This window comes from Colobus angolensis, unplaced genomic scaffold (genome assembly GCF_000951035.1).
Source record: "Colobus angolensis palliatus isolate OR3802 unplaced genomic scaffold, Cang.pa_1.0 Scaffold62, whole genome shotgun sequence".
In the NCBI taxonomy this organism is placed as follows: domain Eukaryota; kingdom Metazoa; phylum Chordata; class Mammalia; order Primates; family Cercopithecidae; genus Colobus; species Colobus angolensis.
In genome coordinates, this window is record NW_012119821.1 from 9,427,675 (window position 1) to 9,571,853 (window position 144,179).

The 144,179-nt window shown below is 38.1% G+C and overlaps 2 protein-coding genes across 5 annotated transcripts; both read left to right on the forward strand.

Moving 5' to 3' along the window:
* Nucleotides 1-39,817: 39,817 nt before the first annotated feature.
* On the forward strand, nucleotides 39,818-61,229 carry ZNF474 (zinc finger protein 474). Of its 3 annotated transcripts, XM_011963699.1 has the most exons (3): nucleotides 39,872-39,988; nucleotides 55,592-55,723; nucleotides 59,441-61,229. In XM_011963699.1, the coding sequence occupies exon 3, from the start codon at nucleotides 59,653-59,655 to the stop codon at nucleotides 60,745-60,747; it is 1,095 nt and encodes a 364-aa protein (XP_011819089.1). In that variant the 5' UTR covers nucleotides 39,872-39,988; nucleotides 55,592-55,723; nucleotides 59,441-59,652; the 3' UTR covers nucleotides 60,748-61,229. The 3 variants fall into 3 exon arrangements, with proteins under 3 accessions (XP_011819087.1, XP_011819088.1, XP_011819089.1); XM_011963697.1 differs by lacking the exon at nucleotides 55,592-55,723 and having other exon boundaries at nucleotides 39,818-39,988; XM_011963698.1 differs by lacking the exon at nucleotides 55,592-55,723 and having other exon boundaries at nucleotides 39,866-40,009.
* Nucleotides 61,230-67,778: 6,549 nt separating this feature from the next.
* On the forward strand, nucleotides 67,779-90,428 carry LOC105527397 (zinc finger protein 474). Of its 2 annotated transcripts, none has more exons than XM_011963700.1 (3): nucleotides 67,779-67,859; nucleotides 87,011-87,191; nucleotides 90,261-90,428. In XM_011963700.1, the coding sequence occupies exons 1-3, from the start codon at nucleotides 67,827-67,829 to the stop codon at nucleotides 90,410-90,412; spliced, it is 366 nt and encodes a 121-aa protein (XP_011819090.1). In that variant the 5' UTR covers nucleotides 67,779-67,826; the 3' UTR covers nucleotides 90,413-90,428. The 2 variants fall into 2 exon arrangements, with proteins under 2 accessions (XP_011819090.1, XP_011819091.1); XM_011963701.1 differs by lacking the exon at nucleotides 67,779-67,859 and adding an exon at nucleotides 71,944-72,062.
* The last annotated feature ends 53,751 nt before the right edge of the window (nucleotides 90,429-144,179 follow it).

The window sequence follows — 144,179 nt, forward strand, 5'->3', positions numbered from 1 at the left end:
ATGGTGATATTTTCATATGTGAAGTGCTAATGAGCAGTTAGTAATCTTTCAAGCAAACCACAAAGGAAATCCACAAATTACTACAGCACACTTTGTTTATGTTAACACTCATGCACACAATCAAATAGACTTTTTATCCTAAGTGTCTCCATTAAAGGTTTTTAGAAAAAGAAAAAAAAAAAAAAAACCTATGACTAGCTATAGGAACAGCAACAAAAAACAGAAACAGAAGTTACTGTTTTATTAACACATTTGTGTTATGCTATAACCCTGTACTAATAACCAGTTATATAAACAAGTGATTAGTGAGAACAAAACTGATACAATTCAATAATTTCCTTATTATTAATGGATATTATCAAGTTGATATTTCTGGAAGTAAATAACATATTTTCCTAATAATACTAAGTAACTACAAAATAAAATATTGCTATAGTATATGACACAATCATAATCATCTTTTTTTAAAAATATGTTTTTCATAATGGCCCCCATGTTAATTTCTGAGAGACTAGGCCATAACACTTTGTAAAAGAATAGTGATCTGTTTTAAAAATGCAATGTTTATTTCACATTAGCTAGAGATTGATACTGAGGATTATGTCTAAAGACATTTTGAATAAAGACATGCTTAAGTATGTACTCTCTATTTTGGTATTTTTCTTGGAGACTGAGTGAAGTTTCTAATTGCTTAATTACTATAAGGATGATTGTCTATTGTTTATTGCAGCAGTTCCCAACATTTTTGGCACCAGGGACCAGTTTCATGGAAGGCAGTTTTTCCATGGACTAGGGTTAGGGTGGGGGAATGGTTTCAGGATCAGTCAAGTACATTAAATTTGTTGTGTACTTTACTTCTATTATTATTACATTGTAATATATAATGAAATAATTATATAATTCACCAAAATGTAAAATCAGTTGTTTTCCTGCAACTATACAGTCCCATCTGAGGGTGATGGGAGACAGTGACAGACCATCAGGCATTAGATTATTATAAAGAGCATGCAACCTAAATCCGTCACATGCACAGTTCACAATAGGGTTCATGCTCCTATGAGAATCTAATGCCATGTTTGATCTGACAGGAAGCAGAGCTTAGGCGGTAATGTGAGGAAAGAGGATCTTGGTAAACATACTATTTTAAGTTTAATGTCTCTACTCCCCTTCCGAGAGCCCCATATCTCCTCACTGGGAAACTTCAAGTCAAATGGTTTTAGGATTTACTGACAGAGGTTGCTTGCTAGTATGAATCTGAGAAATTCATAGGAGGTGCCTCACCAGGAACCCAAAAAAATGGAATTTTTGATGTGGGTAGTGAATGACTTAAAACTGCATTGGGATAAATCCTCGGAAACAGAAAAATATCCCCTTTAGGTCTAGTGAACTCAAAACCACGAAATACTTTCCTTTCATGGTGGACCTCCTCAGTTCTCTAGAAGGAATGTATGGTAGGATGGAGACATACCGGAATTCATATGTCAAGGTCATAACTGAGTGGGTAGAAGAAGTTCTACTTAAAATTCCTACAGTGAACGACAAAAAGGAGTCATCCTCTAGGGGGCAATAGAGTATGACTTAGGCTCAGAATCGTCGGGATGAAGATCCTGAGGAAAGGATTGGTCATGAAGAATTCTTAAACTGTCTTACAGTTGAAACAAAACATTCGGCTGGTTCAACTTTATTACAGCCCCTTAAGAATCTCCCTGATTTTTTGTGGTAAGGCTGAACAGCACCGGGGTGGACCAAGGGATGAGTGTAACTGCCCTGCCGGTGCATTACAAATGAATGGAGCCTGAACCCTAGAACTGGGGAAGATGAGAGGAGGAATGGATGCAGCAAGGCTGATTCAGGCTCTTGAAGTGGGATGCTCTCCAGTGAGGCTTCTGACCCTGAGGAGCCCATCTTGCCAGGGGCTTTATTAGGGACTGTGTGTGCTTTTATTTAATTTCAGTATGAATTTTCAGCTCTTCAGTTCTCTACATTTTATAGTACGCAGGATGGGAGAAAAACTTTTCCTAGGCCACTTTGGATTTCCTAAAACTTTGGTGGTTTGACCTGTGTCATGTTGCTTTAGTTTTGTTGGTGCAGCTCATCTAGCAGTCAACTGCCCAGATAATAGAAAGAACTCTGTGAAGTTATCTTTATCCTCATATTACAAAAATAAGGACCCTCGGTGAGTGGGGAGTAAAATCCCAATGCTGATATACAGTCAGCCCTCCCTGATTATGGGTGCTGCATACATGGATTAAACAACCACTGATGGAGGAAAATGTTTAGAAAAAAAAAATGTGTCTGTACTGAACATACAGACTTTTTTTCTTATTTAGGTAGCATTTATATTGTATTAGATTTTATAAAGAATCTAAAAATGATCTAAAGTATATGGGGGATATGCACAGGTTATGTGCCAATACTATGCCATTTTATATCAGAGACCTTGGTATCCACTGATTTTGTTATCTGTGAGAGGTCCTGGAATGAGTCCCCCGTAGGTACCAAGGGATGACTATATTGCCTTTCCTATGTTCTAGTGGAAACTTGGACTAACATAGGTGTGGTGGCTTTCCAGGGTACCTGTTGGTAAGCCTGCCTAGCCTAGGTGAAGAAGAGAAAAATCATATTAGAGTGCTGAGAGGAGGGAGTGTGGTGTCTGAACACATAGGACATTTTCTTCTTGGTAGAGCTGCATGAAGAACTAATGGGGGGAAAAGGTGACAGAGGAAGGAGTATTAATTTGCAAACATTTATAGTCTCTCTTGCCCCTTTGTTTTCTTCCAGGAGAAAAAAAATCTTACTGGCTGGATTTCATCTTCCATGAACAATGTGGGGTGATGAGATGGTTTGTATGAGAAAAAAAATCAAAGCATAGGAGGAGAATAAACTTGACAGAGGGCTGCATATAGCAAGGAAAGTCGCTGTGGGCAGCCAGAGCTATTGGGAAAGAAGTGGTCTCAGTAAAAGGACACTTCTGGAAGGAAGATGAGAGAGAAGGGGTGCCAGTGATTGGATCATTTTAGAGGACTGAGTTGAGTTTGTAAAGAGATGAGGAATAAGAAAACTATCCAGCAAAGAATGTTAAGTCATGTGGCTTATATTAACAATATGCTGTCTGTTTTCAGGCATTTTCCCCACCAAGAGACTTAGTAAAGATTCCAAATGCTTTTATTGACTGTAGAGGAATAGGCCATTTGGGGGCAGGAACTTAATTATCTGTAGAATACAATTATCTAGTATAATGATTTGGAATGTTATTATCTGTTATCCTAAATTACTTCTTTTAGCTCTTTGTTCGCTTTATATTTGGATAATACAATTTCCTAAGTAGCAATAAATCTGAAAAATATTTTAGAAATGTATTTTTAATTCAACAAAAATATAAAGTTCTAGCTGGGTATTACCAGGCTTTCTGCCAAGTACAGTAATTGTTACTTGTGGAATTTTCTTAGAATGGCCAAGGCATTTGACTCAATAACTATAACTCTGGAATGAGTAGCTGGGTGGAGACACTAGTCTGTTGGAAAGTTGGTGGGTTAGTTCAAGACTATATGCTGTAAGAAGAGATTTGTAGGTGGATTCACTTGGCAGATCTAAGAAACACAGGTTGTATGTTTTCTTCAAATTAAACATTAAATTTCATTAACCTGTACTATTTGTTCCTCCTTTCTCCTAACCAATGGTTTGTTTCTTTTTTCTTTCCTTTTTTTTTTTTTTGTTTTTTTTGTTTTTTTGGGGACAAGTTCTCACTGTCACCCAGGCTGGAGTACAGTGGTGCAATCTTGGCTCACTGCAACCTCTACCTTCAGAGTTCAAGCGATTCTCCTGCCTCAGCCTCCCAAGTAGTTGAGATTACAGGCTCCCACCACCATGCCCGACTGATTTTTGCATTTTTTTTAGTAGAGACAGGGTTTTAACATGTTGACCAGGCTGGTCTTGAACTTCTGACCTCAGATGATCTGCCTGCCTCAGCCTCCCTAAGTGCTGCGACTACAGGTGTGAGCCACTATACCAGGCCTGTTTGTTTCTTTTTTCCTTTTATCTTCATGCTTTTTAAAATACCATGGTGATAAACCATCTATTAAATTATACTCTTTAGAATATATAAATGCAAAGGCCGCATTCAAGTCAGGTTAGGAAGTGGGTGGGAGTTGTCAGTTATTTGAGAACACATATGTACTGGAAACGACCACAAAGCTATGAGGAACTGAGATAAATTTAGGGAGCAGAGGGCCACAGGATCACTGCTCAACCAAGCACCACAGCAGGCACAGTTCTGAGCCACAATGCCCAGACCTAGGCTTTGACATTCTTCTTTCTTTGAGTTGAAACTGAATGTCCTTGTTATTCTTTCCAAGATGGAAATGGATAGAACTAATCTGTAGAAATTCAGAACCTAAATGCAAGCAAATACATTGCAAATGGGACACCCTAAGTACAAAAGTTAACTTTTAAAAATCGTTTGTGAATAAGTTGGTTCGTCTCCAAAGTGTTAGTTAAGATGTGCCCAAGTGCATAGACAAATTCTAACAAGCTTGGATTTGTAATAAACATGGTTCTTGCATGCTTCGTATTTACAAAATGTTAATAAGCTAAATTTTGAGTTTAAAATTAGCTTAAACAAAATATTAGCATTTTGATTTGAGACTTTGTGGGTCCTGTGTCCCCCCTCGCATGCCTTCCTAAACTGCAGAGGTAGGACAGCTAAAATCGACACCTCTCAGAGTGCCCTGAAGCCAGGGTTCGATAATTAGGTCCTGAAATCAAACGAGATGTACAAAATTTGAAACTGAAGTAAGACGGAGTTTCTTCTTTTTCAGTTTTTGCTAATTTTGCTGACAAGCACAATTGTGCGGGAATTGAGATTTTCAGCTGCAGAGGACATTCCAGGGTGCATTCAATAGCTTTATGGGTCTAGGGTGTACTGCAGGGTCTAGGAGGTGCAGGACATCTCTGGAGCTGACAGTTGCACCTTCCAGATCCCTGGATTCCAGCTAAAGTATGTGTTACTGGAGCCATAGTTCCAGGGGCAGCTTCCAGATTCCCAACTTCCACTGAAAATGTGGCTGAGGTAGCAGCTCCGTTGGTAAGCTAGTGTTACAGAATCTTCCTGCAATTATTTCTGGAGAGCAGGCTAGACTCCAATACTCCATCTCTTTCAACAATTTTATAAGAATGTAATTTTTCAATTTAAATTATTTCTGCTTAAAATAGAGTGTTTTTTTGTTATCTGTAACTGAATCTTGATTGATAACAATGTTTGAGACAACAGGTTAGGTATTTAACCTACTTGTGATTGATGCAAGCGAGGAAGTACTTACCTTTTTATTTATTTATTTATTTTGAGATGGAGTTTCGCTCTTGTTGCCCAGGCTGGCGTGCAATGGCATGATCTCGGCTCACTGCAACCTCTGCCTCCTGGGTTCAAACAATTCTCCCGCCTCAGCCTCCTGAGTAGCTGGGATTACAGGCATGTGCCACCATGCCTGGCTAATTTTGTATTTTTAGTAGAGACGAAGTTTCTCCATGTTGGTCAGGCTAGTCTCAAACTCCTGACCTCAGGTGATCCACCCACCTTGGCCTCCCAAAGTGCTGAGATTATAGGCGTGAGCCTCTGCACCCTACTTATCTTTAAATAAGGGGATAATTGTAATTTTGGGCAGCAGGTGGTGAAACAGTAAAACAGTAATTTTTGGCAGCTGGTGGTGTATCACCTGTAATGACTGCCTCTAGAAAACCAGGCTTTGATGGACTGAGTGATAATGGTCGTGGCACAGCAGGAGGATATGATGAATAAGGGTAAACTGGCTGCTGCAAACTGCGCTGGAGAGATTTTAAAAAGAAATGAGAAATTCAGGGCTTTAAATTACCCACTCAATGTGGTGAGAGCGCCAGGGAATTTTTAGCCTTCAAAGAATCTTCTTTCTTGTGGCTGCTGAGCTAATGTAGCCAAAAATCAATCACAAAATCTGTCCCTATGGCTTGTTGAATCACCTGGCTGGTTTCTGCCCTACTTGGGGTCTCCTCTTTGGCTTTGGAGCCCCGCTCCCTCTGTCTCTGTAGGGAGGAGCTTCTATCTTCTGCTTTCTCTTTTCTGTCTTGTCTATTAAGCGCTCTGCTCCTTAAACCACTCCACGTGTGGCCATGTCCTTTTTTTTTTTTTTTTTTTTTGAGACAGAGTCTCGCTCTGTCGCCCGGGCTGGAGTGCAGTGGCGCAATCTCGGCTTCACTGCAAGCTCCGCCTCCCGGGTTCCCGCCATTCTCCGGCCTCAGCCTCCCGAGTAGCTGGGACTACAGGCGTCCGCCACCTCGCCCGCCAAGTTTTTGTATTGTATTTTTTAGTAGAGACGGGGTTTCACCGTGTAAACCAGGATGGTCTCGATCTCCTGACCTCGTGATCCACCCGTCTCGGCCTCCCAAAGTGCTGGGATTACAGGCTTGAGCCACCGCGCCCGGCCCATGTCCTTTTATCTAAACCGGCATGAGGACCTAGAACCTTGGTGTTCCTCCCCTCATCCGAGCCGTATCACTTGTATATGTAGCTTTGAGTTCCTACTCATCTAAGTATGATACATTCCTAGAAAGAGATTTTTTTATAAAAAGATATGTGCAATTTTCATTTGCTAGTCACTGCCAAATTGCCCTCCAAAAGAATTATTTGCACACCCATCAACAGCATATGAAAGCACCAATTTTCTATATCCTCCTCAGTTTAGGGTTCTGTCAGATGTTTTGATCTTCATCAACTAGAAAAATAGAAAGAGATGTTTCATTATAGCTTTAATTTTCATTTTTATTATGGGTTATTTTGAGCACTTTTTAACTGTAAATGTAATTGGTATTTTTATTCCTGTTAAGCGTTGATATCATTTGTCTCCTGGATTGCCAGCCCTTTCCATTTGATTTATGGTAGTTAATTGTATAATGGAATAAGCTTTTTATTATTGTCTTGTATGTTGAAATATTGCTCTCACTTGGTTATAGTACTTTTATTCCAGGCAGAAAGTAAAGTTTACTTAACTTTTATGTGAGTGACTTTATTTTTTATTTTTTATTTTTTAATGATCTTTTACTTTTCTGACAGGCTTAAGAAAGCCTTTCCTATTTTAAGAGTGCAAAAATATTCTCCCATAATTTTTTTCCTGGTTTCCAGAAATGTTTGTATGTTTCTGGTTTCCACTGTTGTATTTGAAAGTATGGCATTCTTTTTTGTGTAAAGAATGAGATGAGAATCTCTTTTTGTTTTCCCATCCAGATGACAAAACCCACAATTTTAACAAGTATTCAAGATTGCTTTCTTTAGAAGGTTCTCACAGATAACATCTTACCTGTTCTATTAGCCATATGCCCCACAGGTCCAGTCATTCCTAAGTGCCTTTCAAGCTGCTACCTCGTAGTTGGGATTTGTTTTATTTTTTATTACAGCTTGTCATTGAGAGACACTGAAGTCTGCACATCATGTAGAGGCAGGAAGACCACCAAGAGAAACTGATGTTTTTACCAAGTCTCATGCTGCCCTCAATCTGATGGGGTGTAGGGCTACTCACACCTGCAACATTGCTGCTTCAATGAGTTGGTATCCCATGTGGGTAATACAGGCATGGATTGCTATACTTAATTATATTCGCAACAGTTTTTTTTAAATGTAATTCAGTTGATGATCAACCAAAAAAAAAAACGCTTTTGTGTATGTAAAGGAAAGTTAAAAATAATATTCTTTTAACTGCTTTTCATTTTTTTGGTTCAAAAATAATAAGCTTTAAAATAGTTGTTTAAATTTATTTATTTATTTATTTTTGAGACAGAGTTTCGGCATGTTGCCCAACTGCTGGAGTGTAATGGTGTGATCTTGACTCACTGCAACTTCCGTCTCCGGGATTCACGCAATTCTCCTGCCTCAACCTCCCGAGTAGCTGAGATTGCAGGCACCCGCCAACACACTCAGCTAATTTTTTGTACTTTTAGTAAAGACAGGGTTTCACCATGTTGGCCAGGCTGGTCTCAAACTCCTGACCTCAGGTGATCCACCCCTCTCGGCCTCCCAAAGTGCTGGGATTACAGGTGTGAGCCACTGCACTTGGCCTGTTTTTATTTTTAAAGACAGGATCTTGCTCTGTCACCTAGCCTGGAGTGCAGGGGCATGATCACGGATCACTGCAGCCTCAACCTCCTGGGATGAAGCGATCCTCCCATCTCAGACTCCAAAGTACCTAGGACCACAGGTGCACACCACCACGCTCTGCTAATTTTTTATTTATTTATTTATTTTTTTCTGTAGAGATGAGGTTTCACTATGTTGCTCAGGCTGGTCTTGAACTCCTGGGCTCAAGCAGTTCTCCTGCCTTGGCTTCCTGAAGTGCTAGGATTACAGGCATGAGCCACCAGGCCTAGCCTAAAAATATTTTTTATTAGTAAATATATTGCTATTTATTTTATTTTAGAAGTCTCAGGGTGTTCTTGAGTCAATAAAAAGTCGGCTGCTTTCTGAGGCCAATTTTCCTAAAAATCAGAATTATCAAGTCTGTTTATAAACCACTCATGAATGCTTCCTGCAGGTTTCATGTGACTGCTGCAGCCAATGCTATGCAAGAATCCATGACCATGTGAAGACCATGCATGGCTGATCGCTGGGAAAACAAAAGTAGGCATTAAAAAAAATTAAATGGGAAATGATAGGAGGTAAAACTAAATATTGATTGAGAACTTATTTTTGCCAAGAACTATGGCAAGTGATATACATTCAGTACCTCATATACTCACCAACCCAAGAAGGTAGGAACTACTATTCCTCTGTTTATAAATGAGAAAAGAGCCTCAGAGGTGAACTGATTTCCAGTGTCATACAGCCAGTAAGAGCAAAAGCAGGGGCTGGAACAACTCTACCATGCTGACTGTTAGAAAGGGCGAAGACTGGAGGCTTCAGAGGTCAGAGGCCTCAGGGCTGAGCAAGCTGGGATGGAAGTAGAATGAGAAGACAAGGAGAACTCTGCCACTCAGGTGACCTGGACCCCATCTCCCCACAGCCAGCTCTCTCTCTTGCTCCCACTTGTAAGGCAACCCCAGTGTAGAGAGCAGTGCTAGGGGAGGGTGCGGCAGGATAAAATGTGATAGATTCTCTCTCTCACAGCATTAGGGTAGTTCACTGGAAAAGGACAAATAGGCTGACCGGTAAAAGGGAATGCAAGATCCCACTATTGTCACCAGCTAAGCAGCCTTTGGACCAGGCCCTGGCTGGAAGACCAGGACTTCATCCAGGTCACAGGAGGGCAGGGAGACGTACAGGGAATGCCTACCCCTGCATCTACTTGGGCACACTGGCACTCCGACCACACAGCAGCCCTTACACACACTCTTACAGACATAGAGGTCACGCTGGGGAGTCACTACTACAAACCAGGGGAGAAGGAAGGAGCCAGAGGCAGGGCTTGGAGCCCCCAGAATTTTACCGTCTATCTATTCATCTTCTGTATATTTTCCCCAAGATTCAACTGCTCTTGAACACTCCTGTCGAAGAATGAGTCAGTCTGTCAGTAACCACATGAAAAATTCTGCCTGTTGTTTTGACACTGATGACTCTCAGAATGCTGGCAACTATTTGGAAAAATTGTATGTGCTTCTGAGATTTTAGGTGTCTAATCTTTAAAAAAAAGTCCTAGATTTTCTAAAGTCTTTATGAAAGCAGTTTTAAAACTTGTGTGAGACTCTGAGTTGCACATGGACAGAATATTAGAATCTACTTAAACTTGCTAAAATCTATATTTTATCACAGATAACTATATATTGCTGTCTCAAGAACTTTATTATTAGATCATTAAGTGTTGTATCTAACAACAGGATTTACACCTGGGTTTAAAACAAAATATGTGAGTAAATAGAAAAAAAATGACAATATTTTATTAATAACAAGATCTCTGAAAATATATATTATACTGTGTACTCAGCCTAGTAATTTAAGTGTGTTCTATATAAGAATTCATAGTACTTTCTTATTAGGGGAACTAAAAATTAATTTGCTTCATAACTCCTTTCTCTTCCATATTGAAAAATAGAAAAGTGGGAAAGCAGTTACCGTGGCTATTAAAAGAAAGTGGGATTTGCATCTCAATTTGGTAAAATAATGTATGCAATTAAGTAGTGAGGTTTAGTGGAGGCCACATAGGTTTAGGAGCCAGACATGCCAATTCTGCTTTTGTCACTAATTACTCTATACTGAGGGATAGTTCATTAACTTCTCTGAACCGCCTCAATTTTCTGTAAAACAGGAGTAACAAAACCTATCTTGGAAGATAGTTAAGAGGATAATGGCACATAGCAGTCATTCAATAAAGATATTGATGATTATTATTAATGAATTAAAAGTGAATTGTCAGCCAAAAGCAAAATGTACTTTCTTTGAATGGGAAGTAGTTAGGTTCCTGGACTAAAGCTGATTATAGTTACTATCATGTAAATTAAACCATAGTCTGTTGAATTGCAGGGATTCTTTATCCCTATAATCTGTTCTAGTAGGACAGAAACAGTTTGGTATTTTTAGGTGACTTTAGAGTGTAAGATCAATGCTTCATGAGTGGAACTATTACCCCTGAACTGAAAACATTGGGCAACACCCTCCAAGCAAGTCCCTTAACCACTCTCAAAAATACTGGAGCTGGGAAGCCACTTTCATGATAAATTTAAAAGACATGCTGATTTTGTTTTGGAAAAATCAATTCATCAATATGTTTTTTTTTTTTCATGGCTATAAAAAGTATTTAAAAATGAAACAAAATAAAGCAGTAAAAACTCCTGGTATGTATTTTTCCCTTGGAGAATGAGGTACTCATTCAAGTCCTCTTGGAAAAGATTATTTTGTGCTCTGCTCAAGGTGGCCTACTTTCTGTTTGTGTTGAAAGGATTTGAAATTAGAAGTTATTTGTATTTTCCCAGGGCATGTCCACTGTAGGAAGAAAGAAAATTATATGCCTGAAGAACATGGTTGGCCCATGTATTGTTGTTTATGTCTGCTAGGCCAGAAAGGAAATACATAGAATTCAAGTTTCTTTTTTTTTTTTTTTTTCTGGGAAATACAGTGTTCCATTTTGTTTTATGACAGAATAATATTCTTTCCATGTTTGAGAGTGTTCAAAGGTAATTTTTTGAACATGGCTTGCAATCTAGACCAAACCACGTACATGCATAAGAAATGGAGGAAAGTAAAAGAACAAGAAGTCTTTCCATACAAGATTTCAATACATATACGAGTTTCTCCTCTTCTGAAAGATTGCTTCAACACATTTTAATTCCTCTAGAGCATTAATTTTTGAAAATTATCTATAAAAATAATTTTTTTCCTCTATAATTGTTTCCTATTTTTGTGGACTTGTTGTTCTTGCATCCTGTGTAGAAAAATCAGTATCTCAGCCACCTGGGATAACATATTGTAGGAGACCATCATCAGGAAGAAGGTGTAATCAAAGTTATCCTTAGATCAAAACCAGTTTAAAGTGGACACATAAAATAAATTGGTTTGTAAAATGCAAATGGTAGAGTCCAAAAGGAATCTTTAAATAAAACCTGGTGTTGACTGAATTATTTTATTCATTTGTGCTAGGTGCCCTCTCCTGGTCATAGTGAGTAACGTTTAGTAGCTTACTCTTTCTAGATTTTACATTGCCAAGAAACATATGTGCAATTGTACATATACTCCATGCTAGGCTTCATATAGGGGGGAGAAAAATCTGAAGACAAGTGGCTTTTAACTTGACAAGAGTTAGACTCTTACTTTTATCGTACACATAGATGCTTTTAGTCATCAAGCCATGTTTGATTAGCTTGGTGTGGTGGAGGTAATACTTTGTTAACTGATGTACTCCTTTTTTTCTTTATGACTTACCACAAATCCAAGAAAGTTCTGCAAATGGCCTGTATGTACACGACAGAAATTATGTGTAAAACAAGAGTACAGCCCAGAACCTGAGCAGACCAGGGTGAACATCTTCCTTTCTCCTCATCCTCACTCCCACCATAGCAGCATTAGTTTATGTAAGTCCTAGGAGCGTCAAACCCCAGAGAAGCAGTGGCCCCAACATCATTGAAGGTTAAAACCAAAATAGCTGTGAAATCACTGAATTTTACTTATTTTATCTTAAGTATTTAGCATAAAAGAATGGGGAAACTTATTAGTGAAAAAGAAGGAGAAACTTATTAGTGAAAAATTATATCTTTTTTATATCTTTTTCTATCTGTTTAAAAACTGTGACTGAGGTCAGGTCAGGCACAGTGGCTCACACCTGTAACCCCAGCATTTTGAGAGGCTGAGGTGAGAGGATTGTTTGAGGCTAGGAGTGCAAGGCTGCAGTGAGCTATGATCATGCCACTGAACTTCAGCCTAGACTACAGAGCAAGATCCTATCTCAAAAAAAAAAAAAAGCAACAACAACTGTTATTGAATGATTGACTTAGGGATTCTCATGTCTAATTCATGTCTAATGGGCAACAGAAAAACACAGCTGCAGAACACAGCTTACTGCTTAGCACATCAGAGATGGGAGTGACTATAGATGTCCTCTAGCCCAGTTCCTAGATGTCTGGGATATCTAGGATATCCCAGATTGTCTGGGATACACTGAATATTTTTAATCTCTTCTGAGCGATGAGGTAAGCATATTCCCCCAGATTGAAAAAAGAATGGGCTTGCTTATTGTTTGCTATAAAAGAAGTGGATTCTCCAAGTTCAGTGTTCCTTAGCTGCGATGCAAACCCACTGTGTGTCCCAAACTTCTGAACACATTGAGTCATGCTGGTGCGACTCGAGCAGGAAGAACCTCACACTGCTTGCTGTGTTATGCTTAATAAACTCCTGTGTTTCTGATCCAAGGGTCTACGACTTCATATGAAATCATAACAGGCTGACTTAATAGTTTGTAAGTAGAGTAAAATAAAATTTCAGACCTGACATTAGCCTCTCACAAGGTTATATTCTTTTTCACTGTACCATTCTATAATTAGTATTTTTACCTTCTTCATATGTTAGATACCAGGCCAGTTCCAAAAGATAGTTAATTTATCTTATTGATCTATCCCACTTTGATGATGGACTATTTATAGAAATCAATAAATTAAAAAATACTCAGAATATGAAAACATGTTATTTCTAAAAGTAGTAAGTTTCTTAGCAGAAAGCAAAACTCAGCAATATTTTCATAAGGGATGCTACATGCCTTGAGCTGATAAACAAGAAAATAGCTAAAATGCAGCATAGATTTGATAATTGTCTGTTGGAGGGGAATGAAAACAATATATTTTCCCTCAGTGCAGCTAACCCTCCCACACTGTTTCTGGTACAAAGGAGGTTCTCAGTATTTGTTAAATGAATTAACAAACAGAAATTCTCTAAACTTTATTAACTCTGTAATGATGAACCCAAAGTAATTTCTCCAATTTCCATAAAGAACACTATCATGATTAAAAGACAAATAATGGAATGGCTATGAACAAGGGCTCATTATTTTATGATTTATTTTAATTTTCATTGGATACAGACCATGTTAATGATCTTTTATTTTACATTTTAAAATATGAAGTAGAGACACAAGTATAATTATGGTGAAAGTAGAAAAATAGAAAATGGAGAGAAAAAAACTTTGTACTGTGGAAAACTTCAAACATACATAAAAATAGAATAATATAATGAACCCCCATTTACCCATCACCAGCTTTAATAATTATCAAACACAGCCAATCTCATTTTATCCATACTTCCTGCTCCACCAGTCCACTGAATTCTTTTGAAACAAATTCATGATAGCATATGAGTTTACCTATGAATACTTGAGTAATACCCACATTTTTAATAAAAATAAAATTTCACAGTAAGGATGGATGATTGTCACAAACAACATTTCTCATCAAATAGAAACATAACCACAAACGTCATTTCACACTAAAAAGTACTTTACGCCTTCTATATGGTCAGCTTTAACTTCAGCTTAAAGCAGGGACATATTTTAAAGCTTAAAGATCCCTCCTCCTTCCCGCTTGCTTTACTTCAAATTTGTGTCCCTGAATTTGGAATGTGTTAATGACTTAACGAGATCCAGGCTATTAATTGAAACATAACAACATTTCAACTTGAAAGTATTCCGTCAGAAGTGAGAATATTTTCCGATTACCTCCACTTTTATGGTAAAATTATTAATATTTGACCGCCTGTGATGAAAAGTCTAAAAAGAATTAGTATTATGTACTAAATTAGTCATATTGGTTTTTTGCAACTCTTTATGACTTGTCAGTGGAAATCATTTCTCGGAGTTATGTTAGTGTGCATATGCATTTGTGTACACAAACACACACACGCTAAAAATGCCTTAGAATTATAAGAGAATTCTGTAGTTTGCTGTCACACACAAATAGAGTTGTACTTGCTAAAATATTAAGATACATGAGGACAAATAGCTGCTGTTCTAAGCCTTTGACTGTGTTTCTGCTACCTAGGCCACCTAGACCTCTCCATGATCAGGCAACTAAAAGGTTGAAATTTAGCGCAGTAGAGATGGATGGCCCACTTCCAGCATTAGGCAGCCTCCAATCTGATTGAAAGGTGCTTGTATTAGTCAAGATCTTGAGAGAAACAGAGCCAATAGGAGGATACGTGTGTGTGTGTGTGTGTGTGTGTAGAGGAGAGAGAGAGAGAAAGAGAGAGAGAGAGAAATTTATTACAAGGAATTAGCTTATGCATTTATGGAGGCTGAGAAGTCCTGCAATCTTTCTTCTGCAAGCTGGAGACCCAGGAGAGCTGGGGGTGTAGCTCCAGTCCAAGTCTGAAGCCCTAAAAAATGGGAGAAACAATCATATAAGTTCCAGTCTGAGTGCAGGAGAAGACTGATGCCCCAGCTTGAAAACAGGTTGAGCTAGCAAACTTTCTTACCGGAGACCTGTTGTTCTATTCAAGCCTCCAGTGGATTAGATGAGGCCAGCCCATCCTAGGATGGGAAATCTGCTTTACTTAGTCGGATCCAAATGGTCATCTTTTCTTGAAACTCTCACTCAGACAAAACGTTTAACAAAATATCTGGGCATGGCATGGCCCAGTCAAGTTGACACATAAAATTAACCATCACAGTGTCCCTGTCCCGGCTTTATTGATTGGTAAACAATTTGAAAAATTGCTTATTTAAAACATGGTATAGAACTGATCTTGGGAATTGATAAAAAGTAGGCAAAACAATGGCAAGAAATAAGGAATAATTGCAGAAAAGCAGAATAGAACTAACTAAAATGCCAAGGTAGGAGCTTCCTATGTACATTAAAAACCCAGAACTTACTCAATATCTCAAAGCTAGAGGACCAGGTAGGAAATAAATAGATTGCAGGCTGAATATCTCTTATTCAAAATGCTTAGGAACAGAAGTGTTTCAGATTTCAGATTTCTTCAGATTTTGGAATATTTGCATATATATAATAAGATATCTTGAGGATGAGACCCCTCTTAGCATTAAATTCATTTGTTATTTACGTTATTCATTTATGAAATTTATTTCATATTTATTATGAAATTTATACACCCTTTATTATATACATAGCCTGATCTATTGTAGTTTTACACATTATTTAAATAATGTGGTTCATGAAACAAAGTTTGTATTAAATACTTATGTGTGCAATTTTCCACTTGAGAAGTCATGTCAGTGCTCAGTTAGTTTTGGATTTTGGATTTTCAGATAAGGGATGCTCAACCTGTATGAAGACAAAAATAACAAATCATATTAGAGAGTGCCTTACTGAGCACTACAAAGCAGCACATGAAAACTGATTGACTTCATTGATAAAGGATGCTTCTGGTGAACTTTGTAAAATATTGCTATGTAACGCAATATGAATTTGCTGGGAATGGTTTTGTAATAAACTCTATTACTTTATGACCAATTCATCAACTTTCCGTACTAACCAGTATTTTCCATTCCAGCACACTGTTGCCCATGGCTTACTGAATATTCACTCTTGGCAGACTTTATTCTGGCAAGCACCTACCAATTGAGATATATGTTGACCAATCCCATAACCAGTTGTGTTTATTTCCAAATCAATTTATGCCAGTTGTACTTATAACATTAAATGTGTAAACTAAACACATGTTATATAAATCAATAAACTATGAATGAAAACATTTTAAAAGTTGCTTCTATGAAAATTAAGTGGAAAACTTATTCAAAATCAGATAGAGATGAGTAATTAAAAATTACCAATGAATTACCTGTGGATAGTTAGTGTAAAAAATAGAGTGGAGAATCATCTTACTCTAGAATGATTTTACACCGAAATTGTTTCACAAGTATTTTCAAGAGCTCAATCCACATTAAATAAGTGGATTAAATAAAAATTATAAATTATAAATAATACACAGTGAAGTATTTTATGAATAATAACAGCATGTGTTTAATCATTTGACCTATTGGCTTTAAATCAAAAGATTGGTGAGCAAAAGTGCATTCATTTGTATAATTTGTATAATGGTGAATAAATGCATATTTTAATTTAAAAGGGAAAGGTATGTATAACTTTCGTAAGTAGGTGTTTTAACTGACTTTTTAATTAATGACCAACTATAATTCCTGATTGTGTCAAGTTTTCTACTTTATGTGATTATTAGAATCAATTAGAAGTTAAAAATTATTATTTCTGTCATTTTTATGTGTTTTTTATAGAACTATATATAAGACTAACAGAATAGAAAAAAGAGATTTGTGTAAACCTGCTTTGTGTCTCCTTTTCATATACACTATCCATGTTTGAGGAAGAGTCAAAACAAGTGTCTAATTCGCTTGTCCTCCCCTCTATAGGAGAAAGGGTGAGATGACCCGAATCAACAAAGCATCATTATATGTGTTTATTTATTCCCGGAGATTTGTATTCTGCACAAAGCAACAGGATCATTTTCTCAGAGAAAAGAGTAGCCATGGTGCTCTAGACTGGGACTCAGGGAGATCAGAGGCATTTGCATGAGGCTAAGGGACCAGGCTATCCCTGGAGAATTCTGCCTGGGATCACTGCTAACACATAGGAACGTGTGGTGCAGTGGTTGTTGGGGGTTGGGGTCGGGGGAGCTGGTAAAAAGCACACAGCACAATTCAAATCTGCAACAAAATGTAGTTTCTTTATATCCGGAAACTGATCTCATCTTATCTTGGAAACCCCATTCCTACTGATGATAGCAGAAAAAATAATTGCGCTTGCCAATCAAAGGTATATTATTCTCTTAGTTTTAATTTCTTATCAGGATTAGTTCTCAGTTTCAAAGTTTCTACTCCCTTTCTTTCTGTCCAAACTGACCTCTGGATATAAGTGGAAGCAAATGCATTTTTAAAGCATTTGGGGAGGGTAATCTCTTCCTCATGCCATTCTCTGGTCTTCAGCATTTTCTGAGATGCCCTATTTTGTCCTTACTGGCAGGGACAGGCGGACGCCTGCTAGTGGTGGCTGTCCTTGTCGGAACTGGTGCTATGCACTTGTACTGAAATTCACACGTAACTGGCCATGAACTTCATCATTGCCTTTTTGTGCACTAACCCCTGTACCATCGACTTCCTTGGGCGGCAGGTCCGGTACCTCAGTGCCCCAAGGGGAAGCCCGGAGCATTTGCCTGCTTCCTCCACATTTTGCTGCGGCATGCAGGATTCTGTGAGATAGTTCAAGGCCTTTCTCTCAGCGATTGCTATTCTCTTCAGACACCAAGACCAAACAGAACATCGGTCTTTGCTAAGGAATGTAGTCTCACAGACTGGTTCTATGGACACAGTCCATTAGCCCCAATGCCCTTGAATTGTTCCTGTTTGGTATCTTTCTACTCACCATCACAGGGACTTTGGTACTAAGAGAGGAGCTAGGACACTTGTATATGACCTCTTGCCAAACCTTCACCCTCTCTTGGCTCTGCTTCACAGCAATTAGAAAAATCTTTTTTTATTTCTGTTAGATGAAGTCTCCCCATACCGTATCTTCGTTCCTTTCTTTACTGTGGCTTATAATACTTAGGTTCACACTCCCATGTTTTGATCTTGATATATAAAGAAAAGTTTGGAATTTCTTTTTTTGAAAAGTTTTTGTTTCAACAGGGTCTGAATTTTAATGCTGTTATTTCACAAAATATTTTAAAAATCTGATTTTAGACTCAAATCTGAGGAGTGGCATTTTTGATCCAGGGAATATCTATACATTATTTTCCCGGAATGATAAAACTCTGAGTCTGGCCTTAATTGTTGCAGAGCAGTAAGGGAAAAGGGAAAACTGTATTACTGTAAGGGAAAATATATCAAATATTAAAATTCCCATTAAATATATTCTTCCCTGATGAGATACAACCCACTGCCTTCTTCAAGCCCTGTTGTTTCTATCTGGCTACACAACTGCCCAAAGTCATGCTTTGCTGTAGTCCAAGGTACAGCCATAAAAATTCCCTAGGAAACTGGGTTCCTGAGTGAGCTAAAAGGGAACTGAAACAGTGAGTGATAAAAACACCAGAAGGTAGAGTCTATCCAGTGTGAGACATGACTGATGGATTCTGAAAGCATTACCTCTTACGTAAGCTTTCTTGTTCTAGGACTGGGAAAACAGGGCAGTGTGGCCCTTTATGCTTAGTCCATCCCCTTCCTGACCCTACCCATCTCTCTCAAGTGTCAAACACAAAGTAGCTTAAGAACCTCTTCTTTGTCTCTTTTGCTCATTAAATTACAGACCTAAAGAAAACAGTGCCACAGATGGGTGTTTTCTCATATAATATGACAACAATTTCACTGGGTCTTTTCCAAAGAGAAATTGACAGACACACTGGTGATCCAGCATTCCCTCAACTACAAATACCATGAAGTCAACAAGATGATGAGACGCCTCCACTTGGATATTGATTGCCTTATGGTTTTGAATCCTACCAGGCCCCTATGGCCAGTGACACTGTGATTATTACTGGTAAAGATGTAGTTTTAAAACATAGTGAGTTGAGAGAATATCATTCCATAAATTGGCATTTGAACATATAAGCTGAATATAAAGAACCACAAAACTTTACTACACATCTAGTAGAATAACTAGAATTACAGGTATAATCACATCAATGTTGGCAAGGAAGTAGAGGAAATTTAGCTCTCAGATATTGCTGTTGGCAATGTAAAATGGAAACCACTTTGGAAAGCAATTTGGTAGTTTCTTAAAAAGATTAACATACACCTATCATATGATTCTGGCTTTCCACTCCTAGGTATTTACCCAAGAGAAATAAAAGCATATACCCATACAAAGACTCACATACAAATGTTAGCAGTTTTATTGATAATAGCCAATAACTGGAAGCAACCCCAAAATCTATCGACAGGTGAATGGATTAACAAATTTTGATATAGCCACACAAAGGCATACTACTCAGCAATAAAAAGTACTGAACACAGCATGGATGAATCATAAAATCATTATGCTAAGTGAAAGGGGCCAAACAAAAAAGATTACATAATATATTATTCCAATTATATAAAATTCTAGAAAATAGAGACTAATCTATAGTGTCAGAAGGTTATCCGTGTCCCTCTGGGGATGGTGAGGTCAGGTTGGGAGACAGGCGAGAGAGATAAATAGGCACGGCAAAACTTTCAGAGGTGATCCATGTGTTCACTATCGTGATTATGGTAATGGTTTCATGCATATCTACATTTGATGCACCATTATGATAACAAAGTCTGCCTCCGGTTTAATAAAAACACACATGCTTGCCATTCTCAAAAATGAAAGGAAAAATCCCCTCTTGCTATACATGTATTAAAGGTATTTTATTTGTGCATTTCCTCTTTGTTTTTTGAAAAGGTTGAGAACAGCTAATTTGTTCTCAAAATTTTCTGTCTTTTGCACAGGCCAAATAATTCTAATTCTGTAGGATTTTTTATTTTTTTTTAGAGTATTCAAGAATAATAGGTTATGTTCACTTCTCACAGGTCTTTGAAGTAAAATGTCATTTGAAAAAAGAACTTGTTTGCTAACTTTGTATTCTAAAACCACTGACTTGCTAAACATTGAACATGTTTTAGCTGATGCACTCAATATGTGAGCATACAATGTGGCACTTATAGGCAAAATCCAGATACTCTGTGCCTATGACCAGAACATCATCATTATTATAAAATAACCAGCCTCCATAGAGCGGGTGTTAGGAAGCAGAGAAGAGCATTTGATTTTTATCTGGATGGTTCTAGAGACAGGCAGTATGCATTTGAGTAGTTAATTGATTCAGCGGATTTCCTTCTGCTAGCCATTGAATAATGACTCTGGATCTCCCAAGCCTTAGAGTATCTGTTCTGCCTTTTCTCTTCACACACTCACCAATCCCCAACTTTAACAAAAGAGAATTTCTCTCCCTCTGACACTACTAGAATGCTAGATAAATGACATTTTGCTACCCAAAACAATTTTATAAGGGGTTAAGAGTTTATGCTTATTTCTAAATTCCAGTGTTAAAAACCTATTTTCAAATTCACAAAAATAGATTAAGGCCTATTAGACATAAGCTGTCACATTTAATACTATTACAAATCAAATAATTTTTTTAAAAAATGTCTTTACCATCAAAGAGTATGAAATTTAGTTAAGGGTGAAAAAGAACAAAATTCCAGCAAGTTGTGTTGAAAATATCAGATTGTTTCTTATTAGTGTTTTGTGAATCAGGCAGCATTCCATCTACAAAACAGAAAGGCACTCGAATGAGCTGAGCAGAGGGAGTAGGCTTGATAGGCAGAAAGGCTGAAGAACATAAAACAGGAAACAAAGTGTGGATTCATTGTTTAAAATTTACTTTCCTTATAGGGTTAAGGAAGAGAGAGTTTCCTTATCATGCCAGCTTAGGGTGACTGGACCTGTTTGGATTGGTTGCTGAAAATCTGGTTTGTTTTTGTTGTTGTTGTTCAAACTGGCTTTTTAAAAGCCATGATCAGTTTGATTATGTGGCACCTAGCACGCATGACTCCATTCCGGGTTGGGCTGGTCTCTTGGGGCCTTGTGTACAAGCTGAGTTCAATACAATGCCATCCCATAAATGTAATTTAACAGGGGTAAATTGCAAACATTTTAAATGAGAAAAATAAAAAATGTTCGTTACAAGTGGAAGAAGTACCTCTCACAAGGCAGTACATGATTAAGTATCCAATGAACATCCCAGAAAATGGCCGCTGTGGGAGATCAGAGGTCCATTATAACTGGGACTAGGCGGGGAAAGCTTTCTTCAGAGTCAGACTGAAGCTTGGTCTTAGAGGGTTGTGTAACATGCACCAAATGTTTGGCTAGACCAAGGAAACACACAATTGCTTTTAATAAATCGCTGGGCTGCCGTTCTCTGTTGGGAGAGTCAATATGTTCAGGGAAGGCACTCTGCCAGTAAAGTCCATCCCCTGAGCTGATGATGCTGACTGCCCTGCCAGTGGGTCACCCTGCTCCCAGGCCAAACACACAGTGTGACTGGAAGTCTCAAAGGATCAGTCAGAAATAGCTCACTTGTCGGAACCGGGGTGTGTTTGTGGGATGGTTTGTTGAAGCACCTGTGCCCACCCGTGTCTGGACATAGTTATTAGTCTCTCGTTTTCCCAAGTGGTAAACTTGTTCACAGATGTGACTGGCGGGAAAGAAAATGTTCAGTGTTTATGCAGTGAGTCTGCTCTGAAGAAGCCATTATGCTTAACTAAGGAAATGCCATAGTTATTTTGGTATTCATTTAATTTTAGACGTCTTTATTATTTGCAGGGCTGACCAAAAGACTTAAAAAAATCCACAAATAAACAACAAATTCTTGTTTAATACGGTGGATGTTACTGGTTTCTGGAAAACAAAAGAACAGTCAGTTACTCTTGCACCCACCCAAGAAGCTAAACGTCTTCCTGGTATTGACCAAGAAATATGGTGACATAAGCCTTTACTTTATTCTGAGCTAGAACATCTACCTCACAAAATAGGTCTGCCAGAAGTTTCTCTCTATTCCTAACACATCTGAAAGCAGCAGCAAAGAGCCGACAAAGATAAAAGAAGGGTGAGAGGAAGTTTCCATGATCGATCTCTCATTGTCAGTCAAGAAATTTCCACCTCATAAAAATTATCTCTAGGTCTTTTTAACTTAAGCCTTTTCTGAGCTGAATAAATAGAGGAGAATGCATTTGGGTTCTTTACTTCATCCTTCTTAATGCCTAAGAAAATGTTTATTGCCTGTCAGGAAATAAAGACATAGGAACAGTAATTTATAATTTTTTTCACGTGTGTGTAACTTGTATCAGTTGGAGAATTGAAGTAATTCTACAATCAACTGAAGTCGTTTTAGATTAATTTAGTACAAGTTGCATTAGACAGCTCTCTGGGGATCCTTTCCGATGGCTGTGTTGGGGTACTGAGGTGGCGCCCGTGTCTTATTTTTCTTACCTGGTCACCTCTGACCTTAAGTTGCTATTTCTGGCCGGGCGCGGTGGCTCAAGCCTGTAATCCCAGCACTTTGGGAGGCCGAGGAGGGCGGATCACGAGGTCAGGAGATCGAGACCATCCTGGCTAACATGGTGAAACCCCGTCTCTACTAAAAAATACAAAAAACTAGCCGGGCGAGGTGGCGGCGCCTGTAGTCCCAGCTACTCCGGAGGCTGAGGCAGGAGAATGGCGTAAACCCGGGAGGCGGAGCTTGCAGTGAGCTGAGATCCGGCCACTGCACTCCAGCCTGGGCGACAGAGCGAGACTCCGTCTCAAAAAAAAAAAAAAAAAGTTGCTATTTCTATTGAATTTCTAATCTCGATGCTTCATTCCATCTGCTGAATATAATACTGACCCATACTGCCCCAGATACCGTTGACCCATGGCTATGTGTGGAGGAGAGTTGTTTTCAGAGCCCCTAGCTAAACTGTGGTTCCAGTACCAGAGAGGCTAGCAATCCTGCCCTAACAGGAAATGAAAAGGAGCCTTTCATAGAACACTTCTTTCACCTACCAGATGGCTTAATGCCTAGCTGTCTGACCTGAGACCAGGATGTCCCTCACATGGGGAACTTGGTTCTATTGCCAGACATCCTTGAGACTCTTGCCTGACCTGTGTCCAGTTTATGCCTACTGACCATGGCCTTAGCACTGGGAGCCTGCTGTCGTGTTCGTCCTGGCCTCCCTTGGAAAATCCAGTCTAGGGTAGTCGCTGACTCTTCTGATGGAAGGTGAAAATTCAATACACCAACACAAAAAGAAACAAAGTCAGAGCTTTTTACTTACAGACCTTGGGCAGGGAGGGTGCCATGAATCTGGAGGGCAGCTCTCTGTCCCTCGATCATGTAAGGCAGGAATGAAAGGTCAGGCAGAGAGAAAGAGAGAGTGGCAGCTAGCAGAATATGGGTCACTTTAAGCTCATGGGCAAATGCCTGAGTCGTTTATATAAAGGAAGTGGCGGGAAAACAGGGGGCCTAGTCTGGTAGGCAGGAGAGATGCCTCTAAGTTCTTATCTCTGGCCACCAGCTTTAGCCATTGGGTGTGGTGTTCTATTTCTAATGCCCAGGCAGCAGCCCTTGCTGTGTTGTTCCATTCTAGGTTTCCTGAAGATTTGTAACAAAAGGTATCAGTGGGAGGAGGTGGAGCATTGAATATTAGGTATTGGTTTTTGAAAAAACACTTCAGACATTTCTATTGTCAAGAGTTCCTCTTTTCTAACAAGATTCTAGCTTCTCACCACACTGCAATTTTCACCTCTCTGTTCAGATCCCCTTGCCACTTTGTGAAAGTTTTACTCATCTCTAAGTCCAAGATTCCTGTGGAGTAGTTTATCTCTCTCTCAAACTTTACCCAGACCAGTCCTATACAATAGAACTTTCTATGATGATGGAAATATTCTGTAATCTGCACTACACAATATGGTAGCCACTAATCATATATGGCTATTAAGCACTTAATGAATTAAACGTGACATTAGATTTTAATTAATTTACCATGTACGTTTCAATAGCTCTGTGTGGCTAGTGCTTGTTATACTGGATAGAACAGCTCCATACCATCCAACGTTGACCAAGAGAGGCAACTTCTTCCGAACTAGACAGACCTATTCACATGTGTTTCTCAATAGAGGTAATTCTTTCCCTGACAGAAACAGGTTTTTTCCCCCCTGCTTGCTAAATATCTAATATGGTCTGTGTTCATATGCATAAAATGGCTAATAAAACATTGAAACGACCCTCAGTTTAGACTTTAGTATTCTATTCCCCTCAACCTTGCTTTCTCAGATACATCCTTTTAAACATATGCTATATATTCATTTAATGCCAGTGTACCAATAAAAATTAGTACATCTTGATTCTGTATTGAAGTACATGACAATTAACTTCTTAATGTAGCCAGAAACTTTACTATATCTAAGTCATGATTTTAAAATATATCATTTCTGTCTCTAAATTTTAGGATACACTTCAGCTATATAATTTTGCTTTGGTAAGTTGCATCCAAGGAAGTTTGGCATTCTATACTATGGGATCGTATGCTCAATTTTCAGCTTCATATCCTTTCCTCTCAAAGAGTGGAATATGCCTCTGCTATTGTGGTGTCATGCAACTAATTGTTACTGCTTTTGGTATAAAGAACAAGCTTTGGAGTTCTTTCAGAGGAAGTTTTACTTATCCCAAGAGTACACATTTTGTTTTACAATATATATTTGCCTTCTACATCCCTTTCTTTAAAATGTTTATTACAAAAGCTAATATTAAACAGATGGGCTTTATTTTTGTGATTGAGTATGCATTTAATAGAGGCTCTGAACACATCCCTTCATGAAAAGATTGTTTTGCTTTTGAGCCAAGGCTTGATATATTTCCTTTCTGAAACACTCTTTTGTTTAGCTATTTGCTTGTTCTACCTTTAAATTTATTCTGCATTTTGCATCGAATGATTTAGGTGTTTCACATAGAAAGTGAGCATTTCTACTTACAAAGACCAGAGAGGAATTGTACACACTGATGCATTTCCCACTGCGCCAGCATCACCACCTTCCAGGCGGGCCTTCCTCCCCACGTATGAAACAGTTCTGCTGTCCACATTCTGTCGGGCAAAAAGAGTTCTGCAAAAGAAACAATTTTTATTGAATTAGCAATTTATTTCCTATTAATTAATCACATGAAGTAAAATCTCTTTTTTGATCCAGTCAATATTGGTTTTCATTCTTTGTATCTTCTCTCTTAAGGATCACAAAGGTTAGACCAACTCTTATTTTGTCACCCATAATGCAGATTCTATTGCATTTAAAGTTACAAATATCATTATTACATACTTTATATAAAAGTAACATAATCACATGAATAGAAATATAAACCAAAAAATTCCACAATTCTTTACTTAAATGCAATCATTATTTTCATACAAACGTTTTCACATACTTACAATAATGATGTCCACATGATTTAGTATCTTACTTTGTAATCGACTAACATCTTATTATAAGGAGTTTCCATGTTGTGACATAGTCTCCTCAACCCTCCTTTTTTATATCCATCATTTCAATGGCTACATATTATTCCATTCAAGCATAATTCTATAATCAATTTAAACATTCCCCTATTTAGGAACATTTGGAATACACTGATATTTGATAAGATAAAGAAGACTGCTAGGCACATCTTTGTGCTTATAGTTTTTTACATATTTTGTTTCACCTAATAGTGAGATGTCTACATATTTCTAGGTAATGTATTAATCTACCTAGATCTATATATAACAGAGCAGATCTCTCTGTATCTATTATTGCTTTCCTACAACAGTTAAATTTTGAAACCCTAATATCAGGCAAGGGTAATACCAGTAAGTACATTATAAAGAGACAATCTTCTACAATGCTAAATATATTAGCTAATTTATTCAAAATATGCTTTTGAGCAGTACTACGGATACTATTCCTGATGTACTAAGAAAGCAAGAGTGACCAAGTACCTTGGTATACTGGGCTGCTCTAGCAAAATATCACAGACTGGGTGGTCCAAGATTAGGGTGCCAGCATGTTTAGGTTGTGGCGAGGGCCCTCTTCTGGGTTGCAGGCGGTTTTCTTATTATGTCCTCACAGAGTGGAAGGAGTAAACAAGCTTTTTAAAGCCTATTTTATAATATAAGGGCAATAGTTACATTCACGAGAGTTCTGCCCTCATGACCTAATCACCTCCCCAAAGGCCCCAAACCTCCTAAAATACTGTGGGGCTTCAAGCCTGTAATCCCAGCACTTTGGGAGGCCAAGACGGGCGGATCACGAGGTCAGGAGATAGAGACCATCCTGGCTAACACAGTGAAACCCCGTCTCTACTAAAAAATACAAAAATCTAGCCGGGCGAGGTGGCGGGCGCTGTAGTCCCAGCTACTCCGGAGGCTGAGGCAGGAGAATGGCGTAAGCCCTGGAGGCGGAGCTTGCAGTGAGCTGAGATCCGGCCACTGCTCTCCAGCCCCGGCCACAGAGCGAGACTCCGTCTCAAAAAAAAAAAAAAAAAAAAAAAGATTTCAATATATAAATGTGTAGGTCAAAGGGGAGGTGGGACACACAAACATTCAAACCATAGCACCAAGGGAGCCACTGTCTCTGCCTTGTTGGGGTTTTCCTTATTATGGGTAGTACAGACTAGCCTACTGAGTGACCAGTACTTTGAGGAAGTAAAGGTCCTATGGAAACACATAGAAGAAACTGAATCCCCTCCTCATAGAGCCTTGAATGACTTCTTAGAGGAAGTAGCATTGAAACAAAGCATAATCAATGAGGAATTAGTCAGCAAAACTGTAAGATGGGATAGAGAAAGGGGGATGAGTGCATTTCAGGAAACCTAATGGCACGTGAAAGCAAAGGGGCATATATGTATTAGAGGAACTCAAAGAAGGCAGTATGCCAGGAGAAGAGACTGTGTATAGGACCACTGAATGTTTCTTTTGCATTTTGCCTAACGTTCATCAGCAATCACATTTAATGCATAATCTTAGATTAATTGATTGAGTTTATCATCAAAACTGCCTTTCCAACAGAAGTCATCCCATTCCAATACAAGGCAATGTATTAGCGGTCAGTTAAACTGCATCTTCGCCAACATCAGATGGTGTCATTCAGGTTACTTTAATAGCAGGATAATAAAAAAGATATATCATTCATGTTTATAACAAGCATTTTAAGGCCTATGGAGTGATATGAGGGAAACCCCCAGGGAAGATCTGTTCAAAGAGATCTTCCATAATTCTTTTCCTGAACACTGAGATTCCTATTCTTTCTCCTTTGGCTTAAGGTATTGAAGGCCCTTGTAAATTTACAAATTTATTAGTTGGAATAATTACATATTCAATTCCTTTTGACCACAAACACTTTGTAATACGTTTTTTTTTTTTTCATATTGATTAGCAAAGACCTTTGTCTTTAAAGAATAGATCACAGTGGAGTTAAATTTTGATCATAAATTTTGAGATGAAATTGAGTCCGAATAAGAATTTCTCCTTGGAAAGTGAAAACTGAAGTGTTGGTATTGGACTTACAGAAGACTTGGAAAGCAAGATAGAGAGTAGAAAGGGGCTATTACCCTCAAAATGTTATAAACTGTCTCTAAATCATACCCTATTCACAATTTTTCCTAGTTCCAGCACTGTCCAAAGTAGTAATTCTAGAGGAATATGAAAAATAGCTTTGAAAGATAACTTTTTTTGAACATCAAAGGTGATAACTTTTAGCTGCATGACCAATTTTTCAATGTACTATAGACCAACAGAATCATGGTTTCCTTTCTACTCTGGCTATTAGGCCACACATTAGTAGGTATGACCTGTATCTGAGAAAGTCATTAAAAAAAAAAAAAAGTACACAAAGTAGGGAGGATGGCGATTAATGAAGTTGTTGGCAGCAAAATTAGTGGGAGTAATTTAATTTTGATTTTGTTCTAGCAATTATGATTACTAGCATTTCTAGTCTTACATGGCATTTGCAATTCACTGTTTAAATACTGTGGCAGTTATTTGACTCTTTAAAAATATTCTCATTCTCCTCCTTCTAGGCATGTGGTTATTGTGATTCTCTAACTTTCATAAAGTTGTAACTTGCTTTGGCTAATGGGAAGAAAAGGAAAGTGATGTGTATCTCTTCCATGTGGAAACATTAGCCAGTGGAAGATGAAATCTAATGGACTTACATTGAACCATATCCATTCAATAGCCAATGGAGAATGTGGAAATGTAAGCAGCTGACCATGAAGTTCCATATCTGTCTTTGGATGTCAGATGAGGCGGATATAATTTTGTATCTAATTTAAGCTACTATTGTTTGTTTTTCACAGCAGATAAGATTGTAACTTAACTAATACTAGGAGAAAATTAAGATGTGAGAGAAAGCTATCAAAGAGTTGGACAGAATTGGAACTATCAGAACTTTGGGGGTAAAATATTCTTAAAGATAGAGCAAACAAATTCAAAATGCATTGTTAACAAAGTTATATTCACCCTGTATTTGTTTAATATTAGGAGAAGCAAGTGTCATGCTTTTCCAAAATAGTACACATTAGTTAATTTACTGTAATTCTGCAACCCATACCTTCAGTATTAGATACCAAAAAATGCCTTTGGATGCCAATGAGTTTCAGCAGCAAACTTCACTTTATGAGCTCACTCATAGGAAACCACTTGTTCTGTCATTCCTCAGAATAGTTTAATTAGAGAATAAGAAAACACAAGAAACACTTTCAAATCTTATGCCTCTCTCCATTCACTTTTTCCCCATTTTTGTACCACAGGTTAATTGCCACAATCCTAAGAATATATATTTTTTTCATCTAGCAGCACATGAGTGAATGTTCTCTGCTCCCAGAAGACTTGGCAGCCAAGGAATTACCATTCCTCAGGCCCAGTGACTCTCTGTAGGCTACTGACTATAAGAAATGGGATTTGCCTCAGGACTGATAGGTTATAAACTTAGCTCTGGATGTACCAGGTTAGTTTGTGTAATATATAAGAACTGTTAGGTTACATATAATAGAAAATATTACAAGTAATGGCTTAAGTCATAATGATACCTCTTATTCCATTTTTTAAAAAGTCTAGAAGTAGAAGGTGCCAAGATCAGCTGACTTCAGTGGCATAATGATATCATCAAAGTCCTAGACATGTTCTGTTCTTCTATTCTCAGCATGTTAGCTTCCATTACTCTTGGATATAATATGGGTCACCCCACTGCACATTTATGTCCTTGCTCAATTCTATTAGAAAGCAGGAAGCCAGAAGGGAGAACAAGAGGAATTTTTCTCCCTGCTGCCCAAATCAAGAAGGAAAATCCTTGCTAGAAGCCCATTTAGACTTTGTTACTCAAATTGTGGTCCTCAGATCACAGCATCACCCACCACTAGTGAACTTATTAAAATGCAATATCCCTGGCCCTGCCTGATTCCGATTCAGCATTTTGGCACTATCTCCGGGTGATGCCTATACACAGCTGATTTTGAAAAGCACTATTCTAATGATGTTTTCCTATGTCTTTTTAGCCAGAAATTGGTGACAAGGCTATCCCCAGATGGAAGGGAAGATGGGAAAGTAGTCTTTTTTCAGCCTCTTTACTGGAAAGAGAAAAGGGCTAGTGAGGTAGGAAATAGATGTTAAGTAGACAATTCCCAGAGTCTGCTATGGTATTTTTCCAGGGACAGGGTGGTACAGAATGCCATGCTCCCTACAGTTCGCTGTGACTCTCTGAGTTCATATAGCCTATGAAAGCTGTCCAGAGAATGCAGCACTGGCCTCACCAGTAGTATTTTTAACGGCAGATTGAGACTTTAACCATATGATTTTGGAAAGATTTCTTGTTTTCATAATCCTGAAGCTTAAGAGAACCATCTGACTCAGGGGAATTCAAAGGAAAAATATTAAAGCTGGTATAATTGAAGGGAAGGTGAAGATTGTAAAATAACAGGTTACTTTTGAGTTTTGGTTTGCGTGAAACATAAAATCTACTCTCATGTACACTTTTTTCTCTGCCATACATTAGTTTTCTGGCCTTATTGAAAAAAAATGTACTAAGAGGATTGTTTATGAATATGAAATAACTGGCTTACAGAATTCTAGTTTAATTTATTAAATGAGAATTGTGTTGTTTCTAAATTAAGCCATTAATAAACTTAGTCTTCTTAAGTGTTTCATAAAGTAAAACTTTATAAGCTTTCCAATAATACAAAGTAATAAAACATGAGAGTAAAATGGCAGATAGAAAAAATAATAAAATAAAGGAAAAATGTGGGACACATCTTAATCTTGGGGCAAGAACCTTGTAAACTCTAAGTCAATCTCCGTTTGACTTCCTGGTGATTACATCATGATATGCATGTGGTCGCATAAATACATCTGAACACTCATTTAGAAGTCTCCTAAATGAGTGATTTTTCCTGCTGGTTATTAAAAGGCATATTGAGAATTAATCTTGGGCCACATTTCCACCTTCTCCTAACCAAATCCTCACTTTGTTTCATTCATGAAGAATATATATTCCCAATGAACATGTATCGTTGTTGCCTTAACAGTTTGATATGATAGAATAAATTGGATCTAATCCCAGAGAAACAGACATGTTTGCAGAGAAAAAGCAGAGGAGATGTCCATATAGAAATGGTTGTTTGACTTCAGAAATACTGCACATACTCAATAGTGTGTCCTTAAGTTGAGAGCAAAGATGTATCAATGGTCATATGCAGGAGAGCAAAGAACTGGGAACAGGTCACTCCTCACATCACTTGGCATGTTTTAGGTGTATATACTTCTCATCAAATTGGCTGGGAGGCTCCCACAGAGATCTGCTGGCAAACTGGCGCCCACTAAAACAACTGTGACTTTCCATAAAAATCCATGCCATGGGTGCCAAAGCAAACTTGTAAAAATTGTCCACTTTCAGGCAACCTGGATAAAAACCTTAGGAGGGCTGGAGTCATTATCAAAAGGGCTCTATAAGAGCCAAGAGAAATGTATTCCTGGTTTATTCAAATGCAGGTTCTTGTAAATGGCACGGCCACGGTGAGCCAAATTTGCATTTCATACCAGGAGTTTGGATTAAGCTCAGCCTAATCTGGCCAGTTAAAACAATGAGACCCTTTTGGCTCTTTTACCTGAGACGCTAAAGGAAAATTTCAGAAATGTGATGATTCTGGACCTTAAATTTAAAGATTTAGGTATTAACTGGCAATTTTGGAGAAATGTTATTTTTAGCTTTTCAGATAGATTGCATCCATTGAACTAAACGAGAAATAATATTCTCAACAAAGCAATAAAAACAAGTTTAATTATGAAACTCAAAAATCTAAGCATTTTTTTTTCCTTTTTGATATCTGAATTTCATATTCTCGACAAATGTGAGTTACGTCCAGTCAGTTCAGTGGTAAATCAGAATGTCACCACTTGACCTTGGCAAAGTTACCTGGTAATGAGGATGAAAGGTACATGGAACAATTTGTGTCTATCTGAGTCACTGAGTTTTCCTTCAACAGCACAAATGTGTCATCTGTTTTGTCATGGCTTCTCTTGAGCAATAGAAGCTGTGGTGGCCACAAAGAGGAATGGGAAGGGCACTGGTTTCAGGCCAAGAGGCAATATTCACACATAGATGTACATCTGTAAATGCATAGATTTTCTGGGAGGATACACAAGAAATTGGTAGTGGAAGCTGCTGCTACAGTAGGGTCCTGGAGTGGGAACCTGGTGAGTAAGGGGGTGGAAATAGGATTTTTTTTTTATTTTCAGTTTTGTACTGTGTGTGTATATATATATATATGCGTGTGTGTGTGTGTGTATATATATATATGCGTGTGTGTGTGTGTGCACATACTGCCCATCCAAGAAAATTAACAATAAATAACAAAAGACAGAGTGAGAAAGGCCATATTTTCATTGGCTCTACTTTAAACTGGGTGGATAATTTTTTCCCCTCTGGACTTCAGATGCCTCTTTTCCAAAATAAGATGGAATAGAGTTTCGTCTGCAAAAATAGCTAATATTTCCCAAAGCATTGACTTTACAATAGTATAAATAAAATTTTCCATTCCGAGTCTGATGTTGGAGAGATAATATATTGTTAATAATAACAATGTGAAGCATAAGCACTATCTTACTAGCCAAAAAGTTGAAAATTCATGGTTGTTTATTGAAGAGCTGCTCTGAGAAGGAGCTTTAGAGAAGAACAAAGGGAAAGGAGAGGTGACTTGTGGTGGAAACTGGGGAGGACAGGAGAGCTGGGTGATTCCAGGTCCAGAGGATATAACAAATAGGGCATATGCAAGAGAGAATCTGGTAAAGACCAGGTTCACCTGGCTGGGGTCATCACTTTCGTAAAAGCCTTTACCAGTCATTTGCTTTATCTAGGAGCCAGCTGACCTCATCTCATTTTCCTATAACTTGGCTCTGACCTCACACCTCAGAGCCTGTACTTGCCCACATATTAGACACCCCCTAGCTTCATTCTGTCCCACTCTAATTCCATTACAAACTTCACAGGGAACACTTCGTCTCAGTTCTCTGTCTTTGCATTTTCTCTAGTTAATTTTTGCATTGCAGAAGTGATTTAGCCCTTAGTCACATACAACTGAATGTCTGCAGTTCAGCTGCTTGGGGCAGGTGATATGGAAAAAAGCGTGGGCCGTGAAGTGAGTCAGGCAGGGCCAGCGTGCACATTTCCAAGGTGTCCTCACATATTGGCTGTAGAAATATGAACAAGCTATAGAGACTCTCTGTGCCTGCTGCTTCATTTGCAATGGAATCCCTTGGTTATGAACCATGAATCTGGAAAAAGCCGGTTGACTCTGCCTGTTCTAGAAAGAAAACATTGCCACTCAGAGTCCATTTTATATCTGAGAGTTCAGCGCACAAGCCTCAACCTTAGCATTTACTGATGTTTTGGACCGGATAATTTTTTGTGTGTGGAGGAGTTAGTTGTGCTTTTTAGGATGTTTAGCAACGTCTTGTCCTCTATCCACTAGCAGCACTCCCCTTCACCCTATATGTGACAACCAAAAATGTCTGCAGACATTGCAAAATGTTCCTGGGGTGGAGGAATTATCACCATTTAAGAATCACTGATTCAGAGGATGTTTTCCTATTAAGTTTCATTTTGGTTCATATGAAGTCAGCCTAGGGAGTGTCTGTACAGTATTTTCTTTTTCTAGCATCCTCATTCCTTACCATGGGCCCTGAATTCAGCCTCATTAGGTAGTTAGGAAGGACTAGAGGGGCCTGGTACAGGTCTTTACCTGAGTCAGCTTAGGGCTTTCAGGGTTCAAGGTAAGCCTCTAAAAGGTAAATAGACTTAGTCTTGCTGATATTGATCATCTCTTGGTAAAATTTCATGTGTTATTACTCTAACCAAGTTTCTATTTTAGCAAAGATCTGCAGGAAATTAGGAAAGGAAGAGAGACAGAACACTCCACCTATCATAGCAAAGGGTGATCCCAATAGCAAATTGCCTGGTATGAGACTTGGCATGCAGCAAGAATAATCTCCACATCTCAGAATACAGTGCTCCCTGCTAACCAGCTGTCATCTCTCTCTCCACTCACTCACAGTGGTGACAGACTGCATCCACACCAAGCACTGTGGCTGTGACTTAGGTCTTGAACTCTTTACTACTTGGATAGATTATATTCACACTAATCAGGTCTTGAAGTCAGTCTAAAAATTTGTGACATTTTTTTGGCCTGTAAAATCAATGAGGTGTTTAAAGGAGAAGAGAATTGCTAGTCGGTGGGAGGACAACAGTTAAATGTATCAAAGTCATGGTGGGTGGTGGAAACCAGGAAAAGGTCTTGGCTGAGCCAATTGGGAGCACACCAGTGATGTTCTCAGAAGACTCTTCAGTGAGAGAAGCAATAGAAACCAAATGATGGGGTAGAGAGGTGATTAAGTGTGTGTGTGTGTGTGTGTGTGTGTATGTGTGTATAAAATAGAGCCAGAGGCTTGGATCACTCCTACTCAAGAAGTAGGTAGGAACACACAGCACACACAGCAAATGCAGATTACTTTCTTTTAAGATAGAGGACAGCGAGTCTGTTTAAAAGTCGAGGGGAAGAAGCCAACAGAATAGAAGAAACTAAAGGTGCTAGAGAGGAGAGGCTAACTAGTGCAAATTACCGGAGAGAAACATATCCCTTTCTCTGAGACTGGTGGAAAGAAGGACAATTAGAAGGAATTTCCTTATAACTTACTATCTTTAATTAAGGAGTTGAAAAGCACTTCATAAAACACACATGAAAACGTCAAATATTAGACTATTATCAGCCATGAACACTCTAATTTAAACCGGCTTTAGAAACCTTTGGGTGATAAACTACTGATTAAATATTTATTGTTCACATGCCATAAGGTCTTGGACTTCTGCCAAATCTCTAAAAAGATGCAAAATTGTTTCAAAATGTTAACATTATAAGGTAAAAATCTTTAAACGTGAATCTGGTCTTAACATCTTGTAACTTTGGTTATCTTCAACCCACTTGTCACTATTATCTCTTTTAACAAAAGAAGGTGTGTGCCCAGCATAGTAGGCAAATAATCACTGAGAATCTACTATGTAAAGCTGCTCTGGGTCCTGATTTAGGGGTGCTGGGAAAGTTAGGAAAAGAGGTGGAAGACCAGGGTAGAAAACTGAGCCAGGGCAGCCTGGAGAGCCAGGATTGTGATGAGTTGCCCAGACTCACAGCAAACATCTAAAACCTAGACTCTCACATCCCTGAAACAGGGAGGCTTTACAACACATTATATACAAAATATTTTATTATCTGTGGAACACTAGATGCAATGCTAAAGAAACATTCCCTGTCCATAGGAAGGGAGATCAAATACAGAAATCTTTCTATCTGTCCTGGCAATGTTTTTCTTATGGCAAAGATAAAGCAAAGGCGTCTTCTGATAATATTTTTTTTTTTGGTGTCAAAATTTAAATCTGTGCCACATAAACAAATAGCTTAATATTCTCTACTTAAATGCTTCATCAATTTAAAAAGTCGGACCCAAAATATCTTTTTGCCTGAGGACAGTTGGCTGGACTTGATGCAATTTTGAAGTCCACTTCAGCTCCAAGAGTTCTATTTCTATGATAAAACCACTCAAATACATAGAAAATATCATAAATTTATTGCCCTTTTTCAAACAAGTCCATTTTTCTCTTGAACACACTTAAGGGAAAGTTTGCCGCTCTCTTTTGTTTAGGCAATCTGTGGAGGATTACCATGGTTTCTGTAGCCTCCTGGCCACTTTTTCTGTACATCAGGTTGGCCATGAGATCATCTGAGGCCAACACTGTCAGCTTTCTGGATATATGACCCTCAGCATGCATTCCCCATGGAAGCAGTGAAAACTGGTTTCAAGGGTGACATAATCTTAGATATTGCATTTGTTTGTGGCGGGCCAAAGAACCACAGTACATAAATAGATATAAGGTATATCTGTGATATATTAAAATTTCACAGTGGATGAGGGAAGATTAGGAAAATAAACCTTAAAAGTCTTTGTGGCAGAAGGACACTAACACAAAAAGGCTGAGAAATACTATCTTAGGGCAAGGATTCCTTGAGGATTTAAGATCTGATGGACAGGACTCTGGTGCACCAAATTCAATACATTTTTAAAGTTTTAAAGTATTTAAAGTGCACCCTCTCCTCCTTTCCTTTGAATCTACCACAAGACACTTTTTGCACTATTTTAAATTTAGACATTTTAAAGTTCAGTCTAGTACAGTATATAAAACTCAATTTACACAAAGGCTGTTCTTGTGACAAAAGGCATATTTGAAAAATGACTCTCTCTTTTGAGGTCGGACTCATAATAAAAACGTTGCCAGGATAGATAGAAGGATTTCTGTATTTTGATCTCCCTTCCTATGGACAGGGAATGTTTCTTCAGTGTTATATATAATGTTTCTTCAGTGTTTCTTCAAGCATCCTGTTTCAGGGATATGAGGGTCTAGGTTTTAAATGTTTATTGCGTCTGGGCAACTCATAGAAGATATTATTTCTATGAGCTGGGCATGGGAATATGGCAGCAAGATCTAGCAGAAGGCAGCGAAGGGAAGCCATTTGGGCACCAGAAAGACACACACGTCCATCCCAGATTTGCTTTGGAATAGCCTTGCCAATGGGGCAAGTTGCTTAATGCTCTTGAGCCTCCGTTTTCTAATCTATCAAACAAGGATACTAATGCCTACCTTGTAGGATGGTTAAAGGATTTGAGATAACAGATGTCTGGAACCTGCTGCTTCTGAGTTAGGTGATAAGAATGAAGTAAACAATAATTGGGTAGATGAGAACAAGGCACTCAGTGGACCTATTTTGCCAGACTTCACGAACATCCTGTTTGGATCCCTGCTGCTGCCATTGCAATTTTTTGTTTTTTCTCACAGAATGTAGTCTCTGCCAAGTTTAAATAAACTCCAAAGGATTATTGGTAGCTTGCAAAGTAAGATTTGGACTTTGCATCAATGGAGAATCTTGAGGATGGGCAGAGATACCAGCAAGGAGAAGCATTTCTCCTGCTCCATGAAAATGAGATTTATTCCTTTAATGAAAAAGTCAGGCGCTTGTGCAGGCACAACAGCTGTGGTTTTATGAAGGGAAAATAATCCAGAATTCCTTATGGTGGGGCTGCTGCCACAAGGGGTCAGATCTGGATTATTGCTGGAGGTTGGCATCATCCCACAGTGACACAAGCATGATTGGATATCACATAACTTGAAATAACTGGCAATTGTTTTAGGTGAGAAAAGCTCAAGCAAGAGCAAACCAGACCAGCTCAAGTAAAGGCTTCAGTGTCTTTGATCTAAGGCTGACTTGAATGCCTGGAGCCAGAACAGAAGAAGGAACACGGTTATCTTTGAAGCTCACACTGGTTGCTGGTTGCCCACTCAACAGATGTAAGCTGTTTAGTTGTCACCATAAATCAAGGGCTCCCCCACAATGTTATAAATAGGGATGGGTAAATATTTTGGATTCATCAATCTCCAAGTATTCTTCAGATGTTTTGGGTTCAACTAAACAGAATACATCGTGTAAAACACATACCCTCCTTGATTTTTTAGGAACGCGTGTGATTTATGGCAAATAGAATCCATATGTTTCTGCTTCATTTACACTTAAATCATCAAAAGGTTGTGTGTTGTAAGAGCTATTTGATGTCCAAGATGCCTCTGCGCATGCTTTAAAAAACAATACGAGCAGCTTAAAAGTTTTGGTCCCTCGAAAAGACCAGAGAGACACAGAGACAGGGAGAAGGAGAGAGAGACAGAGCACCTAGGAATGCCTGTTTTGCCAAGATGAAATACATTTGAACACCAGGAAGTTCAATTCTGACTGAAACTACAAACCCGTGAATTAAAAATGAGTCCAGAATTTGAGAAACAAAGGCTCCACTCCAGCCAGTTTTAGAAGCAGCTTCGATGAATACAGAAAAGCAGCTGGCAACTCAGCCACTGCACCAGGGAAGAGTGGATCGTGAGTGCACCATTAGCTACAGCTAACAAAGCCTGCAAGCTCTGTTATTCTTGGGCCTCCTAAGAGTTGCTCCAGCCAGGATAGAGACTCTGCCCTGCTTTAGCTCAGAAATATCCACTCTCGTGATGTTTTCCTGAGGTTGTCCTCTCATAGGCCAACACTTCCTGTCTCTTCTTCTGCCATCTGGCCCAAATAGCCAGCCACTGGACTGAATATTGGGTGTACATTTGAAATAATGTTTATTTATTGGGCACTTTCTTTTGAGAAAGATCACATTTAGTTCACAATAGGGCTGATAAAACATGCAGTTTTTGTAAAGTGACAAGTGTGTTAACTAGGGGCCTACAGGTCAGTAAAAGGCAACATGTAAAACGGTTTTCTTGCCCCATCTCAACATTTACTCACTGATACTATATCAGCTCTTTGTCATTGTATACATGTATTATTATTTGTATATGGTATCTTATGATTTCAGAAGCATCTAAATTAGAAATATTTTATATTATTTCATAAACTAGATATCTAGAATAGTTAGAGCATTACTGCAAGTCAGGATGTGAAATGTTACTGTCCCTTGGGATCTCTAGACTGTGTGGACTGAAGAGTCACTTCAGTAGAATTAAGAGTCCTGTGAATTACCTCCACATCTCAATTACATTATCTGGGGACAAGGGGCAAGGTTGGGGAATATTAGAGGTCAAGTTTTTGTGTGTTTTTTTTTTGCTAACCAGTAAGGAACATTCAGTAAAGTGTTCTTTAATCTCACCACTCACAGGTAACCACTGTTAACACTGGGATGTATATTCTTTGAGTTAATTGTGTGTTTGTGTGCACATGAGCACACACAAAGAATTTGATGAGATTATACTATTTATTCTGTTTTGTAGCTTCTCCTTTTCATTTAGCAATATATCGTAAACTTTTTCCCAGGTCAATAAACTATTGCCTCATAAGCTTTAATGCTTGCAGAGTATTTCATTGTGGAATTGTACTACAATTATCTTAATATCTCAGAATATTTTAAAATATGAATCTTGTAAACACTACTTCAGATGTATTTTTAAATACTGGCCTTAGTTTTTAAAATGTTTTCTATGTCTTAGGACATGGTAGAAAAATAGAAAGCAAAGCTTCTGCATCTTGTAGTTGCTTGCATTTTAGACCAAAGCATAGAACACGCTTTGAGAGTCACGGAGATTATCCATCTTTAGAGGAGAACAAGATCTTCATCGTCTTTTTCTTTTCTCTTTCCTTCTTTTTTTTTGTTGATGGAGTTTCGCTCTTGTCGCCCAGTCTGGAGTGCAATGGCGCAATCTCAGCTCACAGCAACCTCCACTTCTAGGGTTCAAGCGAATCTCCTGCCTCAGTCTCCCAAATAGCTGGGATTACAGGTGTGTGCCAAGCCTGGCTAATTTTTGTATTGTTAGTACAGACCGGGTTTCACTGTGTTGACCAGACAGGTATTGAACTCCTGACCTCAAGTGATCCACCCGCCTCAGCCTCCCGAAGTGTTGGGATTGCAAGTGTGAGCCACTGCCCCCAGCCCAAGCTCTTCTATATAGATGGTGTTAGTATTAGTCAGGGTTCTCTAGAGGGACAGAACTAATAGAATAGGTGTATATATGACAGGGAGTTTATTAAGATGTATTGACTCACACAATCACAAGGTGAAGTTCCACAATAGATCATCTGCAAGCTGAGAAGTAGAGAAACCTCAAAAGTAGGGAAGCCAACAGTGCAACCTTCAGTCTGTGGCCAAAGTCCAGAGAGCCCCTGGCAAACTCCTGGTGTAAGTCCAAGAGTCCAAAAGCTGAAGACCTGGAGTCCAATGTTCCAGGGCAGGAAGCATCCAGCACAGGAGAAAGCTGAAGACCAGAAGTCAAGTCTTCAGCAAGTCAAGTCCTTCCACCTTTTGCCTGCTTTATTCTGGCCGCACTGGCAGCTGATTATATGGGGCCCACCCAGATTGAGGGTGGGTCTGCCTTTCCCAGTCCACTGACTCAAATGTTACTCTCCTTTGGCAGCACCCTCACAGACACACCCAGGAACAATACTTTGCATCTTTCAATCCGATCAAGTTGACAGTCAGTATTAACTGTCACAGTATTTTTAAAGTCCCTAGAAAAGATCCATAAGATAATCAGTAGATATTGTTTTCTTTTTTTCCTTAAAATAAAATGTTGTGTTTCTACAGCAAGAAGAGCCTGTGACTTAAATTTATCTGTCCCTGTTGGTTGCTCAGTCCGTCGGTAAAGTTCCTGAAGTCAATTTAAAAGAAAGCTGAAATCCATACCTACTTTGCTCTCTGTTTCCCATCAGTTACTAGAGAACTCAGTCCTGTCCCTTTTGTTGCCAGGTTGCCAGGATACATCCAGGTCACAAAGGCTGCGGTTCCTGTTACTCAGCAGCCTCAAAAACTCACACCAACTCCTGCAAGGAATGTGAATCTTGGAGCTCCCAGCTATTCTGTTCCTGTTTCCATCAGCTCCTTCCCTGAAAACTCAGAGGTGCTCAGCATGCCATGCTAAAAACCAAACTAAAAAGGTAAAGAACAAACGTCACAAGGTGAGGCTCTCGCGGAGAGCATTCTCTGTTGTGCATTCTCTGTTGTCTGGTGCATTCTCTGTTGCATTCTCTGTGTGCATTCTCTGTTGTCTGGTAGGTCTTAAATCTCAAACCTTTCAACTAATAACAACTGCTTCTCTTAGATATTCTTGGTCTCTTCCATTGGCTTCTCACCAGTATTCGGTAAATATTTCCTTGCTATAGAAAATAAATCCAAATGATAATAATAATAATTGGTTCTTAAGTGAAAAATCTCAAGTACTACTAAACAAAACAATAAATGTCATTTTACTTCTTTGGATGCTGGCAATGATGAATGAACTATGGATTAAATATTCTAATACTAAAAGATAATAAAATTGTATTTAAAAGAATTATTTTTAAAATAACTTTCTTCAAACAAAAGTAGATGAAGTAGGGTTTTAACATTAATTCAGAACTATATGCTTATTAGCCAGATTATCCGTGACAGCAAAGGGGTGTTAAAGGCTATAATTACTCAATTGTCTTGGCTGTTTGTTTTTTTTTTAATTATGTGAGATAAAATCAATGTGGAGTAAATTGTAACCAATCTGGAGTTCTTAAATTCAAGTTTCTAAAAACATTGAGTTTAACAGGTATATACAACCATGTCATGGTCACCTCAGTCAGGGCAAGGGACATTTCTTTCACCCCAGAATGTTTCCTCACATCCTTTCCAGCCAGTCTTCCCTCTATAGGTGGCCACTGTTTTGATTTCTATCCCCAAAGAATACTTGGCCATTCATGAACTTTATATGAATAGAATGATACCATATATATTATACTGTTGGACTGACGCCTCTGGCTTAGCAGAATGTTTTTTCAAACATTTCAATGTGGCTTTTTAAGTCAGTAGTACAATTCTTTTTAAAGGTAAGTATAATTGCATTTTATGCGTATTTTACATTTGTTTATTATATTGATTCTTTTTTTTCTAGTTTGGTCCTCTTATAGCTAAAGCAGGTATAAACATTCTTGCACAAAGTATTTTTCTCCTAATTTTATTTTTTATGTCTAATTTTTTTCCAGCTTTATTGAGGTATGATTGGCAAATAAAAATCACACATTTGGGGTTTATCGTGAAATGTGTTGATATATGTAGACATTGTGAAATGATTACCACAATCAAGCTAATTAAAGTATCATCATATCACATAGTTACCTTTTTTGGGTGTGGTGAGAATGCTTGGGATCTACTATCTTAACACATTTCAATTATTAATTATAATAATTCTTAATTATAGTCACAATGCTGTACATTAGGTTTCTAGCATTTACTCATCTATAACTGAAGGTTTGTACCCTTTGCCTATCTTCCCTTCACCTCATCCTCCACTCATGGTAACCATTATTGCACTCAGCAGGTAGGTATATGAAGATGCTCACCATCACTAATCAACAGGGAAATGCAAATAAAAATCACAAGGAGATATTACCATATATTTGTGAGAATGGCTGTTAAAAAGACAAAAGATAACAAGTGCTGGTGAGAATGTGGAGAAAAGGGAACCCTTATACACTGTCTGTGGGATTGTAATTTAATAGTGCCATTATGGAAAACAATATGGAAGTTCCTCAACAAGTTAAAAGGAGAACTACCATCTGATCTAGCAATCCCACTGCTGGGTATATATCCAAAGAAAATGAAATTAGTATATAAAAGAGATATCTACACTCCCTTGTTAACTGCAGCATTATTTACAACGGTCAATATATGGGAACAAATTATCTATCAACAGATAAATGGATAAAGAAAATGTGGTATAAACATACAATAGAATATTATTGAACCTTAAAAAAGAAGAAAATTCTGCTGTTTTCAACAACATGGATGAATCTTGAGGACATTATACTAAGTGAAATGAGCCAGATAAGGAAAGACAAACACTGTGTGATCTCACTTATATGTGGGGGGAAAAGGAAGCCTGCACAAGTCTTAGTAGATATATGTCCTTATTTATTTTGGATTCAGACCCAGGAGTGAAACTAATGAGTGATAGGGTAGATGTTTGTGGTAAATATGGAATAACATCTCACAGTGGTTATAATTTGCATATTCCTGATGACTAATGGAGTACTTTTCATGAGCTTCTTGGACACTTGTATCTTTTTAAAAATTATCTGTTCATGCCTTTTACCCATTTAACATTTTTTTCTTTCTAATGTCTTTTTCATTAATGTATAACTCACATGCAATAAAATGCACCCATTTTAAGTACACAATTTGATGAGTTTTGACAAATGATTATATCCATGTCACCAACAAAGATATAAATAAAAGAAAATGTCCATAACCTTGGTAGTCAATTTTCCATTCATGCACCTACCCACCAAACAATCACTGATATACTTTCTGTCACTACAGATTAGCTTTGCTTATTCTAGGGTTTCATATAAATGAAACAATTCAGTACCTATACTTCTTTTGTATTTGACTTTTTTAGCAGCACATTATTCAAAGAGATCCATGTAGTGTATATTAGTAATCCATTTGTACTGTGAAACATCATTCTACTGTATGAACATGCTATAATTATGTGTTCATTTATCTATTGATGTATGTTTATGTTATTCCCAGTTTTTCACTACTATGAGCAAAGCTACTGTAAACATTTGTAAATGACTTTTTGTGGATGTATACTTTCATTTTTCTTAGATAATTATTTAAAATGTCAATATCATTGTGTAGGCATAGGTTTACTTTATCAAGTTAAATTTTTAGATAATCCAATTTTTAAATATATGCCTTGCAAGCATTTCTTCTCAATCTATGTCTTGCCTTTTAATTTGCTTAATTTTTTTAATGTGCAGAAGTTTATAATTAAGATAAAGTATAATTTATTGTATTTTTCTTTTATACTTAGTTCTTTTTGTGTTTTGTCTAACAAATCTTTGCAAATATTAGGATCATAGATATTCTCTTCTTAAAGTTTTATCATTTTTGCTTTTATGTTAAGTTCTATGATCCATTTTGAGTTAATTTTTGTGTGCAGTGAAAGTTAGGAGTTGATATTTTCTCCCTGTGTGCATCCTGTTGTTTCACTTTCATTTGTTAAAAAGATTTTCCTCTCTTCATTGAATTGTGTTGGCATCTTCATGAAAAATGAATTGATCATGTATGTAAATTGACCATATGCTTCTGGACTGTCTGTCCTGTTACATGAATCTATTTGTCTATCCTTATTGGCATATTAATTTTAATAAGCCAACTTATATTATTTGAATACTTGAAGCAAGTGTTCAAAATAAATATGGAAGTTGAGTCCTTCCATGACTGCTTGCTAGTGAACCACACACAAGAATTAGAATCAGGTTGGGCAATCCTACTTGCATGTTGCCCAAATGTTTCCCCAGGGAGCAACCTTATTTTAAGTGATTCTGTAATAAGCGAAAGCCAAAAATATAGTTACAAACTTATTCAGGAATCATAACCCCAGTGAAAAAAGTAAGCATTTTTCAAGCCCATTAATATAGAATGTGACTTCAACTTAATTTTTATTTATTAATTTATTCCATAATTTATTGAGTGTCTACTGTATTCCAGACACTGTTCTAGACAGGAAAAAGCAGAAGGAGAATATTTATCTGTTCATAATTTCTGCAATAAAACATTATTTATAACATCAACTCTGTTTCCTATTTAACAGTATATTTCTCACAATTACAGGAAAAATCTATACCTAGTAAAATAAACGTCAGAATAAATATCATCACATATTCTTACAAATTGACAGAAAATTATAAACATTCAAATGTTAACTAAGAAAAGATATTTTCCAGCCTTTCCAAATCTTTCTATCACTTCCATAAAATGCCTATTTCTTTTGAACCTAAAATGTAAACTATTATTTCTATTAGTTGCATTTTCCAGATTATTTTATTCATTCATTCATTCATTCATTCATTCATTTCTTTGTCACCCAGACTGGAGTGCAGCAGCACAATCACAGTTCACTGCAGCCTCGACCTCCTGGGCTCAAGTGATCCTCCTACCCGAGTCCCCCAAGTAGCTGGGACTACAGGCATGCACCACCATGCCTGGCTAATATTTTTTACATTTTGTAGTGATGAGATTTTACTATATTGCCCAGGGTGGTCTTGAACTCCTGAGCTCAAGCAATCCTCCTACCCTGGCTCCCAAAATGCTGGGATTACAAGTGTGAGCCATAGCGCCCAGCTCCAGCTTATTTTAGAATTTAAATATTATCTATTTTTTCTAAGAGAATTTTTTGTTTTACCAACCAGACCTTCATATGATTGTTTCTTCTCTGGGTCTACATAATTTGAATAAATATGCAATATTATTTTAGCTCATTTTCTCAGAGTATCTGGTGAATGATACATTTTCAGGATTATATGCAATTCTAGACGTAAGTTGTAAATGGTGAGGAACATGAACCGTTCCAAAACACCCTTCCTGAGGAATCAGTGATGATTTCTGTGGAGTCTTATAAACTTGAAGAAGCAATTTCTAAATATCATAGCACACAAATATGGCAATAGGAATACGCTATGTTGGGGGCAGCAGAGAGGGAGAATGTAAAGAAGGCAAGTTGTTAATCGATTAAAAAGGATGGCAAACTGCAAATAGAACGTCCAAGGTGCAATGCAGCCAAGCATTTGTTTGAGAGAAAAATCTAACAGGAGCCTTATGGAGTTCTGTGCAGATGGCACTTAGTAGGATTCTGGTTGCATTGAGTACTGTAAGTTCACATTGATTAATAATTCGATGTCTTAATGTTAAAATGAAATCTAGTTTGAATGGTCTAATGGAAAGGTTAGAAAATTTTCTTGTCTTTGCCCAAATGGTAAATAGTTAAGGGCTTGTAAGTCATACACTCTGCCATTGTAGGGCAAAAGCAGTCAACGACAAACATAAATGAATAAACATGACTGTGTTTCAATAAAACTTTATTTACAAAAGGGCTGAACGATGGCCAGATTTATCCTGGGGGCCATAGTTTGTCAGCCCTTCCAATGTTCAAGAAGTTCTGATGAGATACCTTCCAAAAATCATACATTGATATTGAAAGGCCTGTGGCCTTGAAAATTTTCTTCTTGAGTGCCTGGTACTTGGGGGGTTCTCTTTAGAAGGGAGATGACTAGAGATAATTATGTGCTGAAGAATGAAACAAAATCCCTATCTCTTGCCATAGACAAAAATCAAATAAAACAGGACTAAAGCAAATCTAAGATATAAAACTATAAATCTTCTAGAAGAAAACACTGGGAAAACACTCTCATACATTGGTCTGGTCAAAAACTTCTTGAGTAATATCTCAAAAGCACAGGCAACCAAAACAAAAATGAACAAATGGGATCACAGCCAGCTAAAAAGCTTCTACCTAGCAAAGGAAACAATCAGCAAAGTGAAGAGACAACCCACAAATTGGAGAAAATATTTACAAACTACCCATCTGACAAGGGATTAATTATCAGGTTATATAAGGAGCCCAAACAACTCAATCATGAAAAACCAAATTATACATTTTTAAAATGAGCAAAAATCCAGGCTTGGTGCCATGCACCTATAATCCCAGCTACTTGGGATCCTGAGGTGGGAGGATCACTTGGGACGCTGAGGCAGGAGAATAGCTTGAACCTGGGAGGCCGAGGTTGCAGTGAGCTGAGATTACAACACTGCACTTCAGCCTAGGCAACAGACTGAGACTCTGTCCCCGGCCCCAAAAAAAAAGTAGTTAGGAAAGGCCTGAGTTGACAATATTTAAATAGAGACCTGAAGTACAAAATAAGAAAGCCAAGCAAAGAACTGGAGGAAGATTCTAAGCAATGGCAAGAGCATGTGCAAAGCCTCTGTCCAGTCCCTCCCCGAATCTCCCCCAGAGTGACAGAGAGTTTGACTTGTCTGAGGAACTGAGAGGTGAACATGGATGGAGCATGGTGCAGAAAGGGGAGGGCAAAAGGAGATAGGCAGAAACTGAGGTAGGTGCAAAGTTACAGAGGGCATTCAAGGTCAAGAGGTGGGATTTTATTTTGAGAGTAGTGGGACAACCATGGAGCAGTTAGGCAACAGAGGTTTAAGTTGTGATTGTAGCTTAAGGAGTTAAATGTGACTGCTCTGAAAAAGATAGATGGGGGTTGAGAGCGGAAGTGACTCTTCACCTACATGGTTGAAACAGCCCACAGACGGGAGGCACACCCATTCACCTGCCTGGCATTAGATTTATGAGTGCAGGCAAAACAGTCGAAAAGAATAATCAACCACTTCAATGCTAGATGTGGAAATGCTTCTACATAAATTGATGTAATATCACAAGAGGTTATCCAATATCAGATGGGTAGAATGAAGACAGGAGTAAAAAAAATGGGAAAGGAGATATATTAAAATGCAAAGGCAGAAAATACTAAGATGAGAAGGGGAGCAGAAGGAAAATATAAGAAGATGATAGAATAAGATAAGATTTTTTTCTGCCAAATTATTAATGGGCAATCACATAGGAAACAAAAACATGCTAAATATTGTTTAGAGTGTCTATCAGTGCCTTTTCCCTTTTCCCTCGTTGTCTAATTCCTTACCTTACATTTCACATGCAAACCCACAATAAGATGGGGAATCTACTTGAAGAGCTGAGGCAAAGGCAAACGTCCTCATGATCTTCTCAGCCTGGCCTCACCATCAGTGTGACTTCTCCCAAGTTCAAAGATATGTCCAAAAGGTTATTTTAGTGAAATTATTGTGAAATGAACAGAGAACAAAATAAGAGTAGTGAGGACTGGAAATAGAAGAAAAACACAATTGGGCAAAGACTCGAATCTCGAGTTTCAGTTAGACTCTCAGCCAACAATTGTCCTTATTAGTACTGTATGACCTAGTTACAATCCAGCATATCATCACCATATATCATAAGTGTCAGATGGACTGGTATTGTGGCATGGATTAATTACTAAATGAAGATTATAACATTGATTATCAATGCATCCCCTTGACCCGGCAGAAATATGGAGAGGAATGTACAAGGTCTGTGATGTATGTGTGTATGTGTGTGTGTGTATGTGTATGTGTATTCATGTGTGTGAACAATTGGAAGCAGAGTCCTCAGTAAAGTGATAATAAATATAACTGATAAAATTCTATTTTCTTGACAATCAAGTATACATATCCATTGAAAGAATGGAAAAATATATAATTATTTTGTAAAACACTTTTTCCATTTTGGTTCATTTAAAAATCATTAATGGGTAATAAAAGTTAATAACATTCCTTGAATCCGTTCATGGCATTTCCACTCAGAAATACTAAATGATTGTGAAACATTAAAATCAGATAAATCTTGGATTGCTTTATCTATTCAGTTCCAAGTGAACTATCTTATATATGAAACATATGACATTTCATCAACAAAAATTAAAACCACATTTTCCCCTTCAGTTAACCTGTTTCTGATGTAAATCACCATGTCAAACAGAGTTTTATTATTTGAACTATTGGGGCACTTATGGGTGTTAAGCAGTTTCCAAATAAATTTTTCAACAGAGATTCCCAGAAGTAGCACAGGAATGCTATTTTAGCTAAATTACTTAAATGAACACTATCCATTCCTTGTCTATATGAAACAGACTTCATTATCATTCCCCAAAAATGTAATGATCTTTCATGTAATCAAATTTATTTTATTGTCAATTTTGTACCTGGAATTTTACAGTCAACGAAAAAGGATCAAGATTTGTGACCTAAAAAATTGCCATTATTTCATGACATTTACAGGAAAAATCCTAAATGTATGAATTTTTGAATATTGATTTCATAATATCTTCAGGTAGTTCAGCCTATTCTATGCATTTTTTTCCATACAATTATGGTACTATAAGATTCTGGTATTTGAAAAACTAGAAAACAAGGAACAAGATGAACAAGCAGACGAAAACCAGCTTATAACACTTAAATTGGGAAGAAAGAGTAGTGACTGAATAAAAGTGAAACATTAAGAAATTGTTAATGCCTGTTGAAAGGACATGACATCACATCTGCATGTTCCGGCCCTGGGATGCAGAGTAAACTCGTTATTTCTCAAGGTAGAGAAGAAAAATCCTTTTAAGGCAGCTTGGAGTTATTTGCCATATTTGCATTTAATGGAGTGGTCTTTGAAGAGAGGACTTATAAGCACAATGGACAGGAAAGGTAAAGGAGAAGAGTGAAAAAAGAGGATGTTCCTGATGCCTATTACTGGTGTCCCATGAACGTAGGCCAGTGGAATTCTCTGAAAAGTTTACCTAGAAGCTGTGCTAATCTCAAACCATCACAGAAAACCCTCACAGGTGAAGCGCTCTTCTGGACCCTGGAATTGGAAACCCTAGGTGTTATGGTAGAATGTTTTGTCCCTTCCAAAATTCATGTTGAAATTTAATTCCAACCAAAATTCAGATGCTACCAATGTGATAAATTCTCATTAAAAACAGAAGTAGTGGGTATTTATTAAACAGTTGATACAATTATATAGAGCTTAATGCACACATAGGAATACAAATAAAATTGAGGATTCTGATACCTCGATTTTATTTGCGCTCATGTGTATGTATTGTACTCATGTGTGTGTATACCACAGACAGCACCTCCAATGTTCTTGTGCTATTTGACAGTATATTCCAAATTTTGTCCTCGCTTTGCTCATGTTTATGTAGAGCATACGGAATGGGTATGAGCTAGATAAACAGCAATGACCATGAGCTACTGATGACAAGGGGACATTTAATGGGGTTACACACAAGTGTTATGGCACAGCAGGATGGGGGATCAATTTTAGGTTGGGATTCCATATAGGAAATGACACCACAAAATGGAAATGTGTTTTCAGCTTTTATTTTTTATTTTATTTTATTTTTTGAGACAGTCTGTTGCTCAGGCTGGAGTGCCATGGTGTGATCTCGGCTCACAGCAGCCTCCAACTCTCAGTTGCAAGCTATTCTCATGCTTCAGCCACTCAAGTAACTGGGATTACAGATGTGTACCACCACACCTGGCTATTTTTTTTTTTTTTTTTTTTTTTGAGATGGAGTCTCCCTCTGTTGCCAGGCTAGAGTGCAGTGGTGAGATTTTGACTCACAGCAACCTCTACCTCCTGGGTTCAAGCGATTCTCCTGCCTCAGTCTCCCGAGTAGCTGGGATTACAGGAGCATGCCACCACACCTGGTTAATTTTTGTATTTTTAGTAAAGACGAGGTTTTGCCATGTTGGTCAGGATGTTCTTGATCCCTTGACCTCATGATCCATACACCTCGACCTCCCAAAGTGCGGGGATTACAGGTGTGAGCCACTGCACCCAGCCCTGCCTAATTTTTTGTAGAGATGAGGTTTCACCATGTTGGCCAGGCTAGTCTTGAACTCCTGACCTCAAGTGATCCTCCCATTTCGGCCTCCCAAAGTGCTGGGATTACAGGCATGAACCATTACACCCAGCTCACAGCAAGATCATCTTTCTTTTGGGGGCAGTAGAAGAGAATCTGTTTCCTTGGTCTTCCTGGCTTCAAGAGGTGCCTGCATTTTTTTGGCTCTAGACTCCTTCTTTGAACAGCTAATTGAGGCCTTTTCACACTTCAAATTTTTTCTGCTGCTGTCTCTCTCTCACTGACTGGGGAAGAAGTTCTCCACATTTGATGACTCATGTGATTAGACTGGGCCCCTCACTTCTAATGCTGCTTTCTCCAGAATATAACGAAGTTAAAATAGAAGCCACATTTTTCCTACTAGTGAGCTGGAATTGTTGGCATTGCCTTATCTCTCCAGCCAGATGGAAAAATCCAGAGGACGTTAGCAGTGGTGTCAACCATGGAATGCTATATTCTTCACTCTCTTTCTAATGGCATCTTTTCCTTATTGGGTAGTCTTGTTGGGTTGTCCTAAACTTAAAGCTCAGATAGTGGAAATAATGAAACAAAGTGAAATAGAACACAGAAGGTGGGAAAAAAGACCCTGTTGAAAACACAAGAAAGATAAGAAACATCAACATCCACAAAGTTGATTTTAAATTAAACTCTTCCCATCCAATATCCTAATATTTCCAATCTTACGTGTGACTTAAAATATACATATGACCTTTGTGTTTACTAAAGGCAAACAGAACAAGGCAGTCGAGAGTTATTGGTCATGGAGTGGAAGGAGGCTTTCAATAAATGTTGAACCACAAAATTTTAAACTAGAAGCCGAAGAGGTTTTTAAATGAGCCATCACCACATTGCATGGTTGTTTGGGTCTGGGGACACAAAGAATGAGCAAGTTTCCCCCAGACACCAGGAGACTCATTCTGGTGGTTTTCTCCAGCAGGGAATATTTTATATAAGCTTTCCTGGGAAATGAGAATTTGTAGGGCTGAGGATTCTGAACCATCAGTGAGCTGTAACTATGTGGCCCATGAAAGATTGCCTTGTTGCCATGATTCAGCGATGTCAAATGGTATGACAATAGTATTTTGATGACTTATTCACATAGAAGGATGAGAGATGTGGGGAGAACAGCAACCAAAAGCCCATGTTCAGAAACAGCCTTCAGTTTGTGGGCATGTACAAGCTACCAGGTCTCCAGAGTCATCGCCAGGCACGTCATGGAGAGCATATCAGAAAATAGAGGCACATTCATTCGTGCACACAGCAGAAGCCCTGCCTGCCTTACGGACTCTGCTATTTTTGACTTCCTTCCCAGGCATTTTCCTCAGAAACAGCTTTGGGTGCAGAGCACATTATTAACAAAGGGTGTTGATGTCTGTAATGAATGGTATTGATAATCAGTGTAAGTGTTAGCCAGGCTCCAGGAGGCACTGACCTCCTGGAGGTGGACAGAAATAAGGCACAACTTTGAGACCTCTGTAAGGTAAGGTAAGTGGGTGATGTGGTAGAAAGGTTCCTCCTGGATTCAGTGAGCCCATCTCTCTTACGTCAATTTATCCTGGCCTAGCAGCTCCGTTCATGCACAACTATATTCTTCATTGTGTTTGTTTCCACCTGGACACACAGAAGTGACCACACTTCTGATACTAACACAGTGTGGCTCAGAAGTCTGTGCCAAAAGTGTCACACTGAGTTCAACTAAATCAAGAGTATAAAGACAGTGGGAACTCTGTGCAAGCATATCACATAATGGGGGGCTGGCAAACATATGCATCTATTTGCGATTCTTTTAAAACATAGATACTAAAATACGGTTATCTGTGGGTTTTTCCATCCAATGTTTTAAAAACCATAATATATCCATTTTAGACACTTGATGACTATAGATCTCATTCTAGGTTGAGAAGGGGCTACTGTGCTGTTCTTATACATTTTCAGTTCAAACTAATTTATAGTTACTTCTTGACAAAATGGACAGCTTGGCAGAAAGAAAAAGTATACCAAATCCTGTAATCCCCATGAGGAAGCATAATTCTCTTATAAAGTATTTCCAGAGCAAATCTTTACAATCCAACTATGGTCTATATTGCTAATAGCTTATTTATGGTTCTTTTAATTGGCTGATTAGTTCTTTAAACTAATAATAGAAGACATCTAACAGTCTTCACCTGGGGAGTCATTTAATGGTGAAGCAAGGTCCATTGGCTTAAATAGAAGAGTAGCTCTTATGATATCAACCGATCAACAGATCATTATGGGAATGCCTCTAAAAAGTTTAGATGGTCCACAAAACACAATTTTGTCTGTTTGTGTTTTCCTTTTTTCTTTTTTTTCTTCTATAATCCCACCTGTAGCTGTTCTAAACATTGACTGCTTTATTTTTTCCTCTGAAGTGATGTATAGATCATCTTCTATAACCCTTTGATAACTTATGAAAATTCCTTCTTAGGTCACTGATTCTGTGTTTTCTTCTTGGATTTTACCCTTCCTCCTGGACTGAAGCATTTCAGCCCTAATCTACTTTCATTCGGCAGATTCCTTTCTAAATATTCTAAATATTTAAAAATAAATATGTTGTGTTTATAACAATTATATCCTATAAGACTTCAGTTGGATTCTCAGTTCCTTGAAGTGATTTTCAATATTTAAGTAAGAAGAAAAATGTCCCCACAGGACACTTTCAAGCAAGAAGCATATACTATAAATTAGTGAATCCGACTAGTGAGAAGCTTTGGAAGAGTAAAGGCTGGCTCTCTGAGCTACAGGCACAGCTCTTACTCACCATCAGCTTATGTAGGATGTTGCCACACAGGAATGTGCGCTCTGTTCGGCCAGCTCTTCCACTCTTCAAGAGAAAACAAAAATCCTTATTTTATGTGACATCTCCCAATTTTAAAATAATGGAAACTAAGTCAAGCAGTTTTGACTTTCTGCAGGCTAAAAAGAACATAGCTATGGACTAGATGTGCCTATGAGCCAATGCTTAAAAAATCTTGAAAAAAACATATTGGTATAGAGCTATTCTGTTGAAATAAAATTATCCTAAATGTGAGAAAACATGGCATGTGAAATTCCTTTGAAGACTTTTTTCTTTTTTTTTTTTCCACTTTTTTCTTTTTTGGGCTATCCTTTAAATTTCTGTGTATTATAGGCCTCTAATGTGATTCTACTGACAGTTTGTAGAACCAGTGCTCCACCACTGCAAATGTCAATATTACAATTATATGATCATACCTGTGTGGCATTCATGACTCTTGGGTACTCTGTAATTTGGATACTCAATATAGAGTGAAAATTATAGGCTTGATCTAACAATAGTTTTCATAGAGTGATGTTATAAGCCTTAACAACATAAAATGCCTTTTGCAGAGGGCTCTAGTTAGAAGTACAAAGAGTGCATTTCTCCAAATTTTTTCATAGCTTTTCTAGCTCCATAGAGTATTATGTTCATACTTGACAATTAGATTGAAAGAAAGTGAAAGAACTTATTTCTTGGCTTAAAATTATTCATAGTGAAGGAGAGACAAAGAAAAGGAATTTTTTCATTAGTTATTTATAATCAGTCTAGAAATGCCAATGTTTTCTCAAAGCCATGCCTCAGGCTAAGTGGCTTTTATGAAAATGCTTCCACTTTTTACCTTCAAATGCTGCTCCTATATTTCTTAAACCATACTGCCTCTAGGTCCCAGCTGCTCTCACATGGCCTTTCCCACTCACATCAGACTGGGTAAGGTCTGCAGATGCCATGGGACCAGATGCTGCCTAGAAGAGAGTGTGCAGAACCAGTGAGAATGAGCCAGACCAGCTGCCCAGCTGCCCTCAACACTCCTGGTCATCTTTGGTCTATGAGTAGGATCGCTTTGCTGTGGCTCCCTCTGTGGCAGTGGTGGCCTTATGGCTGGGGGGTCAGCAGGTGAAGAGTGTCATATAAAATTTAGCAAAATACAAGCATGCTTAGAACAGCAGATTTCCCTTATGAAATTTGTACAGCTACTGGAAAATGGAAGAACAATACTTTCTAGCTCTTAAAGCACGGTGATAGTGTAAAAATAACAAACATGCATTTTCAGTGGTCTGAATGAGTTGAGGATTAAATGTTCAGATAAGCATCTTATTTTGTAAGATGCTATGAAAGAATTAATTTGCATTTATATTTATTGCAATATTTAAGTAATATGCAGATTGAATATCACAGATTATTATTACTTGAATTTTGAGGGTTGTCACATCGTTTGAATTATTAAAATTTAGAAACTTAGAAGATGGAGTTGAAAATCAGATCTCCAAGGAGGGGACACAGACTGGCTGGTGATTGCATCTGGTGGGGAAGGGTCAGTTCGTCTGGTTTGACAAATTTGGTTGGATTCAGCTGCTGGTATTGAAAAGAACTGCTGCTTCAGGAGTAGAGACGTGTTGCTGGAATAATGCTCACAGCGACCACACACACACAGGAAGCCTTTAAAAGGATTAAATGCCCTCTTGTTCCCCAATTCTTGCATTCTCCTTCCATTATTCCTGTTGGCAGAGCATAACACAGAGCCAGCCTGCAAAGCAGAAATGGGCTGTGCAGAGTCCCAGTACCCATATCATAAAGCTAAATAAAGAAGATTGGGAGTATAAGAGACAATAAGTTAACAACTGGCACAATATTGCTCTCTGCTAGCTCTTTAAGAAGCTCGTGGAAAAAATAGGCTATTCTTTATAAAAATTAGTCATTAAATTTTTTCACTTAAAAGAATCTCTAAAAAAGGAAGTGTTGTGATCAATTTCATAAGAACCATTGATCCAGTATTTATAGTATCAATTTTAATTTTTGATTTTTAAGAAGTACATATTTAATAAGTCAATTTTGCACCCAAACCTCTACTCCCTCAAAAAAAATTCCTTCATCAAAAAATTCTGAAATTTGAAATAACATTATTAGAATTAATTGTGCTAATCACCACTATTAAAATACAGATATCTCTCAATTACTATTAGGTTTCTATGTGAATAACAGACTTTTTAAAATGGCTAAAATAAAAATAAAAATTTATTTTTCTTATGTAAATAAAGTCCAAGGAAGGCATTCCAGGGATTCTGTGATGGTTCCAGCATTATCAGGGACCCAAGTCCATCCAGGTCTCTGCTCTGTCATATCAAGGGTTACATAGATGAAATCTGTTCTCAATTGGCTGCTAAAGCACCAGTCATCACATCCATCTTCTAAGCATCAATAAAAAGGAAAGTAAGAGAAGCAGTTGTTCTCTTCTACCTTTTCAAGAATTGTTCTTACAAGTTCCACACAATATTTTCACTAACTACAAAGGAGCTTGTAGATGTGCCCAGCTGAAAATTGGGGTCTATTAATTGAGGGTGTTGAGTAGAATGGCTACTGGTAAGGAACTAACTGTCTCTGCCAGACATTGGAAGGGACATTACCTCATCAATTATAAGCCTTGGTGTGAATGAGTCCATCAGCTCCTTTTTGAAAACAAGATTTCATAGGTAAGACACAGACTGTGAGCATACGAGAATACTAGGCTGGACAGTGGAGGCTACTGAATGGGGTGGGTGAAGAATATTGAAGATGAACCTCCTCTCTTTTAGAATCTTGCCAGAGCTACCATCAGCCCCAACTCCATCTTTCTTATTTATATTTTTGTTCATGTAAAGAATTTGAATTCAATACTAATAGAGAAGGGGTCATATCATGTATCAACTATATTTCTTTTGTTTCAAAGGACTAGTTTTTTTTCATATCTTAAGTTCTAGGGTACATGTGCACAACGTGCAGGTTTGATACATAGGTATACATGTGCCATGTTGGTGTGCTGCACCCATTAACTTGTCATTTACATTACGTATTTTTCCTAATGCTATCCCTCCCCATGCCCCTCACCCCACGACAGGCCCCCATGTGTGATGTTCCCTGCACTGTGTCCAAGTGTTCTCATTGTTCAGTTCCCACTTATGAGTGAGAACATGCAGTGTTTGGTTTTCTGTCCTTGTGATAGTTTGCTCAGAACGATGGTTTCCAGCTTTATCCATGTCCCTGCAAAGGACATGAACTCATCCTCAAAGGACTAGCTTATTTTTTAAAAGATATGATCACACTTTTGATTGTGTTCTGTTCCCTCTCTTTTGGAGAGACACCTTCTAATGCCAAGATGGTTTTTGGATTTCCACGGTTATTACATTCATCTTTGTGTGTTTGTCTCTCCCTTCCCATGAACCCTGAAGAGAATGGAAAAATGGCATCATGTTGATAAAAAGTGATGCCTTCCAAGACATTCTTTAAATGTCCTATGTGCAGATATGGTCAAAACGAATAATCCAGGCCAACTAAGTGAACATTCTCCAGAGATGCTTGAGGTAAAACTGTCTGGCTTTGCAAAGTGATTCTCTTTATAAACCAGCAACATTGCTTTATGATGTTTTGGGTGACAGGCCAATTTCTTAGGTGATTTAAGTATATGTATTTAGTATTTTCCAGTACTTTTGCTTTTAGAGCTAACTTATAAAGGGAGAGCAACCAACACTGCTGTTCCATGGCATGTTGCCTTTGCACAATCACTGGCGGAAACATTATGCATTTCTCCATAAGACACCTCCGTTCCCAAAAATTTCACTGGCTTCCAGCTACCTCATCTTTCATGTTTTGATACCTTTAGTCACAATAAGGGAAAAATTTCAGGAGAACGTTGGAGGAGGAAAGGGATGGTAGAAAAAGAAAAGCTAAAGATTCAAAAGGACGTTTTGTGATGTTTCATCCTGTTTGCTGCAGAGAAAATATTTGCAGTGCACAAATGTTTGTGTGCGGTAAGATCGATCCCTAATCAAGATGGTGACATGGCTTCAAACTGAGCACTACCTGGCCTCTTGGGGCAGCCTTCACTTTTACCCTGTGCCCATGATAAAGAAAGACAAAACACATCATTCATTGGTGGTCTGCCCCATTCCCCCAATTGGTCCCTACCTCTGCTGGTTATGTAGATTTTTCTGAAGATATTGGTGAAATTAAGAAAAGAATCTGTACTGCACATCACTCAGGAAAAACTACATCTAGAAAGCAACTGTATATGGCAAAAGTGATTCTTTTTTTTTGGGTGGGGGGGAGTTTCACTCTTGTCAACTAGGCTGGAGTGCAGTGGCGCAATCTTGGCTCTCTGCAAACTCTGCCTCCCAGGTTCAAGTGATTCTCCTGTCTCAGTCTCCTGAGTAGCTGGGATTACAGGCACCTGCCACCACACCAGGCTAATTTTTGTATTTCTAGTAGAGACAGGGTTTCACCATGTTGGCTGGGCTGGTCTCTGCCCACCTCGGCCTCCCAAAGTGCTGGGATTCTAGGCGTGAGCCACTGCACCTGGCCTGGCAAAAGTGATTCTTAATGCAGGAACAGAAAACCAAATACCACACATTCTCACTTATAAGTGGGAGCTAAACGTCAAGTACATGTGGGCATAAAGATGAGAACAACAGACAGCAGTGAATGCAAGCGGGGGGAGGACGGAAAAGCTACCTATTGGGTACTATGCTTACTACCTGGGAGATGGATTCATGTGTAGTCCAAACCTCAGCATTATGCAATATGCCCATACACAAAACCTGCACATGTACCCCCAAACCTTTAAAAAAAGTTGAAAAAAAAATGGCCCCTGTCACTTAACATTGAAAACATTGTGTTCCGTAGCCCCAGTCTCCCTCTTCTGCTTTGTCCCTCTCAGAGGCTTCTCCTCTGTGCCTTGTCTGCCCTCCATCTTCTTTGCCTCTTCTTTCTCCTAAAAGGAAGCATAACAGCTGGTGAGAGCTTAGTTACCTTTCCCTGAGGCATATGGATAGTACATTAAAACAGGGATGAAAACTAAAGGGAAGAAGCTCTGCTGGAGGAATTTAGGCAGAATGAATAATGGAAAGAGCCACGTACTGGAGCCAAAGAGGGCTGGAATTGATTCACAGTTCTGTCATTTAGACACTGACAGCCTTGGGCAAATTACTTGTCTCTTCTGAGTCATTTTCGTTACTTATAAAATTGAAATAATAATACCTGCTTCATAATCATTTGACAATTAACTAAAATTATGTTTATAAAAACATCAGTGCCATATCTGGCACATAATTGGTATTCAATAAATATTATCTCTCTTACCTTATCAAAAGGGAGATAGAGGAGTTGTTATGAAAAGTCATAGAGATTCCTCAGTATTCTAATCTGCTGGGAACAGAATTGACTCGTGTGTGTGTGTGGGGGTGTGTGTGTGAGAGAGAGAGACAGAGAGACAGAGACAGAGGAAGAGAGACAGAGACAGAGAAAACTTAGGGGAAGGAGGCTTATTTGATTGCATTGATTATTCTAATCTGTCTTCTTAAGTCATATTAGTGTCCGCAATTTCCTAGTATCAAGGAAAACGATAAACTAAAATTCCTCGGTGAACAGAGCCAATGAAGCAGAGTGGTTTGTGGAAATAACCCATGGGCTGGATTAAAAACCTAATGAAATAATTCTACCCTATTCCTATGTTCCATACATCTACTTTCTCTTTTAGATGGTACTGATCAAGTGATAAATTTCTCTGTTTTATTTTCTATGCTGGCCACTCTGGGGCCAACACATACTTTTGTCACATCTGTTAACATTACTCTCTTAAAATCTGTCAAAATAAAGAATAACTTCCTTCTCCGTGCCAGACCTGATTTGATATTCTTAAAGGCAAGGATTCAGACCTTCCTTGGCACCTAAGTGCAGGAGCTGGGAACAGAGATCACAGCTCTTTTTGTTCTTTATCAAATCCAGTGCCCGGGGTTTCCATATTCCCAGGACTGCTGGCCTTGCACTGCCCAAACTGAAGTGTTTGCCGCGATGTGCAGGATCCAGCTTCACACCGGGGCTGCTCCTTCTCTGGTTAAGAATGGATGCTTTAGAGTTTATCACCCTGATCTGGGTCATCCTTCAGGAAATGAAAAAGATCCTGAGGCTTCTGAAAATAATCGTTTTGGAGAGCCAGATTTTAAACCCATGGTAAAATTTACTCATGACTTTTCCCAATATAAAAATTTAGGATTCTTCCCATAAATGGATATCTAAGCTGCCACTTCTTCTGGTGGGGATTCTTGGGGAATCCAGTGCCTTTGTTTTATATTTTAAAAATATTTGGAAGTCATACATATATAAAACAAGAAAGTAAGTATGATACCTTTAAGAAAAAAGAGCCTCAAGCAGCATCTGTGTATCATCTTTCCATGAAAGATCTGCAGATATCTCACCAGGATGGGTGCCAGCCTAGGCTGTACTCTTTGCTGGAGAATGATAGCTCCACTTATTAATACTCTATTTCCATAATAAACAAAAGTGAATACATGATGTGTCACAAGAAGTGTATGTCCCTGTGAGGGCTATCCTGATAATCCTCTTAAGATTCATTCTTGAAGTACTTCTTCTGCAAGAGTTCTTAGCTTCAGGTCCATGGACACTCAAGAAGTCTGTGACACAACTTTATGTCAATTAAAATGTATATCACAACTAGAAACAGTTGACAAATTATTTCAGTAAAATCGATTTCACCTGTGATAGCAACAATTTTAATTTTTTGCTTATAAACATATCACACAGAAATGTCAGAGGAATCCATGTCACTAACAAGTTAAGGATCTCTGACATAGTGGAAGTTTCTGTGGGGCCCAGGGGGTCTTTTTGTATGACCTGCTGATTTCATTAATCTAATTTTCACAGTTTGGAGTTTTCTCTTCTATGGCCTTACCACCCTGGTCTCAGCCTCTGTAGGTTTGCATCATCTGTATCCATGATGTGCTGTCGTTGTCAGGTTAACTTTTTGGGCAGAACATTATTTTTAATACAGCGATAGTGCAATTGATGATGGAAGATTTCCTCAGGTTTATGTCAGTTTATTGACCAAATCCCATATGCTGGTTATTATGCTAGTCAAAAAGTATACAAGGTCAATATTTAAAACAAGCAAAAAAAAAAGAAAAAAAAACACAAAAAATCCATGGCCCTTTATCAGTTTACAGCCCAAACGTGTGTATGTGTATGTATACATAATAACTCCTTATGTCTCCCACACCCCTCCACAGATCTTGGAGACATCTCAACTTTAATGAGGACCTTCCAACATTCCAGACTGATGTCCTGCAATGAAGCTCTGAGTCATGGTCTGTGGGGCTAAGGTACTGGCAACAGTGTGAACCCCGGGACAACTAACCTCACTAACCTTCGCTCTAAGCAGAAGCCCAAAGTGAGTCTGGCCTGAAATCAGAGCAAGCACTACAGAAAGACATCTTTGTTAATGGAAAGAGGAAAGAAGAAAAGAATTTCCAATAAGTTACAACAAACTTTTCACCATTCTAAAGAACCCACTTTCCTTATCAACCAAGCTGGATTTCTCTCTAGTGACTCCTATTCTAGCATTTTGCCAGAAACAGAGAGTGTTAATCCTGGTGAAAAGATTAAGACAGACACTCAGAAAAAGAGACCTGGGACTGTGATACTATCAAAACCATCAAGTAGAAGCATTATATCGGAAAGCCAGCTTAGTCCCCCTGTAATCCCGGCCCGCAGGCCTGGATTCCGGGTATGCTATATCTGTGGTCGAGAATTTGGGTCCCAGTCAATTGCCATTCATGAACCTCAGTGCTTGCAGAAGTGGCATATTGAAAACAGCAAGTTGCCCAAGCACTTGAGGAGGCCAGAACCCTCCAAACCACAGTCTCTCAGCGGCAGTGGGTCCTACAGTCTTCAGGCAAGTAATGAGGCTGCATTTCAGAGTGCCCAGGCTCAGCTGCTGCCCTGTGAATCCTGTGGCCGCACATTCTTGCCAGATAATCTTCTTGTTCATCAGAGAAGCTGCAAGCCAAAGGGTGAGGGTCCCAGAGCACCACACTCAAACAGTTCTCATCATCTTACTGGCCTCAAGAAAGCTCGTAGTGGAACCCCAGCCCGACCGAGGACTGTTATCTGCTACATTTGTGGTAGGGAATTTGGCACCCTGTCCCTTCCTATTCATGAGCCCAAATGCCTGGAAAAGTGGAAAACAGAAAATGACCGGCTCCCTGTGGAGCTCCACCAGCCACTCCCACGGAAGCCTCAGCCCCTTCCGACTGCACAGTCCAGCCAAGCGGGACCAAGACAAGCTCAGCTTGTGTCCTGCCCAAATTGTAGCCTAACCTTTACCTCAGACCACCTTCTGGTACACCAGAGAAGTTGTAAAACTCAACCTCAGGGTCCAAAAGATCAGAATTTGACCTTAGGGAGTAAAGGAGGCCTAAAAGAGTCCACTAATTCCAAGCAGCAAAGGAACAGGGCAGCACCCAGTGTAACTGATAGGGTAATTCATGCCACACAAGAGGCTTTAGGTGAACCTGGTGGCGCCCTCTGCCTGTAGGAGAACGAGAGAAAACTATCCCTAGAATCAGCCACCTCAGCCCCTAGTATTTTTTCTATCAACGCCTTACTCAGCCTCAATGCAGCCTGTTCAATTAACTCCCTGTGGAACTCCAGGGCCTGTATCTCTCTTGGCTGAATAGATATAAGAACATCCTTGCCTGATGGGTTCATATTCCTCTTCAGTTCTGCTGCCTAAAAGAAGAAGAGATGGACTTCTTTCTTCCCTGATCCCTGATACAAATAATCCCCAGGAGACTGTAATTTGAAAATGAGTCATTAATGCTGTGTCTACATTACAGAGATATAATTCCCATTCCAACAGCCAATATTTATTGCCGGTTTATTTTAGTCATCTACCTTAGGAATTCATTTTTGGCACTGCTGGGTTATGCTGAGTTTATCTTACTAAAATAGAATCTGTGTCAAAAACCCCAAATGACTTTAGCAACAATTAAACACTGAAGAACTTGCAAAAATACACAGTCTGTAAATACAACATATTTTTTCTTTTGACACTTATATGGTTGTAGTAAGTAGTAAATTAACCCCAGTGTAGACAATGAAGCAACTAGGTTATTTTTTGGGAGGTGCTTGGTTCCTATTGCTGCTCTGTGCCCTGTGTTCAGGCTGAAGACAAGGCCCTGACCCCTCACGTGGGCCATTCTGAACAAGCATGACCTCAGGAACCCCCAGCTTGCATGGCAAAGAGTTTTTAGGGTTTTATCTAAAGTTTCATCATGGGCAAGGATTGGAGAGAGATGCTTACGAGGGTGGCTACCTGCAAGATAGGGCCTGGTTCATGTTCTTTGTCCATTAAACCAGATTGTGGATGCTTTGTCTTTGTCTTGTGTCAGCCTTACAGAATATCAAATCATGAGAAACAGGAAGTGTTTTTTTTTCAGCCTGCAGAGATAATGAATTCTTAAGAAAACTAAGATTAGGCCGGGTGCGGTGATTCATGCCTGTAATCCCAGCACTTTGGGAGGCCAACTCCTGAAGTCAGGAGTTCAAGATCAGCTTGACCAATATGTCTCTACTAAAAATACAAAAATTAGCTGGGCGTGGTGGCATATGGCTGTAGTTCCAGCTAGTTGGGAGGCTGCAACAGGAGAATTGCTCGAACCCGGGAGTTGGAGGTTTCAGTCAGCTGAGATTATACCACTGCACTCTAGCCTGGTTGACAGAGCAAGACAAGGAAAGAAGGAAGGAAGGAAGGAAGGAAGGAAGGAAGGAAGGAAGGAAGGAAGGAAGGAAAGAAAGAAAGAGAGAGGAAAGAAAGAGAACTAAGATTACACAAGCTATGCTAAAATATTAAACCAAAGGAATTGGTTGGGGAGGGAGCATTCTTTATTTCTAATTTGATTTTTCTTTCTTTTATTTTATTACTTTGAGGACTGTCTAGTCCTTTGCTCCTAAATTCTATGTTAAAATAAAATGAGTATGGTCTTGCTGGTTTAGAAGATTCCAAGACAATGATTCGAAAGCTGAAGAGTCACTCACAGCTGCTGGGCAAGTTTTCCGATGAACATTGAAGAAAAAACAGCTCGTTTCTTTGCCTAATGAAAAACCAAACTCCTCAGTGTGGCATGGTCTTCAAGCTGGTTTCATAAACATGACCTGTTTTTCCCATCTTCTGTCTGTTGCTTTTCTTCCATAACGTGTGGGGTCTGGATTCAGAGAATACAAGAATCTGTGTCTCAGGGTCACAAATCAGAAACTCTGTTCACTTTCTGCCTTACAGCACTGTTTCTTGATTGTATGCATTTACTTCAAATGTTCTCATTACAGATCTAGAGATAGGGAAGCGTGTGGTCAGGATTCTTGTGCTTGTTGTTATAACACATACTTTGTGCTCAAGAGTGGAGCCAGCAGGCTGAGCACAGCATGTTCTCACTCAGTCATGATGGCTGCAAGTGGCTGGCTTGGGCCCCCAGCTTCCCTGGGAGACACCTTCCTGACTCACCCAGTCATCTGGAGGGGAGAATGTCAGGAGAGGCCAGCGATGGTCCTTCAGTGATTTGACTTATGCATGTAGACGAGAGTAGGGGGTGGTGGTCTAGAGGACATGGCTATATCAGAGCACACCCAACCCTGCTCTCAGGCCTGAGAACACACATGTGAATGGGAAATTGGCCCCGACCACAGTCAGATGTGTGCTGGCCTGTTTGGGGACCACACAAGATTCAGTAGAGGGCATAGAAAGGTCATCCAACATAGGGTCCCTTTGGCTGCCAGACTTAAAACAAGCTTGGGTTAGTTATGAAGGAGAAAACTCTTAGGCTTCCAGGGAGCATGAGAACTTTCAAAGCAGTGGGCTTTAGTCCTTCCTTAGAGAAGACATTTACCATTCCATAGTGCTTTCAGCAGAAAGCCTTTCCTTCACTGTAGTTTAGTTATGATTTGATCCTGCCTATGGATATTTTTCTTTCTATCATTTAAATTTTAGATAGGGCTATGAATTACTCATTTTCCATAAAGAACACTACTCTAATGATTATTAGATTTCAGAATTTCATCTGTCTGTGAAAGCTGACTTTTGGCAGCCTGTGACACTCATACATTCCTTCTTACAATTCAGATTTCCCTCCGGAATCCTTGGTCTCATTTCAGATTAGAACCAGCTATCTTGCCTTATGTTCTCACGGGGTTCAATCTTACAGTGAATTCAGGTGAGAGAAATAGTTTCAGAACTATGATCGTAGTACTTGGAAAACAATTCACTCCAGCGGCCCCACAGTCACTGTTCCACTGGCAGAATGAATTACCTTTCCCTCGGAATGTTTCTCCAGAATAGATTGGCTCAGGCCCCTTATGGCACCGATGCTCCTTTGATCCTTCTGTCAAATCTAAACACAAACACCGATTAGACAAGCTCTGCTCCAAGATCTCAGTGGGCATTTTGCATTGCCTTCTAACCAATATGCTGGCTCGACTTGTCTCATTGTTTCACATCCAAAGTATAGGACTGGACTCACTCTTCCTGATCTCCCAGGAAACTTGTGTAGGACCCTAAACAGTATTTAAGAGGAATAAAACTTTCGGTCTGGATTTTCATTTAAAAGATGGAACGGTCCTGGGACTGTGTATATGTATTTCATGGCGTAATGAGCAGGCATCATACTTCCTTTCTTTCCTCTAAAAGAAAAGCCTGGATAGGTAATACCCAATTTAGCAAAAATTTAAAAGTGGTGTCAATTCCAGATAAAACTGTGATTCATAATATGGATCAAACTGTATGTTAACATTTTAAATTTTAATGTCATATCTATTTAATGAGATTCTTGATGTCTATTTTAGTAAATGATTTTCTCAGCTATGCTGAGGAATATAATAATAGAAGTAATTATTCTTATTTTAATATGAATGAATAAATTTTAATAATTGCATTTAATAGTTGATAAAATTTTGTCTGTTTTTAGAAGCTGATTGTAATTCGTTCTTTAGCTTTAGGCCCTTTCAAGCTAATTGGAACAGAGCAGAGTTAGTTAAATATAACTATAAACCAAAATGAAACGTTTGCCTGGTAAGTTTTTATTAGTTAAGGCTTGGGGTTATTTTCCTAGGATTTCACTGGTAACATATGAAACACTCTTCCTAAAAACCTTATTCTATGTTGCAAAATATATATTGTTTTTCTTAAGGGGAACTATCTTGTCTATAATGATTGTCTCTCTGAACACTGTTTTAAGCTACTTTCAGCATCCTCAGTGCTCAGGTTTGCGCTAAAGCCCCATCAGACACATCTCCAGCATCTGGGGCTGCCATCTGGTGTTTTCTTTTAAAGTAATATCTTCTGAGCTATCAAATAATATTACTGACTTTTTCCTCCTTCGTGTTATCCCCAGATGTATTGGAGAAGGTGCCCTGATTAGATAAACTCCAGTTATTTAGTGCTAGAGTTACATATTTGATTTAAAGCTACAAATGTTCTTCTCTGGGTAAGTATCTTATTCTTTACAGGCAAAACTCGCAGTATGAAGAGCATAATCAGAAAAACCCAGGAGGGCAGGATAGATATTCTCGTATTTTCAAATTCTGTATGTGTGCATGTGTATCTATTGGGTAAGAAGAATTTGGAATTTAGGGGAAGGCGTGGAAGACAGGGAACTAACTTTTACTGAATAACTGTATGTCTTAGTCCATATGTGTTGCTATAACAAAATACCAAAGACTGGGTAATTTACAAAGAACAGAAATTTATATTTCACGGTTCTGGAGGCTGGGAAGTCCAAAATCAAGGTACCAGCAGGATTTTTATGAACTTGTGAGGAATGCTCTACTTCCAAGATGATAATTAGTTGCTAGATCCTCCAGAGGGGAGAAATGCTGTGGTGGAAGGGATGGAAATGCGAGAAGGGTGTTCCCTCTTCTAACCTTGAGCCCTTTTATACGGGTGTTAAGCCCATTCATAAAGGTGGTATCCCCACAACTTAATCACCTCACAAAGGCCACACCTCTTAACATTGTTGCACTGGGAAATATGATCCACTGTGAATTTTGGAGGAGACACCACCATTGAAAATGTAGCACTTTATGATTAGCACTTTATATACATGATGTCATTTTAATTCTCATTATATTACTATAAGATAAACATTATTTTCTGACTTTCTAGGTTGGGAGACTGTGGTTAAGCAACTTGCTTAAAGTCATACACTGGGTTCGAAAGTGGCTGTCAGAGCCATTCTAATTCCACAGATTCATATATGTTCATGTCACTATGAAAGGGGCATAGAAGTGACATAAAAAATGGGTATTGCTACCCTGCCAACCTGTGAGTGTTAGGAAAAAGAGGACAGAATTCCATTCATTCACTAATACTTATCATTAGGCCTTGGACTAAGTACTAAATATAGAGTCATAAAAATATAGGCATAGTTCTTGACCTCGTGGAGTTTTTAGTCCTATTGAGGAAATTGTATGGAATTTTTGAAAAATATACAATTTAAAATTGTGTTATGACAGTGTGGAATGGTGGAAGACAGACATTCAGGATCTTGGCTAGAGAATATCTATGGGAGGAAGATATTTCAGCTAAGACATAAAAAGTGTGAAAGCACTAGCCAAGATGAAACAAGTGGAGGAAGGGAATGGTTAGAGAAAAAGACATTCGGATAAAGGGCAGCATGTATGAAGGTTCTAAGGTAAGGAAGATCTTATAATGAAATGAAAGAGTGCACATGTGGCCAGGGCCTAATATGAGAGGGAACAGGCACATGGATGAGGCTGAAGAGGTAGCATAGTTTCCTCCAGCTGCTCTGTGGACACAGGGACATCAGTTGTTTGGTTACTGCAGGAACCCAGGTGACAGCTGGTGATGGCTTGGCCTATCATGTTGGTAGCAGAGATAAAGATAAAGTACAATGGGCAGATCTTGGTGATAGGTGGGATGTGGAGGGTAAGAAAGAGGGTCAAGGAAGACTCCCAGATTTCTACCTTGAGTGACTGCACTAGTAGTGCCATTTTCTAAGATGAAGAATACTGTGGAAGGGTTGGATTTGGGGAAGTAAGATCTATAGTTTAGGCCAGGCACGGTGGCTCATGCCTGTAATCCCAGCACTTTGGGAGGCCGAGATAGGTGGATCACGAGGTCAGGAGATCAAGATCATCCTGGCTAACACGGTGAAACCCCGTCTCTACTAAAAAATACAAAAAAAAATTAGCCGGGCATGGTGGCAGACACCTGTAGTCCCAGCTACTCGGGAGGCTGAGGCAGGAGAATGGCATGAACCTGGGAGGTGAAGCTTGCAGCAAGCCAAGAAGCACCACTGCACTCCAGCCTGGGTGACAGAGCAAGACTCAAAAAAAAAAAAAAAAAAAAAGTCTGTAGTTTAATTCTGGCCATATCAAATTCAAAATGCTTATGAGATTTTTTAGTTAAGCTGAATCTATGAGTCTGGAACACAGAAGGGAGGACTGGGCTGGGATATACATTTATGCATTATTAATATATATTTAAAGCAATCAGAATGAATACTCAGATAGAAAAACAGGCCCAGGGCTGAGTCCTGAGATACAATATTTAGGAACTAGAGGGGAAGAAGCTGGAGAATGAAGGCCTGGAGATGCAAGAGAAAGGCCTAGAGTAGGATGCCATGAAAACTGAGATCCGACAAATGTTGTAAATAAGGGTGTTGAAAACAGTGTTCTATGCCAAGAGGTTGAGTAGAATGAGGACCAAAAAATATTTGATTTGGCAGTGTGGATGCAGCTGCTAACTTTGGAAAGAACATAGTGGAGTGGTGAGAGCTGCAGAGTGTATGGAGAATAAAGATAGGTTGTGTTTTGAGAAGTATGGCTTTGAAGACTAGAAGAGAAACAGTAGGTAGGCTAGGAATAGAGATATTGGGATGAGAGGTATTTTTGAAATATGGGAGCTTCTACATTATGTTTTAATACTTAGGATAATGATCAGTGGAGAAAATGAGGTTGAAGAAGCAAGAGAGGTGATCAGAGATGGTGCAAAACCTGGAGAAAAAATAGGCACCAGGAGATGGGCTCACCAATGTGTGTGGAAGGAAGGACTTCGATAGGAGAGGGCAGTTCTTTGTTTCAGGAGAATGATGAATACAGATGAAGGCAAGACTGTAGGTTATTAGTGGGGAGATAAAGTAACTACTATCTGTTAGCTTGTATGTCATATTTTCTCGATGAAATATCAGGCAATCTTACCAAGCCTCTCAGATGAAAAAGAGAGAGGTATAAAGAGAGAGAAAAAAGTTAATGTTAAGAACCTTCTTAGTCCTTTGTCTCTCCATGCCTTCTGTTAAACTGAACTCCTGAAATCAAGACTAAGTCTTTTAGAATTATTTCCCTCTGTGACCTCCACTTCTTTGGAGGTGGTAGATGAAATATTCAGTGGGATCCTACTTGTAGATCCAACCATTTTAATAATCTTCAGTGGTCCTAGTTCACCTCCTCAGCTGTGCTGATGTCATGAAAACCAGCCTCGACCTCACAAACTACCCCTTGATGATGCTGACAGCTGGACTACTAATAGCCAACTCGCTGTGCCGTTTCTTCATCTTTCCTTGGTGCCAACCATGCCTGCATATCAGGGCAGCATTCCATGATCCCATGGCTCTCAGGTCAACAAACCACAACACTAAGGTAACAGGACCAGTTCTCTTCTACGTTGTTGGCTCCAGAAGCCAACCCAAGGGAATTTGTGTGTATGTATTACATGTGTGGAATATGTGTGTGTTGAAGGTGGGGAGAATTACACATTTTAGAGCAACAGCCTCATCAGTGAAATTGATGTATAGCTTTCTAATGTAAAAATTTAAAGGATAATACTCACCTGTACAAATCACAGTCTAATCTAATCATTTAAAAACTCATTCTTAACTTATAATTATATATCACATATTGCTGGGTAGAGAGACTGTGATAGACACAACTACATCTCCCAGAGCCCAAAGCCCAAAGCAAAAATAGGTGCTCTTTCTTTGTACTGGCATTTCTTTATGTGGCTTTCTGCTTCTCTAGAAAGAAAAATACTGACTGTAACTTCTGTGAGAGGAGAGGATCACATATTATAAATTCAAATATTATTTAGGCCTAAAATGAACAAAAGCCATAACATAGTTATACTCTCAAAAAGTTAATCTAGCTTCATTTCGTATGTCTTCAAAGCCTTTTTTACCCATCACTTGCTTCCGGCCCAAACACATGTACATCCACATTTCCTAGTGATCATGGATACTGAATCTTTATATAGTGAGTGAATGGATATAGCTCCAGCACTTAAAAATCCAAATTCCAAGGTCAACAACTACAATCTCTCCCAAAATTCTTAAAACTGCAACAAAGGTAGTGCAATGCAATCTGTAAGGAGTCCTTACTGAAACAGAAGTGATTGTCCCATAAACAGAATCTCACTGCTCAATGTGAGGCATAAGTTCAGCCTTATGGATAGGTGGGGAATTGAGAGAACTTAAGACTCCATCTTCTTCTCTCCCATTATGTTGTGCAGTGCTCATCTTCCTTACATCTCTTGTCTCTTTCTAACATTTACTTTATGAGGTTGTCTTATACATAGAAAGAAATGACCTACAAATTGAAGAAAGGGCTAGTAAATCCAGGAACTCAGTAAGTTTCCAGTATTCTCAGCCCAAGCACCTGCTCTGATGCCATGATCCCATCTTTAAAATCTCCCATGCTGCTGTCATATCCCCAGTTACATTTAATCAGAGAAGGTGGGAACATAAAGGTATCACTGGTCCCATCTTAAAGCTTCAAGTAATTGGAGGCAGAGAGTAGAAGCAAAGGATAAGGAGAGATCGGGGTCAACTGTGATAGGAAAATTTTTTTAAAATATCTTAAAGTTAGAATTATTTCTGGCCTATCCAAGGCAATGGTCTTCTTTTTATAGGAAAACTCCTCTTCTTGGCCTCCACCCCTGAGCAGTATGCTCTCTAACACATAAGCTGTAGACAAATCAGGCACTAGAAATAACCCAACATCCAAGTTCAGATCAGAGAGCATTTTTTTTCATCTTTTTAATTATATGCACTGGACAAATTGAGTGTCTGCCATAGCCCATGGGTTTTTCTTGTCTTTCCTCCATTTTCCCTTGTTTCTCCATTTTACTCTGTGACCTGGAAGCCAACTGGCCTAAGAGTCAGGCCTGTATCCAAACTGAAGAGCACAAGAACCAAAAACCAAGAACATTCTCCAACCATTTTCTTCAAGGAGAGTTATTTCAGACAAGAATTTGGCAAGACGTTTAATCAATACCTCAAATACTTCACCTTCCAACTATGTTCTTCTAAGATCAGAAAAACAAAACCAGAAATGGTTCTTATCTCAAATGTGAAAATTAAAAAAAAAAAAAAAAAAAAAACCTTCAGCTAGGAAATTGTGTTTCTTTCAGAAACCTAGACTAAATTAGAGCCTAATTTGGAATTCATTCTTTGACCTATATTTTTCAGCTTTGTAGCTCAAGATTAACAATTAAATAACTAAAACGTCAAGCACGAATTTGAAATATCAATAGTTCTTTTTTAAAAAAATAAAGATAATTTAATAACAACAACATTTCCAAATGAATGTCAAATCTTTCTTATGTTAAAAGGAGCAAAACAAAACTCCAAATCACAAGTAACAGCCTCTTTTATTTGGCCAATAGACAGGCCGGATTGGGAAATTCTTTTACGCGGCATCCAGTGATTTCCAAAAACAATTTAATTTCAAACAACGATCCTTCCAGATGTGACATTTGGGGAGAATTGTTTAAAAACACCAGAAGTAAATGTGAAATACCAGTGGTTTCTAAACAATCAAACTCTCCAATTGTTAAGGTTTGGGACTGAACTATGCAGTTACTCCTATATATTAAAATGCTATTTATACTTTGTATGTAAGACACGACTAAGAGAGTAGAAACTTAATTGTATACATTCAGACTCAGTCAGGTTGGTTGAAATTATGTTTTAAATGGCTGAAGGCAAAATTCTGATTTGGAGAAATGAGTCTCTGGTGGCCTTGCCTCATATTCTAATCTCCTTTGCATTTTAGCACCTTCTGCACTCTCCCTACCTCTGCCACTCCCACCCCTTGGTATTGTTGGAAGGGGGTCAAGTTAATTTTATAAACTTAACAGAAAACCATGTTTCATAGGACTGTTTGCATTCTGAAAACCTATCTGGGAGAAAGTAATGTTTGACCCAAAGGAATAAACTTTCCAGATAGTTGGGAGAGCAAAGGCGGGAGTTTTGCTAGTTTTCCCCCAGTCCTGTCCAATGGCTGACTCTGGACATGTAAGGCAGGGCATGATACCCCACTGACCACTGATGACTGTATCTCCCATGTTTTTAGAAGCAACTGGAATCAGACAGACCTAGATTCAGATCACAGATGCACAATTAAATTAAATATCTTTGAACAAGTTACTTAACCTCTCCAAGTCTCAGTTTCCACCATGAGAGGTTGAAATGAGAGGATGCCTACAAAGGACCTGGGATGGTGCTTGACAAAACTTTATCTGTGGGCTTCTCCCTGCCCACTTTACAGAAGACCCAACTCTCTGCAATAGAAACCAACTTTTCCACTTAGTAATCACTGTGTGCCTCAGTTTCCTGGTTTATAAAGTAGGGGCATTGAGCTCTGCCCAGAGGGTTATTATGAGAATAAATGAAAAAGCATGTAAAGTGTTTAGTACAGGGCCTGTTACTTAGTAAATGCTGGTAATTAGCTGCCATTATGCCACTTGTTCAGACATGTTTAATATTGCAATATACACAAGGATTTATAAAAGAGGTTTTAGCCTTTTTCATCAAGTATGGAGGGAGGAGAATGCTCACTCTTACTTCCTCCATCCAAACTTCCTGCATTCTATGATATGCCCTGTGCACTTACCACAGAAATCTCAATTATTTGGCTTAATGGAAGGAATCCGGAGTGTGGAAAATCTAAAACAGAAGCTAAGGTCCAAATTTTTAGTTTAATTTTATCATGGAGAAAGAGAAACACTCGTTGATGGAATGACACACATTCAAATAGCTACACAATCACATAATTCCCTCAGACCTTGGCAAAATGTGCCCTGTTTATGATAGCCTAGGATCCAGCTGGGAGCAGAGAAAGCAAAAATCCCCCAGACAGTAAATGACTCAAGGATTACCCATGCTTACTGTGTGCACAGCATCTTGGAAATCAGTCTCATGCCTTAAAGTACAGTTTCTTTTGCCTAAGGATAGGCTTCAAGCCTCCTGTCAAGTTCTGTTGCAATCGTCGTCATGCTTAAATTCAAAAGGAACAAGGAATCTTCAATGTGATAATCTCTGTGTCACTATCTTTTTTTTTTTTTTTTTTTTTTTGCTCTAAAGTACCTTTCCTACTATCCTACTACCTGGCAAGTTGTGTTTTAATTCCTCAGTCAATGATTCAGCTTTTGAGTGAAAACACTGACTCTATAGGAGATCTCAGCTAAAATGCAAAAATTCCCTTGATAGGTGACAAGCCCTTTTTAGTCACTGGCACATTCATTTCTTAGAAATGAGATATAAGGAAAATACCTTTTATTGGCGATATGACTGAGGAGAGGAATTGGAAAAATAGGCAGCTCAGAGTCACAAGCTCAGATGCTTTCAGGGGCAGAACAGGCTGCATAGAGGGCAACGGGGAGTGGTAGAGCTTGTGGTATACTAGAGAGTGAGCCTCACCTAAAGATACTCACATTTAAAACTTTTAAGAACATTGTGCTGGCCAATTAAAACATGCTGTTGATTAAAATGACTGTTGGTCCATCTGCTTGCAACCTGAAATCCAGAGCATAAAGCCAAGAGGAGGCAGTACCGTTGGGCAGTCCAGGTGAGACGTTGTAAAGACCCAGGCCTGGGCCAGGGGAAGACAGCTGCGGATGCTGAAGGAGCAACATGTTTGTGTGATAGCTGTGTGCAGGGGTCGGGGCGTACACACTTCATACCTGAGCGTAGGGTAACTCACCCCAGCAGCCAACTACCATTTGGATCACCTGTGGGAGTCTCTGGAACAATGAAGCTATTCTTCTGGATCAGACGTCTTGGAGCCAAACCTTCTGATAATTTTTAAGGACCAAAAGTCAAGGATGCTAGAGAGGCTGCACATCTGGAGACTAGTTTTCAAAATTAATCAGTCTGACTTCAAACATGTTAGTGGGCAGAGAAGTCAGGATGCTTCCTCCACTCAGCAGGTCCCCTTCTCACCCCGCCCTTGTATCCTGAGTAATTTCAAATGAATGGGCTCAGCACATGCCAAATAGGGATCTGTCAACCTGATACTGTCTCAGAGATAGAGCTTTGGACAAAGCTAAAAAATATTTTCTAAATAAAGGGGTTGGGTTGAGAGGAAAGGGGCAAAAAGAAAAGAAAGTAAATAAAGTAGTGAGTTCAAGATGGTCATTCCCACTGTTAGGGCTAGTTCTCAGTTCTGCACCCAGCACAGTCCCTGGCACATTGTCAGTAATCAGAAAATACTTCTGAGCAACAATATCTGGGCTTCAATTAAATCACCTAGTGAGGGACAGCCCTTTCCTCCACATGCGTTTCCATTTAGTGAGGGTCTCAGCTGTGTTTCCAGCAGATGTCTCTGGTTTATTTCTGCTCACAATGGAAATGCAGTATCAAAATCTAGAATCCTATTGTTTTATTGGCTTTTGAAATTGAAAAGCATCAGATTCATCCCAGACATTTATGGACTAGCATACTGTACCGGTTACCAGTCACACTCCATCTGAGAGACAAAGTACACATTGACATATACGGCCAGTTCTAGGCCCAGTTGTGAGATAGGGGAAGGACTGTCATGTCTATCTCCCCCGTGGTCATCATTTTTTAATTCTACATGTTGGGACTTGTCTTATTACAGATTAGTGATTACAACCATATGGTTGGAAAGTTTCTGAAGGTAGGAGTGCCTTTTTTCTGATTTGCTCCAAGTCGCGGTTCAGGCTTACAGGGGCTATTTCCCTTGCAGGATATTCTCTTACCTCTGAGTTCCCTGAGTTCTCTTTGATTCTTAGGTTAATGAATAACCTCAAATGAACACAGGAAATATGACTGTTTTGATGTAGGGATGATGCAACCTACAAAATGTAGGTTTGATGTACGGATGATGCAATCTACAAAAAAAAAAAAGACGATTAAACTTTCTGCATTTAAAAAAATATTTCCAAGTAATGTACAAAGCATGTTACTTGGGAGAAGGACACAGGCATTTCATTTGCATACATATTTAGTAGTAACATAGTTTACATTTTGATGTGGCTCTTTGGCAAAGGCCCACTAAAATGACCTCATCAAAAAAGCAGAGTGTTTTTGTAATGGTTACAAATAAATCCAGCAAATTACTGCCTTCCAATGTGTGAATGCAGGAGGCTTCCTCTATTCCCTGGTAGCAGATGGGTAATTGTTCCTGTGCCCTTCTAGAGCCGAAGTTCTCAGCTGTCTCTTTCCGAGCTGAATGACCCTAAAGAAAATAATTGTAGACTGGAGAGTAGACAAGGGCAAGCACAAGGAAAATATAAAGGAATAAATAGTGTGACACAAGAGGAGCCTTTCAGTATCCCTAAAATCAACTGTAGATGAGGACTAACTGAATTTATGTGTGTTTTGTGCATACACACACACACACACACACACACACTTATATACTAATGAACCTTGAAGTTCCTCATATGTTGGAAGATAAGAAACTTGTCAGTTATGTCTCTATTTTATTATTATTATACTTTAAGTACATGTGCACAACATGCAGGTTTGTTACATATGTATACATGTGCCATGTTGGTGTGCTGCACCCGTTAACTCGTCATTTACATTAGGTATATCTCCTAATGCTATCCCTCCCCGCTACCCCCACCCCACGAGAGACCAGTGTGTGATGTTACCCACCCTGTGTCCAAGTGTTCTCATTGTTCAGTTCCCACCTATGAGTGAGAATGTGCAGTGTTTGGTTTTCTGTCCTTGCAATAGTTTGCTCAGAATGATGGTTTCCAGCTTCATCCAAGTCCCTACAAAGGACATGAACTCATCCTTTTTTATGGCTGCATAGTATTCCATGGTGTATATGTGCCACATTTTCTTAATCCAGTCTATCATTGATGGACATTTGGGTTGGTTCCAAGTCTTTGCTATTGTGAATAGTGCCACAATAAACATACGTGTGCATGTGTCTTTATAGTAGCATGATTCATAATCTTTCGGGCATATACCCAGTAATCAGATGGCTGGGTCAAATGGTATTTCTAGCTCTAGATCCTTTAGGAATCACCACACTGTCAGTTTAATTAGATTCCATTTCTCAATTTTGGCTTTTGTTGCCATTGCTTTTGGTGTTTTAGACATGAAGTCCTTGCCCATGCCTATGTCCTGAATGGTATTGCCTAGGTTTTTTTCCAGGGTTTTTATGGTTTTAGGTCTGACATTTAAGTCTTTCATCCATCTTGAATTAATTTTTGTATAAGGTGTAAGGAAGGGATCCAGTTTCAGCTTTCTACCTATGGCTAGCCAAGAAACTGGTCAGTTATGCTTCAAACAGACAAGATGCCATGCACGTGGGTGCAAAGGGACAGTCCTGCTTTTATGTTACTCATCTCTGGCTGCAGGGCTCAGGTCCTGAAACGCTAGGGTTGAGCTTTTCTTGGTGAAATCTTATGTAAATGGGGTTGCTTCTTAATGGACTTTATCCTACAAAAATATAATGTCCTGAAAAAAAGTCTTGATAAAATATTTTCTAATTTGGTCTTTTTATTTGTTTACTTTTGTGGTTATATACTTTGTTTTTTGAACTAGGAAAACTTCTTGGGAGACATATTAAAGAGTTTAGAATAGAGATCATTTGAAATATTCCCTAGGTCCTGGCAAAAAATAACTAAAATACATTACTTGATTCTGGAATTTCTTTTACAATGTGTAATGCGGACTTTGAACTGACTGCATTTCATGGGCATGGCAATGCAAAAATACTCCACTAAACTGTATCTGCACTAGTGTTTTTAACCAGCTTTATTGAGAAATAATTTGCAAACAATAAACTGTATCCATTAAACATGAGCAATTCAATGAATTTTGATGGTTTTAGAAACCTATTATATCACCACCATAACCAAGACATAGAACATTTTCATTACCTTCCAAAATGTCTTATATTTCTTTATCACCTTCCACTTCTAGCTTCCAGGCAACCACTAATCTACAGATTAGTCTGGGTTTTATATAAATACAATTATGCCATGTGTACTCTTGTGTTCGGTTTCTTTCAGCATAATGATTCCGAGTTTCATCCACTGGTGCGAGTAGCAGTAGTTCTTTTTATTGCTCAGTAATAGAGCATTGAAAGACTGTATTCAACTTTCTTGCTCTATTTATGGATGTTTCAAGTTGCATTCGTGTTTTGTTTTGTTTTACGTTTTTTGTTTTTTGAGACAGAATCTCACTCTGTTTCCCAGGCTGGAGCCTCAGCCTCCCTAATAATTGGGATTACAGGCACCCACCACCATGCCCAGCTAATTTTTGTGTTTTTGTAGAGATGAAGTTTCATCACGTTGGCCAGGCTGGTCTTGAACTCCTGACCTCAGGTGATCTGCCCGCCTTGGCCTCCCAAAGTGCTAGGATGACAGGCGTGAGCCACCACACCTGGCCAAATACATGTTTTTTTATTGTGACTTCAGAGCTTTAGTGCAGGCAGAACCAATTTGCATTTCTCCAATATGGGAAAACCAAGATGGTTTAGTGTATAAAAATTATAAATTGTCCCATCTGGCCCATTTCTTAATCTGATTGTGTCTCAAAGATATGAAGTCCTCATCCGTGCATTCAGGGCTCAACACAATCCCCAAAATTGCCCTCTCTTTATCCAAAACAGCATAACACCTTAACGTGACTGATGCAGCTCTTATTATAGAAAGCCCTTCCTTTCAGTGTTATTTGTCAAATCTCTACCCCACTATTCTGACAGCAGGATGAAGTCTGGGATCTGGACTAAGGTGGAAAGGCAGAGAGCCACGGGAGACATTTAGAAAAGGTCGCGACCTTCAACTATTTTCTCAAGGTCTAATCACTCGTGTTCCCACCCTATGTGGAACAGATTGATCTTCACTTGTATACTTCCTCTAAGCAGCCTTCTTGTTTCCATTATGGGCATTAGGGCTTTCAAGTTCACATACTACAGTACTATTAAACAGTTGTTGTAAAGGTCAAGTTGTTTAGCAGCTTGCCTAAAGGAGTTCTTCTCTCTCCAGTACAGTTCTACCATTCAATAAACCCACTTCAGATATTATCCACTTCATTGGCTTCTGATCAAAACACTTCCTTTTCTTCCTGCTTCAGACTCCTGTGGCACTATGTTCCCATATCATGATACTTACACCTTTTGGCTTGTAAATTAATAGTTTATATGTTTACCTCCACAACTAAGGAGAGTTAAGGATTGGGATTCCCCACAACCTCCAGCTTGGTGCTGGAGGAAGTAGATGAATGAAGGCATGGAGACAATGGAGACAGCAAAGTTGAGGACCGTGGCCTCTAGCTTAGGGAATAGTGTCCAGTTTGGTGTGGCTCAAAGATGTGTTTCGTAGGGGCTAAGATTGGCCATGGCTGAAGTCGGCATGAAGTGCTGGACTTTACTCTGTAGCCACAGAGAACCACAAAATTACTGAGATCATGTTAGAGAGGCCAAGTTTGCACAAAACAGTCAAGTGGGGCAGGGACGGAGATAGTCGAGAAGATGAAAATGACATGGCGATATGTCAATCCAGCTAGAATGGGCAATACAGGATCCAAAGGATGGCCTGGTTCATCCATCCACCAGATTACCTGCCACTTTTCAAAATAAGATGACTAGTACCACACAGCCCCACTTAGTTGCTTATGAGTTCATTTTTTGACTAATGCGTTCAGGCGCGGGAAACAGCCTAGACAAAATTAAAACATCTGTAAGAGTTGCATTTAGGATTATCTTATGGTGGAAATGGACTCATGCTAAATCTTGTTCTCAGATTATTTTTCCAGACATTTGTTACTGCTCTTTAAAGTAATGGAGCAGAATTCTAGGATTTCAATTATGTTTCATCATACAAGTATTTAACTGATATGTACTCAACTATAAACAAGTAGCAAGATAAAATAGTATTGGAATAATGCAACTTAAAGTACTGTAAGTATTTTTATTTTGTATTTAAAAGGAAAATGTTTTCTATTGACAACACTTCTGACACCAAATGTGTGGATTTTCTCCCCTACGGCAACAACCAGTTCTCCAGTTCTCCGGACAACTAAGTGTTGTCCCAGAGTTAGCGCAGACCTCACAAGTTGAGGGCTCAGTCTCACAAGACTGCCCCCCAGCTTCAGAAGCCAATCACAACTACTGGGAAGTCAGGTTACTCACACTTCTCTCAACTTGGTTAAAAACTGAATTTCCCATGATCCTCCCTTCATGCTTAATAATTAGCTCTAACAGCTCACAAAACTCAGGGAAACATTTTATCGTGTTATCTATGTTACCAGTTTACTATAAATGATTACAGATGAACAGTCAGATGAATAGGTACATAGGACAAGGTATGGGGTTGGGGGTGGTGTGGAGCTTCTGTGACCTTTGGGGGCACCACCCTCCCAGCACCTCAATGGATTTGCCAACCTTGAAGCTCTTTGAAACCCTTCATTTGGAGTTTCTATGGAGCTTCTATTACATAAAAATAATTGATTGAATCATTGAACATTAGTGATTATCTCAATCCCCAGCCCCTCTTCCCTCCTCAGAGGTCAGCGAGTAGGGCAGAAATTTCCAGCCCTCTCATCAGGCCTTGGTCATTCTGGCAACCAGTCCTAATCTTTAAGCTGTCTGCGGGTCCCAGCCACCCGTCATTCATTAGCATACAAAAAGACACTCACCACTCCCAGGGATTCCAAAAGTCTTAGAAGCTCTTGTTTCAGAAATGGGAAAAGGACCAAATACAATTTTAAAAGCTCCTATCAACCCTATCACTCAAGAAGTTACAATGGTTTTGAGGGCTCTGTGTCAGGAAGTAGGTGCAGAGATCAAATATGCATTTCTTATTATGCCATAGCCTTGTAATTTTATGCTATGCAAAACCGTATTCATTCCTAATACTAACTCTAATTCCAACTACTAGTTTGTTATAATACTAAATTATATTATATACATAATCTTGGAATATCTTTTATGAGTTATTTCAGGAATTTTCAGAAAGTAATTTAGTCTGCATTATTTTACCTTTAAGGCTGATTTTATTACCCAATCCAGATTAACTTTTAACTCCAGAGCTGATACTCTTTTTTATTACTTTTTATTATAAAAATGATACAAATTCATTATAAAAATTCAAGCCATTAGGAAAGTATAAAAGTTACCCCAGACTCCCCTAACTGGACCTTAGTGGATATCATTCCAGGCATCTGTGTACACAGACATACATAAGTAGACATGTATATGTTTTCATATAAGTGAGATTATTAGCAGAGATAAATTTAATTGACTTGCATTTGACAAAAAGACACCAAAGTGAAACTAATAATTTTGCTGAATTTTAGGGTAATATTTCTTCACTAAAAGTTTAGTTTTTAAAAGGACCCACTAAAGTTAAAAAAAAAAAAGTAATTATTAAAGGATTTGCAAAACATTAACCTCAAATTTTAATTTTACACTGCTTCAATTGACTGTTTCACATGAAAATTGAGGAATTTAATGTCATTAGCTTCTTTGTACTGCTCCTTCCCCTACTAATTTTGATAATTTTATATCCTCTTCTCTATAATTTTTTTTTTTTTTTTTTTGAGACGGTGTCTCACACTGATGCTCACACTGGACTGCAGTGGCACAATCACAGCTCGCTGCAGTCTCAACTTCCCGGGCTCAGGCGGTCCTCCCACTTCAGGCTACTAGTAGCTGGGAACTATAGGCACATGCTACCATGCCCAGCTACTTTTTTATATTTTTTGTAGAGATGGGGTCTCACTGTATTGCTCAGACTCAGGCTGGTCTCAAACTTTTGGGCTCAAGCAATCTACCCTCCTTGACCTCCCAAAGTGCTGGGATTACAGATAAGAGCCACTGGGCACAGCCTCTACAATTTCTATAGTTATTTTGCCTCCCATGATTCAAGTGGACTAATTGCCACTCTTTTAGTCACAATCTCTATATTTTTTAGCTTTTTTGTTGCTTCATCCTTGATTTCTTATATTAACTAATTTTTTTCAAAGAGAATCAGAGGTAGAGTGGCTATATCATGTATTTATTATACAGGGACATTTTAGGGAGTAAAAGAAGAGCTATTAATATTAGCCAAGACAACAGGTATATAATAAGACTATTCTAGGCAAAACAGTACTTAGAATCACCCTAAAGCCAGATATGGTGTGTTTTATAAGTTCTTGAATGCTTCAACTCAGAACTTTCTGAGCCATTTAAACAGTGCCAAATGGCCCCTTTAGCAATGAATTATCTATTGGAAGAAAAAGTTTGGCTCTGGCTAAAAGCCCAGTAGCTCACTTCCTGGGGCTAAGAGATGGGTTTTAGGGAATCTACCAATCAATTGAAACCATATCCACAATTCTGTATACATGTGCATTTTTCCGGGGAGATCACTGTGACACTAATCAGATTTTCAAAGACTATTGCTCCATAAGCATTTCTTACCAATTTCTATTTCATAAGGTGATGCTTGGATCACATTCTCTGAACTCCCTTGTAAATAACATCACAGAACTATACTTTCACACTATAAGTTATCACTTCGTATCTTCTGTATAATTAGTATAAGAAGTGAACAAATGTGGGCTGAGAGCGGTGGCTCATACCTGTAATTCCAGCACTTCGGGAGGCCGAGGCAGACGGATCACGAGGTCAGGAGATAGAGACCATCCTGGCTAACACGGTGAAATCCCATCTCTACTAAAAATACAAAAAATTAGCTGGGCGTGGTAGCGGACGCCTGTAGACCCAGCTACTCAGGAGGCCAAGGCAGGAGAATGGCGTGAACCCGGGAGGCAGAGCTTGCAGTGAGCAGAGATCGTGCCACTGCACTCCAGCCTGGGCGACAGAGTGAGACTCCGTCTCAGAAAAAAGAAAAGAAAAGAAAAGGAAAGAAATAAACAAATGTGGAGTGTTTCTGATATTTTGTAAAACTGCTAGTAATGACTTCCATTTTAGTTTTCATTATATCTTTTATTAAAATTCATAAATTCATGCAATAAATTTAGTGCTAGGAATATTTTTTTCCTTCTGACCAGCTGTCATAGTTCTTTCTGTAAACTCTGTTAGTTATTGAATTGTGTATTTCACAGTGGTTTCCTTCTAGCCTGTACTATCAGAGAGGTCATCTAGAGAAATTTGAACCTATCTGAAATACAGGTATTCTAGTCTTGGTTTTCTGAAATAACTATGTCCATTCCTCTTTTATCCAAACCTCTCTTAAGGTTCTCCGACAAATCTGTCTCTTTTCTTGGTCCTTAATCTTTCTCTCCTGCTTCAATAGTGATACTATGATTATTTCAAACAGTAACAATGAATGGATGGATGCCAGGTGATATATACAATAATTAGGATAAAAGTAGTTAAATATCCACTTCCCTGTGTGTTACACAAACCTGGCCTAAAACATTGAACATGAAGTGTTCCTGACAGAGAAAAGACATTAACAGAAAGAAAAAGATGCTGTGTGGAAAATAATATGATAATTCCAATAGTGGCCAGCAAAATAATTGAAAGCATATGAAAAGTTAGTGGATTCAAGTTAAAAGCTTTCCCTAAAGTGTTCAAGTGCCTGCCTATATCTAGCCTAAATCAACTTTCCCAGGAAACTGAGAGGACCAAACCAAAATTGTAATGAGCCCTGATAGACTTTTATGCACACTTACATAGATTTAGTGATTAACATTTTGTAAAAAATGTCTTTTACCTTGGTGTTCGAAAAGTAATGCCACACCAGCAAAATATTATCTGAAATGTTACAGGAAAACTGTTGACCTAATTCTTTGCTCTTCAGCAACCTCAGACTTATCTACTTCCTCTTTGCCTTCCTTTGATAACACTTTCCTGAAGTTGGCTGGTCCTGGCAAGGGCCTCCATAGACAGGGCCCCCTGCCCTCACATAACCTCCTCAGCCACCCTTCCACCGCCCTCCTTACTCTGTTATGCCATGCCACTGAAAGCTACAGACTGCGCGTTTGCTAAGAGGGAGTCTTCTGCTGATTCTGCCAGAGCTACAGTCCCTTCTTTCTGTTCCTTCTTTCCATCCCCCACACATCCACTTCTATCTGAAAAAAGTCAAATAGGAAAACCCTGGACTGGAGAAAGAGGCCAAACAGGAAAACCTTGGCAGCTGGGGCAGTGGCAATAATCACAACTTGGAGATTGCTCAGCTTTCCCTGGAAGTTTCAGACTGACAATTGTAAAATCAGTGAAAAATAAAATAGGTCTTCTTATCGCTGTTGAGACCCACGTGGATGTATTTTTCTCTTCTGCTATGCCTGGGTTGTTTGCACTTCACTAGAGCATGGCTCGGGAGTAAGATGCTCAAAACATAAGAATATGGAGTATACTGCAGGCTCAACTGAAGTTCAGACACAAACACAGAGCATGGGACAAGCTTTAGAAAATATAATATAGACCCTCTTTGTCTTTTTATGGTATTAATTTTCTCCCACATCCCTTTCAGTTGTTTGGTGGATGTCTTCTGACCTCTGTGTCTGCCTGTTTTCTTCTAACTTTCCTTCCAAAGGAAATCTTCTGACAGGGTGACACAAATGTCTTCATTTATGACCCATGCCATTTATTTTGCTTATATGCTTGGTTAAATACTGGATTTGGCCCATACTTTCCCTGTGGAATTGTATTAAATTCACTATTTTCAAAGTAAAAAGAATAACTTCTCATTTTAAACTAAAAATCTGCATTTAATTAACCTTTCCAGTAAATAAACATGTAAAAAAAAAATAGTAAGAAACATTTAAATGTCTTGAAAAGTTTTGTTTATGCTTTGTACTTTCTGTTAGGTCTTTCTTGAATTTCCCAAATATTTTTAATGTCACTTTTCAATTGTTAGAACCCACCATATGGCTAAGAAAAGAAGGATAAACAACTATTTAGTTATTTTGATAAATGTAGACAGTTTATTGGCATAAGTTAGTATAGAATAACAGAATAAAATATTCCACTTCAAATAATACCCTTTTTATAAAAACTTCAATCATCCAGGGAGTCACTTTATTTTCCCTTTTTGCGTGGTCTATGTAACTGTGGATTTATTCACCTAACATCTCTTTTAATGTCTGGTAAGCAGAAATCATAAATGTGTTTCCTTCTGGTTTTGATATTGCTCTGTGCAAGGTGAAAGTCCCAATAGTTATAGTTAAAAGTAGGCTGATCATAAGACATACACATTTACCTAGTTTTATTTCCCCAAAGGAGACCACACAATCAGCTTAATTTGTTTCTGTTTTCATGCCACCTGGTGCTACTAAAGAGCATATTGAAAAAAAGTCATTTAATTCCAACAAAATTTCTTGCAGCTTCAGGTAACTAGGTCTTTTCCATTATTCAGTGACTATTCTTCCCTAATTGAATCATTACTACTTTCCCCAGAGCGCATAATCCCAGCATCTTTCACTATTCTATTTCCCAGAATTCAAATCTCTTCATTCTCTGAAGATCACTTTGCCTCATACTTAGAAGACTAAGTCCACGTATGTGAGCTCCACCAATGCCTCACTTCTCTGCAAACACGTTTTCCCTTTCTCTAGCTTTCCTTTTTTCCCTTTTCTCAGAGGCTAACACCTCCAATTATGCCCTTAATCTCATCTTCTACTGCCTCCTCTGTGATTTTTAATTATCCCATTTTACTGGGGACCTATCATCTTTTCCTCTCTACCTAAGGCAGCCCTATCCTATAAACAACAACAAAACAAACCTTTCGGGAGGCTGAGGCAGGAGAATGGCGTAAACCCGGGAGGCGGAGCTTGCAGTGAGCTGAGATCTGGCCACTGCACTCCAGCCTGGGCGACAGAGCGAGACTCCGTCTCAACAACAACAACAAAAAAGAAAACAAAAAAAAAAAACCTTTATTCTACTTTGCTTCTCTCTCAAGTTTCTTTTCTGCAAGTTTTTTGAAAGTGTGTTGTTCTCTTCCTTGACATAATTTTTAACTCCTAACAATTTAGCCTTTACCATTACCACTCCTTTGGAACTAATCTCTCAAAGTCCCTGCTATGGAATCCACTGATAACTCCATCTAAAAGCCTTTTCTCAGCCCCTCATTACACTCTGTAGCATCTGACAGCGTTGATGACACCGTATTTCTGGAAACTAGAAATGTTCCCAGAATTCCGAATGGAATCTTTTGTCTGCATGCCCTGTTTCTTTAACTGCAAATTGGAACCGTTCTCTGTGTTTTCTGGCTATAATTTCCCTCATCCAATATCCCTACTATAAATATTCTCCCAATAATTTTTCTCCACATATTCTTTACATACTCCTATTTATAGAATTTTCACGGTTTTAAACATTTTTTTTTTTTCTGTGTGAATAGCTCTGAAATAAATGAATACTGAAATTGCAGGCCTGTATTTCCTGTTTTGGCTGGATTTATTTGTTTAAATTCTACAATTACGTCAAACACAACAGATCCAGAACAAAATCAAGGTTTTTCTGCTTCCCTAAATTACCTTTTTGGATTTATAAATTTTATTTGTACTCTGTGCGATGCTTTTCTACAGCTCTATCCTCAGATTTAGACAGGCCCTGTGCTCCTAAAATGGTAGAGGCTTCCGCCAATGCCCAATCCTCTCCCCAATGTCAGATTGTTACCTCCTATCACTAGGTGTAAGACTTGGTGGGTAGGAGAGAATACACAGATGGTCCCTGCATGCCTGCCCCTTAGAGGGGCTTACGCTCAGCTACTCTGCCCTTTTCTTGTAGCAGACAATTATGTCTCATATAAAGTTTGGAGCTTGGAGGCTTTTTCTTGGTACTATTGATCTATCTTCAAACTTAGGTAGGCCTTTTAGTTCATCTATTTATCTGGCAACTTTGAGTCTCCAATGGACTCAAAAATTATGATTCTGTAAGCTATTCAATTTGTTCTCATTGTTTAGGTTGAAGCAATGATTCTTGTGCTTTTCTATATCCTAGACAGAAACTGAATTTCCCTATTGCATCTTATCCTTAACTCTCCCATAGATGTGGTTCTCCTAAGAACAAGAAAACTAAGAATTTGAGTTCCAGTAGTTTATTTGGGAGGTGATCTCAGGATTCTCCAGTAAAGGAATAAGAAGAGAGACAGTGAAGAGAACAAAGCCTAGCTAGTGTGTTAACAAGTGACTATGGTCCAGTCACTCTGGGGACTTCTGGAAGACTATATGGAATGAACCTTGGTGAGAAAGCTGGATAACTATTCGCTGAGTCTCATCTGCAATTGATGAGCTGCTCTGCTATGGGCAGAGCCTCCTCCCGATCAAAAAAAGCAAAGAATCACAAGTGCTTGCAGTAGAAAGTTGTTGACATGATCCCAACGTGGGCAGGCATAATAGTGTTAACAATGTCTGTTATAAACTTTCTACTGACATTTATTACTTTTCCTCTCAGATATATGGGTGTACTAGAGCCTGGTGTTACTGAGAAGAGGAGTTATGCCTGATTTATCTTTGTATTCTCCCGGCATAGTAACTTGGATATAATAGTCAGAAGGCAATCGATCAATATTTATTAAATGAGAAAATATAATTTATATAGTATCAATATGAAGAATTCTGGTTAGCTCTTTTTTATTTCCTCCAAAGCCCATGTCCTCACCCCAATCCCAAGTACTCAAATAATATAGTTTAATCTTTTAATTGCCAAAAAGATAACATCACCCGACTAGTGGGGATTTTTTTTAATCACATTGATTTTCCAGTTAACTTAAATGTGATATAATTTTAAAATATGATTTCCAAATCTAAGCTTTATCTAACTGATTTTTTTTTTCTTTTCTTTTTAAATTATACTTTAAGTTCTGGGATACATGTGCAGAATGTGCAGGTTTGTTACATAGGTGTACACGTACCGTGGTGGTTTGCTGCACCTACCAACCTGTTAACTACATTAGGTATTTCTAGTCCACCATCCCCAACAGGTCCCAGCATGTGATGCTCCCCTCCCTATATCCATGTGTTCTCATTGTTCAACTCCCACTTATGAGTGATAACAGGGGGTGTTTGGTTTTCTGTTCCTGTGTTAGTTTGCTGACAATGATGGTTTCCAGCTTCATCCATGTCCCTGCAAAGGACATGAACTCATCCTTTTTTAAGGTTGCATAGTATTCCATGGTGTATATGTGCCACATTTTAATCCATTCTATCATTGATTGATATCTGGGTTGGTTCCAAGTCTTTGCTATTGTGCATATTGCTGCAATAACCATACATGTGCATGTGTCTTTATCATAGAATGATTTATAATCCTTTGGGTATATACCCAGTAATGGGGTTGCTGAGTAAGTGGTATTTCTGGTTCTAGATCCTTGAAGAATCGCCACACTGTCTTCCACAATGGTTGAACTAATTTACACTCCCACCAACAGTGTAAAAGTGTTCCTGTTTCTCCACATCCTCTCCAGCATCTGTTGTTTCCTGACTTTTTAATGATCACCATTCTAACTGCCATGAGATAGTATCTCATTGTGGTTTAGATTTGCATTTATCTAATGACCAGTGATGATGAGCTTTTTTCCATGTTTTTGGGCTGCATAAATGTCTTCTTTTGAGAAATGTCTATTCATATCCTTTGCCCACTTTTTGATGGGGTTGTTTGTTTTTTTCTTGTAAATTTGCTTGTGTTTTTCTTGTAAATTTGTTTAGGTTCCTTGTAGATTCTGGATATTAGCCCTTTGTCAGATAGATAGATTACAAAAATTTCCTCCCATTCTGTAGGTTGCCTGTTCACTCATGATAGTTTCTTTTGCTGGACAGAAGCTCTTTGGTTTAATTACATCCCATTTGTCAATTTTGGCTTTTGTTGTCATTGCTTTTGGTGTTTTAGTCATGAAGTCTTTGCCCATGCCTATGTCCTGAATGGTGTTGCCTAGGTTTTCTTCTAGGGTTTTTATGGTTTGAGGTCTGACATTTAAGTCTTTAATCTGTCTTGAATTAATTCTTGTATAAGGTGTAAGGAAGGGGTCCAGTTTCAGTTTTCTGCATATGGCTAGCCAGTTTTCCCAATACCATTTCTTGAATAGGGAATCCTTTCCCCATTGCTTGTTTTTGTCAGGTTTGTCAAAGATCAGATGGTTGTAGATGTGTGGCATTATTTCTGAGGCCTCTGTTCTGTTCCATTGGTCTATACAGCTGTTTTGGTAGCAGTACCATGCTGTTTTGGTTACTGTAATCTTGAAGACAGGTGGCACGCTGCTTCAAGTTTTGTTCTTCTTTTTGCTTAGGATTGTCTTAGTTATATGAGCTCTTTTTTGGTTCAGTATAAAATATAAAGTAGTTTTTTCTAATTCTGTGAGGAAAGTCAATGGTAGCTTGATGGGGATAGCATTGAATCTATAAATGCTAGTAGTATGTGTAGTATGGCCGTTTTCACGATATTGATTCTTCCTATCCATGAGCATGGAATGTTTTTCCATTTGTTTGTGTCCTCTCTTATTTCCCTGAGCAGTGGTTTGTAGTTCTCCTTGAAGAAGTCCTTCACATCCCTTATAAGTTGTATTCCTAGTTATTTTATTCTCTTTGTAGCAATTGTGAATGGGAGTTCACTCATGATTTATTTTATGTTACTTACAGCCAACAATGATACGGCGTCCACCAACAGTTGTTTGCTACATTTGTGGTCGTGAATATGGAACAAAATCCATTAGCATTCATGAGCCACAATGTCTGAAAAAATGGCATAATGAAAACAACTTGTTGCCTAAAGAGTTAAGGAGACCAGTACCTAAAAAACCAGAAGTCAGGACCATTACTGGTAAGTTCCTAGAAAAAATATTTGAGTGCATAAGGGGAGACTTTTCTCTCTAAACTAATAAGAGCAGAAGTATTCTCTTTTTTTACTTGTTCAAACGACCAAAATCAGCAACATTTCCTGCTTTGGTTAAAGACAAATAAGAAAAACAGTTCTGGAATGCCTATCCAAAGTATTATCTTCCGATGCTGAGACATAAAGACATTATGTCCTGGCAACACTGTGCATGAGAGAGACCTATAGGAATTTGCTCTATTTCCCAAAAGTTTCTTTCATATATCATCAAACCCTTTGAATGTAAAATAAATAATAAAATATTTTAAAAATAAAAATAAATAAAACTTAAAAAAATATGAAACTTAAAAAAAACCTTTGGGGGCCGGGCGCGGTGGCTCAAGCCTGTAATCCCAGCACTTTGGGAGGCCGAGACGGGTGGATCACGAGGTCAGGAGATCGAGACCATCCTGGTCTACATGGTGAAACCCCATCTCTACTAAAAAAATACAAAAAACTAGCCGGGCAAGGTGGCGGCGCCTGTAGTCCCAGCTACTCCGGAGGCTGAGGCAGGAGGATGGCGTAAACCCGGGAGGCGGAGCTTGCAGTGAGCTGAGATCTGGCCACTGCACTGCAGCCTCGGCGACAGAGCGAGACTCCGTCTCAAAAAAAAAAAAAAAAAAAAAAACACCTTTGGGAACATCCAAAGTCATGTTTCCAAATATGAATGTGTCTTGGTGTTCATAGAGCAGGGGTACCAAACTTGAATTTTCACCAGGTCCACTAGTCAGGTTATGACATTGAGTAAATGGTCCGTGTGTACAACAAAGGGGAGGTAAGGACTACGATGAGGTGTGGAGCATCAGATCACTCTAAAGGAGACAAGCCGCTGCCCAGTTCCAGCTGGTGTTATCATTAAGAAATTTAGTCCAATGTACTCATATCTTTCAATAACACAAAACAAACTAGAAATCCAGACATCTATTTTAAGTTTCCAGAATTTTTTGCATTTAATCGTTTGTAAAGCCTGGTGCAAACCAAATGAAACTGAAACTACACTGCCATGTTTGGCCTCATCACGAAGCCTCATGCTTATTCATTTAGGGTGTGAGAATAGTTAAGAAAATGTTTTTGCTATGCAAGCTCAGACTTATCATATTTTGACCATTGTCATTTTCTCAGTAGATCCCCTAAACCATCTCATAGGACAATGTTGGTTTTAAGAGGAGTATCTTTCAATTTATCCATTGTCCTATGTAACCACATAGGACAATGCAATGCTGAAAAGTACCTTGGGGGGTCATTGAATGTCAATTAGTCCAAGGCACTTGTGTCAGAGATGTAACACAAGGAGAGTTTTATAACAACCCACAAAGTAGAGCCTAGATTGTATGATAAATTCTAGTTCCTGCTAGATCCTAGCTATTCACAGTCCTTGCCAAAAAGAGGACTTTACACACAGGTGGGAAAAGAGCTGAAGATGAAAACAACCAGCTACTGAAATTAGAGAATTTTCCACAAACAGGTTGTTTATTTCATTGAAACTCTCTTTCCAGCATTTCTCACTTGGTGTCAAAATCTGTTTCCTTCCCTTCTGATCTTTATCACTTTCTCTGCTTGACCATAACTACCAGAAGGCTAGAAGTAAGAGGAATGATTAGTCTGAAAGCCCTGGTGGTTCACCATTCTGTTACTGCCTACAGATGGAAAAGATAGGTCCTATAACTGCATTGTCTTCCTCTCAGTCCCATGTTATTTATCTCTGAAGATACTCTTCCTCTCTAGGTCAAAATAATTCATATTACCATTTTTATCTCATGAACTCATTATAGTCACAGGGTTCAACTAACCCCTCTTCCTCATCTGAAGTCAAAGCCCTATGCAAAAACACTTAGAAATGTGATGAGTCACCTTCAAGTGAGAGTCAATGACTACTCTGGAATTTTTGAATTCATTTGAAAACTCATATGAGTAACGAGAAAGTCAGCATCATTCTTTTCTCATTTTTCAAAGCACTCAAAATACACATTCATATCCCACATAGACAGTGACGTATGCTTTATCCAAAGAAGAAATACTAGATTTTGCTGGGATTTAAATTCCCATGGAGCAGAAAAGTAAGAATTAGGAGCAGACATGTTAAAAAATTTAAGGTTCACTGCGGTTGTGTGAACCATTAGATAGAAATAGTATGTGAATTGCCTAAGCTGTAATGAAGTAATCTATGCTGTGCCAAAGATAAAAACTAAGTAATATGTTTCTGAGTGCCTTGTTACATTTTGGGGGCCTATTTTCAGTGGTCCTAAGATATTGTCAGTTTAATGTACTAAAGTCATTCTATTTTAACTAAGGTTTACTAAAGCTAAATCCCACATTGTTTCTCTAAAATAAAGCCATATGCTTTTTTTCCCTATGCTCTGCCAATGAAGATTATACATTTCTCATCTGTCTTTGTTATTTTCTTAAGGACACATCTTTTTGTCAGATTATTCTGTTTGCATTCTCCACTTTGATTACTTAAATAATATCTGAGTTTATGACCATGAAGAGATGATAAGTTTTTAAGATACAATTCATCTTAAATTCACTCTCAACTGTCAGTCTTGGCTTCTAAAAACATTCCACTGAAGAATTACAGAAAAGGAAAATACAAATACATGCTGATTCCCCTTTGTAAGCTTATATTTAGAGTCAACTGAAAGAAAGCCAAAAGTTATATTTGCAAAATAATGATGTATATGCAAAGATGTTAATAATTAGTGAAGAATGCATATCATAACTTGTAAAACAATGTCTTTCCTTTTTAAAATCCAAAGAGTGAAAACCTCTGTCTGATTCCCAGCTAACTTTACTCAACCCTTGAAAGAGCGAGCAGCCCTTTCTTTTTTGGAGGCAAAAGTAATATGATTTGTTTAAAATACTCAGTGAACAGGTATTTCCTGAAAATATTTTCCATAGAAAGTAGAATATGGTTCTCCCGAATAAAAACTGATCCATTTTACCTTTTTCTTTCCTTTTTGTTTTTGGTATTTTTTTCCCCTTTTTTTTTCCTTTTGCTTTTTCCCTTTAACTTTCCAGCCAAAGGCTTCTATGATCTTGATGCTTTAAATGAAGCTGCTTGGACAAGTGCCCAGAGCCAGTTGGTTCCCTGTAATGTTTGTGGGCGTACCTTCCTGCCAGACAGACTGATTGTTCACCAACGATCTTGTAAACCCAAAGCCGCCAAGTAAAGCCCTTTTCTCTCTACTGAAGTGTTACAGGAATTAATCCCTTTGAAAGAGATTGGGATAGGGTGGGAAGGAGAAAAAGGAGGTGACGAAGGGAAACAAGGAAAACTGCAACTGACCAAGGGCTGGTCTAGCAGGGGAGGCCCAGCTCAGCGCTTTGGTGTTGTAAGCGTTGCTCACTATGATGCAGTTGGGCAAATGCTCTGGTTTTAACAAGCAGCTGCATGTGCATAGGCACGCTGGGGACCATTTCACACTTCTGTCAGGCAGATTTACAAGCAGGCTGCTTCTCATCAGAGCTGGGATTTTGTCTAAAAGAAATTTCAGAGCCAACCGTCCCCATTTTTCTTCCATTTTCTTTCCTGAACAAGATTTTGAACTTCACAATTAGGGCTCTTATTCAGTGCACAAGGGCTCCAGAGGCAACTTCAGGCAACTCCTTAATCCCAGGAAGAACTGGATTCCTTCCTCTCCCTGAGCTTTCTGAAATAACCTGTCATTCCACATGTCCTTTTATCCAGGGACGTTTTTTGAGTTATTGATTGGGGCAGTTCTTTTCTCTATGAGATTGTTCAACAGCAGAGACATTCAAAACATCACTGAGAACTCAAAGTACTGGAACCATATCTAACTTGTTCTCGCTTTCAAATGGCAAGAAATGCTACAAGATATTTCAGAGCCACTGCCAGCCTCGTGTGTCAGGAGACTGCTGCTGCAATACAATTCATCAAAATAGGTGGGGGCTAGCTCCTTCCTTCTTTAGGAGAAGTCCAGCATGAATTCTTTATGCCGTCATAGGGGTTTATAGGTGTTTTATTGTTGTGGTCTAAATGCCTGCCAGAAAGTTCTGTGCCTCCCCACCCAAGGCTCATGCATGGTAAGTGGGTTGTGAAACTGCTTAGTATTTTAGAGTCCTTGAATGTGTATTAATCGAGGTGGGGCTCTCCTGGGAGGACGCCAGGGTCAGGGAGGGACTCTGCCCAGGAAATTCTGCTCCCCCAGGCTGTGCTGCTTTGCCTGGACTCCCAGTGGTTTTGCTTGAGATCTTTGTTCATTTTATGGCGGAATTCCAGGGCCATTCTGGATCCAGTGGGTTCCTGCAAGCCTCACATTCATGACTTTACACAGCATAGTCAGATCCAAATTGCACAGGCAAATTTATTCTACCTAATACTTTGATCATACTTCTACTTTTTACACAGGGTTGGGTTAGGGTAATTGTGCAAATCTTTCTATTTTTTCTGCCTGCTTCAAAGGAAGCAAGAGATGAACTTTTTAAAAGTCTTTAGATACCCTCAAATAAAAATATTGTGAAAAATCATGGCATTTAATGACTCATAGTTGATGATTTCATTGTTTTACCTTATTAACCAAAATGACAAAAACATCCAATAGATGTTGAGTTTACTGTGGGTCAGGCACTGTGCTAAGTGCTTCATATATGTTACATTATATACATCTCATGTCAAGCCTACAGAAGGATATCATTATCTTTATTTTACAGATCAGAAAACTGATACTTGGTCTAAATAGCTAACTCAAGGTCACACTGAGCTTGAGTTAAGGAATAGTGAAGGAAGCAAACTCAGGACTGCTGGACTTCCAATTCCACACTCATCCATTGCTATATGTATGCTGGATTTCATCACTAATAAGATTATCCATACTAACACAATTGAGCTGACAAATCTGAAACATTTTGTACATTATTTAAGCAACAAAGGCAAATGGGAATCTTAGCATACGTGCAGTTCTGCTGCTGGTTTGGGTTTAACTTAGACTGAGGTGAAAACAAGCTTGAAGTGGATAGTGTTAGGTTTTTCAAAAGACACTTCTACATTTTGCTGATGTTCAGAAATCAAGTAGCAGGGAATATGAAAAATTCTGGCCTCACCCATGAAATGAGTTGCCACTCAGGTCATAATAAGTGACTTTTGAGCATGACAAAAATAAAAATTAAAAACCCAACACCCTTATGTGTATGAAGCATTAAGTCTGTGAGTTCTTGAAGTGGTTGAAAAGAACAAGCTCTTGTAGAAATCATCATATCCACAAGGAACTGTGAGCCAACTTGAGACACATCAAGGTGCTGAGTATGGAGATTCCACGATGGCTCCACCTCAGCTGGCCTACAAATGTTCCATGGAATTAAATCTGGAGCAAGCTCAGTTATAATGACATCAACCCAAGAGTTCTGGTCTGTGATCAAGGCAAGTCATTAAAGTCTCTCTATTAATGGGAAAGCACTCACCTTCTCTGCCAATGTCCCTCCCACAGTGTGTTCACATCTGCACAGCTCTTTGTAACTCTCAAAATAAAATAATTTCTTAAACAATGCTTGGCACCTCCATGCACTATGAATTCAAACCTTGAAATAGTTCCCATAGATACTGTTTTAGATTATAAAGAGCAGATACTAGATGAAGGTACTAGGAAGTCTACCCTAACCCAGGCCATTATTGGTGGGTGTGGGATGTAATGCTGTTACAGGCATCAACAACAATGCAATTTCCTCGCCATTCTGTTACTTGGCACTGCGCAAAGTTTAACTGAATTCCCCTCTAGTCAAAGTTATAGGAAGAATTCCAGGATCTCTTGATGCTCATTTGCATTCAATTAACATCAAACTTTTAGTGTCTGTCCTACCAGAAGGGGGCTGAACAAGAATGTTCTAGTCAGGGGCATGGAGAGGGAAAATCTCTTACTCTGAGTGAGCATGTCAATCTCTCAGATCCATTATGGGGGCTCTTTAGATAGCTTCATTATAGTATTTCCTTTTTCAAAACTTTTATTCTAGGTTCAGGGATACATGTGCAAATTTGTTATATAGGTAAGCTGTGTGTCACGGGGGTTTAGTGCACAGATTATTTCATTGCCCGGGTAATAAGCACAGTATCTGATAGAGAGTGTTTTTAAATCTTCTCCCTCCTGCCTCCCTTCACCCTCTACCCTAAAGTAGGTCCTGGTGTCTGTTGTTTCCCTTTTGGTGTCCATGTGTTTTTGTTGTTTAGCTCCCAGTTAAAAGTGAGAGCATGTAGTATTTGGTTTTCAGTTCCTTCATTAGTTTACTTAAGATAATGGCATCCAGCTCCATCTACATTGCTGCAAAAGACATGATCTCATTCTTTTATATGGCTGTGTAGTATTCCATGGTGCATATGTACCACATTTTCTTTATCCATGCTACTGTTGATGGGCATTTATGTTGATTTCAGGTTTTTGCTATTGTGAATAGTGCTGTAATGAACATACATGTATATGTGTCTTTATGGTAAAATGATTTATATTCCTTTGGGTATATGCCCAATAATGGAATTGCTGGGTAGAATAGAAATTCTGTTTTAAGTTCTTTGAGGAATCACCACACTGCTTTCCACAATGGCTGAACTAGTTGACATTCCCACCAATAGTGTATAAGCATTTCCTTTTCTTGGCAACCTCGCCAGCATCTGTTATTTTCTGACTTTTTAGTAGTAGCCATTCATTCTGACTGGTGTGAGATGGTATCTCATTGTGATTTTGATTTGCATTTCTCTAATGATAAATGATGTTGAGCATTTTTTCATATGCTTGTTGGTCATATGTATGCCTTGCTTTGAAAAGTATCTGTTCATGTCCTTTGCTAACTTTTTAATGGAGTTGTTTTTTGCTCATAGTTTTGTTTAAGTTCCTTATGGATTCTGGATATTAGACCTTTGTTGGATGCATAGTTTGCAAACATTTTCTCCCATTCTGTAGATTCTGTTTATTCAGTTGATAGTTTCTTTTGCTGTGCAGAAACTCTTTAGTTTAATTAGGTGCCATTTGTCAATTTTTGTTTTGCTGTAATTGCTTTTGGCATCTTGCCATGAAATCTTTCCCAGGTCTTATGTCCAGAATGGTATTTCCTAGGTTATCTTTCAGAGTTTTTATAGTATTATGTTTTACATTTAAGTCTTTAATCCATCTTGAGTTGATTATTGTATATGATGTAAAGAAGAGGTCCGGTTTCAATCTTTTTCATATGGTTAGCCAGTTATCCTAGTATCACTTATTGAATAGGGAATCCTTTCCCCATTGCTTATTTTTGTAGACTTTATTGAAGATCAGATGATTGTAAATGTGGAGACTTATTTGTCAGCTCTCTCTCTGTTTCATTCATCCATTTGTCTGTTTTAATACCATACAGTATTGGTTACTGTATCCTTGTAGTGTAGTTTGAAGTCAGGTAGCATAATGCCCTCAGCTTTGTTCTTTTTGCTTAAGAATGCCTCAGCTATTTGGACTCTTTTTTGGCTCCATATATCATAGTATTTTCTAACAAGTATTTTTTTTTCTTTTTTTTCTTTTTTTTTAAGACAGTTTCACTCTTGTTGCCCAGGCTGGAGTGCAATGGCACAATCTTGGCTCACTGCAACCTTCATCTCCCGGGTTCAAGCGATTCTCTTGCCTTAGCCTCCCAAGTAGCTGGGATTGCAAGCATGCACCACCACACCTGGCTAATTTTGTATTTTTAGTAGAGATAGGGTTTCACTATGTTGGTCAGGCTGTTCTCAAACTCCTGACCTCACATAATCTACCCACCTTGGCCTCCCAAAGTGCTGGGATTACAGGCGTGAGCTATGAGCCACCACTCCCGGCTCTAACAAGTATTTCTAAGTGAGGTCTCAAGGATGGCTCCCTGATGCACTGTTCTAACACCTTGGGGAACACGAGTCTGAGAGTCTTTATGAAAAAGGAAGCTCCTATTGATAATCAGGACCATTTGTAAGCTATATATATATATGGCAAATAAATATCCAGTCCTCTCCTTTGCAAACCTGATAACAGCACTTGATCTTTCTGTATTCATTTACTTCTGGCATGAGTAGCACTTCTTCTTTATACTCCTTTCTGAGACCAACTCATATGGCTTAAATCTCATATCAGGTCAGAGCGGGAAGTCCTGCCCTTTCCTTCCCCACTCCTGAGAGGTCCTTTCCCTCCTCTGGCAATGGTCCCACTTCCCTTATCATTTATGACTTTCATATTGACTCACTGTCTGGACCACTCAAACTGCTGTGCCTGTTTCTGCTATCCCTGCCTGCTCTCTGTGAGCACTGTGGTGAGATATGAAAAACGAAGCTTTTCTGCACTTGGAGGAAACCACGCAAATGAGAACCAGTGAAGTTTCCAGTAGAGGCCAAATTGGATGCTGTGGAGAGAATATATACCAGGAAAAACACTGCTGGGTTATCACAGGATGGTAGACCTTTTTGCTAAGTTCTTTTAAAATTTTGTTATAAAACAGATACACTCATTGAGAAAAGTATAATGAAGTCTCGTGTTCTCTACATCCAGGTAAACTTAGTTGTTGACATCCACTGAGGTTGAATTTGAATGGTTTAAATTCCAACTACTACTATTTTTAATTAAAAGGAAGATGAAGATGGCAGGGAGAGGTTGCTGGGATCCCAAGATTCCAGGGTATCTCTGACAATGCCTTTCAGTCCTACTTACAGGAACATGAAATTAAGCCAGCATGGTCATAAGTTTACTGTGAGTGAGATAAGAATGTGAAATCTGCCCTAGGCATCCTGGGGCTGGGTCCCGTCGTTGTTGACACTGGTCACCCTAGAGGCCAACGGTTTTCAGATGTCTTTTAGTTAGCTGAGAATGTGTTAGGCAAAATAATGGGCCCCAAAGATGTTGACATCCTAGTCTCTAAAACTTGTGAACACAGGAGCTTAAATGGCAAAAGGAAATTTGCAGATATGATTAAGTTATGGACCCTGAGATGCAGAAACCTTATATGAGTTCTAAAAAGTAGAAGAAGGCAAAAGGTGGGTGAGAGAGATGGCAGCATAAGAAGGGTTTAACACTGTTGCGGGTTCTGAGCTGCGGGGAGCTAAGTACGAGGAGTAAGAAAAGCCCCTCAGAGCTAAAGGCCACCCTCAGCCGAGAGCCAGCAAGGAAACAGGAGCCTCAGTTCCACAAGCGCAAGTGGCAAACTAAATTATTTTAAGAACAGGAATGAGCAAGGAAACAGATGGTCCCTCAGAGCCTCAGAAAGAAATGCAGCCATGCCACATTGTTTTGCATCAGGTGAGCCTAGGACTGAAATTCTAACCCTACAGAACTGTGTGAATATCTGTGTTGTTTGAGCCACTGAGTTTGTAGTAATTTTTTATGGCAACCACAGACAATGAGTGCAAGATGCATCTATGTGGTGTAAAGTAGGACCAATAAAATCACCTCTTGATCAGAGGCATAGAGCTCTCAAGCCCATAAAGGTTACTGGCTACCTCCACAGCTTGTTTTAGTGAGAGAGCAACTAGACAACATTCTGGAGGGGCAGATACCCTTATTAAAAACTGGCTCCAAGATTTGCCACCATTGAATACACAACTATTTTGCAGTGTATATAAATTTTGGTTGCAGATTACTGATGTTATGCTTAGGAAAAATACTGTATTTAATATTCTTAATCACAAAGCTGATTCTGTCGTATGTACATACTTGTTTTTAAAGTAATAATAAATGGACAAATGCAGTTGAATTATTTGATGATTGACTATTGGCGCCAATAGCTCCACGGCCTTACCCTGCCCACCGGTCTGTACTAGAAGTCATATTCCTTTCCATTAGCTACAGAAAGAAGATAATAACTGCATAATCAGGAATGGTAGGCAGTTATAGGTACCTCTCAATAAGGCACTGACTGAAAAATAATTAAAACATCTGAGCTCTGGAAATGCACATATGTTTTGAGCAAATTCCTAAATTCTCTTAAGATTTTCACTGGGGCTTTCCTAAGGAGACATTTACAGCTCTAAAAAGTAGCCTGGACCATCAGAATAACTGCTTACAGGGTAGACAAAGGGTGTTCAAAAGCACCTGATTTGAGGACCAGAGTTCATCTATATTATCAAACTTACCTTCAATGCCCTCATCTCCTGTCTTTGAACCTTCTGCATCAATTTCCCCATCAAGGTTTCTTCTACAGTTTCCATTGCCACCTTCTGCCTACCTCTGCGCAGTGGAGTAAAAACAGCTCCATTGTTTCTGTTGGAGCAAAAACTCAAGCACTCCATGATAAAGATATTCTTTCATCTCCCCTAATCTTCCCTTTAACATTTTATTGCCTGTATCCCTTTGTCAACTTTTCACTAGGTATTTCATTGCAAAGACATCTGAAAAACTCATCTATGCTAATAGATTCATGGAAGATCATGGTTGAATGTGCTATCTCTTTCAGGTGATAGTTATTTTAAAAGAAGATTCCTGGAAGTATTACGTCTTTATCCAAAGTAATGAAATCCATGTGGTGGAATTTTAGACAGTGGTATTGAAATGGAGGCTGAGAGGGCATAGGGAGTGAGCCTCTCCTTAATCACTGGTGTGCCTTATCCCACCACACAGACCTGTGCTAACTTTCCATCTCAGCAGGGGCTTCTCTGACTATAGGGTATCCATTTATAGCTTGTATTGAGACAAGCTAGTTGCTGCAATAAATAAGACCAAAAGAGTATAATGGCTTAAATAAGATAAAAAATTATTTCTTGCACTAAAAAGAGCACTGGGCAAGTGAGCAGTTTAGTAAGCTATCCCTTTCTCATAAAATCAGTGAGGGTCCTAGGCTGATGAAGTTTTTATTTTCAACATTCCATATGAGGCACTCAAAACTTGCCCTGGTTGTGGGGGAGTGGGGGAGGTGGAGGGCTTTCCTTTCAGCCTTTCCAGAAGAAAAGATCAAGGAGTCAACCATTTGGCAGTTTTGTACAGGCCCAATCTGGAAGAAATGCTCCTCATATCACTAACATTCCTTGGCTGAATCTCAGCCACATGGTAGTGCCTAAGTGCAAGAAAGGATGAGAACTGTGTTCTTTCTGCAGCTGTAGGAAGTAGTAGTGCACAAGAATTTGGGGGACTAATTAATGGTGTCTCCAAGCAGCTCAAACATGAATCTATTTCTGGCTTCTTGTTTAGGGACCACTTTCCCTCTTACAGAAAACCAATAATATTTGGGCATTGTTCCTGCCATCAAGAACAACTTGTCTTGCCAGACAAGTTTGGCAAATAAAGACAAAAAGTGTGAAACTTTAAAAAATTGCAGCCATTTTCATATATTAGGCATAGGAGCATCATTTCTATTTTGGAAGAGAGAATCAATGTATTTGTTTGAGGAAACACTTTTAGGGGTGTTTTGTTATGCAAAGTTTGATCTTGGGTTTAGTCTCATAAATGAGAAGTCTCATTGGGGCCAAGATGAGAGAGACAATTTTGCAAAAGAATGTGAATAATGAATGGCCACCTTTGGAGTGGAAAGAGCTCCAACTCTGGGTAATTATTATGAAGTAAATTAGTTTTTCGTCCTCTGGAGTCTGACAGAAAGAAATTGGAGCTCTGGACTCAGCACAAGATCAAGAGGAACGTCCACCTATATGAGAAGGGACTGAAACCATAAGCCATAGCAACATATCAGCAATACAGACTGAGATGAAACAGCAGGTGGGACTCTACATTGGGATAAGACCAGTAGACTTAAGAGCAGTGGTCATTATTACCAAGTTTTAAGTGTTCCTTTTCTGCATTCTAATTCTGAATATTATCTTACTCCCTCAGTACAGTTTTATTATTCACTCTGGCCTAATATTAGCTATGCTGATGAAACTTTATGAAACATGCAAAAAGGCAGTTTGAAGCAACAGACGGCAAGCGACAGCCAAGGCAGGTGCATCCTCTACAGAAATCCTCAGAGTCACCTGAGGAGAGAAGTAGGATTCCTGACATCATCCGAAAAGGGTTTGCATCTTGGTGGGTTTTTTGTTGTTGTTGTTGTTGTTGTTCTTGGCTAGCAAAGGTGTATCTGACCATGGAAGGCCAAAGAACATGGATATATGGTTAAATATGTGCAAACAAAATATCCCAACACTTTGGGAGGTCAAGGTAGGAGTATCACTTGATCCCAGGAGTTCAAAACCTGTCTGTGCAACAAAGTAGTACCCTGTCTCTACAAAAAAATTTTTAAAAAATTAGTTAAGTTTGGTGGTCACCACTTGTCAAGAGGATGAGGTGGGAGAATCTCTCGAGCCCAGGAGTTGGAGGTTATACTGATCCATGATCATGACACTGCACTCCAGCCTGAACAGCAGAGCAAGACCCTGTCTTTAAAAAAAAAAAAAAATCCATGAACAACACAAGACTTAGTGTAATTGTACCAAATGGTGTTGTAAGGGCTCTACTTCCTGCAGCCAAAGCAGATGGGAGGACTGAAATTGTTAGGAAAACCTCACTGCAGAGGGAATTTGGATCTGACCCTGAAAGGATGAGAAGGTAGAGGCAGCAGGGGTACTAGAAGACACCCCAAGGAAAAAACCCATAGAAACTGTGGGATACTCCATGAATTGCAGGGTTGGATATGCTTTCTTTCCACTCTAATTGGCCTGTTTTTCTTTGGAACTCTCTGGGTTTGTCCACAGGATTTCCTGATAATTTGATAACGCATGTTACTTTGCCTTAATCTGTTGTATTTTCTAGACCACAATTTCCTAACCAGTGTGCCCATTATTGATGTGCTAACACATTAATCCCTTTGGCCCTCCAGGCTGTCCTCCGGGATCTGTGGCGTTCACCTCCGGCTATAAGCAGCCTCATTGGTGAACACTAGCATGTATATTCGCATGTACATTAGCTGCTGTAAAGTGAAACATGGTGAGACGCTCTGCAGCCTACATGCTGGTAGGTGACATTGACCATGGGGAGGAAAAGTATAGTAGCATTCCAGACTGTATGGAGTGTGGAATCCAAATGCACGTCGTATCAAGTTTTAAAAAGTTATCAATAATAATGTTCTACTCGCTCTAGTTAAAGGTATTATTTCTCTTCCTCTCTTTTTTTACTTGCTTCATTTTCCTCTTATATCACCAATGCAGTATTTTGCAGAGAGCTGAGGAACACAGATGCAGAAGGTGCTGAAGCAATTCCATATACCTTTAGGCAATGAAGGATAGAAAGAAAACCCATACATAGCTGGGTTATAAGGGGAGGCTCTGGGGGTATCTAAGAGTGGCCATGCTGTGTGTGCAGGTTATCTGGAAGCCCAACCAACAATGGGCGGCAGATCAGAGGAACAGCTGAAGCAGGGATGAAGGGCAGGAACAAGGTCTGTATACAGGAAAGGATAGGGCTGTCGACAACAAAAAGATCAGAGCAGTTATGGCTTCATTTCTTTCAAGCCCCTAACTTTCCACAGGTAATAAGGCAAGTCAGACAAGTCGTTTGACTTGTCTGTTTTCATTCTGGAGGTCATTGGACAAGATGACCGCTACAGGAATAGTGTGGGTGGGCCTAAAGATTAGGAAGTTTAAAAATCTACCTTTCCCATTTTTGTTTCCATTTTTTTTTCTAATTTCATTGTCTCACAATCGCATTGTCTCTATCCCCGATTCATTCCATTTCTCTTCTCAGAAGCAGGCTCATTTCATACAACTCTAATAATAAGCACCCTCTAGCCAGAAGAGGGCAGTATTTGGAAGTGTTGAACATAGAAATCCTCCTGGTGCAGGCACAGGCATTAACAAGCTGATGGGTTCTCCTTTTTTCATATGACTTCAGCGAACTGTAAAAGGAGCATGCATTTCTTCTGAAGTCATATCAAATGATTCCTTCATCTCCCCACTCCCAACTTTTTAAAGAAATAATCATCAATACTTAAGATATAAATATCAAGTTGGCTTAATAACAGGTCACATTTTGGCTAGTTTCATGAGAAACTTACACAGCATATGGAATGCAAATATTCACATACTGTGAACAGAAAGTACATGGTGTATTCAGGCAAAACAGATACTTTGCTTAAAGTATGCCTGCTCCTACTAGGCAGTTGGACAAGTAGAATTTGTGTTCTATCAAGTTTAAAAAAATGTACAAGTTAAGACAAGAAAGTATTAACTGTCTCAATACATATTTACAGAGGTCCTATGGGGTGTCACGTACTAGCCGGACAATGGAGTGATGTGTTGATGACTTCAACAAGGAGAGATAGTGGGTCTAGGTGGTGGCATGGACTTGAAAGAAATGATTTTTGAAGAAGGAAGGAAAAGTTCTGAAAAGGGAACGCAATGAGGACTAAAGAGGGTACTCCATCCCTGGGTCCTGTAGTGTGGAATATGGGAATTCAACAGTGTCCTCAAAGGAAAGCTGAGTTTTATTTAGATTAAGAGAATTTTTTCAAACATTTAGAGAAGAAATTGAGGACACGGGAGATTTGGTTGATGACAGGCCATAAGGCAATAAAGAAAGGGGTTGGGAGTAGAGAGCATGGCTGGTTTTCAGAGTGTATAACCTATGTAGTCACACAGAGCCCTTGTGCTCAGAAGGGCCCCATGCTGGTTTTAATGTTTTGCTGATACCATCATGAAATTCTTAATATTTTTTTAACGAGGAGACCGACATTTTTATTTTGCAATAGGCTCTGCAAATTACACAGCTGGAGGTCAGGGAGAAGTTTGAGCAATGTAAGACGAGAGAATTTACAGATCTGTCAGTGGATATGAGGCTTCATAATGCTCCGGGAAGCCAGAATTTCTGGTGGCACTTAAATTAAATGGGGATATAATTCTCAATGAGATTAGTACTGGGGATCTTTTAAGGAATGCTTATTCAGTTCTAACTGAAGCTTCCTTCTAGGACCAGGTGGAGATGTTGAGAGGAGGGATGCTGGGAGGGAGGCAGTGTTCAGAGAGCACTTACTATTCTGTGGGTCAGTAACAGGGAGGCTTAAATGAGAGCATTTGGGGCCTCACTTAGCTTCAGGGGCATTTGGTGCTTAGTCATTTCCTTTCTAGACTTAAGTGTAAAGTGTGGTGCAGGATTAAGGGAGCTTTGGGAGCCTCCAATCTCACTGTAGGTAACCTTGAATGTGGAAGAGAAGTTGTCTTAACCGAAGTTCTAGAGTCAATCACACATTTCAATGTAGTAAAATGTTAGACTTTGGTTTTCTGCTTTCTGATTATAATGTACAGCTTAAAGAGCCTTTTCAAGCTTTCCAAAACTATAGTCTCCTAAGTTTCTTCTAACAAATTTTAGTTTTTATATTTAGATCTTAGCGACCTGAAATTTTATTATTATTATTAGGTGCATATTAGGGATCTAACTTTTTCCCTAATGAAATTTTCTAGTATAATTTATTAATTTATCCTATATATAAATAGGTTCATTTTTGGATGTTCCATTCTGTTCTTTTGATCTATTTTCCCAAGTCCGCAACATTATTACACTGCTTACATGATTATATCTTTAGAGTACATTTTTATATTCTGTAGAAAAGTTAAATTTCTTTTTCAAAGTTTTTTTTTTTGGCTCTTCTTACTCCTTTTTTCTTCTAGATGAACTTTAGAATCAAGCTCATCAAATAACATTGCAAAATTCCTCTAGTATATTGATTTGTATTGAATCATATTAATATATTCTTTTTAGTAATAATCAGCATCTTTTCACTCAGGAACACAATATGTAATCTATGTTTTAAATAATAAATCTTCAATCTTGAATTCTGCTCATCCACTCATGCTAATTTGTTTTACCAATAACTCAATCTTTTTGCACATTTTTGTGGGACCCTTGGCATCTCCCTTTTAAAAGTCATGTGTGTTTTTCAGATAACTCTGAGCAACCATGAATATATAGAGAGTAAAGAATTTGAGAACAGTAAAACCTTTATATCATGAAATTTTCTAAGTGCTAAGGGCTTCTGTTCATTCCTTAAATCTGTGCTATCAAATTGTTTATTCTCTTAAGTGCTCTAGAAAAGATTTGAAACATTTTGCCTTAGACCCTGAAGGTGTCCATATCAATATCTTCCCTAGAATCAAGTGGTTAAAATATAAAGCCATATAAAATTATATGCTAGGCATCATTACAAATCAATATACAGTTGGAAAATCACTTCACATAGCTCACTTTTTAAAGGCAACCAAAATCTTCAGCCATACTCAGCTTGTAAAATAAGGATATTCAGAAAGAAGAAAATAATTTTTATTCAGCCAGTTTACTTATTCCACTGTTCAAGGCTAATCAAGGCATATGATTAATAATAGTCTCTTAAAATTGCATCCTGAGAAATGTTTTCACTTAAGTTTAATGAAAAACACTTGGAAGCAACTGAGTGCTATGGAGGAGTGGTTAGTTATTATCCTTGTTTATAAATTAACATAAGTTTAAAGAGTAGTTGATGCTGAAAGCTAAAATGTTAATTTCTTTTTCATAAACATTTTTCCATCCAAACTGAAACCGAAAGATTGACACGTGTCAGAGGGCAGTTAGCTTGCAAAAGAAGCTCGAGGCCAGAGATTTGAAACCAGAGATGGTGGACTGGATAGGCTGATAAAAACAAGGAGCCCAGTAGGTGGCAATAGAGGTTCTTCCCTTCCCTCTGTCCAGGCATTTTAAGTCATCTCTCTTCTTAACCCATCATTAAGGCAAACCTAATTTCAATTATCTATGGTCACCTTGTTTTCACGGAAATAAGGATGAGAGGATTCAGGGTGGAGTAGGAGGAATGAAAGCTTGTACAGAAAATCTGAGCCCTTGAGAAGGGCTTTGCTTTCCCACATCACTGAAGATGCCTATTTAGAAAGAACACATATGTTTTAGTAGGCTCTGAACATGCTAATTGTAAGGATCTTTGTTTTTAGGTGGGGAGTGACAATACAATTTTAATCACCAATAGCTTTCAGCTTAATAGTAAGGCTTTTGGCTGACTTTCATCCAGCTTATTAGTTCAAAGGGAGCTCACTGAAATCCTTGAACTATTAATGACTGTTATAAAGATTGAAAAATTTAAAATACCAAGTGTTTTCATGCAGAGCAGGGAGAAAACTGAGATGTTACTCGTAAGAAGAACTTCTCCTCTATCAACTTAGGAGAATTTGGAAGAGGAAAACTTCTATACTAGGTTGGATTAGTATTTCCAGATCATACCAACCGAAAGAAGAGATTATTCTATACAATATTTCTCAAAGATCTGTCCAGAAAGGAGACAGGAATTTCTACTGGGTTTTTTTTAATTTCATTTTTAAAGTATAGTTAATGGAAACAATAGTCTTTAGAGCTTAGAGCTTGAGTTCAAAATTCCACTTCCATCAATTACTACCTGTGGGATCTTGAGTAAATGACTTGTCTTTTTTGAACCTCAGTTTTTTTTTTTTAATCTGTAAAATGAGATTGATATATTTACCTCATGGGGTTGTGAGTAATACATGTAAAGCACTTAGAACAGTATTGTCATAAAAAACTACTCAACAAATATTGCCTATTATGGCACAGACAATTAGTGCTCACTGCTTATTTATTTGTTCTTTTACATTTCCCACCTTCCCTTAAAGTTAGTTTCAGACCATGTGCCTAATTATAGCCAATGAACTGGAGCAGAGGGATGGAGGCAGTTAAGAGCCAGTGTGCCTTTGAGCTCTCTCTTTCCCTGATGAGGAAAACTTGGGGGCCACGTATTTCAAATGGTATACCTCCAAGATGCAGAAGTCACCCAGCCCACACCAGGGCATGATGAGGGTGACAAACATACATTGTGTTTAGTCGCTGAGATTTCAGAGCCAATTTATTGCCATAGCATAGCTTCATTATGTAAGGAAGATGTTAACAGTTGACTATTAGAGTTTCTTTATGAATATGCTATTGCTATTTCTAGATAATGACTAATCAAATGTCAAGATAAAATAAGTAGCAGACTGACTTCTAGTTTTTAATAAACTGGTTGTAAACTCCTTTGAGAGTAGAGTCTTCATCTATCTTATTTACCATTGAAATGTCAGTACCTAGAATTTTACTTGGCACAAAGTAAGTGCTTACATATTTTTGTAAAGATACTGCACATTTTCAAGATGCATAGCCCTCTGCATACATTGTGGAGAACATAGGAGATTAAAACCATGGTCTTTGCTCGCAAGGAAAATATAAACCAAAATAAAGAAACAAATACACCTGTCTGTTATCTTGTCCACACCTATCCCCTGGTACACAAACCAGTGACATTGCTGCTTCAACTAAGAAATTATATATTTCAATTCTAATGTAGACAACATACAGAAGGCATTCAGATAACAGAGCGCTCAGAGGGCTGCAAACCACTGGGACAGGAAGAAGAGATAATATCTCAATGGTTAGAGAAAGAGACCCAGGTAACTGTTAGATAGAAAGGTTCGTGAAACAGCTGTCATAAAGACTCAGGGTTCTGAGTTCTGGATGTAAGACTATAAATGTCAGTGAGGTAGGTCAGACTGGAAGAAAAACATATGTTGGAGAAGAGAAAGAAAAATAAGTGAATAGTGGATGCCATAGTATCCACCCTTCAAGACTAAAGTCCTCATTCTCCCAACTGCTGGGACTGGTGACTACTGAAGTCTCTCAGCTGTGACCACTCCAGAAATTGCCCACAGCTGAAGAAAGCCACCTGGCCCAAAGTCTCATCTCCATTCCAGAGACAGCCATATCCGATGACTGACTGATACTAAGTTATAAAAGCTGGGCCCTGTTGCTTCAATAGAGGAATTGTTCTGCAAGACCATCCCAGCTTCAGGGCACTCTACGGAATAATCAGAAATTTCTGTTGTGATGGCATCACAGCTTAACATATCTCACTGCCCAATCTGCTTCTATCACTTCTCCATAGCTATGGATTCCCAAAGTAGGCTCAACACTTACTGCATGCAAATTTCCACCTCAAAATCTGCTCTGCAACAGATAGTAAGGAAGAAACAAATTAATCGAGGGCCACAAAAGCCAGGAAGATCTTTGACTTGTCCGGGCGGGAATAAAAGAGAGTCACGAATGACTTCTCAAAAGAGAATGAAAGTCTGGGAAGGATTGGGCCTGGGTAATGGAATCAAGGCTAGGTAGAGGCAAAGATACTATATTTGGAAAGGCAGATATTGCTCTCAAGAATTCTGCCAGTGCTGCTGTCTATGCAGCACTTCAGTGTAATGCCACTGTCTAGACCCCAGAACGTTTGCCTGGAATGTGTCTGCTATTTTGAAGTCCACTTAGATGCTGAACTACAAGTCTGATGAATAAAAGAAAGTGAAATTCCTTTTTCGGCTCAACTTAAAATAGAATTATTTGACTGCAGATGAGTTCAGGAGTAGCCAGAGGTAAGGGTGATTTCTAGATTTCTGGAGGAAAATCTCAGCATTTTGTAATCCTTTACAATACAAAACTGGGATTGTGAAGGAATGGGCAACTGAAAGGAAGACTTCATCCTCATTTGAAGAGATGAGCACAGCTGCCCCAAACTATAGAAAATACTGATCAGAGAAAATTGTTGACTGTTGACATGGTAACTTTTCTAGGCAGAACTTATATAACATTTAAGATATTTTCTCTAGAATAATAATAAGACATTTTCTTTCTTCCCAACTTTCTTTTGATTTCTTAACTATTGTCTTAAAGATGGTTTTCGTTACACCGGAAGTACCAGGATATAATGTCTGACGTGCCAGTTACTATTATGATAATATTCATTTGACAAAAACTATAGGAAAATCTAATAAATATTGTCAATGGAGTCTTAGGAAATGATTGTTTTGGCTGGAGCTGTTCTGGAAGTGTTGATTGAACACTTAAATAAAAACTTTGGAAAAAAAAGATGACTCTTCCAACATGTTTGTATAGTAGTGCCACTAGTTCAAGTGAGCTTGGCATGCTATACTGGTGCTCCCAGACTGATGGAGCAGACACTGTAAAGTGTAAATGTGGGAATTTGTTCAGAGGAAAGGAGAAAGGTGGAATATCCTAAGGCAGAATGTGTACAATGAATGGTTTTGGCACAAATGAACCCAGTAATATCGGAATGATCTGCATTCTAAGCTCAGCTAAAAAACATTTCTTAAGCCTTTACCCGGTGCCAAATACTGCAAGGGATGTATTGGCACATTTATTAAGAATTAGAACTGGTAAGGCTTTGTGAATTCAGGCATATAAGGAAAAAATGTAAAAGAGAAAAGGGTGAAAATATTAAAATTTGTAATTGAGAAAATTAGGAGAACCAAGTGGCCATAATGAGAAAAGCCTGCTCATTAAAAGTCCTTTGTAACTCTAATTAAGGTGATCCTGTGACTTCTGAGAGCAGAGCTACATTGTGGCATTATGAAGGGTTTAGAAGAATCTGTTCTAGAGTCAGCCTTTCTGAGTTTACATCCCATATCTATCACTACAACTATGGGACTTTGGCTAGTTTCCTTAATTTCCCCACCTCTCAGTTTCCACATCCGTATAACGAGGTTAATACATTACCTCATGAGATTGTTACTAGAAATTCATAAAAATAATTCATGTAGACTGCTCCACATAATGCCTGGCACTCTATAAAAGTCCTTGAATATATTTGCATGTGGTATATGATGGTGGAAATGGTGCCGGGAGGGATATCACCAGAGAAATGAAAACGGGCACCTCTTCTTGGGCTGTAACCCTTGCAAAAGCCCTCCTTAAGCTCTCTAGAGGATAAGAATGGAAAAAAACCACCCAGCACAAGCAGACCGAGGGGCAAAGCTGGGATACATTCTCTTTGGAGTCATTCATCTTGCTGCAGACACCCACGCGGACATGCAATTTCTTTTCTCTTAAGTTTACAGCTTATAGAGTGTCTTAGTATCTGATAGACTGCAGGTACCTTCTGGTGAGACTTAAGCAATTTTCTCAGTTTTTGCTTAATAAGAATAATTCACTCTAAATGCCAGGTCTACATAGTTTCTGATGGATGGAACAGTTTATAAATCCTCAAGATCTTTTTATTATTCTCTGCAAAACAAACCTTTACACTTATTACCTGTGCCCTGAGGGCCTGTTTTATGGAAAGGGTCCTCACTCTAAAGAACAAAGGCAGGCAATGCTTAAAAAAATAAAAATAACAAGCATAATTGTCCTGGACAACTAAGGCTCTCTTCTACTCCAAACCTTGAAACTATTGTTCATTTTAGCACAAATGCATTAGCAAGAACAGGAGTAAGCCAGATTCACAGGACTTCTGTGTCAGCACTGCTGGGTCCTTACATGACAGGTGACAAATGGCTTTCCTTTGCTTTCCTTCACCCCTGCAACCCCTGACATATCTGAACTCTTGCTCTTGCGTTTTCTCGGCTTTTGAGGATAACAAAGAAGCTGCATATTAAGCAGAGATTAAGTAGCCTTTGAAAGGGTTATTTTGGCTTTCATAAGCTTCAGATAAGAAGGAATGAAAGAGAAGTGATTTAGCTTGCCCCAGATGATAATATATTCTGACAAGAGAGAGGAATAGCATCTTTGGGGTCTTTCTCAACCCTGTTTTCTGCATCAATCTTTAACTCCTACCAAATGCATTAGAACCAGGTGATAGAAGGGGTATGCACCAGCTCCCTTTCTTTCTTAGCTGGACATGTGCTTTCTAACTCTTCGCTCACCTTATTCCACCCTCCTGACTCAGCATGTGTGGGAGCCAAGTCGATACTAGAGGATATCTCTGTATGCATCTTTGGTATCAGTTAATTTAATAAAGGACCTTGGCAGGGAGAACACCTTCCGGAGATAGGGTGTTGGGGGACAATTCTCCATGTGTCTCACTTGTCTGAACATCTTGCAAAAGATGTACTGATTGTCTATTTTTCTGGCTACAGTTTTTTAAATGTTTATATAATGTTTCCCTCTAAAGCAAAGGGCAGGCATGCTTACTGCCATTACAGAAGATTCCGTTTCCCTGAGCTTGAGATTCCTGTCCTGTAATATAATCCACGGTGAGTGTGGGTGTATTATGGCTCTTCTCACATTGACCTGCAGGAAGTGGGGCTCAAGGACCAGCACAGAAATGTTGTTACTGCTGTTGTTATGTGTAATAAACTATTCTTCACCTCTGTGCAGGAGTCTTGTGTCTTCTGCCAGCATTCTGAATGTGTTGACCACTGCAATGCTATACATGCTCAGCCTGTCCCACAGCTTTCTCAAATTCTAAAAAACTTATTCTGTCATGTGTGTACAAAAATAGCTGCACTCCATCAGCATTCTCCTTGAATCTTTATTTCTGAAACTTTCTTAAAATATGTCAAAAAAGCAACCCTCAGACAACTTTCTAAATGTTATCACACCTTTGATCCATAGACTAAGGATTAAGGCCCTGTAAATGACCAGGACCATTTTTGTTTAGCAATAACATAAAAGGTATGTCTGCTCCCATTGTACAGATTGGGCCAGTCATTCTGACACATTCACTTATGCCAATCAATTTATGCACTAACGTTAAAAATATTTTTCACAGAGGTGAATAAAATAAACATCGTTTTTGTCTTTATGGAAATTATAGACTACTAGGGCAGAAAATATTAGAAATAATTACATAAAATTACTTAATACATCACAAATACTATGAAGGAGATAAATATTATGAAATATATGAAGCATGATACAAAATGATGTAATGGGGGATTTTTTATTATCAAATATTAAAAGAGCACAAGTTAGCAAATAACACAAAATTTTTGAACAACTGAGAAATTGAGATCCTCATTTGCTTTTTTTCTTTTCTTTTTTTTTTTTGGCTTGGATCTACCAGGTAAAGCTTTTTTTCTTTTCTTTCTTTTTTTTTTTTTGGCTTGGATCTAGCAGATAAACAAGAAATAAGAACTAAAATACATGTTCTTCACAATTTTACCCAAATAAAAGAACATTTCCCCTGGGTAAATTGGATTTTTGAAAGGTTTCATGAAGATCTCTAGAGAAAGAAAAAATTGCTTCAGTGACAATCTTTGAGAAGTTTATTGGCTATTATATAGGAATTAGAAGCTGAAGGGAATCTGAGAGAAAAAGAGGCAGGCTTTACTTACAAGAAAGACTTAATACCTGGAATAATTTTCTCACTTTTCCAAGCAATGTTTTAGACTGCATTTAGGTGACTACACCCTGCAATGACAAATGCCTAATCTGTTAATTTATAAAATAAGCCAGTTGAAATAAGGGAGGGGGGGAAACACATATAAAGCAATGGTTGGTTAGAATCTAAATAAAACTTTCAACAGGCAACTCTCACTTCATTCAGTTCATAGGTTTGATTTGAGCAAAAAATTTACAAAACAGGATCAACTGGTATTCAAGAGCTTTAGGGAATATTCTGTTTATCATATCTATCTGTCTGTCTCTACCTTTCTCTCCCTGTATACATGTAAAGTGATTTGTATTTATTGCCTTAGTTTTCCAAATAATTCAAACATGAGTGTTTGAGTCACAAAGACTATTTTTAAGTGAGAATGAAGAAAAGATGGGAGAGGAATGGATTTGACGGAAGGATGGTTAAAAAAAACAAAAAAAGGTATTATTATGTTCATCTAGATTAAAGGAAACTAATCCAATTGAAATTCTTCTTTTGAGGTGGTGCCAGAAAGGAATTTGTTTTTCTTTGTAGTAATGCTAAGACTTGAAATAACTTACCTAGTAATTAGTTACTTCATGGGAAAGAAGAGTCTCATTTGTGTTTGCATTACTGAAAATGAAGGTAAAGAAGCCAAGATGTGGTAGACCAGTTCTCTTCGTCTGTCAGCAATGGTAGATGTTTATCTGTTTCCCTCTGAATGCTGCATGTATATCTGGTTGAGGTTGAGGCTTGCTGCCAAGGCATACAGAACTGATCCTTGCAATCCAGCAAACCACATTGCTTTCAGCTATTGCTTCTGACTTGGTGACCCTTACTACACAGCTCATTTTGGGGAGGGATTGTTCAATATTATTTTCTCTTGTTCCTAAAAGCAAATACATTACAAATTAGTATAAGGTTTCTGATTTTATTTTACAGCATTGTTAGAGAAGCATGTTTTCTCCAACTCTCTAACAGTCCTTTCCTTCAACATGTTGACTTTACGAGACTTTCACTCCTGCCATCAAGGTCAAATAAAAGGTTCAAACATCTGCAGCCTTTTCTTTCACTTCTCTATCCTATGAGGGAGAGAACCATGGGCAAGATATGGATTGGGTAAAAAAGCCATTTTGTATAACAGAAGCAAGACTTTATTGATTATATTGTCTACTTTTAGAAATATCCACAGGGTGTTTGATTTCTTTCTTCACATCCAACACTGGCTGTTTCTGACACCTAGCAATAAAATCGTGGTGTTTCCTGTAGGAGTCTTGGTGATTGCTACTACTTTACCTGAATTACCTGTTATAAAATAATATAAGCAGTTGCCTTATATTGTATTAATGAAGGAAGTTCTCCTGAGTCAAAGTCAGTCTCACATTTCCTAAACAGAGAACCACCGTACCATATTGTGAGGGTGTTCTTATTCCTATTTCTACAAAGATGGATCTAGGTGAAACTGCATTGAGAATTTTGTATAGAGTCAACCATTTCCATTTAATGACAACTGAAAGTAAAGCAAAGATGTCTTCTAGAGAAAGTTATCCTACATATGCAAAAATTTCCATTGGCAATTTGAAGTGTTTTGATCCAATGAGAGGTTATGAAAGAATATCTTTAGATGGGTTTTTCAGTAGGGTAGACTAAGGGCTTTTGTTGGTCTGTATGTCACTCTGTGTCTCCCAGGGTCTTAAGCAGAGAGATGTTTATCCCAACCACTGATTTTTGACCAGGCTTCATCAGAGTCAGTTGGGAAACTTTTAAAATAATACAGATTTGAAGACACAGATTTGAAGTCCCAAGGATTCAGGTTCCATCAGCCTGAGACACAACTTTGGAATCAGTGTTGTTAATAAGACTCACATTTAATTGCAAGGTGTGCCATGTTTGATAAATAGTTTTCAAATTCTTAAGATACTTTAGTTATTTTTTCCTCATTTTTCTGAAAACACGAGGAAATAAAATTGACCTCTGATCATGTCCAAATAAATATCCCAGTGCTTTTTATAATTTTTGTTTTTCAAAAAAAATGTTGTGGTGGCAAACACTAGACTGTTAGGGGAAAGCCAGCTCAGGCAAACATGTAATATGTCAAATATGTCTTAGGTATTCTCAGACCCTCCCTTTGTCCATAGTTGTCTGGGTGTCTGGACTACTAATGATAGATTATACTGTGAAAATGAACAGTCTCAAAATCTCAAAGGCTTAATACAGCAAAGTTTATTTACTACACATGCTATGATGGACTTTGGCTTTGATCCATAGCATTTTCTCTGAGGCTCAGGCTGCAAGAAGCCTCTGTTTAGAACATTGCTGGTTATTGTGGCAGAGGGGCAAAGAAGACATGGTGAAACATGCTTAGGCTCTTCAAGTTTCTGCGTAGAGAAGGTGACAATAGCTGTGCCTGAATTCCATGGGCAGTGTGTATACTCCTACCCCAACAGGGAGAGATAGTACATATTTCAGAATGAAAGTGCACCATATAATACTTTTTAGAAAATAATAATGCTGTTCTTTTTGTTTGTTCATTTGTTTGAAACAGGGTCTCATTCTGTAGCCCAGGCTGGAGTGCAGAGGTGCAATCTTGGCTCACTGCAACCTCCACCTCCTGAGCTCAAGCAATTCTCGTGACTCAGCCTCCTTAGTCGCTGGAATTACAGGTGTGCCACCACCAGGTCTGGCTTATTTTTGTATTTTTAGTAGAGGCAGGGTTTCTCCATGTTGGGCAGACTGGTTGTGAACTCCTGGCCTCATGTGATCTGGCCACCTTGTCCTCCCAAGGTATTGGGATTACAGGTGTGAGCCACTGCGCCCAGCCTAATAGTGCTGTTCTTAAAGCAACAGAAAACAAGTATTTCTTGAATGCTACCATGTTCCAGACACTGCCTAGATATTGAGAATATAGCAGTAGGTAAAACACAGAAAATCCTAGAACTCTTGGGACTTCCACTGAAGGGATGCAAGGGGGACATAAAAATAAATTTTTTTGAAGAAAAACAAATAGGAAAAGGGACTAAGAGTGATGGGATACTGAGGGTTCGATTTAGACAGGTTCATTAGAAAAGCGTCTTGAGAAGACATATTTGAGCATGGTATATAAAGAAAAGAAAGAAGGCTACAAGACTGGGAGGAAAAGACCTTGAGATAAAACAGCAATTGCAAAAATTCTAAGACAGGAACACATGTGGCCTGACTTAGGAACTATCAGGTCAGAATGAATATGGAAAAGAGTGGAAAAGAGTGAGCCTATGGAAGAAAGAAATACAGTAGAGGAACCAGGAACCTGATTAGATAGAACCCTGAAGACCATGGTAAAGTCTTTGAATTATTTTGCAGTGAGATGAGAAACAACTGGAGGATTTTCAGCAAAGGAGGAACATGATAATATTTTCATTTTAAAGGAATCTTTCTACCTCCTGTTTGGATATAAACTGGCCAAGGCAGCCAGATCGCTTGAGCCCAGAAGTTCAAGGCCAGCCTGGGCAACAAGGTGAAACCCCATCTCTACAAAAATACAAAAATTAACTGGGCACAGTGGCTTGTGCTTATAGTCCCAGATACTTAGGAGGCTGAGGTGGGAGGATTGCTTGAGCCTGGGAGGCACAGGTTGCAATGAGAGAGCTGAAGTTACACCACTGCACTCCAGCCTGGGTGACAGAGCAAGACCCTCTCTGAGAAGAAAAAAAAAAAAAAAAAGAGCGGAAGAGGGTGACCTGATCAGCCAGGAGGCCATTGCAGGTAGTTAAAGAGAGAAATGTTGGTGGCTTGGACCAAGTTGATAGTAGTAAAAGTGGCGAGAAGTAGTCATTTTGAGAATATATTGTAGAAATAGAGCTGTCTGGATTTCCTGATGGGTTGGATGTAAGTTCTGAAAGAAGAGAAGAGACAGGAAAATTTCTAGGTTGTTGACCTGAGCAACTGGGTGAATGGAAGTCCACTTACTGAGCTGAGAACTTGGAGGTGAGGTAGAGGAAGATAAAAAGTTAGTTTTTGAAAAAATTAAATGTGTGATACCCATTATACATTCAAGTTTGGGTATATGAATCTGAAACACAGAGGAGAGTCTGGGGTAAGTTTTAAATTAGGGAGCCAAGATATGTATAAGATCACTTAGCAAATAATTAGAGATAGAAATGAGAAGAGGTCCAGGGTTGAGCCCTGGCATCCTCCAGCATTTTGGAGCTTGGGATGGGAGAATACCCTGCAAGGACACTGCGTAGGAGAAGACAGTTGCTATGGTTTGTCTGCGTCCCCACCCATATCTCACTTTGAATTGCAATAATCCCCACAAGTCAAGAGCGAGGCCAAGTGGAGATAACTGAATCATGTTCTCTTGGTAGTGAATAAGTCTCACGAGATCTGATGGCCTCATAAATGGGAGTTCTCCTGCACATGCTCTCTCTTGCCTGCTGCCATGTGAGACATGACTTTGCTCCTCCTTGCCTTCTGCCATGATTCTAAGACCTCCCCAGCCATGCGGAATTGTGAGTACATTTAACCTCTTTTTCTTTTAAATTACCCAGTCTCAGGTATGTCTTTATCAGCAGTGTGAGAACAGACTAACACAATAGTATGGTAGGAGAAAACTCTGAGTGTAGTATTCCAAAACCTTGTGAAGAAAACCTTTTGAGAAGTGCTCATGCATGTCAAATTAGATGTTGATGAAAATGAGGACGGAAAACTGACTGCTAATTTCACCATTGTGAAGGTCATTGGTCATTTTGGCAAGGAAGGTTTAGGTGAAAGTATAAAGGTAAAAAAAAAAAAAAAAAAAAAAACTTGACTTGAGTGGGAATGGAAACTGAGAATTTGGAGAGCAAACATATACTCTTTAAAAACTATTACTATAAATGGCAACAGATAAGGTTCATTACTCAGTAGTTATCTTTTCAACTGTAATTATACCATTTTATGTGCTTGCCAGTAGTAGTCTAAGAGTCTCAGTTGTTCCACATCTCAGTCAGCACTTGGTATGGTCAGTTTTAGTTTTAGCCATTCTAGTGAGTACATAGTTGTATCTCATTGTGAGTCTAATTTGCATTTCTCTGATGACCATTGATATTGAGCATCATTTCATGAGCTTATTGGTCATTTTTTGTGTAGCTTCTTTTGCTAAGTACTTTTCAAATTGCGCATTTTCTTATTGGGTCTTCAATTTTTATAATTGAGATGTATGAGTGCTTTCATTATGCTGGATACAAGTTATTTGTCTGATACATGTTTTGCCAATATTTTCTCATCATCCATGGCTTGCTTACTGTTTTGCTCCTCGTCAGCTTTTCATTCTGAAATTCTCTTTTCACTCTCCAGCTTCTGGAAACTCATTTTCCTCCTTCCCCTGGCCAGAAATGTGGGATATTTCTTGGCGTTTTACTGCTTCTACTGCAGCAGATCATGGCCAGAGCCTACCAATAGGGCAGAACCACAAGAGGAAAGAGAAAAAAATGAGAACCATCTCTGTGTAGTCGCTTCTCCAAGATTTGATTCTCTTCCAAATATGGCTACAGGTAGTTGTTTTTCGTATTTTCTACAGAGCTTTTAAAGCTGTAATCAGTGGGAGGGACGAAATATAATGAATTTATGTGTTATGCCAATACCAAAAAACCCAAAAAGTTTTTAATTTTTATATAGATAAAAACTTTAGTATTTTCACCAGGATACATTTTGTGTTTTGTTCAATAAGGTCTTTTTCACCACAAGGTAGGAGAAATACACACACACACACATATTTATTTATTATATATAGTCTATTTTGTCTCTTTTGGCACTTTCAAAGTTCTTTGGTTTTGTTTGTTTATTTTATCTGAAGTTTACTTAGTTGTCCAAATACAATTTATTTGTAAAAAATTTTAGTTGTGATAAAATATGTTTCTTAACCACACTTAAGTTGTACTTAAATGTACAACTTAGTAGTGTCACAGTGTCAAATATTTTCACATTGTTGTGTATCCACTCTCCATAATATTTTCATCTTGCAAAACTGAAACTCTATACCCATTAAACCACAACTACCTACTTCTTCCTCTCAAATTTCTTTTTTGTTTTTTGGTTTTTGGTTTTGTCATGGGGTGACTTTGATTTTTTTTTTAATAGATGATGAATGGTCCAAGGACCATTTGTTGTATAGTACATAACTTTTCCACTCATTTGAAGTGCCACTTTTAAGTATAAATCGAATATATATTTATACATTTATTTATTTATTTTAAATATTTACACATACATTAATTTGTTTCTGGGTTGCATTTCATTCTATTGATCAATTTGATGTATTGATCAACTTTGTATGTGATTTAATTTAAGTTATCAGCCTAAAATCGTCCATTATAACTATAAGATATTTTAAGTAACTCCAAGGTAACGACATAACAAAGAATAGACTATACAAAACTATGTAACCATAAAAATTAAAAAATTAAAATTAAAATATGTTTAAATAAAAATTATACAAAGGAAAAGAGAAAAATTCAAGGCACTTCTATACAAAAAAATCAGCAAAACACAAAGGAAGACAACAAGAGATGAAAAGACAGATGAAAGAAAAATAAGGCAAACATAAAGCAATTAACAAAATAGTTATAGTAAATCCTTCCATATCAATAATTACTTTAAATGCAAATGAAATAAACTTCCCTATCAAAATATGCAGAATAGCTGAATGGATTTTTTTTAAATGAGTACAGACACAGCTATATGCTATTTATAAAAAAATCCACTTTAGATTTAAGGACAATATAGACTGGAATGAAGGAATGAGAAAAGGTGTTCTGTGCAAATGGTTACCAAAAGAGAGTAGAGGTGGCTATATTTAAATTATCCAAAATAGACTTTAAATAAAAAATTGTCACAAGCGGCAAAGAAAGACATTATATAATGACAAAAGAATCAAACCACCAGGAAGTTATAACAATATAAATATATATATGCATTTAACATTAGAGCACCTAAATATATAAAACAGATATTGACAGGTTGAAAAAGAAATAAGTAGTAATATAATAATAGTAGGAGACCTCAATACCCCACTTTCAATAATGGATAGATCATCCGGACAGAAGATCAATAAACAGATAACTTAAACAATACCATAGACCAAATGAACCTACCAGATATGTAGAAAACATTCCACTTAACATCACTAGAATACACATTTTCCTCAATCATACACAGAACTTTATTCAGCATACAGCACATGTTAGGTCACAAAACAACTCTTAACAAATTAAATAAGATTAAAATAACACCAAGTATCTTTTCTGACTGAAAATAGAAATCAATAGCAGGAAGAAAACTGGGAAATTCACAAATATGTAGAAATTAAACAATATACTCTTCAACAACCATTGAGTCAGAGAAATAATCAAAAAGAAAAAAAGGAAATACCTCGAGACAAACAAAAATGAAAACACAACATACTAAAATATGAGATGCAGCAAAAGTAATAGTATGAGGGAAATTTACTGCGATTAACATCTACAATAAAAACAAGAAATACTGAAAACAAGCAAGCTAACAAACAAGCAAGGAACTAGAAATAAAAGAACAAACTAAGCCTAAAATTAGGAGATGAAAGAAAACAAAAATTAGAGTAGGAATAAATGAAATAGAGGAATAATAGAAAAAAAATCAGCAAAACTAAGAGTTGGTTTTTGAAAAGAGAAAATAAAATATGCAAACACTTAACCAAACTAACTAAGAAGAGAGAAGGTTCAAATACATAAAATCAGAAAGAAAAGAGGAGACAAGACAATTAATGCCACAGAAATAACAAAAGATCATAAGTGACTACTATGAACAAATATATCCAACAAACTGGTTAACCTAGAAGAAATGGATTAATTCCTGGAAACATACAATTTACCAAGACTAATTTATGAAGAAGTAGAAAATCTGACCTAAAACTAGTTTGAAGATACAATTGATAATCAAAAACTTTCTAACAAAGAAAAATCCAGGACCAGATAGATTCACTGGTGAATTCTTCCAAAACATATAAAGGAGAATTAATGCCAATTCTTCTCAAGTCTTCCAAAAAATAGAAGAGAAGGGAATGCACCAAAGCAGACAAAGATACCACAAGAAAAGAAAATTTCAGGCCAATATTCTTGATAAATATAGAAGCAAACTCCTCAACAAAATACTAGTAAACCTAATCCAACAGTATGTTAAAAGGATCACACACCCTGAATAAGTGGGATTTCTTCCTGGGATGCAAGAATGGTTTAACATATGAAAATAAATTAATGTGATATACCACATTAAAAGAAAAAGGATTAAAATCATAAGATCATCTCAATAGATACAGAAAAAGTATGTCACAAAATTTAACACTCTTTGATGATAAGAACTGTCAACCAACTTAGAATAGAATGAAAGTAACTCAACAAGACATAGGCCACATAAGATAAGCCCTCAGCTAACATCAATTCAGCAGCAAAAATCTAAAAGCTTTTCCTCTAAGATCAAGAACAAGGCAAGAATGCCCACTCTACCCACTTTTCTTCAATGTAGTGCTAGAAGTTCCAGCCAGAACAATTAGGCAAGAAAAAAATAAGTAAAAGACATGCAAATTGCAAGTAATGAAGTAAATTGTTCCTGTTTGTAGATGACATAATCTTATGTATAAATAATCCTCAATTAAAAACCTGTTAAAATAAACAAATTCAGTAAGGTTGCAGGATACAAAATCAACATTCAAAAATCAATTATGTTTCTATACACTAACAAACTATCTGAAAAGGACATTAGGCATACAATACCATTTACAGTAACATCGGAAAGAATAAAACACTTAGGAGTAAACATAACTAAGAAGGTTAAAGACTTGCATTCTGAAAACTACAAAACACTGATGAAAGAAAGAAGACACAAAGAAATGGAAAGACAGCCCACATTCATGGGATCTGCTGTATTGCATAATTTTACTCACACGAGGTATTTAAAATAAACAAATTTTTGGAATCAAAGAGTGGAATGGTGGTTGCCAGGGGCTCAGTTTGGGGGAAGGAGAAATAAGGAATGACTAATCAGAGGGCATAAAGTTTCAGTTAAGTTAAGCAAGGCAAGTTCTAGAGATCTGTTTTGTAACATTGTACCTATAGCCAACAACACTGCATTGTACACTTAAAAATCTGGGAAGGTAGACTTCATCTTGACTGTTCTTACCACAATAAAACAAAATTTGAAAAAGTAAATATCGTATGAAGTAGTAATCTAACTTTTAAAAATGGTTATTCAGTTGTTCTGATACCACTTTTTGCTTAGTCCGTCATTTTCTCACTGATTTGAAGTCGCTTCTTTTAATATAAACTATATTTATACCCATGCACGCATTTCTGGATGCTCTATACTCTTCTATTGACTTATTTGTTTATTAATTTTTCAGTATTTAGCAGTACTATTTTAAACCCTTTCGATCATGATGTATATTATTTTTTAGTGAAATTCTCCATTAAAAGTGTTAATATTTTACTTAATGTTTTTGCATCTAGTTTTAGAAGAAGTCTATTGTGTTCTCTTCTTTTAGTATCCTGGTCTGATTTTGAAGAATCTACTCAGAAAATACTCTGCACCTGGCTTTTGACTATATTTCCCATTTTGTCTGTGGTACTGGTTTATTCTGCTTTTTAATTTCTTGATGCAAACCTCATTAATGTATAATTTTCTAGGAATGTCAGTTATTTTGGTTTTTGAAAATTACTTTGTGTAAAAATATTCTCTTATCGTTTTACAAATTCCTGAATTAGTAGTTTTGTTTTTATTATTAATCTAATTTTTTAAAAACTCTTAATCAGATTGCCAAAAGTTTGTTGTTTTATTGGCGTTCTCAAAGAGGCGACTGATGTGGTTTGGCTGTGTCCCCACCCAAATCTCATGTCAGATTGTAATCCCCAATGTTGAGGGAGGGACCTGGTGGGAGGCGATTGGATCATAAAGGTGGATTTCCCCCTTGCTGTTCGTATGATAGTGAGTGAGTTCTTAGGGTATCTGGTTGTTTAAAAGTATGTAGCACTTTCCCCTTTGCTCTCTGTCTCCTGATACGCCATGTGAAGATGTGCTTGCTTCCTCTTCACCTTCTGCCATGATTGTAAGTTTCCTAAGGCCTCCCAGCCATACCTCCTGTACAGCCTGTGGAACTGCGACTCAGTTAAACCTCTTTTCTTCATATGTTACCCAGTCTCAAGTAGCTTTTTATAGCATGGTAAGAACGAACTAATACAGCAACCTTTTACTTTACTTACATTACTTCTGTATTCTATCATGTTCTATTTCCTATTTAATTAGTTCATACTTCTATCTTTTGTATTTTCTCTTACATTCCTTAGGTGTATTTTTTTCCATTCACTCATGAGCTTATAACATTTAGCTTATTTAAATTTAATTTCTATTTTACTATATAGTTTTAAACCTATATTTTTTAAAAAATATTATCATATGTGTGTTTTCAAGTTTCTAAGTGAATTGACTTTCTCATCTTGGTTTCTCTCTTTTTATCTATCCGTTAGGAATTTTAAATTTTATTTTATTACATTCTGGTTTGAAGATGTGACATTATACTTTCTGATTTGGGGGATTTATTAACATTTTATTTTAGCTGAATACCTGATCTACTACTTTGAATGAACCTTCTGTGTTTGAAAAAAAAAGTTCTTTTCACAAATGCATATTTGTTTGTTTAGATGTATTGTTTTTTCCATATCTTCTATATAATCATACATTTTTTTGTCTATCTATTGTATTTGTGAGAGAGGTTTGTTAAAGTCTCCCAAATTAGAATCCTCCCTTGTTGCTGGACTACTCCCAGAACAGTCATCCCAAAATACCTATGTATTGCACTTTCCATGACTTTCCATAACCTCTGGAACCAACTCAGAGTTTCAGAGGGAGAGAGCTGGGAAGACAATGCCCAAAGGTCCTTAATGCAATGCCTGTTTCATCATCAGTTTGCTTCCCCAGCTGAAGCCAGATCTGTAGTAGTATACTTGGCAAGTCAGACCCTCTCTCTGAAGGTAACTGCATGTAATTAATGAGCAAAGCATTCTTTCTATATATGACATTATTTGTAAGATGTACTTGATGTAATGGAAGAAATTGAAAATTCCCTGGGGAAAGTCTTTGTATACACTCTGGGCACTTATTTACTTCCATGAAATACAGATTTGTAAACTATTAAATGACCAAACAACTTTGACAATAGTATCTCCTTTTCAAAAAAAAGAAAGTTTGACTCATAAAGAAGTAAAGATGTCATAGATTCAGAGGAAATTTTCCAAAGCAAATTAAAATTAAAGTTTATTATTGTTCATATAGGATTTTTATATACACTAGATAATTTTGTACTAGCAACAATTCTGTGACAGAAGTAAAAAGCCGTATGACTATCATCACAATTCTGATATATACCACTGAGTACCCAGAATCAGAAGTGACTCATTCAAAGTTATACGACTCAAACGTGATGAAGCCAATATTGGAATACACACGTTATGATTGCAAATTTCAAGTTATTTACACTGCATCGTAGCAACCCCCTTACAACCTAGAGATGAAATTTCTGTGGGACAATTATCCTTGGCTTTCGATTCATGTGTATGATAAAGTTATGGAAATGGGAATTTCCTCAAATGTAGCTGTTGCATAAATACTAGTTGATTTAAAATAAATGTGCTGAATCTCTGAAGCACGGGATCACTGGGCTTCCTGGCCTTGGGAGAGTTGGTAGGGTTGGCCAGTGGGCACACTAGTAGGAGACCCAGGGAAGGAGGAGAACGAGGTCCAGACATTTGTTTCCCACATTTCCTCTTTGCTGGTTGCGGTGGGCTGGCCATTTTCTTTAAATGAGGATCCCAGCTCTTAAGGGGAGACATTTCACCCAGTTCTCTCTTCTTCCCTGTTCCAGTAGCAGTTTCTTCCCCTGAACCCCTTAGGACTAGGGTGACAGTGGTTACCTACTGTCATTTACCCCAAGTACTACACCATCCCTTGTGGTTTCTCTGTGTCTTACCTATATCTTTGTAAATGGTCTCTTTTTTAAACAATCCTCAAATTGTATGCTTTGATGTGGCAGCTGTTTCTTGCAAGGACCGTGACTGATGAAGGAAACAAGTTACTCTTAAAGTATGACTTAAGTGAAAAAAGCTGGGTGAAGGGACAAGTTTCCTAGCCCGTCCATATGCTAACATCTGATTAATTCAGTTTTGGAAAGGAGTTGGCCCTTTTAACATATTCTTCATTGGGGATTACACATTTTCTGGACCAGAATCATAATCAGATCCAAAGATTTCTAATACTTTAGATATTATTAATAAAATTTACCAGTAACAGAAAAAATAAAGAAAAACAATCTTTCCAGTTTCCAAGCAGAAAGAAAACCCCAAGCATTGCTCCTAAACCACTCTGTCACCAAGCAAACTTAATTGCCACCCCATCCTGAGAAATTTTTTAGAAGAGTTAGCGTCCTCTGATCTTTAGACTTTGAATTAAGGCAGGCACAGGGTACTGCAAAGGCTCACTTCCCAAAACTCTTTGTAAGTAGTGAGACAGACTGATTATCACATGCTAAAGGAGGAATTGAAACAACCCACGTCCAGCAGTCTCTGCGTGCTGGAGACTGCATGAGAGTTCACACACACAGACACACACACACACACACACACACACACACGGCCAGAAGGGCAATCCTGCAGAGAAAATGGCGTTATCCTCAGAATTCATTTTGGTGTTTGGGGACTACATGGGAATGGAGACTATTTACTTCTCTTCTGAGCCAGAGCAGGGTGATATGCTGACATGTCTGGTATTTTCTGCCAGTTGGCTACAATTTGGGTGAGTGGGAAAATATACTCCATTCCCATTCTCCTCCCTTATTTCCTTGCCATGGCTAATTTTTAATATAATGCCATAAGGGATATTAAATATTCAGCAACATAATTGCTTAATCAATATAAGATAGGTTTCCACTGTCAAAGTGGAAAGGAGCATCACCCTCTAGTGGATTTGTTTTCCTGTTGTTTGTATGTACAGCAGTTAGACTGACTACCTTTATTCCTTTCTTTGCATTTTAATGAGAAGAGGGATTGAAAAATAAAATATATTGGTTGATGCTCCCTGAAGGTGAAGTGGAACAAAGCAAGAGTACATCTTTCATATTTTTTTTTGAGACAGAGTCTGGCTCTGTCGCCCAGGCTAGAGTGCAGTGGCCGGATCTCACCTCACTGCAAGCTCTGCCTCCCAGGTTTAGGCCATTCTCCTGCCTCAGCCTCCTGAGTAGCTGGGACTACAGGCGCCCGCCACCTCGCCCGGCTAGTTTTTTGTATTTTTTAGTAGAGACGGGGTCTCACCATGTTAGCCAGGATGGTCTCGATCTCCTGACCTCATGATCCACTCTTTCATTTTAATAATTTTCAGCTTTGAAGCAAAATTTCTTTTTCGTCATTCAAGATAAGGAAATAAAGTGGTCTACTAGAAACTTAAATGTTTACATTTGTGTTCTTGACCAGTAAGTACGGGTTGCTAGTTCCTTGGTTACATTTTTAGCAGCGTAACCAATGTATCTTCAGACAATGAACTTAGGAGTGTAGTCATAGCACAAAATAACAACAACAAAAAAATTGTGCATCAGTCTTTCTAGGTTTGAAACAATGAAAATAAGAGGATGTAGTTAGAGACTAAAATTATAATTGCCAAAATTAACATTTATTCTCTAGTTTCTCAAAGTGAGGAGCCATTGCAGTATTTTAAATTAAAATTGATACATTAAGAACCATAGGAGACATCAGCAAAATGACCGACTAGAAGCTCCTAGAACTTTCCTCCCAGCCACACACAAAAATGCCTCAAAATAACAAACAATTTACATTACAACCAACATAACTAAAGGAGAGCACCAGCGAACAGCAAAACAACTGTACAGCAGAAATCCTGTAGAGCACAGAAATTCAAGATGGCCACACAGATAAGAGAAGGAAAGGGCTCGTCCTTACCACCCCATCCCCCAGGCGGGGTCAGTTAGGAACCAGGAGGGGTTTCTCCCTGTAGAAAAAAGGTAAGCAGGAGGATCCCACTTGCCACTGTGAACAACTGCCGTCTTTGCTACTGGAGACTCTGCAGTCCTCATAGGCTCTGCGCCCTGCTGAGGGAGCTCCCTGCAATCCATACCCTGAGTTACACTCCGAAGAGGGGTAGATTCTGTGCCCTACCCTGCCACTCCGCCTCCACCTGGCCTGTGCTGCTCTGTAACAAATGGGAACCAAAGCTACCTAGAGTGTCCTGCTGGGGGCGAGTAGCCCTTTGCATTCCTCCATCCCTAAGGTTCAGCCATTACTGTCAGTAGCTACCATCCCTTCCCAACTCCACACCCCCAGCCAAGCTCCTGCTATGCCCTCCCTGTGAAGACCAAGCTACTGCAGAGCCGCTCCATTTCCCCCATCCTAGTTTCTGGTGCGCCCTCCCGTTAGGGCTGAGCTAAACTGGTGCCCTGGCCATAGAGACCTGAGGCCTCAAACTATTGAAGCAGTCATGCCCTAGCACTATAACTGAGGCAGCATCCTGGCCCATAGGCACCTCCAGCACCCCAGAGCAGTTGCCACTCACCCCGTTTTATAGCGGAGGCAGCACCCCACCACCTGAAGGAGCTGAGTCTCTTCCACACCAGAGAAGCTGTGCCTTCCAGCACCACAACTGACATGGCACCCCACCACCTGGGAAGCTAGAGGCTCCACTGATCCCACCCTCTGGAATCCAGAGACTCCACTGAAAATATACTGATATGTACACTCACTCCACTACACTGATGTGTTGTTGTGCTTTTTGGGGCTGAGCAGATATGGCCGAGCCATGCCACCTTGACTTCTAAGCCAAAGAGCTACAATGCCCCACTGACTTGGAACTGGACTAGCCCTCACAGTTTGAGCTGCTGAGGCCCCCCACCTCTCTGGGATGCAATCATCACAGCACCATTTCTCACCCTCCAGGGCCCAAACCCTGGCAGCATCTTGCCATTCTTGGGACCTTGCTGCTGCTGCTGCACCTGGCCTCACAGAGTCTGGGCTACTGCCTTGTTCCACCATCCCAGGCTTCAGAGTCACCACCGCCTGGTACTTCATGCCCCAGAGCCAGATCTGCTGTTACGCCCTGTTGGCTCCAGGTCCTGAATAGCAGTTGTGCCCTGCTCCCCAGGGCATTCCTTATTCTCCAGAGCCGTATCAGTACTGTGCCCTGCCTATAAGGGTCAGAAAACAGCTGTATCTCAGCGCCTTGAACCAGTGTGCCTCAGAGCAACAGACTCCTAGCATTGTTTCAGACAATGATGGTATGAAAATAGAAGTCAATAACAGGAGCAATCTTGAAAATTTACAAGTATGTAAAGTTAAACAACATGTTCCTGAATAACCAACGGGTCAAGGAAGAAATCAAAAGGGAAATTTAAAAATATATTGAGAGGAATGACAATGGAAGCACAACACACCAAAACTATGTGATGCAGCAAAAGCAGTTCTCAGAGGGAACTTTATAGCAATAAATGCCTACTTAACAAAACAGAAGAAAGATTGCAAATAAATAGTCTAACATTATGCCTCAAGACACTAGGAGAAAAAGAACAACTAAACTCAAAATTAGTAGAGAAAAGGAAATAAACTGAAACAGAAATGAATCAAATGAAGAACAGAAAACTATATAATCAATAAAAGTTAATTTTTGCAAAAAATACACAAAATTTACTAAATTTACAAAACTTTAATTAAAGAAAAAAGAGAAGACACCAACAAGATAAAAATGAAAATGAAGAAATTACAATAGATACCTCAGAAATAAAAAGGACCATAAGTGACTATTATGAACAACTGAATGCCAAAGCATGCCAACAAAATGGATAACCTAGAGGAAATGAATAAATTCCTGAAAAAATACAGCCTATCAAAATTGAACCAGGAAGAAATAAAAAGCCCAAACAGAACAATAACAAATATGTTGAAGGAGTAACCAAAAACCTTTCAACAAAGAAAATCACAGGACCAGATGACTTCACTGAATTCTACCAAACATTCGAAGAATTAATACTAATACTTCAATTCTATCAAAAAGTAGAGCTAGAGGGAATACTTCTAAACACATTTTATGAGGTCAGCATCACCTTAACACCTAAATGAGAGAAATAAATCTCAAGAAAAGAAGTGACAGGCCAATTTATCTGAATAACATTGATGCCATAATCCTCAATAAAATAGTAGTAAACCAAATCCAAAACCACATCAGAAAGATTATACGTCATGCCAAATGAGATCTGCCCCTGGCATGCAAGACTGGCTTAACATATGTAAATCAATCACTGTGATACATCACATTAACAGAATGAAAAATAAAATTGACATTATCATCTCAATTAATGTGAAAAAAGCATTCGACAGACTCCTACATGTTTTCTCAATAAGAACTCAACAGTTTCAGTATAGAAGGAAAGTTTCTCAACAAAATAAAAGGCATTAGCCATTTATGAAAATCCCACAGCTAACATTATAATCAATGGAAAAAAAGAACTGAAAGTTTTTCCACTAAGATTTGGTTGAAGGCATCTTCTGCTAGAGGTATACCTGTAGTGGCATACCACTCTCAACACTTCTTTTCAACATAATACTGGAAGTACTAGCAAGAGTAATCATAAAGAAAAAGAAACAAAAGGCACACAAATCAGAAAGGAAAAAGTAAAATTATCTCTATTTGCAGTTGACATGATCTTATATATTAAAAAACCCAAAGATTCTACAGAAAATTTTTAGAACTAATAAATGAATTCAATAACGTTGCAGGATACAAAATCAGCATACAAACATCAGTAGCATTTTATACACAATTAACAACCTAACTCAAGAAATTTTAAAAATGCCATTTACAATAGCATCAAAAAATAAAATAAAATACCTAGGAATAAATTTAACCAAAGAAATGAAAGATCTTCATACTGAAAACTATAAAATGTTAATGAAAGAAATTAAAGAAGACACAAATAAATGAAAATATATCCCATGCTCATGGATTAGAAGAATTAACATTGTTAAAACGCTTATATTTCCCAAAGCAATATCCAGATTCAAAACAATACTTATCAAAATCCTAATGGCATTCTTCACAGAAATAGAAAAAAACAAGTCTAAAATTTATATAAAACCGTGAGACGCCAAATGGCCAAAACAACTTTTGAAAAGAAAAACAAGGTTTCAGGCATTTTACTTTCTGATTTACAATTATATTATAAAGCCATAATAATCAAAACAGTATGGTTCTGGCATAAAATCAGACACATAGACCATTGGATCAGACTAGAGAGTCCAGAAATAAGTCCAAACATATATGGTTAACTAATTTTTTATGAGAACACTAAGATGACACAATGGAAAAATGATAGTCTCTTCATAAGTGGTTCTGGGAAAACTAGATTTCCATGCTCAAAAGATCACTATACAAGAAAGTCAACTTAAAATTGATAAAAAGACCTAAATATAATACCAGAAGCTATAAAACTTCTAGAAGAGAACATAGGAAGAAATCTCTTGGACTTTGGCCTTGGTAATGATTTTTTGGATACTACACCAAAAGCCCAGACCACAAAAGTAAAAAATAAGTGAACGGAACTACATCAAACTGAAAGTCTTCTGTATAGCAAAGAAGGTAATCAACAAAATGAAATGGCAGATTATGGATTGGGAAAAAATATTTGTAAGCCATATATCTGATAAGGAATTAATCTCCAAAATTTATAAAGAACACATACAATTCAACAGTAGAAAAACAAAAAAAACACAATTAGAAAACTGGCAAAAAAAAAAAAAGTATAGGCATTTCTCCAAAGAAGACATAAAAATTGCCAACATGTATATGAAAACGTGGCCAACCTCACTAATCATCAAATAAATGCAAATCAAAATCACTGTGAGATACCACCTCACACCCATGAGGATGGCTATTGTCAAAAAATCCAAAGATAAATGTTGGTTAGTGTCTGGAGAAAAGGGAATTCTCATACATTGTTAATGGAAATATAGATCAATATAGCCATTATGGAAAAGCAGTATGGAAGTTTCTAAAGAAATTAAGCATAGAACTACCATGCAATCCCTCTTCTGGGCATATACCAAAAGGAAATAAAATCATTACCTTATAAATATATGTGTGTTCTCATGTTCATTGCAGTCTTATTCACAGTAGCCAAGATATGGAAACATCTTAATACCCTAAGATGTTGGCTTGATGATAAAATTAAATGATAAATGGCATAATAATCAACTTAATCGACTAAGTAAACAAAATGGTAGCAGGAGGCTTTATATTAATATCAAGCAGAGTTGAATGCAAGTCGAAAATCCTAAATCAGTTATTGATGCAAGTTAAAATCTATAAAAAGTTATAATTAGTGTAATTCTTCATTAGTAAAAAATACTATGAATAAAACATAAATAACAGAAATAACAGAAGATAAAGAATATATTTACAAGAATACAATTATAGTGAAAAATGACACTTCACTTTCAGTTTTTTGTAACTCAAAATACAGAATATTTCAATAACAATGTTTGTGATAATGTTATAGTTAATAAATACGCAAATGTATAAAATAAGCAATGTAAAGAGGAAATGAATACAGATGATGAGAAAATTATCATAAAAAATACACTCTACAAATTATATTAATAACTTTTAAAACTTTTTTTTTTTTCAAGAAGAAATAGACTACAAATTGTGGAAGAAATTGTCAGTGTTGTCAAAGTTCTCAAAGGACTTCAGATCTTTGGTAGTTTTTCCATTCTTCCAAGAAACAGATGACTCCAATATGACTTAAATTTTTTCCAGAGCAACACAAAAGAAAAAATTATCTTAAATTATTTTATGACAGAGCATATGTGTGGTAGCAATATCTAACAGATTCTCTCTCTTTCTTTCTCTCTCTCTCCCATTTCTCTCTCTCAAAGATCTAAATGATATATTAGCAAAGGTAATTCAGCAATGCATTAAAAGAGTAATACAGCATAACCAGGTTTAACTCCAAGAATATATCAAATTCAAAATTGGGAAATCCATTAGATTCTTACAGTCAGTCAAATTACAGTAGATATAAAAGGTATTTGATTAAATTCAGACATTCCTGACTTAAAAACAATTTTAAACCTAAAGAGCGTTAACCAAATATAATTTAATAAATGAAAACATGTCATGTTCTTGATTACAAAATCTCAATATTTAAGACAATTGTCTATTTATTTTTCTCAAAATAACCTATAATATCTATGCATTTTTATTCAAAAGGGAAGCAAAATATGTTTTAGAAACTTACAAATTATTCTAAAATTATTTTTTAAACAGATCTATAAAATAGTCAAAAAAATTTGGAAGAATTTTCTGTAAAAGGAAATATAAACTTTTAACCTACAACATTGAGTTTGTAACTACTTCCAAACTTCAAACTTATAAATTACAATATCTAAAACAGAACTGCCACAGAGGCACAGAAGTAGACTAAATTGAAATTGAATAAAGGAGCCAGAAATAGACTCAAGGATATGTGGTAGTTAAGTATATGATAAAGATGGCATTTCACATTGGTGAGAAGATGAATTGAATTTTTAATAAATAATGCTGGGATTACTGGTCAGATATTTGGGAAAAGAAAGCTGACTCTTTTATGGGAAAATAGCTTCCAGATGGATTAAATGTTTAAATGTGTAGGAGGAAAAAAGGAAAGGACAAAAAGAAATTATAAAATACTAGAAAAATGGGTGAATAATTTTATAATCTTAAAACTAAGTCTAAGCAGTATAAGAAATTCAGGGTCCATAATAACATTTTGGTAAGTTTCATTACATAATAATGTAACATTTATAACCATGATATTAGCTTTTGAAGTAAGTCCAAAAACAAAATACAAACTGGGATATATGTAAGGAAGAGTTAATACACTTAATACATAAAGAGTTCTAGCTAATCAGTGAGACAAACTCAACTCAACCATTACAACAGAAAAATGGGTAAAGAAAACAACAGGCAGTACAAAGAAGGTGAAATAAAAATGGCTGAAAAACATCTACAAGATAGTCACTCTCACAGATAAATAGAAAAGACATGATCTATTATGTTTTACTCATCAAATTCGTTGATGTTTATGTGATTGTAGCAGTCACTGAAACATCTAAGTGAGGACTAAGCTCTGTTTTTTTTTTAACCTTGCCAAAATTCCTATCTAAGGGGTCTGGGGAGTCATGCTCCACAAACCACAAATTCTCATCAGATGGGTTTTACTCAACCCTATATATTGTGACTTACTTTCCAACCCGGCTCTGGCATAACATTACAAGACAAACAAGAAAATCAAAATGCCTTACCCCAAAACATGTTTCTTTGCCATACTTGAAATGTCCCTGGAAAGCTGTCCTTTGTGGGGAAAAATTTAGATCTGTGAAGAATTTCTACTAACATAGCTAGATATTTTCTTCCAGACCCTCCCAATCCCAAAGAGATTAAGAATCTAGCACCTTTTAAAGATCTGAATGGGAAACTTTGGCATCTATTGTCTCTAAGGGCAGCCACTATAAGACTTCCAAAGAACCAGGCCGGGCGCGGTGGCTCAAGCCTGTAATCCCAGCACTTTGGGAGGCCGAGACGGGCGGATCACGAGGTCAAGAGATCGAGTCCATCCTGGCTAACACGGTGAAACCCCGTCTCTACTAAAAAATACAAAATCAGGTCTTTAGACAAACTCAACCAATTGTCAACCAGAAAATGTTTAAATTTACCTATAGCCTGGAAACTCGTGCTCCCTGGCAACCCAGATTTGCAGTGAGCCGAGATCACGCCACTGCACTCCAGCCTGGTGGACAGAGCGAGACTCCTGAAAAAAAAAAAAAAAAAAAAGACTTCCAAAGAACCTTGTTCTTCACAATCTTTGATCTTAACCTGAACATTTCTTGTCTATGGATCCCAGGTCCTTAGACAAACTCAACCAACTGTCAACTAGAAAATGTTTAAATTTACCTATAGCCTGGAATCCCCCTCCCCACCCCTGCACCTCCAACCCCTTTGAGTTGTCCCACCTTTCTGGACCAAACCAGTGTATCCAATGTATTTCTTAAATGTATTTTACTAATGTCTCACGCCTCCCTAAAATGTATAAAACCAAGCTGCACCCCACCCACCTTGGGCACACGTTCTCAGGACCTCCTGAGGGTTGTGTCACAGGCCATGGTCACTCATATTTGCTTCAGAATAAATCTCTTAGAACATTTTACAGAGTTTGACTCTTTTTGTCGAGATAAGTCCTATTGGCAGGAATGCAATTCTATAGAAGATTTCTGAAGGGCAGTGTGGGACTGCGTATCAAATCTTAAGTTAGATAACTTTTGGCTTAACAACTCTACTTTTATAAATTTAACTGGAGGAGATAATTGTGTAGGTTACATTAAAATATATGCATGAGAATTTTCTTTAGTGTATTTAAACAATCTATAAATGTCTCTCAGTATGGAACTGATTCAATAAATTATCATCCAAACTATGTATTCAATAAAATAACAATATAGATCTCTTGACATATATTTGGTTGAGAAAAGCAGATTAAAGAATAGTAGGTACCCCACATAACTATAGTCAATTGATCTTTGACAAAAGAGTAAAGGCAATACATTGGAGCAAACATCTTCTTTTCGACTAATGCTACTGGAACAACTTGGATTTCCACATGCACTAAAATTAATCTAGACACAGACCTTACAGGTTCAAGAAAAATTAACTCAAAATGGATCACAGAACGAAATACAAAATGCAAAACTATAAAACTCCTGGGAGATAAAATAGGAGAAAACCTAGATTACCTTGGATTTGATGATGAAATTTTACATGTGACACCAAAGGCACAATCCATAAAAGAATTGATAAGATGGATTTCATTACATTAAAATTTTCTGCTTTTTGAAAGACACTGTCAAGAGAATGAAAAGAGAAGCTACAGATTAGGAGACAATATTTGCAAGAGCTATGTCTGATAAAGCAGCAGTCCCTAACCATTTTCACATCAGGGGTTGGCTTTAGTGAAAGACAAATTTTCCACAGATGAGGGGTAGGGGAGATGGTATCAGGGTGAAATTCTTCCTCATCAGATCATCAGGCATTAGATTCTCATAAGGAGTGTGCAACCTACATCCCTTGCATGCGCAGTTCAAATAGGGTTTGTGCTCCTCTGAGATTCTAATGCCACTGCTCTCTGACAGGGGGTGGAGCTAGGGTGGTAATGCTTGCTCTCCAGCTGCTTACTTTCTGCTGTGCAGCCCAGTTCCTAACAGGCCCGGGACCAGTACATGGCCCTGGGGACTGGGGATCCCTGTGATAAAGGACTGTTATCTAAAGTATACGAAGAACTCTCAAAACTCAACAATAAGCAAACAATTTGATTTTTTAAAGTGGATCAGATCTTAACAGACACCTCAAAAAATGTATATACAAATATCAAGCAAACATGTGAAAAGATGCTGCATATCATATATCACTAGAGAAATGCAAATTAGAATGAGATACCACCACACACCTATTAGAATGCCAAAAATCCAGAACACTGAAAACAGCAAATGCTGGTGAGTTTGTGGAGCAACAGGAGCTCTTACTTAATACTGTTGGGAATGCAAAGAGGTACAGCCACTTTGGAACACAGCATGGCGGTTTCTTACAAAACTCTTGCCATCCAATTTAGAAATTGTGTTTCTTGCTATTTATGCAAACAAATTGAAAACTTAAATGCACACAAAAACCTGAACACAGATGTTTATAACAGCTATATTTTGAGTTACGAAAACAACCCCAAAGCAACCAAGCAACCATCTTGGTTGAAAGTAACTAACATATCCTTCAGTAGGTGAATAGATGAATAAACTATTACATATCCATACAATATTATTCAATGCTGAAAAGAAACAAGCTATTAAGCTGTGAAAAGACTTAGAAGAATCTTAAATGCACATTGCTAAGTAAAAGAAGCCAATCTGAAAAGGCTATGTATTCTATGAGTCCAACTATATGACATTCTGGAAAAAGACAAAATTATACAGATAAAAAAAAGATAAGTGGAAGCCACAGGTTAGGGGAGAGAAAAAGGGCAGAGCGCAGGGCTTTTTTTTTTTTTTTTTTTTAAGAGCAATAAAACTATTCTGTATTTTGCTAAAATGGTGGATACTTGTCATCATACATTTGTCCAGACTCATATAATATGCAACACCAAGAGTAAACCCTAATGCAGACTATGGACTTTGGGTAATAATGATATGTCATTGTATGTTCATCAGTTGTAACAACAAATGTACCACTCTGGTAGGATATGTGAACCCAAAATATCTGAGTCAGTTCTCAGTCAATTTAGGAAGTTTATTTTGCCAAGATTAAGGCTGCACCTGTAACACAGCCTCAGGAGGTCCTGACAACATGTGCCCAAGTTGGTCCGGGTACAGCTTGCTTTTATACATTTCAGGGAGGCATAATACATCAATCAATACATGCAAATTTTACTTTGGTTCAATCTGGAAGGGCGGGACAACTCAAAGTTGGGGCTTTCAGGTCATAGGTAGATTTAACAATTTTCTGATTGACGATTCATTGAGAGTTATTATCTGTGGAAAGAAATGTTTCGGTTATATAAGGGGTTGTGGAGTCCTAGGTTTTAACATGCAGATGAAGCTTCCAAGTAGCAGGCTTCCAAGAGAACAGACTGTAAATGTTTCTTATCAAACTTAAGGTCCGTGTTGATGTTAATCCTGGAGGGGTATAATGAGACATGTCTGATCCCTCTTCCATCATGGTCTGAACTAGATTTTCAGGTTAACTTCAGAATGCCCTTGGCCAAGAGGAGGGGTCTGTTCAAATGATTCAGGGCCTTTGAATTTTATTTTTGGTTTACAGATATGCTGATGATGAGGGAGCCTATGCTTGTGTGGGAACACGGGGTATATAGGAAATCTCTGTACTTTCCTCTCGATTTTGCTGTGAATCTAAATCTGCTCTAAAAAAATTATCTTTAAAAAAAGTGAGTAAAGAATAATGATTATGAAATTGTACATAATAAGATCCATGTATGGATATGTACACATGGAAATATACAAACTTTTATAATCATATATAAGTTATGTCTCCCTTGCAATAGACAGAAACTCAATTTAAACTAGCTCAAGCAAGAGAGGACCATTTTGGCTCAGATAGCTGAAAAGTGTATCTTCAGGCCCATCTTTTTCAGGGCTTCAAAGAGGTCATCAAGAGGAGTCAGTTTTCCACTTTGTTCCCAAGTCTCTGCCCTGTTTTCTCTGTGGGGGCTCTGTTTCCAGAACAGGATATCTCCTCATGGTGACAAGATGGCTGTTATAGTCCTTACCTCTCCTCCTTTCCGTGTTAGAACCAGCATGAAAGAGAAAAATATTTTCCTGATTATTCATTTGAAAGCTGTAGATTCATTGGTCATCGGCTAACTGAACTTGGGACGTGTGCTTACACTCAAACCAACACTGTGGATGGGATTAGGCTTTGTGTGCCATGTCACATGCCCTACCCTATAGCATGTGGTCTGAGAGTTGGGTGGGTGAGGGGGAGGAAGAATCCTTCTTTTTTTTTATTTTTTGGTTTTATTTTTACCATATGCCTTTAAAAAAAAATTATTTTAAGTTCTGGGATACATGTGCAGAATGTGCAGGTTTGTTCCATAGGTATACATGTGCCATGGTGGTTTGCTGCACCCATCAACCCATCATCTAGGTTTTAAGCCCCACATGCATTAAGTATTTGTCCTAATGCTCTCTGTCCCCTTGCCCCCCACTGCCTGACAGGCCCCGGTATGTGATGTTCCCCAAGGAGGAGTATTTCTAAAGGAAAATTGTAGAAGAGTAAATGTATGCCAGGCCACTAAAACAACAGAAGAAAAGTTTCCCTTCACGATGTTGTTTCTTAACAAATTTTTTTTAAATGTGTTATTTGAGAATCTACCATTTTTTACATAGTGAAAACTATGAAAAACCATTACCATGCAGCATTTTATATGTAGACAAATAATCTATTTCCAACATAAATAAAATAAAATATATAGATATTTATTCTTCATTTCACGCTGTTTTTATTCTTTTATGTTTCTACCTTGTCTTTCACTTACATATTTTTTCATACAAACCTCTCAGTATCACTTCTTTTTGTTGTGTTTCCATAGTTATTCAAACTTCCAAAGTCACAGGTAAAAGAACATGTGAAGTGAAAATGTTTACCCTAGGAAGTATTTCAGAGAAGGAAATGGAGAAGTAAAGAAATATGTAGTGGCTCCAGAATGTCTGAAGAGAGTTTTAGGGGACTGGTCTTGAGTTATATTTGTAGAGCAAACACAATTTTTACTTTGATGGCAAATTGTTGGAAGGAAGAGCAACTTTCCAAAGCCTATGAGATGTTACCTTTGATGAATGGTTTTATTTAGATCGGTGCCTAGAAAACTTTCATGTGCATATGAGTCACCTAGACATCTGATAAAATGCAGATTCTGACCCACTATGTCCATGTTGGGACCCAAGGCTTGTAATTTCTCACAAGCTCCCAGGTGATATTAATGCTGCAATTCCACAGATCATATGTTGAAAAGCAAGTATTTGTATAACATTTTCTTAACAAGTCAAGAATTAAATCAACCATTTTCTACATGCTGTATTACAACTAAAAATATATTAAAATGTTTTCAATTATTCTGGGCTTATTTGTATATGCTACTATTTTTCTATTTAGGGCTAACTAAAACAAAATTAACAATAGTTGATTCTGTATTACCTCATCTTAAAAGAAAGAAGATATTCCAAATTTCTTTCCCACCATCTAATATATAATGTTAAATATGTTTTTATATTATGCCATAAGAAAGAAAATGCTCTCTTGCTGTCTTAAATGCTATGTTTCTTGTTCTGGAATGAAAGATTACTCAATTCAACTTTGAATTACACTGGAATTGTGTTGAACATTTTTTTTGTTTGAGATTTGATAGTGTGCTCTGTCAAGGGCAAACTCAAGAGCCATGAGTTTTTGCTTTATTGCTGTCAACTAGTATAATTTGTAGAGCAAAAGGAGAAAGGCATTAAGAATGTCTCTTGAAGAAAGTGTGTTTTAAAATTTAGATTCCCACTTGTGCAAAATGGTGGCTCTTCCTCCTTACTGTGGGTCTATATGACCTTGAACAGCAGATACAGCCCAGGCCCAGCTTTCAACACCAATAACGTCTGAAGACCAAGCCATTTCACCTGTCTAAGGCCAATTTTTGTGCTTGGATATGAATTCACTCTGGGTTACAAACATTTCTAATGATTTGTTTGTTTTTAAGCTTCATATGCCCTCTCCAACTCCAGGCTCTTTGTCAGTTCCTCTCCACCCTGCTAAGAAGAATGGAATCTGGGAACCAAGGTCAAGAGCAAAAGTCTGCTTTGTTTAAGGTGAGAGAGAGAGAGAGAGAGAGAGAGAGAGAGAGAGAGCAAGCGCACATGTGCAAGCATAAAATAGAAGCACCTTTCTCTTTGCCTCAATTGGTTTGGGCACATTCCTTTCAGTTTACCCCAGGAACCAGAATTGATTTTGGGGACTCTAGCACTAGCAGGTAATTCCAAAGTGGTAGCTCTGGTGTATTAGTCAGGGTTCTCTAGACGAACAGAACGAATAAGATAGATGTGTATGTAAAGGGTAGTTTATTAAGGAGTATTAACTCAAATGATCACAAGGTCCTACAATAGGCCGTCTGCAAGCTGAGAAGCAAAGAAGCTATTCCAAGTCGCAAAACTGAAGAACTTGGAGTCTGATGTTTGAGGGCAGGAAGCATTCAGCACAGGAGAAAGGTATAGGCTGGGAAGCTAAGCCAGTGTAACCTCTCCACGTTCTTCTGCCTGCTTTTCATTTTGACTGCACTGGCAGCTGATTAGATGGTGCCCACCCGGATTGAGGGTAGGTCTGCCTCTCCCAGTCCACTGACTCAAATGTTAATCTCCTTTGGCAACACCCTCACAGACACACCCAGGGGAAATATTTTGCATCCTTCAATCCAATCAACTTGACACTCAGTATTAACCATCACACTCTGCTATCGTTTTTACTTATATAGAAGCATCTCAGTTGTCTTGAGTCTTGAGTTTCCACCTGTGGGTTTGTTTGTTTGTTTGTTTTCATTTTTGTTGTTTCTTTCTTTTTTTTTTTATTTGACAGTCTCACTCTGTTGCCTAGGCTGAAGTGCAGTGGTGCAATCTCGACTCACTGCAACCTCCTGGGTTCAAGTGATTCTCGTGCCTCAGCCTCCCAAGTACCATGTTGGCCAGGCTGGTCTTGAACTCCTGACCGCATGTAATCCACCTGCCTCAGCCTCCCAAATGTTGGGATTACAAGCATGAGCCACCATGCCTGGCCACCACCTGTGTTTTTTAATACGATGTGTTTTTAATACAGTGTTATCTTCTTTGGGCCCTTGTTATGACCTCGACTGCATACTCCAGTTCCTTATCTTACAGGAGCTTGCTTAATCGAACTTTCAGACTTTACGTAGCACCCACAACTACCTACCTCTTCTCTGGCTCCTATTGAGATCCACTGGCTAGGCATTGTTCACATTTCTGCTTGTTTGTCTATGCCTCTGTGAAAGTTACTGGCACTTGAGAAGACAGAGTGACATAATAACAAGAAACGTATGAGACCAAAAAAGTGTTAATGAAGAAAAGAATCACTACAGCCTACATTTATGTTTGCCAGAGACAGTGCTTTAGTAGCCCAAAAGTCTCCTTTTAAACACATTTACAAGGTAAACAAGTCCTTTTTCCTATAAAATAGTGACACTTGTTTGACATTGGTCATTGGGTTGACCATGGGTGATGGCAGCCAAAATCCTAAAGTATAGGTTTAGCCATTAGCCTTGCTGTACTGATGACAGAAACAGACTCTTACATTGCCCTCCTGTGGCTTGGAAATTCCCCTATATTCTTTCTCTTTCCCTCAGGCACTTGGATGACACACCAGTTCCTCATCAACATACTGGGGACCCTACTGGAGTTGTAGAGTTAATGCCAATAGCATTGCCTACAGATAGAAAAAAGAAGAGCCTTACACTTATGCATGTGACTATTTTTTAAATATGTAAGAAGAAAACTGCTTTAATTTATTGATTTTTTTGGATACCAAACTTAAGCTATAGAAGAAAAGAAAAATGATTCAAATATGTTTTGAATAATCATTTATTCTAGAGCATCTGACAAACGTAAACTTGGAAGTATGGAAGAATCTCCATCTTAACAATGGCCACTTTCCAAAGAACAGTAAGGGACATACATTTAAAAAACAACAACAAAAAAACATAAATCACAATCATCTGCCACAGAAGTAATGACTGCAGGAATCACAAAAGATGATGATAGTAAGTGGAAGGTTATGCTTTGAAGTCCTGCCGGTGAACTTCAATTTAATTAAATGAGGGTTTAATTATAAAAAACAAAGATGGCATTCACTTCTATTTAAAATTTTATGCACAAAAAGTAAGCTTCAGAAATATAAAAGAACCAAATAAAGCCATCAAGTAAGAAGAGCTTAAACTTATTTTGTTATCCTGGTTGGCGGGAGGCTGGGGAGTAGGAGAGCGGAGGACCATTTGGCAGGCAATAGATAAATAAAAGCAAACTGCAAGTCCTTGGTTTTGCCTTAAGTGGCAAAATGCATGATGAAGACAAGAGTGAAAGAGTCTGAGTTGATAAACATGAAGACAATTGTTGTTCTTATTTATTGGCTTCTAAAGCATATCTTGCTTAATACAAAATACTGTGCTGCTGAAAAGCAGAAAGACTATTAAAACTCCAAAATAGAGATGTTCTGAGAGCTGAAGCCATGCACAGTGTTTTTCAATTACTTCAGAAAAGAAGGTATCATACATAGAGCTATGTGTTTGAAAGCATTTAAATAAGGATGATAATTGCAAAATAAATGCTATACCATGGGCCAGGATGGGAATAATATGCTGATCCTGAATAAATAACTTATGCTAAAGCAGTAAAACAAATTAAGAGATTTAGAATCAAAACTATTATTACTCTTATTTTATATACATTTTTCTGCGTGAGAGATAGAGGGGGTTAAGAGGGGAGGAGGCAGGAAAAGAGTTATAGAAAAAGAAGGGCCACTATGGGTAAGCAAAAAATGGCTAAGTTGATTCAGAGCGACTCAGTGGGAGGTCTAGATCATATTTTTTACATTTTATAATAAATCCGAAACTATATTTGTCAATTTTTCCTAAATGGCAACTCTATGTGACTGTGTTCATTTATACCCAGTGTGAGTGGGCATAAGCACAAACCAAAAAAGTAAAAAAAAAATTGTCTGTCTCCAGGACATTTTAAAACCAATTTATTTCACTTTCCGTCATCATTAAGGAAGATTACTTAAACAGAGGCACAGTCAACTTTTTGAATATCCTACCCTGGGACTAAAATTAGCAACTAAACCCTTGAATTTAGACCATTCCAAGTTTTGGATCGAATCGTATTAACCTTTCTACCAGCTTTCCTGCTTGGTTTAATCTGATAGCCCCAGGAGATGGATTCTGAGGAGTGCCCGAGCCATTGGGGAAGGAAGTGGTTAAGAAGGAAGAAGCACACTTCTTGGCGGAGTGTCTGAGTATGCAGTCACCTTCCTCATAGATAGTGCCTAAAAAGCCTGACATCTAAAAGTATAATTTAGAAGTGCCAAAAGGTCTATCAGCTCTGAAATACCTGATAGTCCCACCATAAATTCACCCAACAAGAATATATTTATTAATTAAACATTTGAGGTGGGGAGCAAGTTTTGTGTTTGGCATTTATGAATGGTTACGGGGAGAACAAGACATAGTCTTTGAGTTCAGGAAGAGACCTACCTCACATTGCCAAGCCCCGTCAAGGGTACAGATGGAAGTCCACACACCACATGTCAAAATATCTAAAACTATAAGTTAACTTTTGAAATCAAAATTATTTAAGTAAAGCTGAAAAAGTTTGAATTTTGAAAACAATGGAATGTCCCTAAATATTTTTATAAAAATAAAATATCTGCATTTCTAGAATTATCTCTTTCATTGCCAATGTAAAGAATTAGTAACCTGCTCCATGCATGTTATGTCTAGACCTGCATAGGTGAATTAATATTTCAAAATGTCCCTCAGTCCCCACAGGCACCTGTTGCGAATATCATACCACCAGAGCCATTTATTGGAGCACATAGTAGAAAAAAGACACTCTTAGCACTAGAGAGAAATGATTCTCTGTTATGCAAAACTATATTACATTCATGCTATAGAAAAGGAAGAATTTGGCCGGGCGCGGTGGCTCAAGCCTGTAATCCCAGCAGGCTTTGGGAGGCCGAGACGGGCGGATCACGAGGTCAGGAGATCGAGACCATCCTGGCTAACACGGTGAAACCCCTTCTCTACTAAAAACTACAAAAAACTAGCCGGGCGAGGTGGCGGCGCCTGTAGTCCCAGCTACTCCGGAGGCTTGAGGCAGGAGAATGGCGTAAACCCGGGAGGCGGAGCTTGCAGTGAGCTGAGATCTGGCCACAGCACTCCAGCCTGGGCGACAGAGCGAGACTCCGTCTCAAAAAAAAAAAAAAGAAAAGGAAGAACTTGACAGCTAATAACTTTGGCTTTTCTCTTCCCTAAGTGCTCTGCTCCTACTTCAAAGGAGCATTTGCTTCTCACATGGGCAGTAGCACAGACAACAAACCTTCATAACATTCAAGGAATCAACTTTATTTTGAGGACACAGGACAAAAAAATGTGAGCAAGTCTTTCCCTGGACCAGAACAGCTGTGTCAGGAGAGCTGTTGTTTTAGGGTTATAGGCAACATCGTGCCAGGGTTCAGAGTTGAATCTCGAATTCTTTTTGATGTTTGCAATATATAGGGCTCACTAAAGCATGGATCCTAGGTCATGGGCCCCTTTTGCTTAGGGCAAGGATGGTACCACCACAGAGCTTGTAATTTAGCAAGGGAAACAGACATATAAATCATGAATTTTAGTAGGACATTAAATTAAGGAGTGCTGTGATAGAAGCACAACAATAATATCTAACTTTTATTGGCTCCCTATATGCCAGTCTTACAAGTAATTTCTATACATTATTTCATTTGAATCTCACAAAACAATAATGAGTGAGAATTGGAAAATACAGAATAGAGGCACAGAAATATTAGGCAGCTTGCCCAAGTATGTGAGTGCCAGTCAGAGACCACATTTTTATGTAGAAGTCTGCTATATATAGTGGTTTGTCAAATTTTATTTTAGATGTTTTTACTATATGCTCATGAAAGGAATTTTTTCATTATTGCCATGCTCTTGTCGGGTTTTGAATTCTCAATTTTAAAATTCTTCAGGAGCTGTGTGTGTGTGTGTGCGCGTGTGTGTGTGCGTGCATGCGTGTGTGCATGCGTGCATGTGTGTGTGTGCATGAATGTTTGTCAATGAAGAAGCTAAGTCTAAAATGTATATGGTAATGCCAAAGGCCAAGAATGGCCACACCAATATTGCAGAAGAACAAAGTCGGGAGATTTACACCATGAATCTCAAGACATTCCATAAATCTACAATTATTAAAACAATATGGTATTTGAAAAAAGGATAAATCAAGAGAACATTGTAGAGAATTTAGAAACAAGCCCACACCCAAAAGAACTTTTGATTTATGACAAAAATGTTCTCTCTCAAAAGTGGAGAAAGGGCAGTCTTTTCAGAAAACAATGAGTCAAATGGATATCTACATATGTAAAAATAAGGGAAATTTGATTCTCACCTCATATCTAACCCAAACATCAATTCCAGGTAGATTGTAGGCCTAAATGTGAAAGGCAAAGCCTCAGTGCTTTTAGAAGATAGCATGGGAACATACCTTTCTGACTTGGAGAAATGAATAGATATTTTTTAAACAGAATATAAAATATTTACAATAAAAAGATTTATCAATTGGAACACATCAAAATTTAGTTCTGTCTATCAAAAGACATCAGTAATTGAGTGAAAGTTAATCCAGAATGTTGCAGATATTTGCAATAGGTGTATCTTACAAGAATTCATATCAGCAAGAAAAAAGACAGCCATACAGTAGAAAAATGGACAAGGAATTTGAGCAGGCATTTCATGAAAGAGAATATCCAAAATATTCACTAGAGTGACTAACACTTTTTAAATGATTATGAGTGTTGATGTGAATGTGAAGCTCTCATACTTTGGTGGTACAAATTTAAATTGATACAACCACTTCGGAAAACTTGTCTGCAGTATAAATTAAAATGAACAATTTTTCATTCTATGAACTAGTAATTTCACTTCTAGATATATATAAACCTACAGAAATGCACACATGTATGTATCAAAACACATGAATAAAAATGTTCTTTACGGTATTATTTGTAATAGTCCCAAATTGAAAGCAATACAATTATCTGTCTATAGTAAAATAAATAAATACATTGTGGTGTATTTTTATAGTGAAGGGATGTTCAGCAATGAAAATGAACAAACTGTAGCTCAACAACATGCAACAACATGGGTAAATCTCATAAACACTATGCTAAGTTAAAAAAGTTAAGACACACAAAGCACATTTTATGTCATGAAGTTCAAAAGCATGCAAAGTGTCTACGGTGCAGGTGTCATGATGGTGGCTACCTTTGAAGTAGAAGAGGAGGAATGGCCCAAAGGGGCAATGAGGTGGGTTTCTGGGATACTGGCAATGTTCTACTTCTGGATCTGCCTGGAAGTAACAGGGGTGTGTTACTGTGTAGAAGTCTATTAAGCTATACAGTTAAGATTTATATACTTTTCTGTAAACATTAAATACTTTGAAGAAAATTTTTAAATGCTGTGAAGGAAAAAAACTGGTGATGGAATAGAGAATAATTTAGAGGAGGGAGGTAAGGGGAAGTCTTCTTGAGGAGGTGACACATAAGAAAGAGGCACACAGCTTGGGAAAAACTTATGCTCTCTGCAAAGGGGAATGTACTACCTCAGTTTCACACTGATGGTGTAGTTTTATAATTAAGTCATTACTGCTCATTATTTACCAAAAACCAAGACTTTCTGACACAAAGTAAATGCATTTGGTTGGACTACAGGACTAAGGAATATTCAGAAACATGAGATTCTCTACATCTCCCTATTCCCCACCCCAAACTCCAGCCACCACCATTTTACTCTCTATTTCTATGTACTTGACTTTTTTAAAAGTCTATGTAGGAGTGAAATCATCAAGTATTGATCTTTCTATATCTGGCTTATTTCACTTAATATAATCTCCTCCAGTTTCACCCATATTGTTATAAATGACAGGATCTCCTTCTTTTTAAGGCTAAATAATACTCCATTGTACGTAGACTGCAGTTTCTTTATCCATTCATCTGATGATGCATTTTTTGGCCAACAGACACTTTGGTTGTTTCCATATTCTGACCTCTGTGAATAATGTTGCAATGAACATGGGACTATAGATATCTCTACAAGTTGCTGATTTCATTTACTTTGGGTATATACCCATAACAGAGATTTCTAGGTCAAACTGTAGTTCTATTTTTAGTTTTTTAATAAATGTTTATACTGTTATGCATAATGTCGTACCAATTTACATGACCACCAAGAGTGTAGACAAGGGGGTCTCTTTTCTTCACACTCTCACCGCACCTATGTCTTTTCTTTCTGATAATAGCCATTCTAACAAATATGAGGCGATATCTGATTATGGTTTTAATTTACATTTTCCTGACAATTAGTAATGTTGAGCACCTTTTCATAGGCATTTTGGGCACTTTTGTGTCTCTTTTGGAGAAATATCTACTCAGGTCCTTTGTCCTTTTTTAAATTGGATTATTTGTAAGATCCTTACGTATTTTGGAGATTAGACT

Excerpts from the sequence above, each read along its gene's own strand:
- ZNF474 (XM_011963697.1), top strand. The coding sequence starts at position 59,653 with ATGGAAAGAGGAAAGAAGAAAAGAATTTCCAATAAGTTACAACAAACT.
- LOC105527397 (XM_011963700.1), top strand. The coding sequence starts at position 67,827 with ATGGCTCTCAGGTCAACAAACCACAACACTAAG. Across the intron at positions 67,860-87,010 it reads CAACAAACCACAACACTAAG|CCAACAATGATACGGCGTCC; the intron begins GTAACAGGACCA and ends TGTTACTTACAG. Across the intron at positions 87,192-90,260 it reads AGAAGTCAGGACCATTACTG|CCAAAGGCTTCTATGATCTT; the intron begins GTAAGTTCCTAG and ends TTAACTTTCCAG.